At 48.2% G+C, this 144179-nt stretch overlaps 1 protein-coding gene and 1 long non-coding RNA gene across 3 annotated transcripts; one reads left to right on the plus strand and one right to left on the minus strand.

Annotated features, from left to right (window-relative positions):
* Positions 1-1656: 1656 nt before the first annotated feature.
* On the minus strand, positions 1657-83975 carry LOC144127866 (uncharacterized). Its single transcript, XR_013313593.1, has 2 exons — positions 83344-83975; positions 1657-5736 (listed from the first exon to the last, which is right to left on the minus strand). It is a non-coding gene; the product is annotated as an uncharacterized LOC144127866 (long non-coding RNA).
* Positions 83976-84894: 919 nt separating this feature from the next.
* On the plus strand, positions 84895-99246 carry LOC144127865 (uncharacterized). 2 transcript variants are annotated; one of them, XM_077660836.1, is made up of 11 exons: positions 84907-87525; positions 87593-87649; positions 87708-87791; positions 88744-88802; positions 89040-89099; positions 89664-89723; positions 89963-90022; positions 90283-90336; positions 91691-91750; positions 97485-97530; positions 98144-99246. In XM_077660836.1, the coding sequence occupies exons 1-9, from the start codon at positions 87208-87210 to the stop codon at positions 91746-91748; spliced, it is 810 nt and encodes a 269-aa protein (XP_077516962.1). In that variant the 5' UTR covers positions 84907-87207; the 3' UTR covers positions 91749-91750; positions 97485-97530; positions 98144-99246. The 2 variants fall into 2 exon arrangements, with proteins under 2 accessions (XP_077516963.1, XP_077516962.1); XM_077660837.1 differs by lacking the exon at positions 97485-97530 and having other exon boundaries at positions 84895-87525; positions 98144-98206.
* Positions 99247-144179: the final 44933 nt, after the last annotated feature.

The following is a 144179-nucleotide window of genomic DNA, read 5'->3' on the forward strand; positions in this document are numbered from 1 at the left end:
TCCAGAATCATGCTGCGCGCTTTATTCTTTCTGATTACTCATATACGACTAGTGCTACTATACTCAAAGGACAGGGTATACCCTCCCCAACATTCCGTATCGCCTCAAAGTCGTTCACCTGTCCGTCTTCTTATAAAGTCTATGAACAATCCCCACATAACACGGCTATCTTAACAGCACCACGCCACTCCTGCTGCCTCAGCCATGACAAGACCATGGAGCCGTTTTCGTGCCGTTGATCAGCCCATCTTTCCTCATTATTTGTGCGAACGCACAAAGACTAGAATGACCTCCCTGCTGCTGTCACCCATTGCAGTCACGACCGGCCGCTTTAAGTGTTTTATTGGCGAACTCAGATGTAATTAAGAATGCCCACATATACCATCTTTTCTGCAGCACACGCTACTTACTAATCTCTCGCGGCGAGGCCACGGGGTTCATGGAAGAGAGCTACCAGTGCCTCAGGTGAATTCCCTGTGCGCCGTCGTGTGCAAAATGTACGTGAATTACGTTCCCCAAGGCACGCTGTGCGATTCCAAAAAGCAGCTCTGAAATGTGGTGCTGATGCCACATTCCTCGTTCTCGATTTTCCACGCGGTTTCTAAATGTGCTGTCCGCGTTGAAACACGCAGAACTAGGGCTGCCCTGTCATTATTAGACAGCTGTGCATCTAGCAATGTTTAGCCTGATCAATACGTCGCATGTTTATGCGCTGTCAGTGAACTATTTTGTTTTGTCAGTGTTGCCCTTAGTTCTTGCCCAACCTCTCGCAGTCCTCAGAATGCGAATAAATAGACGATTTACGTGTGGTATGCTTCTTTTGCAAGCCCGATGCGCTGCGTCGCCAGTAGTGTACTTTGCAGTACTCCTTCTTTTTCACCTTCGCCTGTGTGTCTTTCCGGTGGGCATGGAGCACCAGCACAGCCAAACACGCTCCCATCGTTCGATGTTTTGAGCGAGGACAGAAACATTGCACTGAGACATTCATGGCTACGCTGATTTCTAAATAAAGAGCTTAATTACTCATCAGCATTAAGCCAAGCGCCGCCGTAAGGCTGCGCTTGCCTGCATCCTGAGGAGTAAATACTTGTGACGATGCTATTTTTTTGTTATGCAAATAGGAAGTTTCTTTGAAAGACGCGCAGCATTTAACTGTAGCTCTGCTGTTGTGCTTAGGTGGATGCTAGTGAGTAATTGCTTCCTCACTGCAAATGTACGCCACCTTGAAGGATTCCTCTAAACAATGGACAAGTTTATTTAATATTAATATTATTTTGTTTATTTTCAAAAAACATATTACAGATTCAGGCCTGCCTAATTCAAAGAAGGCTTGACGGGCAGTGCCTGGCAGTTGGCGACGATAAAACATGCATATAAACATAATAGTTGAACAAAAAAGAAAAGAAAAAACACAAGCGGTAGAAACAGACAGATCTTGGTCTATTGCTGAAGAACAGTTTGTTTTACAAGTTTCTGGCTTGTTAAAACAAAGGCATCGTCAGGCAAGCTGTTCAATGCCAAAGGTATACATATTATGGTCGTACACGTTCTCCGTACCTGGCCCGCGTGCGGGGCAAAAGTAAACGTTCTCGCGGGCGAAGCTCTCGTACTGGAGTATATACAAATGACATTTTTTTAGTCCAAATATATTTTACAACAACTGTTAATTTATACACAAGAACAAAATTCGGAAGGTGCAAAGGTGCGAAGACATCCACTTTTGAAGGCAAAGTACTACCATAGCAAACGGATTTGATTAACCTTTTCAGAACGCTATTAATTTTATGACGCCAAAAATACTGAGCAGAGAAAACAACTAGTTGCGCCATATCACAACACACTGTAAGCAAGAGCATTGAAAATGTGTTTATGGATAACCAAGGAGCATAGAAATTTAATGTAATAGAAAAAGCATGTTACCTTGGTCAGCTCGGTGCATACACGAGCTAAATGTGTGCTCCAGGACATATCAGCATCGAGATGAATTCCAAGATATTTGATAGGCAATACACATTCAATAGGGTCGCATGTGCAGTGTACGAAAACAGGTGTACTAACATGTATTTGTTTATAAGGGCTATGAATAGAGACAAACTTAGTTTTCGCTCTATAAACCTTAATTAAGTTTTCAAGGAACCATCACAAGACTTGCAGTATATCATGTTGGATATTAGAGATTGCCAAATCATAGGATTGGTGGTTATTAATTTTTACGGTATCATCTGCTTAATTAAAACCGTACTGTGGTGCGTGATAGCACTGAGATAATTTACATAAATGTTAGATAACAAAGGTGCAAAAATATAACCCTGGGGTACTCCTTTTGTGAGGCCAATCGGATCACTTAGAGCTTCTCCTAACGATACAGTCTGTGAACGATTTGTAAGGTAGTTGAATAAAAGAGACAGGAATGGACCATGAAAACCATAATCGTACAGCCTATGAAGCATTATACTGTAATTAATACTGTAGAACGCTTTGGAGGCGTCTAGGTACAAAGAGCAAGCAAATTCTGTTTTCCAGTGTAGTATTTAATACAACACAAACATCATCTAAAGCAAGCTGAGTTCTCTCTCGAATAAAGCCAAATTTATGGTCAGAAAAAGACATAATTATCCTCAAAAAAGCTAATCATCACAGTGTAAACATGTTTTTCCTAGATAACAGCGATAGTTGAAAGGACCGCTATACCAAAATAGCTTTCTACGTTGCCTTCAACACCGCTTTTATTATACAATGGAATAACCAGTGCTTCTTTCAATTGTTCAGGGACTACTTGGGTAACAATGATTGCATTAATTATGCATAACAAAACACCTTTTAAAGAATCAATGTTTATACAGAACATTGCAACAGACACCCCATCCAGTCCAGGAGATTTGCGTTTTTTAAAGCTAAACAAAATAGATCAAAGATCATCTTCGGTGCGTTCATTCAAAGCAGCTGAACTGAGGACCGGGGAGTCATTGACTTAAACGCATGCCGAAACAGGAGCACTGTTTCTTGCTGTGGAAAAAACTGATGTGAATTCATTAGCTTAAGTGATTGGTGGCGCAGATAAGTTCTTATGGGGGCTGCCGTGGTGGCTAAGTGGTTATGGCGCTTGGCGGCTGGCCCGAAAGATGCGGATTCGATCCCGGCCGCGGCGGTCGAATTTCGATGGAGGCGAAATTCCAGAGTCCCGTGGACTGTCCGATGTCAATGCAAGTTAAAGAACCCCAGGTTGTCGAAATTTCCGCAGCCCTTCACTACGGCGTCCCTCATAGCCTGAGTCGCTTTGGGACTTTAAGCCCCCATAAATCAAATCAAATAAAGTTCTTATGGATGACATCTATTGGCCTCTTGTAAGTACAGCCGCTTAACTCGTTTATAAGTGACCACGTCCGACATAATCTTGGACGAGATTCCTGAAATATCCGTTGAAAATATTTCCGCTTTTCCGATCGTTTCATTGCATTTACGTGGTTACGAGCAGCCTGAAGTTTAGCTCGTAAAAATTTGTTTTTTTGGCAATCGGTGGCGCACAGCACAAGCCAATTCCCTTTCTTCTATAGCAACAAGAACGGCATTTGTAATTCATAGGCAGCCAGGTTTTCGCTGTTTGGGCGGAACTGTTTTCTTTGAGGATTCAATAAAATTATTAAGGATTTCGATGAAGGAATCGCAGAGCTTTAACTTTTTTAAAGTACTCATTAAATGTTTTTAATCATAATTCCTTAACGATGAGTCGAGCTTGTGCTTATTAGTAATTACAATGACAGAGGAACCTTATTCCTTATTCTAAAGGTAACTTCAGGTTTCAGTTTTCCCCATCGAGCAATGCCTGTCATTTTTTTATCATACTTAGCGTGTTTCCCTCTCCTAGCTCCAGTCACTGGGAGGTGCGAATAAAGCGCTGCGCCTGAAGAAAAAAAGAGGTGCGTGTAATAGGACAGGGGTCCGATTAGCTTCACTCATTGGGCGCTCATACTCTCTGCATCGAATGCGCTCACTCGTTCCCGCTTTTCTGCTGGCTCAGGGCTCTGTTGAATCAAAGTAAAATTACCAGTTCTCCCAGTCAAATAAAAAATGTTATTCCATGAAAACTAAGAGGGTCCTTATTAGCTCACATTTCGAGCGGAAGCCAGCATATACACACCACGGACAAGTTTCCGTTCAAAATGTTTCCGTTCAAATGCTCAAAATGTCGGCAACTGGGGCAGGCCGCTGTCGTTGGTTTATGCACCAAGTAATTCCCACCGTAAGTTGACGACAGAGCCGCATTCTTGGCCTTCGTTGCTCGAGCACCGTTTCTCGGTGGTTGGCATTTATACGCGCTCCTCGACGGTAGCCGCAAAGTGATGTCCGACAGAGTGCGCGTCACCGCCAGCGCATTGGCCTGCGAAGCCTCTGGTTCCTCCAGCTTCTTCCAGTTGGTGGTGTGAAAAGTGCTGTGGACGAGACACGCTAATGGACACTGATCAGGGTTCGTCACGCCTCCTGGGGAACACGGTGCGCGGTTGACAGCCGTAGAGGAAGTAGGTGGTTAGACATAAGCTAATAAAATTCAGAGCATTGTCTACAAATGTGTGACGAGAATGTGCTCAACCCCTGAAACACCGTTTACGTGCAAAATGAGATGTAGGCTCCGGACAACCCAGTATTAAGCAAGGACAGCTCAACGATAAAAGGACTGCGCCGAGCTCTTTATTAAGAGAAGCGACGATAATTGAAGAAAAGGATCTATAAAAAAAATGACACACCATTTAACGTCGTTTGGACGAATGCCAATTAGGTGCGCCCGCACTTCGGTTTTAACGCATGACCGTTAAGCCTCTCGTTCTCCAGAAAATCCGGTGTCGTCAATGTCGGCGTCGTCAGCATTGTGAGCGAAAAATTGCCACAGAAGAGCAACCTAAAATGGGCCACGTAGGTCACATGCCCTTATGGCGTCATCACAACCTGTCCACAAAATTGTGAGCAAAATGACAGCCGCGTCAGGTGGCAGCACAGTAAATGGTTGTTCGGGAAAGGTTGCTTGGGAAGAGCAAAAATCCCCACCGGGGGCAGCACCTGCCATCGCAGGGCAGTTGCGCTTCGCTTAACCGCTGCACCACTGCGCAACAGGAGCGGTGTTAGGACTCCAAGAGATCTGTGAATGTAAAGTCGAGAAGTCGAGAATGACCAGTTCCACATATGTAGGCATTAACTCATTAATGCTGCTGCTTCATGGATTTTTTAATTGCGGTTTCGGTTTCTGTTCAAGGACGGTTTTAAGGGGGCAATGTCGTAGCGGTGTGTTATGCATCCGTAGCGCACGGGTGGAAGTTGATGAAGGCGACGACATCCCAAGACAGCGCGGGAGACTAGAAGTTAAACGAGCTAGATATTAGACACGGTTCAGGACCCCTTGTTTATTCTACGATACCTCCCTTTAACTGAAATAACCCCTCCCGCTGTCTTACTTTTACGTGTCTGGCGATCTATGAATGCGAAGGCTTAAATTTTTAGACTCTATTCGCTGCTGGTTTCCCCCAGTACTGTACATATTATAGTAAATAAAGGCTTTTTTTTAAATGCGGTGATGGAGTAGTTGTCTAATGCAGTGGTCAGCGAGGCTGATCTGTCCGCGCGCCGAGGGTTAAAAAGAGTGCTTCGCAATAAACTGTTTTGCATAGTTGACCATCAAGCCTACTGGCAGGTTGAGCATAAACCGGTGGGCAGGTTGTCACCTGCCCACTGTGGTAGGTGGGCCACCTGCAAGAGAGAGAAAAACGCCAGCGAAATCTTAGATTTGGTTTTTAGGGCTAGAGCACTAGAATATGTTCTTGATGAAATAAATGGGAGTCAAAAAGAAAGAAATATACACTAATAAATTCATTACCTACGAAAAAAAAATTTCTTTGAAGAATGCAGAAGGTACAACGACGACATAGAAAAATATGGCAGGAGAAGTCATAAAAATAGGTAACGAAGGTGAAATCACAAGTACATAAGTGTGATATCAGCATTTAGCGAGCATGACATTTAGATCCATAAGCTTGGGGATCTGCAAGGCAATTTTAGAGATTAAAAACGCCGCGAGAGTACGCGCATCATTCGATGGAGGGGATAGTGAAACGAGAGAAATACATGCAGCCGATAGAGTCCCTCTGTCTAAACTTCGGTATCAAATCTCGCAAACTTTTGGCTGCGAGTTATAGCGCTTGGGCAAAGGATTGGCTTCACACCAAACGCGAAGGAACAGGTTGAGGCTCTTCCCGGTGTATAAAAACGATGCCTCCGACAACCATTTGCTTTCAGTTGTGCGCGTTAACCACGGGACAGTTAAAGGCTTACTCCTTTTTCCAAGAACTAAACCACAGGGAACAAGCTTTCGCAGTGCAGCAAAGGAAAATACAGACTGCTAGAAATACCCTCACTTACAAAGCTTAATACGCTCCCCTGCCCCCCTAGGAGTGAGCGGAATTTGATTACGGAGCCTTAGAATGCGCCTTCTTTTTATATTGCTATCTCTTTCTTATTTCAGCGGCCGCTTTTCGGTCGGTGCATCATCATTATTCTCTCATTTCTGTTTTGTATCTGTACGCCTCGTCTTGCAAGCGCTCTGCGTGCAATAGACGGCGCGGAGCAAAGGACCAGAATAAGGCACACCCGAAGGAGGTGCTCGGTTTGTGCTTGCGCGCGCTCATTCCAGTCCCCAACCCCTGTGAGGCTGCCCCTAAACGCGTTGCTTACCCTCGACCGAGCCGGGCTCCGACCTGCCTCCCACTCATGGCGCAGTGGGATCACCGGGCCGCGTATGCGGCGTGTTTCGGGAATGCCGGGAATGAGCGGTGGTCACCCCTCCAGACTTTCACGTGTGGGTAAGAACAGCACTCGCAGCAGCCAGACGAAACAAGATAGGGGAAAAGCTTTTGCCGCATTTTCCTTTACCGTAACGGCAAAAAAGGTGCTACAAGTGCAGTTTTTGTGGCAATATCCTCCTGAGAGCCGGCAATAGAGAGTTTTTCCAATATATTCGACAACGGGTTTGCAGGTGGGGCAGGAATGGAAGAAGGTTCATTGCGATAAAAAAACTCTTTATCGGTTTATTTCATGAGTTTTGCTGTTATGTAGTGAGTATAGCGAAAGTAGTTCGTTTCGCATTTCTTCGGGAGTTGTCAAAACATTGGTCCCTCATTCACAGCGCAAAGACGAACACGGACAAGAGGGGAGACACTTTGGTACTGATTCTAAACAAAACATTGGTGTCAGTGCGACCACGTTTAGCGGCAGCGGTAAAAAATAGCAAGCGGGTTCATGTGCACCCGCATAAGAATTCAAGAACTTCAAACGCTTAAAAGCACGCGTTATAGTGCAAGGAAAGCAGATCTGAGCAAAACGGCCACTCTAATTTTCACCTGGCCTTGAGAGATTTGATGAATTTCTCCCCACTAGGACACTTTCCAGCTTACAGCCAAACGTTCAAAGTGCAAAAAACATGTTTTAATGATGTATTGGAACCTAAATTCGTATATCCTAAGCGTCTGAAACAAATCAGAAACATAATAGAAAGGTCGGTTCCCAGGAGGACATCCAATGTGCCAGTGTACCATGGAGGTGCGCATTAGCATTGAACGCGGCTCGCCGTGGAATGGCCTCCTTCGTGTTTCCCCTTAGTGTAAGGCCCAGAAGTGTCCGGCGCTCAAAGAAGAGGTTGATTAGGTGCGAAAGATCGGGTAATACTTGCAGTGGACAACAACCCTTAAGGAAGGAAGCTACTGTGTGCGTAAAAAGGGGGAGGAGGAGAAGTTAGATGACTCGGGCCATTAAACCTTCTTGAAACTCACTATTACTAATGGTTGTTTTTCTTTTTGTAGGCCTGCACAACAGAGTCTAAAAGAAAACAGTAAGCAAATTCACAAGACACCGGTAGTCAAAAAAAGTGCTCCGCCTCCCCAATGCTCGGGAACTAGCAAGTAAGAATGTATACAGTATTGAGCAATAGGGCATATTCAAAATTCCGCGAGTGCGCTTTCTCGCATAACAATGTTGCCGAACACAAGATGGCTAACCATGCGTTTCCAACTGAAACAAAGCAAGTTTTTCTGTTTAATTCTTCCAAAATGCATTTCTTAAATTATATCCCCGCGATTAGCGCGCCTGTCCAGTAAACCAAGCAGTTCTTTCATGGAGAAGTTGGCCATCTAGTCAGTGACAAGTACTAAGCGCACTTGCAGAATTTTGAATATCCCCTGTTTTAGAGGGAACACCGTTTGATCCTTCAGATAATGATTACTTCATAACTGTGTGTTAAAAGCACAGCTTATTTTTGTTTTGTAACAACGTCTCCTATTGGTGTATACTTGCCAAAGTTCCCACTCAAAATTAGTTGCGAAGTAAAAAAAAATTATCATAGTTTAGGAAAAACGTTTCTTTCCATTCATAATGATCATGAATATGAGCATTAATTGTTCCTTGCTTAAGAAATGCGGTCTACTATTATATTGCTTGTTAAGCGCATAATATCTTCGATGTTTTCAGTGCTTAAGCAAAGCAAGGTATTGCGATGTTTGTACGCTTGCGGTGTTTGGGGGCTTCTGCCGAGTGAAATAAATGAAAAAAATGTCATTCGATCTGTGCAATCAGGCGCGCAATAGCATGGCATCAATTGTCGGTTGGAGCAACAACCTACTAGATGGCACCAGGCTACCACCCGATTACCACACCAAATTCTTGCGTTTAGCTACTGTGAAAGCATCATTCGAATCACGTTCTCCTCCTAACAGCGGCTGCTCATTCCGCTTAGCTCGGTGTGCTTAGGAGCGATGCCGTCTAATTAGCGCCCGAGGTTCACGCCTAGTTCCACCGGCTACATCTTGGCAAGTAATCCACCCGGTGGGCAGGTTATCAGTGGCGCAGTGGCACGAGGCAGGTACTATGGCAGGAGTTGCCATCGGGGGGACATGGGCTGCTTGGGTTGGGTTATGGCACATTTGCTCTGCCCGAGTAGCCTTTCACGATCAAATGAGCTGCCGCCTGCCACAAACCCGGCTTCAGTCAAACACACAAACACACAGCCCCCAAATTCGGGGAATGTCCACTATGCCATTAGTGCTAGCATACTAAAATAAATCAAATAAATATCCCCGACTGCTATCCGAACCCACGGCGGCGCGAAGAGATCAGCTTCGCTGGCCATTGAGTGAGAGCACCACGCTTTCGCGGCAGCCGAACACGCCTCGTGATAAATTGCAACACAACTCGTCTGCGCATTGCACATCGTCTTCTTCTTCTTCAACTGATACCGCTATCAAACTGATATTTGCGCTTTGAGCTATGTGGCAGTAGTGACAGAGATTTCCGCTGCATGCGATGGCATGGCCAACGTTGTAGCAGAAAAACGGTACCAGAGCAATACGCGTTGGCGTTGACGACGCTGCTGAAGAAACGCAGCACTGGAGCATAGGCTGCCGGCGCACATTGGGTAAATTGGCATTGACGACGAAAAGTTGCAGACGCGCATAAATGGCTCCCTGAGTCAGTGGACACATAAATCGCGCTTTCAGTTACGTGGCGGTGGTGCCCATTTGAAAAAGTGTGTTTTCGCACATTTCCAGCTGAGCCATGCTAACCAGATGCCAGCCATTCTTTTTTGTTTTCTGGGAAAGTTGAGAATTATTTCCTTTATTTGTATTGTAAAGATCGTCTGTTCTATGTGCCGTTGTTGTCCATGCAGTGCTACAATTGTAATTTTCTGTTCTTTCTCTCTTTTTGTTTTCATTCTGTAATTTTTTAAGCGACATTTATTGCCTCAGACCATCAATGATGGCCGAAGGTGTGATGAAAGATGTAGAAGTGGTTAAATTAATGGAAAAAGCCTAGCTGATTTGATGAAGTCCAGTAGAGAACGATGGTAAGGTCCCTGCGTCTGGGCAATATATGAAGCAGAGTTGCGTGGAGAAAGACCCGCTACCTTCAGGTGCCGGATCCTTGTAGGCTTGAGAGCTTGGCAGTCCCACAGTAAGTGATGAACGTCGTCTTCAATGTCCTCGTGTTTACATGTCGGACACCCAGGCGGAGGAAACAAATATCGGTACTGAGGCCACTTCCGAGTTACGGCAGGTGTGAGGGCAACCCCAACCCGGATCCTCCTAAGCGCAACCTCCTCTGCATGGGTAAGACCGCGGGGGAGGGTTACCGCACACGGAGGGATGAGAGCACGTGTGCGGTGCCGGAGGAGTTTCTTTCTTGATGAAAGGAGGGTGAAGTTGTCCAAATGAAAGAGCCGAAGCAATAATGAGCCTGGAGTCGCCAGGCGGGTCGCAAAATCTGCCTGGCTTTGAGAGGTCAGCAGATCCCGTTGGACGCACTCAATGCGTACTGGCTGTGGTAAGCGTGCCGCGAGCCGGTGGATGTCCTGATATATCGTTGGACAGCGGCTGACACGTCGTAGCAACCGGACTACTTGAAGGACGTCAGTGCGGATGACAACGCGGGCCGCAGGGAGCATAGTTATGGCGGCCCCGGAGCAGAGTGCTTTTTGAACTGCAACGAGCTGAGCACAAAAGGACAGAGGAGGTTGCGTAAGCTAAACATAGAAGTTTTATTCAGAGAAGGTCTGCACGGGCTGTAGAATGCTGTTGTTGCTTCGCAGGCTTGTATGCTTGCGTCTACGTGGACAACAATGGATCTTTCAAGAAGGCAAGCATCTTGTTCTTCAAATTTCTGGCGAAGCAACGATGCCGAATTAGCAGATGTTGGTCGGTGATTGATTATCTGTTGGCTTGTTCTCGCTGAGCTGTACAAACTCCCATGGGGGAAGAACTGGCGTTAGCGGCTGAAGAATGGAGTGTGACGTTGCATAAGTCCTCCGTGCATGCGTGGAGTGCGATAGACTGGCCTTAAAGCTGCGCGCTTCACGGCGCTGCTGCACCAGCTCATCAATGGTATTCAGCTGCGCATTCTCTTGTGAAGCTATGACCGGTGTGATGCGTGGAAGGCACGTATTGGTCCTCACAGCCTCTCGGCTCACGGCTTAAAGGCGATTTCATTCTGCTCTGCTCTTGTAAGATCTTTAAACTGGGCCTGATAAACAATACATGGCTGCAGAACTGCCCTCACCAATTGACGTGCAGCGAACGAGCCAGCGCCACCTGTTTTAGGAGCAATTCTTGTAATCAAACCCAAAGTCTGAATACCTTGCCTTTTTGCCTGAGAAATCCATGCAGTCGTTGATCCTGATTGGTGAATCGTTAGGCCAAGAATTTTTACACTCGGACTTTCCCGTAGTGGGGTGCCTGATAGACAACGACGGATTGGACTCGCAGCAAGTTTACGACTTCCCCAGCGATTGCCGACAGACGTGTATGTTGTTTTAGGCATGAAAAGCTGAATTCCGATGAATGATGCGTAATTAGAGGTAACATCCAAGGCAGATTGAACGGTAGCCTCCTGAGTACGCAGATCTTGGTGAGTACTGTACACCGTTATGTCGTCAGCGTACTGAAAAAAAGTTTATGTCACGGATATCATGTAAGCTCCAAGCCGGCGGAATTAAAGCAATATTAAATAACGTTGGCGACAATACAGATCCCAGGGGCACGCCGCAGAGAGGAACAAATGATCCGACCGCTTCGCCGCTGAGGCGTATTGCAAATTTTCTGCCTTCCAAAAATGAGTGACAGAACTACGCACTCTCGGAGGGAGATGAAGCATGCCAATGGAGTTCAGAATGGCTGCATGACTGGTGTTGTCATATGCCCTTTCAACGTCTATTGATAAACGGTACGTGCATTGCGGCTGCGGGTAGATGAGATAACTGCAGATACCAAGACAGCCAACCTGTCCTCTGTACCAATATATGGACGAAAGCCATTTTCTGCGGGGTGATAAAAACCGTGCTTCTCTAGCCACCACGACAATCATCTGGCTAGCATTTTCTCCGCCAGCTTGCACAGCGTTGGAGTTAAGGCGATAGTTCGTAAGTTTGCAAGGTCCCTCGGGCTTTCCTAGTTTCGGGATATGAATCACAACAGTGGATTTCCAGCTCTCGGTCATGACGCCATTCAGGCACACATTGTTTAATGTGTCAATAGTTGAGGGAGTGCAGCGCTACTAAGGTTCTTGTGCACCTCATACTGCTCTCTTTCTGTCGTCCTACTCCTTCCTGTGTTCGTTTCGCCGTGTGCGCAACACCATATCAAGAAAGCTATGCACAAACTCGCCCAGCAAGAAGCTCTACAATACTCATACTGAATATTGTTCGGGCCGGGCGCTGTTTTTCAGTTTCGCATCATCTATTGCAGCCAGCAACTCAGGCATAGAGAACGGACACGCAATTCCATCTGCGTCGACGTCAGACCGCATTTGTTATACATGCGCTGGGATGCCTGCCATATTTAAACGAGCGGCTGAAGAAGGCAAAGCATCGTATTTTGGGAAAAACTTGCGCGCTGCTTCTCTGGCAAAATTATATAGCGACCAGTTAGCCGCGAAGCATGCAGTTGCTGCTGCGTGAGTAGAACGGCGACCGTGTTCCATTGTACGGAACGTTCGCCAGAGAGAGGCATTCGAGGATTTTGCAGAAAGTTCTTCACACCACGTACGCATGCCACTGCCGCCCAGAGAGGTCGCGCTCATATTTGCGTGCCATAGCTGTAAGATAGTGCAATCGCGTACGTGCCTGCGACGAAGTATGGTCTCGCGAAGCAGCCAGCTCGGCTTGACGGCGTCCCGCCCACAAGTTAAGAAGGCCGAGGTCTGGTGCCGGTCGACCAACATCAGTCCAGGTGGTAGTTGTAGCACTGTTGAGCGCTGTTTGTATGCGCTCAACAAGGATTGGCGAAGAATCTGATGAGAGATTGTTCAGACAGGAGCGAAAACTGTCCCAGTTGATCACAGAACATTTGTAGCGTAAAGGTCGTAAATGTGAGGTGTGAAGACCGATGATGATAGGGTGATGATCACTTCCCCAGCAGTCTGGCTCCATGTGCCAGGAGGGAGTACCCGGGCCCGACCACCACGTCAAGTCTGGAGCACAGCGAGTTTGACGCACTGGCCGTGTTGCTATCCCAGGATGGTTGAGCAACACAACCTGGCATCCGTGAAGGTGTCCCGCACACACCTGCCACGAGGGCTGGAAGTGGGGTACCCCCAACCCTGGTGAGGGGCGTTGAAATCGCCTCCGACTAAAATTGGACACCCGGGGTACTGCTGACGGACACTTACTAGCCAGCCAATATTAATGCGAGAGGAAGCGACACCGGCTGGTCTAACGTAAAATGAAACGACTACAACGGTTTCCTTCTTAAATTTCACAGCCACTGCCACTACCACTTGATACGACGTGCACCAGTTTTCGAGAGCAAGACGTACATGCGGAAAACGTGAGTCCACATACACCGCCGCCTTTCCCGGGGGAGCAGCAGTTTGTACACGACGGTCTATCATTTAAGGAGACATGTAGGCACTGCAGCTTGGAATCGATGGCAAGGCGTTTGTTTCCTGTAGCAACAGGGCCCATACCTGGAGCTTGTGAATTCGTAGTCGGGTCTTGAGCTCTTCCACCTTCGCGGAAATGCCTTTGCAGTTCCACTGCAGCACACCAGCACGACTGGAACTTGCCAATTCTATTTACTAGCCCAAGCGCTGTAGAATCACGGACGTCAGGTTGGACAACTGTTTGACCATAAACCAGAGCAAAGAAGTCGCAGAGTTGTCCAATGGCATTGCGGTAATCTAGGAAGAAGCGGCAGGAAGGCGATGTTGCTGCGCCATTCACAGATGTGGTGGATGATTCCGCTGCACGTCTACGTCGAGCGAGCAGTTCACGGTGTTGCCGAAGCTTGGTGACCTCCGCTAAAAGACGTGCGATTTGTTCGTCGACTGCGGCCATATCATCCTGCGGTAGTTCAGGCATACTGAGCTGCTTTGTTGGCAGTTTACGGAGGCGTTCTTTTCGCGCAGTATTGTTAGAAGACTGCTGAGCTGAAGGATCATGCGAGGTGTGCTCAGGAAGCTCCGGCCACTCGTCGTCATCCCACAGGAGAGCTGCGAACCGATTCCATGTCTGCAATGAAGTTATACTGCCATGTATTGGCCAATGCTTAGTCATTCGACGACGAGCATTTTGTGTTGGCTTTTGTTTTGTCGAACAGCTTGGAGACGTTATCTCGTGGTCGTCAGATTTACAAAGGCCGCATCGATAAGCCACTTTCTCTTCCGATGTGCCTTCACCGGACACACTTCATTCCCTATCTCTGTAATCTTGCTGTAATTGCCACAACGTATTAGTGTCCTAACGTATCCGATGCAGTTATTTAGTGAATAAGCATGTTTTAATTTTCGTCAAGAGCCGGCCACAGACAGGTGAGAGACCACATTTTGCTTGCTTTTCCTTGGTTTATGCGATGTAAATCAGAACAAGCCACAATTAAGGAAAACAGCACAAGCGATGCAAGGCTATTGTGTGCAAGCGAAAATTACGTATGTAGGGAGGTTTATTGGCGCGTTGGAATCGCCGGCGACGAAGACCCTAGCCCAAGTAATCTACGAGCCAGCGAGGCCAGAGACCGGGACAGCAGCGGCAGCGTTCCAGCACGAGCATCCGACGGGCGGCGCAAGCGCTTCGTCGTCGTTGGCGTCGGTGAGGGACGTTCTTCAGCATTCCAACTGCCCCGGCGGAAAGAGGGAGCCATCCTGGCGACTCAAGGCGAAGAGACGACGAGGGGGCTGTAATAAGGCTTCAAGCGGCTGACGTGAATGACGTCACGGCCACGGCGGCGATGGTCCGAAGAATGTGTCACCGGTTCGATGATGTAGTTGAAAGGTGATGTACGCTCTAAGATACGGTAAAGGCCGATGTGCTTGGCCGAAAATTTGGATGTAGCCGGAACAGACAGCCAGACCAGTGAGCCAGTGGAGAAGTGAATAGCAGGCGCGTCTTGATCGGAATCATGGTGGCGGAGGTCTTGACGTTCGGCGGTGAAGGAGCAAGCCAACTGGCGGCACTGCTCAGCATGGCGGGTAATGTCAGAAAGGCAAGTATATTCCGAGCTGTCGGGGTTGTAGGGAAGGATCGTATCCAACATAAAAGAAAGAACGGGTAAAAGCCGGTGGTTGCTTCAGATGCGGTGTTATATGCATAGGTGACGAACGGAAGATCACGATCACAATTAGAGATGTCGGAGCGAATATACATGGTGATCATGTCCCCAATTGTTCGGTTGAAGAGTTCGGTGAGGCCTTTGGTTTTAGGATGGTAAGCGGTAGTGGGGCGGTGGACTGTGTGGCACGCAGCGAGAAGCTCGTGAAGAATTTCAGACAAGAAAATACGGCCGCGGTCAATGAGAAGTTCTCGAGGAGCGCCGTGAAGCAGGGCAAAGTGGTGAAGAAGGCTACATCGCGAGCAGTAGCCGCGGGTCGGGCAGCGACCTCAGTATACCGAGTTATGTGGTCCACGGCGACTATGATCCATCGATTGCCAGCGGTCGTGAAGAGAAGTGGCCCATATATGTCGACGCACACATGTGCACGATCGAAAGGGCGGGCCGGACACGGTATTGGCTGTAACGGGGTAGTCGAAAAGCGAGGTGTCGACTTCCGTTGCTGAAAGACAGTGCAGGAGCGAACGTAGCGACGAACGAAATTGTACAAGCCCCCCCATTAGTACCTCTGGCGTATACGCTCATAAGTCTTCAGCGAGCCAGCGTGAGCGCTCTGAGGGTCGGCATGCTGGTGTTCACAAATCTCAGATCGGAGATGTCGGGGAATCACGAGAAGCCACTTTCGGCTGTCTGGACGATAGTTGCGGTACAGAAGATCGTCGCGGAGGGCAAAATGGGAAGCTTGGCGACGAAGGGCCCGAGGGAAGGAGGCCGTAGAGGGTGCTCAAAGTGCGTCGAGCAAGGATGAAATCCATTGATCTTGGCGTTGTTGAAGGGGCATGTCCATGGCAGCGAGCGCTGCGAGTAGGGAATCAGAAAGCGGCGAAGGGAGCGCATGAGAGGGCAGTGACGAGCGTTACAAGGCGTCGGCGTCGGAGTGCTTGCGGCCCAACCAGTAAACTACGGCAATATTGAATTCCTGAAGACGGAGGGCCCAGCGGCCAAGGCGCCCCGAGGGATCATTGAGTGAGGCCAACCAACACAAGGCATGATGATCAGTGACGACAATATAAGTATGGGCGGAATTTTGTGAGAACCCACACTACGGCGAGACACTCCTTTTCTGTCACGGTGTACTTCGACTCAGCTTTGGTGAGGGTACGGCTGGCGTACGCAACGACGTATTCAGCAAATTCGGGCTTGCACTGGGAAGATACGTGCCGTATCTTCTCGACTATCACACGTTTCGCCGCTCATCTATAAACTGCCGTGGTCTCCAGTGTGACGTCAGCGAGCCGTGGACTAGGACTGGCTGCCTGAAAGAGGCACGCGACTACAAAAGGGACTTTGCCTCACCGCTGATCCTCACTTGGCAGCAGCGGCTGTGCCGGCCGGTTCACTAAATCTGGGCAATTTATACACAGGTTTGTGCAATCATTTGTAGCCAATTTTTAATTTTTTTTTCCCTGCCGCTGCTGCCAAGCTCTTGTACAAGTGTTTGCTGAACTGCTAATTTGAAATGCCTTCTGAAGTGACAAAACTGTTGAAAGGTTTTAAAGAAGGAATGCGAGATATCCGCAGTGCACTAGAGAAAGAACTTCGAAAAGAATATAAAGACCTGAGAAAATCCGTAGATTTCTTTATTGAACAGTTTGATGCTATGGCTGAGCGCAGTGCAAAATAAGAAAAGGGAAACTCAGCGCTGAAGAAAGAAAATGCCGCACTGTCACAGGAATGCAAAGGACTGAAACAACAACTATCTGACTTTGAAGACCGGGTGACAAACCAAGAACAGTACTCAAGGAACCGGAACATTGAGATTAAAGGTGTTCCGGTAAGCGACGACGAGAACTTGCGTCCAATCTTGAGCAAACTAGGCAACGTCATAAGTGAACCCATTTCTGATTCTGATGTAGACATATGCCATCGTGTGCAAAGGAAAGACAAAGGATGTCCTAACATTGTCGTGCAGTTCGGCTCTCGTGCGAAACGGGAAGCGGTGATTGAAAAGGCCAGGAAAAATTGAATTTCAACCTCTGATTTTGGTTACCAGAGTGGTGATGGTTCAGTTCTCCCCCCGGGTATTTATTAATGAACACCTTTGCCCCGCCTAGAATGGACAAGTTGTTGAGCCAAAGAAGGAAAAAGAATGGAAGTACGCGTGGGTGGCAAAATATTCATGCGCAAAACAGACACTTCGAATGTACTGCGGATATCTTGTGTTGCGGACATCGATGAGGTGAAATGAGGATTTAGGAATCCGAGCATTTTTTCCAACTGCCACTCACATCGATGACTAGTTAATTGCTGAACGCTGCGGATGTGACTAAAATTTATCGTAAGAAGCCGTGCCCATCTTTCTTCCTGTTAAACACTCAGTCAGCGCGCAATAAGTCTGATGAGCTGTCTGCCTTGCTTTCATGTTTTGGCTTTCCATTCGATGTTATTATGCGGGGTGAAACATGGTACCGACACGAACAGGAAGTAATGCAGATCCCGGGTTACACAAGAGACTACTTAAATCGCTCAGTCAAGAACGGTGGAGGAGTCAGCTCAGTGGGAACCAGAAGAGAGTGGTAGAGGACTAGTTGGTATGACATTGAATAAACTTAAGAATTTTAAAACTTTTTGGACCTCATGCTAGCCAGGGCGACATACGCGATGTGCATGCACCAGCGAAGCTGTGCTTTCATTCGGTGCCTGCGCATAGAACTGATCGGCGAGGCAAACGCCGCACGACTGTGCCGCTCGGCGCCGTCGCCTGGGCTTGTGCGGCCCAGCGAAAGATTGACGCCCGGTGTGGCGACGGCTGGAAAAACTGCGCTTGTGTACCTTATCCGTTTTGAAAAAAGCAAAACAAGTGGCTACATATCATACCTTCACACTTTGTAACTAATCAGTGAGGAACTTTTGCCATATTCTTGAATTTCGGTTGACGGTGGACCACCGGACTTTGAAATTTTGACTGTGATTCATAACAAAAGCATATTTTCTGTTTTATATCGGCCTCCAGGCAGGAACGTGCCAAAGTTTTTTACATATATGGAAAACTTCTTATCCTGGATAAATGAAAACAGTTATGAACTCGTCCTGGGCGGCGATATAAATATTAACATGTTGAACGAAGCACAGCACTGATTCGACTCGACTCTTAGAAGCTAATCCATGTTTTAACACAATTACTGCTCCAACTCGCATTAGCAACGACTGTGAAAGTTTGCTTGATGTTTTTATTACAAACATTGAATCTCGAACTATTAACTCCGGAGTAATCAGCGCTCATATTAGCGATCATTTGCCAGTATTTCTTCTCTTGGAATCGTATGCCTCGGCTAAAGAACCAAAGCAGTGTCCCCCAGTGACTATTCAAGATATTAATCTGTCTACACTTGAGGAGTTCCGCACAAAAATATCAAAAATATATTGGCTCGAGGTGTACAATTAGTCTGAAGTAGATGCAGCGTACGAGTCATTTCTGCGTCTTTTCAAAAAGGCTTACTCGGAATCTTTTCATCCTAAAACACTGAAGTCTAGAAGAGCTAGAAAACCTTGGATAACCAACGCACTTCTGAAACTAATCAAACAAAAGAGATGCTCTATTCAAACGTTTTTTGGACACAAGAGACACGTGCCATCTATCTGAAGTTAGGAAATTTCGAAATAAGTTAACTACTACTCTCAGACAAGCCAAGAAAGATTACCTTCATAGGTTGTTTAATCCTGAAGCTATAAAGCGATCGGATATCACGTGGAGTAACCTTAGCAAAGTGCTTAACATTAGACGTCAGTATTCAGAGGGCGTTCGAGAATTGATAATTATTGGAGAAAGTTCATCAGGCGCGCATTTAGCAAACGCTTTCAATAAATATTTTGTGTCCCTTGTAAATAGTTCGCACGATCCACGCTCCGCAGAGTACCTCAATTTCAGAAATTGTGATAGTGTTTTTTTACTTCCAACTAGCGCCGAAGAAATTTATCTCACGTTTTCCGCTCTGCGAAGTAATAATAGCTGCGATATGGATGACCTGCAATTACGCCCCGTAAAACGCGTTTTAGATCTGATATGCCCAGTTCTTCAGCATGTGTATAACTCGTGCTTTGTAAACGGTATATTTCCCAAGCGCAGGCAGCTCGCAAAGGTCACAGTGCTCTTCAAAGCCGGTGATAAAAGCAACCTAACTACGGACCAATATCCATTTTGCCTGTATTTTCAAAATGCCTAAAAAAACTAATAACATTGAGAATGACCGCTTCAGCGAAAAACACTATTGTTATTACTGACTGTCAGTTCGGTTTCCGAAAGGGTCGCTCGACAGAGTTAGCTCTACTAACACAAAAGGAAGTAATACTACAAGCATTTGAGCAAACTTTAGTGGCACTAGGCGTTTTCATCGATTTTTCAAAGGCCTTCGACACAATTAACCACACCACTCTGCTAACAAAACTTGAAATTTACGGTTTTAGGGGCCCATTCCTTCGCTTAATCAAAACCTATCTGCAGTTCAGGTGTCAGAGGATTTCAATAAATAACTGTATTTCCGATAACTTACCCATTCATTCTGGTGTACCTCAAGGAAGCATTCTTGGACCTTTGTTATTTAATATTTACGTTAACGACATAATAAATATTGACACCACTGCCCGATTCATAATATACGCTGATGACACTAGTCTGTTCTTTACATCTGGTTGTGCAAGGGACCTGTTGGCTCTTGCGAACGCTGCGTTAACTGAACTTAATCGATGGAGTTCATTGAAATCAATGTCTATAAATAGAAACAAGACAAAGGTTGTACTTTTTCAACCTAAAAACAAAAATGTCCACGTTGACGGCCATTTGCAAATGGGTTCCTCGATTATCAACTTTGTGCCATCCATTAAATGCCTCGGGGTCGTATTTCAAGAAAACTTAGTTTGCAGTCTTTATACAGACTCAGTTGCTAACAAAATCGCTCCTGTTGTGGGAATACTAACGAAACTTCGATTTTTTCTTCCCTTGAGCGCCAAAAAACTGCTTTATAACTCTCTCTTCCTGTCCCATCTGAGTTACTATCATTTATTCTGGGGAAACACCACGATGTCTAACATCAAAAAACTTCTATTGCAGACAAAAGCAGTGCGCGCTATCGCCAATTCTTCATATGACGCTCATACGCAACCTCTTTTCAGCGCCCTTAATTTACAACCGGTCACCTTCATATATGGTAGTATTTTACTCAAGCGTTTCTCTACTGCGAAAAAACATAACACGAAAATTTTCGAGCCTTTATCTCTATTGACAATGAATTCTAACATCAACAACACACGTCACAGAGAAACATGATACGTTCCTAAAGCGCGCACTAACTACGGTGAACAAATGTTACGCCACGCACTGCCATCTGTGTTAAACTCATGAGAAACTCAATAGACACATATCTCTCCTTTTAATGGGCTCATTGTGGATTCTTTATTTTTTGTTTTGCTCTGGTATACACTGACGCCATGCATGCTTAACCAATTTTCTGTGCTTCTAAATAACTAATTATTTATAGATGTGAATTTCAAGGCTGTATTATTTGTATCATTTTATACCATTCGCTTTCTGTAATATAATTCCTTGCAGCATTCTATCGTTTATTTTTTTACCCGTATGTATTTCTGTTATACAATGTTCACTAATGCTTTTTTTCTCGTTTATCCATTATTGTATGTTTGTGTTCACTTTATTGTGCACAGTGCCATTTCTGTAGGGGGTACAGACACCGTCAAGCCGAATTCATTCGGCTTTTTGTCTGTACTCCCGAAATCTGTACATATATAGATGAAAATAAACTTGAATTAAAATTGAATTGAATTGAAAAGGACAGCACCGAGGCCAATTCCGCTTGCGTCGGTGTGCACCTCAGTAGGGCCACTGGGGTCGTAGTGTCGAAAGATAGGTGGTGAAGTTAGAAAACGACGGAGCGCAGCAAAAGCGTCGTCGTAGGCCGAGTCCCACGTATACAGGTCAGCGGGACAATTTAGGAGTTTCGTAAGGGACGCGGCGATACAGGCGAAATTGGAGACAAATCGCCGAAAATAGGAGCAGAGACCCACAAATCTGCGCATCTGTTTTGCAGAAGTCGGTTTAAGGAAGTCAGCCACAGCACGTAGTTTGTCAGGATCTGGCAGGACGCCGTCTTTGGAGATGAGGTAGCCGAGTATTGTCGGCTGCCGGGCGCCAAAGTGGTATTTTTTTAGATTAAGTTGAAAGCCAGCACTGGTGAGGCAGCTCAGTATCTGGCGCAAGCGCTTGAGATGCATCGAAAAATCAGGCGAAAACACAACATCATCTAAATAGCAGATACAAACGTTCCACTTGAGGCCGCGCAAGATGTCCATCATTTCTTCAAACGTTGCGGGAGCGTTACAGAGGCCGAATGGTATCACGTTGAAGTCAGAGAGTTACTAACGCCGTTTTAGGACAGTCGAACTCAGCCATCAGGACTTGCCAATAGCCTCAACGCAGATCCAGAGAGGAGAACTCGGCGCCTTGCAAGCAGTGAAGGGCGTCGTCAATACGTGGTAGTTGGTACATGTCTTCGCGCGTTATTTTAAGCCGGCGATTGTCCACGCAAAATCGTATCGAGCCATCCTTCTTTTTCACCAGGACGACTGGGGATGACCAAGGACTGCAGATGGTTGAATAATACCGCGTTGATAGCATGTCGTCAACTTGCTCAGTTATGACGTGGCGCTCGGGAGGAGACACACGGTAGGCGCGCTGAAGGAAAGGAGCATGGGTGCCGGTGTCAATGTGGTGGTCGACAGTGGTCGCACGGCCAAAAGAAGTGGCCTGGTGGTCAAACGATGAGCGAAACTCGTTGTGCAGGGCAAGGAGCTGCGCGCGGTGAGCCGTGTCGAGGTCGCGGTCAATGGAGCGGTCGAAAATGTCCGAAGACAGCTGGTGATCTGGAGTAGCACCACGTGGTGTGAGGGCAGCGACATCGGTCCTGGAGGAGGTCACGTCAGCGTCCAAGAAAGAGATCAAGTCAGCGGTTTCAAAATGACCGAGGCACTCGCCACGGAGCAGGGAGAGCGCGGAGGATGAGGTGTTAGAGACCAGGATGGCGGCAGCACCGTGGTGAATGTCGATGACGGCGAAGGGAAGAGAGATGTGCCGGCGGGAGGCAAGGACGGGGGAAGGCGTGAAGAGAACGGTGGCGTCAGAAACATAGGTGGAGCAAACAGGCACGAGCCCGGCATTGTCAGGGGGAATGTCAGTGCCCTCGGCGACAACAAGCTTAGCAGCACGGCGAATCGGAGGTTCGTCGAAGGGCGCATCGCAGAGTGGAGAGAAGACGACATGCTCTCGGGCACAGTCAATGACGGCACTGTGGAGGGATAGAAAATCCCATTCAAGGATGACGTCATGGGAGCTTGCACGGAGGACTAAAAATTTGACAACATATAAAACATCAGCGATGACGACGCCTGCTGTGCAAGCGGCAGAAGGATGAACGGGCTCGACGCTGGATGTACGGAGTGAGAGTCCAGAAGATGGGGTTGTAACTTTGCGAAGTGAGCGCCAGAAGTATTCGTTAATTACAGAAACGGTGGCCCCAGTGTCCACAATCGCAAGGGTCTTGACGCCGTCTACAAACACATCAAGAAGATTCGGCGGAGAAAGGCGAGGACTTAAGCAGGGCGATGAGTGCGCAGTTCGTGCCCCAAGAACTGCGGCTGCTAGTTTTCCGAATCTGTGGGGACGTTGCGACGCCTCATGGGGGACAAGGAGCGGCGGCGAGGGGAAGGCGAGCGGTGGGAAACGTAGGGCTGGCGACTGAGCGGGTGGTCAGGAGAGGTCCCCTGGGGAGATGGTCCGAAAGGTGGGCGAAAGGTGCGGTCTGTATCTGAGTAGTCCCGCAGAGGGTGGACAGGCGCATGCAGAGTACGTCGACAGAGGCGCGCGACGTGGCCCGGAAGACCGCAGTCGTAGCATATCGGTCTATTGTCAACGGTGCGCCAAGCATTGTAGGTAGCGGGCGTGAAGCGGTTTCGTGGAGCAACAGGCGCAGGCACCGCTGGAGGAACGTACGCATAAGCCTGCGGTCTCAGTGGTTGTGCGACAGCTTCGGCATACGTGAGAGGCACGGGAGCAGGGGCAGACGGCACGGAGACTGGAGGACCGTAGCTCAACGGGGCAGCAACAGGGGTGGGCGGGATCGGGAAAGGCCGACTTGTGGAGCCAAGGAAGCTGGTTGCCGAAAACTAGGAAGGGCATCGGCGACCTCCTGCGTGATAGCGTGCCGGATCTCAGCGCTGAGGACGGGCGGCGACTGGTGTTGGCGGGATAGGAGCGAGGGCTGCCTGCCGACCTCGTCCCGCACAGTCTTTGATGGTGTTAGATGTGGGGCTCCAACCCCATAGCAGGCCACCGGTGTTGGGGGATTGCGCTTCGATCCCACCGCTGCCACCAGTTGTTAGATGCGGGCCCTTGGTTCGCCTGTGCCGTCTCTCGCCAAGGTCGGTGTCCCCGGGTTCCGGATCGGGAGACTGCTGTTGTGGGTTGACGAAGAGATGAGAGGGTCTTCGATGTGAAGAAGAGACTGAAAGGGTTTATTTACATTTTTACATAGTTCGAAAGAGTGAATCGGGAGCTGGCTGATCACACGCCAGATCGCTGCTTAAATAGGGTCCGCTGTCCTCAGGTCCCCAGTTGGGGAATTTAGTTCATTAAAAATGCGTCGAATCACTGTGATGTAGAACACGTGACCAGTCTTTAGGGTCCGCCTTCCAGGACGCCCCCAACCACAAACTCTTGCCACTTCTGGCAAGTTATGGTCCGCGCTGTCCAGGCAGCAGTGATGTATAGCCCCAAGCGGGTCCCATGCAGCGTCGAAGGTCAGTCACCTGCACTTCACAGCGGTAGCGTGGGAACTAAAGGTTGCCACTCCAGTTTGCAGAAGGTTCCACGTATAAGGAAAAGCACTTAGTCTAAGACGAGGTTTGTTTTCTAAGCATGATGATTCCGGCGTCGTTGGCTTAGTCAAACACGGCCGCATTTGCCACGGCTCATTTGCAGCCCTGCGCCGCTCGCCGGCTCCCCCGCCGTCCCCTCCGGGAGAAAGACGTCGTTATGTCCCGGGTGAGTCCGGCGTTGAGAACAAACGACAGGTTCACCAAAGCCGTTCTCAGGCAGCGGTGGGCCGTTTCACCCCGTAAACAGCAGGGGGGGGGGGGGGGGGAGGTCTCTTGTAGATGCCACCACCTGCGCTCGTGGCGCTGCAACCACGTCAACGGCCCTTTGAAGCCTCGGTCGATTGATGCTTCTCAGTGGCTTGAATACTCTTGGCATGTTGGCGTCTCCAAACCTAACAGCTCCTCCGCGGCCAGGACAATCTCGATCGGCCAGTGGTGACAATCACTGGTCGAGGAGAGATTACTTGAGTTGTAGCGTGGGAGGCCCTTCTTCATCTTGTCTGCAAGCACAGAGCAGAGTCTAAACCTTGGACAACGGAGGCATTAGTCGAAACCAGCCACTCAACATCGTGTCACTCCCTAGGCAGTGCACAAAATTCACCCGAGAGCCGCCAGGCTGTTATGAAACACTACTGCATTGTCAATATAAACGTAAGCACAAAATTTTGTAGCTGACAGCAATAATCTCGGCTACTAAGACCAGCTTCCATGTCTGCCAAATTTGCTGCCAAGGCCCGATTCGCCTTACACGACTTGAAGAGGGGTGGAAAATTTGGAAGCAAAACTAGAATAAACAAACAACTAGCACCTCAATTTTGCCCGAATTTAAGGTCAAGAGAGCGTCCGCGTCTCATCTGATGTCGCCAAAGAGAGACTACCAAGTTGTACAATACGCGGTGGTGTCTCAAAGCCTACAAATTCTTTATTAGAAACTCTATTCCTTATCAATCAAAGCTTTGATCCCCTTATACCACCGGGATACCGATAGATTCTTTAAAATTTGGCCCACGCTCAAATTAATCCACTGGCTCTTTCCAAAGAAGCTAGCTTGACGCTCGAGTCTAATAATCAACTGTTCGAGTTGAACTCGTAAAGATGCGACAGCGCATCGCAATCCTTACTCATTCCCGTACTGGCGAGACTTCTCTTAAACTCAATGAGTCAGTCTTGCGCGTCGTCACCATCACCTGTACAGAAAGCTGCTACAGCTGTTCTCCGCAAAATTCTGCAGCCTCACTTCGTTCGCTTAATCTTTGAATACCAAAATCGGCTAGCTAACCTAGCGCCGCTAAACACAAGTACTCAAATGGGCACAAATTTCCGTGCTTTCTTTGCCTTCGCCTGACATTAGCAACACTGCCGTTATGCAGCGAAAAGCACTTGGTATCTCGACCAAGTCTTACATGTCTGAATGTACTAAATATATAAAAGCAAACCTGTGCGAAATTTTCAAACGCAAAAAAAACTTGCTAGCTCTCAGCGGTTCTACCTACACAAAGAGCTCATCGTCTGTTCAGGAACTGTGTTCGCTGCACTCCTGTGAGTGCCTTTATCACTTGGTAGCATCTCAAATTGTAACACGTCCTTTCTAACCCAATCGCACAATTACCTTTATTTAAGTGTTAAGAAAACAGTTACACTTGATAAAATTCAAATTTTTAACCTAAAACAAAGTAGCATTTCCTTCCCCGATTTTACACGCACACAACCCAAAGAGGAATAATAATAAAAAACAGCTACTTCGAATGGCTACGCGGGGTGAAACATGGCTCACCACACCCGCGTCGAAAGGATTAGTCTTTCATCCGCGCCCGCCGGGGTCGCGCTCTGACTGATTGTACTGCTGTCAACTCGTGACAAAGGAAATCTGAAAACAGACATCCCTGATTGCTACTGTCATCTCCACAGCCCCTCGACGCGCCCAAAAGGCCCTGGTAGCCCATGCAGTGCCGATAACCGATTCCGGGCGACGGACCGCGACCGGAGCGAGAAGCTGCTCTCTGTTCTCGCCCCAAGCAAGCCCACCTACCCTTTCGCTCGGCGCCGCTTCCTTGAATACAGTGCGGAAAGTGCAGGACTCATCCTTCTCCAGAGCGCGCGCTGAACATGCCTGCGTGCGCGGTCTCTGTTGCTCGAACCTTGCGCTCGCATGCGCCGGGTGTCCCGCGATCTAGCGCCTTCTGATTTTTCGGGTATATTTCCTTTCTTCCTTACCGCCTTACTATTAGGCCGGGGGGGTCTGTGTCTTCCCGCTGGCCGATGCCCTTTGAAAAGCCTCTCCCCTGTTCTGCTAGGTAAACGCGCTCTTCCCTTTCCATTACTGCGGTCGCCTTTAGAAGCACCTGCGCGTGCCCTCTGACCAGTAACTGTACCTGCAAGATTACAGGGTCCAATGCTGGAAGGTTTTTCTTTTCCTTCTGCCGCATTTTCATGCATGCTAACATTAGCACCTCTCTGTGCAGCTAAGTTTAGGGCTTGACATTTCAACCGCTTTTTCTTAGTCCTTGCCCTATACCTTTTTTTACGCCTAGACACTTCTGTTTGCGCCTCCTACCACAACAAGCTTGATCTAGTTTTTCATAGGCACCTCGGAGACCTTCATCCAATTGCAAACTGGCCGCTTTGCCTTCGCAGGTCAGTGTCAGCTCCACACCGCTCACAGACGAACCTTCCGTTGCCCCCGAGGTGGGCAGTTCGCTTTCCTGAAGGCAGTCCTCCACCGCCCGCTTATCGGCCTGAGCGCTTACCCCTGAAACGCCCTGCTCGTCTGCAATGGAGCTTTCGTCCTCTGTCGACGCGTGGCTTTCGATACTGTGTTTCAACATTACAGATCCGCAATCTTCATGACGGTTGTGCGCTGTTTCACAATACTGTTTTACGTCGTCATGTCTGTCCAACTGGAACGATCCGGCCTGACTCGCTCTCTCTGGTGTCTTGGCTCTCGAGATCTCATCTTCCAGTTTCTTTATCTCATACGCGAGCTGTAACTTTCTGACCTCCCGTTCCTCTCGCTCGGCCGCTAGCCGTTGGCGCTCATTTTCCTCTTGCTTTCGCTCATCTTTTTTCTTTCGCTCTGCTTTGAGGAGTTCCCACGTATCGCTAATTATTCCTTCCTCGGCGGTTTCCAAGAGCAATTTGCAAATGTCCGAGTTTTTTATCTTAACCCCTGCGTCTACACCCAACTCTTCGCACAGTGACAGCAAATCGGTCCTTAGCAACTTCATTAGATCCATGTTTGCTGCTCTGAGCCTTGACTTTGTGAACAACTGTTGACGTGAGCTACACACACTTGTCTCACTGAACAACTTCCCTCGATTCCCAGCAGTTCAAAGTATTAACCCAAACATTTGAAGCCTGGCGAATCTCAAGCAAAGTTTGTATTCTTAACGCCTCAGGAGCGAAGGAAACGAGACCACTGCTACGAGCCGACACCAGAACAGAACTGCCAGCCGTGGCTGCACGTGCTACGACCAGGTGCCGTCTTTATTCTCTTCGCAGCGTGGCGCGCGCTAGCTGGGTTGTCGGCGCCGCCCAAGAGAGGGTGCTACAGGGCCCCCCGCCTAGACTGGAAGTCGAAACGGACGGAGGGCCGGCGATGGCACTCGAGCACTAGGTCAGGCGGTGCTGGGAGTCGTTCCAGGGCGGTCTCCATGTAAGCCGGTTTAAGGCGGTCTAGACTGACGGTCTCTTCGCGGCCGTTTTGGAGGATGGTGGCGGTTTTCGGGGTGCGGCGGAGAACGCGGAAAGGTCCGTCGTAAGCCGGTGTGAGTGGAGCTCGGACAGCGTCGCGGCGCACAAAAACGTGGATCGAAGTGGCCAGGTCGGGGTGTACGAAAATGGTATGGTGGCGGGACGGACGTGGGGGAGTAGACCGGAGGTCCTTAACGCAGTTCAGCAGGCGTTGGAGGAAATCTTGGGGCTGGGCTGGAAGCTGCTGGGATGTAAAGAAGTCGCCTGGAAGACGCAAAGCACTTCCATACACGAGCTCTGCAGCTGAGCACTGTAAGTCTTCCCGGATGACGGCCCTTAGACCAAGCAGCACAAGGGGCAAGGAGTCGACCCAAGAGGCGCAATTGAGGCGGGCAGCGAGGGCGGCTTTCAATTGGCGGTGAAGGCGTTCCACCATGCCGTTAGCACACGGGTGATATGCAGTGGTACGGCAATGCCTGGCGCCGAGAATATTGTTAAGGGAAGCAAACAGGGAGGACTCAAACTGGCGTCCACGATCGGTTGTCACAGTGCCAGGACAACCAAATCAAGATACCCACGCAGAAATGAAGGCGCGCGAAACAGTCTCTGCGGTGATGTCAGGAATGGGGACTGCCTCCGGCCAGCGAGTGAAGTGGTCGACTATGGTCAAGATATAGCGGTAGCCTCGAGAGATGGGTAGAGGGCCCACGATGCCGAGATGAACATGGTCGAAACGACGGCCTGGGGGTAGAAAGGCTTGGGAAGGTGTCTTGGTATGTCGACAGATCTTGGTCGACTGACAGGGTAGGCACCGGCGCGTCCAAGCACGCACATCAGCGTTGATTCCGGGCCAAACATAGCGCTGGGTGAGAAGGCGCTGAGTAGCCCGAATGCCTGGATGGCATATGTCATGGAGAGAATGGAAGATAGGGCGACGCAGTGAAGCCGGAACAAAAGGGCGAGGAAAGTCCGTTGAAACATCGCACTACAAGGGCTCAGGCGAGCAAGGATGGGGCGCAAGCCGTAATCGGAGAGAACGAGGGTTCGCTCGAAAAGCGGCGAGCTCATCATCATTCTGCTGAGCAGAAGAGAATGCGGCCCAGTCGACGGTGGAAGATGAAGCGTCTACAGCGACTATACGAGAGAGGACGTCAGCGGCGGTGTTGGCTGCACCTTTCACATGCCGGATGTCGGTAGTAAACTCCGGGATATAAGCGAGCGGACGGAGTTCACGTGACACGTACTTCGATGAGTTGGTCCGGAACACATATGCCAGCGGTTTATGATCGGTTAGTACGTGCAACTTGTATCCTTCTACAAAATGCCGAAAGTGCTGGATAGCGGAGTAGATGGCTAGGAGCACTCGTCCGAAGACGCTGTAGCGGGTCTCAGCAGGAAGTATCTTTCGAGAGTAAAAAGACAATGGTCTCCACTCGGAGTTAATGTGCTGCTGTAAGACGGCTCCAATGGCCACGCTGGAGGCATCCACCATCAATTTCGTAGGGGCGTCGTTTCGCGGACGGACTAGAAGCACGACGTTAGCGACTGCTTGCTTCGCGGCAGTAAAGGCGGCCTGGGCTTCTGATGACCAAGAGATTGCGGAGGACGGGCCAGCGGTTGACCGGAGGAGGTCGGTGAGCGGGCGAAGTAGCTCTGCACAGTGCGGGATAAAGCGGCGGGAGAAATTCACCAGCCCCAGGAATTGTCGCAGGAGGCGCAGAGATGTGGGCAGGGGAACATTCTCGATGGTCTGGACGTGGGACGCGAGAGGGCGGATACCCACTGAGGATATGTGATGACCCAAAAACTCGAGCTCAGAAGCACCGAAAACACACTTGGAGGCATTCACAACCCGGCCGTAGTGCTGTAGACGCTTGAACAAAGCACGTAGGTCTTGCTCACGATCATGAGGTGTAGGGCCGGCGATGAGGACATCGTCAAGGTACGCGAATACACTCGGTAGGCCCCGCGTGACCTCAGCCATGAACCGCTGGAAGGTTTGAGCCGAATTGCGTAGTCCAAAAGGCATCCGGACGTACTCAAACAAACCAAAGGGCGCAGTGATGGCGGTCTTAGGTATGTCGGCGGGTTCAATGGGAATTTGGTGAGACGCCTTAACCAGGTCAACTTTGCTAGAAATGGTGCAGCCGGCGAGGCGCGATGTAAAGTCCTGGATGTGGGGCAGCGGATAGCTGTCGTGGACAGTGTTGGCATTCAACGCCCGATAGTCGCCGCAGGGACGCCAGTCACCGGGATCACGCTTGGGCACTAGATGCAGCGGAGACGCCCACGCGCTGGACGACGGGCGTATAATGCCGAGCTCCAGCATGTGGTCAAACTCACGTTTGGCGATAGCTAGACGGTCTCCAAACAAGCGGCGCGGTCGAGCAGCTGCGGATGGACCCCGGGTGACGATGTGGTGTGCCACAGTATGTTTAGGCGCCTGAGTGAGGTTGCATGCCTTAGTGAGCTCCGGGAAATCCGCCAACACTTTTTCGAACTGAGAGGAAGGTATCAGCGTGCGAATTCCCATAGGAGCAAGGTCGGACGAGACTCCCGAGATGGAGAGATGAGTCAGACCGTCGGTAAGGCGACGATGCCGCACGCTGACGTCTAAGTCGAAGTAGGAGAGGAAGTCTGAGCCGATGATCGGGCGAACCACGTCTGCGATGACGAAGACCCATAGAAAAGTGCGGCGTAGGCCGAAGTCGAGGGTGAGAGATCGCAGCCCATACGTGGGTATAGACGAGGCGTTGGCAGCACGGAGCGACAGTCCTGATGGCTTGGAACGATCTGCCTTAGTCGGTGGAGTCACGCCGATTTCCGCGCCCGTGTCGATAAGAAACCGGGTGCCGGAGAACTTCTCAGTGACCATGAACAGGCGGCTCGAATGACTGGGGGAACCACACGCCGCCGTTAGTGATCCCGACGGGCGTTTCCCGGCCACGAACAGGGCGGTGTACACTTCGTGGCCCGGTGGCGAAAACGCCTGTGGTACCAACAGAGAGATGTAGGGCTGGGACTCCGAGCTTGATGTGAGCGCAAAAGAGCGCGATGATCAAGACGAGACGGACGGGTCTCCAGAGGTCGGCTCCGGAGTGCGGTGACTGAGGCGCAAGCTCCTCGAGACGGGCCACAAGGCGCGAAATCCCTGGGTCTCTTGGCGGCAAAACAGCAGTGACGGACGGGGAGATGGCCTCATGAACGTTATCTGCGAGCTCAGCCAGGCAGTCGAGGGTGACGTCACCGGCCGCCGCAAGGACGAGGCGGATGGGCTGGGGAAGGCGTTGGAGGAAAAGCTCTCGAAGCAACGCTGAGTGGTTGGGGATGTCGCGCTCCCCGAGAAGCTGTTGCATGCGGCGCAGAAGCTGGGAGGGGCGCCGTTCGCCCAGGTCTTCCCCGGTAAGGAACTGCTGGAGGCGGGTGCGGTCCGACGGCATACATCTCTCCAGCACCTTGGTTTTCAGGTTCTGATATGGTGTAGCACCCATGGGGCGGAGAGAACGTCGGAGAGCTCACCCGCAACGTCAGGAGGCAGGCTTGAGGCAACATGGTAGTAGCGCGTCGTCTCTGACGTGATGCGGGCTAGGCAAAATTGCGCCTCAACCTGGTGGAACCAAACTTGCGGGTTCTGGGGCCAGAAAGGTGGAAGGCGAACCTGCAGCGACGAGACGTCCTGCGGACGCGAGTCCTGCTGCGTGGATGTTGCGGGATAGGTCATTGCTCGTCCTTGGTCACCAATGTAGGCTTAACGCCTCAGGAGCGAAGGAAACAAGACCACTGCTACGAGCCGACACCAGAACATAACTGCCAGCCGTGGCTGCACGAGCCACGACCAGGAGCCGTCTTTATTCTCTTCGCAGGGTGGCACGCGCTAGCCGGGTTGTCGGCGCCGCCCAAGAGAGGGTGCTACAAGTTCAAGCAGTCACCCACAGAAGCAACACCATGCTGCATGGTCGATCCAACCGCTGCCAACCAGTTGTTAGGAGTGGGGCTCCAACCCCATAGCAGGCCACCCGTGTTGGGGGATTGCGCTTCGATCCCAACCACTTCCACCAGTTGTTAGATGCGGGCCCCTGGTTCGCCTGTTCCGTCTCTCGCCAAGGTCGGTGTCCCCGGGTTCCGGATCGGGAGACTGCTGTTGTGGGTTGACGAAGAGATGAGAGGGTCTTCGATGTGAAGAAGAGACTGAAAGGGTTTATTTACATTTTCACATAGTTCGAAAGAGTGAATCGGGAGCTGGCTGATCACACGCCAGATCGCTGCTTAAATAGGGTCCGCTGTCCCCAGGTCCCCAGTTAGGGAATTCAGTTCATTAAAAATGCGTCGAATCACTGTGATGTAGATAACGTGTCCAGACTTTAGGGTCCGCCTTCCAGGACGCCCCCAACAACAAACTCTTGCCACTTCTGGCAAGTTATGGTCCGCGCTGTCCAGGCAGCAGTGATGAATAGCCCCAAGCGGGTCGCAAGCAGGGTCGAAGGTCAGTCACCTGCACTTCACAGCGGTAGCGTGGGAACTAAAGGTTGCCACTGCAGTTTGCAGAAGGTTCCACGTATAAGGAAAAGCACTTAGTCTAAGACGAGGTTGTTTTCGAAGCACGAGGATTCCGGCATCGTTGGCTTAGTCAAACACGGCCGCATTTGCCACGGCTCATTTGCAGCCCCGCGCCGCTCGCCGGCTCCCCCGCCGTCCCCTCCGGGAGAAAGACGTCGTTATGTCCCGGTGGGTCCGGCGTTGAGAACAAACGACAAGTTCACCAAAGCCGTTATCAGGCAGCGGCGGGCCGTTTCACCCCGTGAATAGCAGGGGGGGGGGGGGGGGGTGAGGTCCCTTGTAGACGCCACCACCTGCACTCGTGGCGCTGCAACCACGTCGGCGGCCCTTTGAAGCCTCTGTCGATTGATGCTTCTCAGTGGCTTGAATATTCTTGGCATTTTGGCGTCTCCAAACGTAACAATGGTAGCGATTAAATCGAGGTTGATGGAGGCCGGCGATGGAGTCGCAAGGCGGGCGAGGCCGACGAGCGCAAAGACGTTGCTTGCTCAACTCGTCGAAACTTTGACACAGTGTATACACCGAAGCAACGGTGGTGGGACTCTTCGCCAACAACATTTGTAAAGCATCGTCGTCGATACCCTTCGTGATGTGTTCGATCTTGCCAGCCTCTGACATAGCCGGATCAACACGCTTACAGAGGTCAACTACATCTTCAATGTAGTTGGTGAAAGCCTCCTCCATGTGCTGAACTCGGACGCGCAGGCTTTGCTCAGCGCGCAGTTTCCGCACGGCGGGACGGCCGAAAACCTCCGCAAGTGTGCTCTTAAGAACGGCCCAGCTGGGAATGCCGGCATCGTGGTAGCGGAATCAGAGGTTCGTGACATTGCTGAGGTAGAAGATGACATTATTAAGCTTGACGTGGTCGTCCCAGTTGTTATGGCGGCTCACCCGTTTGTACGATTCCAGCCAATCTTCCACATTCTGGTCGCTGTGGCCGCTGAAAACAGCGGGGTCCCGCTGCCGGACGGCACCGGAGCAGGTGACTGGCTGCGACGTGGCGGCGGGCTGTTGACTGGCCTTGGTCGTTGACATCGGAATGGTGCGGCTGCGAAGGTCTACAGTGATGGTGAAAAGGGGAACGCAGCAACCTCCACCAAAAGTAGGGCGGCTTATTGGAACGTTGGAAGCGCCGGCGACGAAGACCCTAGCACAAGTAATCTACGAGCCAGCGAGGCCAGAGACCGGGACAGAAGCGGCAGCGTTCCAGCACGAGCATCCGACGGGCGGCGCGTGCACTTCGTCGTCGTTGGCGTCGGTGCTGGACCATCTTCATTCCACGTATAGCGCCGCCCCCTCCCCCTACCTCCTCCTCAAGATTAGAAAATTAACGCGCCACAAGGCTCAATCTTGCATTTATAATAATATTCCTAATAATATTTATCGAGCACCGATGAATGTAAGTAGTGCAAAGCGGAGCAATTAAGCCAATGGTGGCCTGTGAGACGTGATCCGGCATCGTGTGTTTATAATGCTGAATGCTTGCCACAGTTAAATACAAAGAAATAAATTATGCGAATTAACTGCAATAAGGGTAGAGGACAGGCTTCGCTAGACAGACAACAAGAATCGGTCAGAGCGTTTAACACGCAATGAGCTCCCAAAGAGACAGGAACAGGATATGGCCACAACTCGTCGAACGAGCCCAAAACTGATCCTGTGAGTGTGAGCTAAAGAAAAAACTCTTCTCGACAGTTAACCACAACCTTACATATATACGCACAGCGACATGGGGCTCCACATTTCGGCTGAGTTGCATTGCTTCGCGCCGCAAATGCGTTACGTCGTACACACGCCTAAATTATTCTGTGCAGAAATGACACAGCACAGATATATTAGCAATAAAAAGAATGAAACTAACTTCATGAAAAATATCTCTGTTTGATTATGCGACGCGGTTGCATGCTATACTTTTTCCACGATGCGTTTTAGCATGCTGTCAATACAGCGTCGCCAACGTCCGGAGCAGAAAGCGATGACCGTGACGCGCATCTTTTAACACTACATGCTAGGGCATGTACGATGTATCTTCGTGTGTGTGAAACGGTATCGAGCTTTTAGTATTGAAACGCGCAGCGCCTCTATGTTTGCACCAGATGCGTGAACTTTGATTTTGCCATGACAGTCTGCTAGCGAAGTGCATACCCAGATTCTTTATCTTTGCATATCTTTCAGGAGTACTATATGTACAGGATATGCAGTATTGGCGATGAAGAAAGAGTTGGGATGCTTGAGACTGCTTTCTTGAAATGTTATAGAGCGCAGCTGTTTAGCGTCCGTTCCAACGTTCCGCGCCATTGTCGGCGGTGTCGGCGTAACCGGTTTTCCCATCATGAGAGCGAAATGCCGCCTGGAAGGTGGCTGGCATTGGAAGATCCCCACTGGGTTGGCTAGTAGCGTAATACTCCACCACGCACTACGCTTCGGCGTGGCCGAAGTAGTCGCCGTGACACGCCACCTGACTGGTCACCGGTCCCTCTGTCACCTCACAGGTGGCAGGTAGCAGCTGAGCCAAACGCCACCCGCCATGGCTAAAGCACAGGAATGGAAAGCTCGACGTTGGCTGGCACCGGAAGATCGCAAACGCTGGCTGGCACCGTGTACACGCCACCTGCCAGCGGTGGCAGGTGGAGCCTGAACAGCTGCACTTAAACTTCGCATTACCGACTACCGTAATCATCTGCGAATTTTTTCGCCGATAATGTGGTTTTCAGACCAAAAAATCGTTGCTTCTTACACGGATTGCCGCAGATAAGTAAATATCATTTCACAAAATGCATAAATTCGCAAGGATTATTTGCACTATATCATTGCGAAAATACTTGGAGTAGACACTTAAGTTCCACCTTCAGGGCATGACGCGATAGCTTAATGGGTTGATGCCCATATATGCGGAATTGACCTTTCTCTACTTAACATTCAAAGATCCCTGGGAGTCCTTATACCGCTCCTGGCGCAATAGTGCCGCATTTAAGCGATGCCTCGCTGCCCAGCAATGGCAGGTGCTGCCAGCGTCGCGCCTTGTGCGACCTAGGTTGCTGTTTTCGCGCAACCAATTATTAATTGAACTTCCGCCTGCCACGGTGGGCAGGTTCTGATGACGTCACAAAGACATGTGACCTAGGTCGCCGACCTAGGTTGCTTCTCCGGTGATGTTTCGCTCACAAAGTTGACGACGACATTGACTACGCTGGATTTTCTATTGAACGGGAGCCCTTACGGTGCCGCAATAATATGGCATGGCTTACAGTATCGATAGCTATGGACAACAAAAAACAAAGCTCAAGTGAATAGGTTTCTACAATGCTTAGGGGAATCCCCCAAGGTGGAGTTGATTTGTAATGTTGGTTATACCTAAGTTAAATACCTTTATCCCCTCGCGCAAAGTCAAGTTTTCAGTCACAACTGAGAAGTTGTTTAAAAGAAATTTCGTTATAACTCCTCTATAATTTGAGATTTTGTCGGCGAAAACACCATAGGTCAAGCCTGGCATTCTTGCTTCCTGTGTACAATGAGTTCGCAAATTTCCCGCAATTTCTCAAGCATCTTAGAGATCATTTAGCATAAAAAGCACAATATTTGAGAGCATCTCAAAATTGCTGAACATGTTTGCAGATATTCCGTCTCTTTCGGCAGGTTGATTTGTGCGAATGGCGAAAGTAACTCTAGCAAGGTCAGATTTAGAATATTGTGGTACAAAAATATAATGCTATTCAGAACCTTTGCTCGTGACAAATTGCCGAGGCATGGTGGACGCCTCTACTGAAGCCCGAAACACACAAACGCTTAAACAAGCTATCTGCCTCTGCATGGTTTCGATCAAAATACTCATAAATAATTTTTCTGTGCCGAATTTCCCTTTGAGCATATTAATCAGTGACCAGGTCTTGAAAGTACTTTTTGATGGTTTAGTAAACTTGTGAAAGGGAAGTGCAATTTGGCAGCACAGACGACAGTGGCATGCCAGTGTCTTGTATTTTATATTTTTCAGAAATTTTTCGCTTTTGGGGGCACGTTTGCCATTTCTTCTAAAGTCAGGCTGAGATATGTGACGTGCATAGCATCATCCGGGTAGAACTTTCTGCGATTCTTTTAGTCCTGACAGTAGTGCAGGTAAGTTCAAAAGCCAGGCGGCGATGAAGAAAGCTACCGTATAGTTGGTGTGGGGGTTCAAGGCTATCGAGTTGCCGTCAACCAACAGCTTTATTCAGCAGCTGCCGGTAAGTGACAAGTTTATAGAGATGTACGGCTAGCGGGAAAATATCGATCAGATAATCTTTGCAATATAACAAACAAGTAAGATCATTTGTAAGCACGCAATCCCCTTTATTGTTTAAGCATGAGGTAACCATGCAGGGAAATAACTAGGAGGATAAGAATGAGGTGGAGCGCCTATGGCAGGTTCTCTCAAATCATGACTGGCAGTTTACCAATATTCCTCAAGATAAAAGTGCACAACAGATGTCTTTTACCGGTGCTCACCTTTGCCCTGCAGTGGGTGCAGTCAGGCTGATGATGATGAACCATGCGGCCGTTCAAGCTTTTTGCACTCGGGGCAGCGACTGTTGAATCTAAGTCATAGGATGCGGACGTAGAAATATAAAATAATAACTTATTTTAGGAAACAAAGATGGCATAATTTTCTAATTCATGCACACTTCAACCGTGCTGTAAGTAATGGAGTGAAGCAGGGGGGAGAGAAAGTGTCGTAGCTGCGCAGGGCTGCGGAATGATTTCGACCACGATTGGTTCTTCAAGTTACACTGACTTCGCCTAGCACACTCTATGTTATGCTTTTAGCCTCAGCGGCCGTTAGTCCCATAGAGATTCAACTGATGACAGGAAAATTATTTACGGTACGGAGAAGTGGGCAGAAAATTTCCTGTTCCAGGTGCCACGCTCATTAGAACGCTGACTGGCGTGACCCTTTTGCTAGAGTACGCAGAGTACGCTCTCTCATGCCCTGTGTAGCCCTTGGCACCGTGACACTTTCCCCTCTTTCCATGAGACACTTCTGCGCTCCGACTAACAGCACGTAGACCTCCCTCTTAAGGACCATCCTCTGGCCTCCCAACCTTTTGGATGTTCGCTGTTTCCTAAGCTGTGCGGGGAATGTAGCCCGCCTATTACCGCAGCCGCATGCCGTAGAGAAGCAATGAGGCGCACACATCTGCAGCGCTAAGAGGTGAGATGTGGATGAGAGTAGCAAAGGGAACGCAGTGCAATAAAGCCTGCAGGCGGCAGGACGTGAAACGAGCCCGGCGCATTACAAGACGAGGCCGCACGCCAGCATTACACTCAACGAGCACCGGCCGCCGATAAATTGGATGGATTTTGACGACATCTGAATAGAAGGAGAAAGCAGCGAACACAGGACGTATCCCAAGCATTCCAGCTCTGCCAGCAATAAAACAAGCAGCAAAGGAAGCCTGGTAACCGGGGCTGCTTCTGCTAACAAGGGCGAAACTGCCAAGCAAAGCGATAAAAATTTTACCAGAACTTCAAACGGATTTTTGGAAAACCCGAAGTTCGGATACGCTTCTTTTCTTTCCAAGACAAGTTAGGGGAGTCTCGAAATTCCGTCTGGTGCGGCAGTTTATTAGGAAGAGAGAAAGGTCAAGCTTTGAACGCAAGAATGGTAGAGAGATCGGAAGGAGCCTGTGCCTGTTGCCTGCTTTTTCAGACTGGCGTGGCGGAAAGGGAACGGAAAACTGAGAGAGATGGTGAAGACGGGAGATGATGTCATAATGCTTTGAGCTGCTACATGCAAGTGCCCAAAATTCCATGCACAGTAGGCACACGTCTGCGCACACAATAGCTACCAAGTATGAGATAAGGATCCACGTATGTGATACGCTGTCGAAGTATTTTCATTTCCAGATATACTGAGGCAAATAACTGAGAACGACGTGCTAAATGTACGGTTATAGTCCATCCTTGATTTTTAACACATGCTCTCTACTTCCAGTAGCACTTCTCTCCCGGTCCTTGAGAGTAGTGAAGGGAGCCTTGTCATTTCAGAAGTGGCGGAACATGTGTTCAATTTTTGAACCAGTGTGCGATTCACAAAGACGAGGTCTACGCATGTGTATCAGAGGTCGTCACAGTAGCGGAAAGAGTTACGAAAAAGACGAACTGACCTCTCGCGTGTAGCTTAATTACATTCGAACCAATCAGCCGGGTGCCTTACCGGGGAGAGTTGAATCACGTTATGAGCGACCCTACTTTTCCCACGGTAAACACGTCCGGTGTCCTTGACTACTACCAGCTACTGCAAAGCCAATGGTCAACCCACTGAACAGGCCTGCAACAGCTATCGCTGTAAAATTTGTTTGCTTCCTCGCAAACTTTACTCCGCTACGGCGGCTCACATGCAGCTCCTAGCAGGAGAAAGAATAAAAAATTACAGAGGACACTTAACTTACGTGCTCTGAATGCGAAAGCATTGCCTCATCGTGAGCTAAGTTGCCAGGTTAATTGAAGATTCCTTCCCTTCTAATGACTCAAGCTACTTATTGAAATATATTCGTAAACAAAGTCACACACTAGATTCACCTTTATTCGCCTAAAAGAAACGCGGTATTGTGGCCTATGTGTTGCATGCTCGCCTTGCAGCCTGAAGGTCCTTTGTTCATTGAGCCGCACCTTAGGGAGAAATCTTATTTTTTCTTTGCTGTAGACGTCATTATCTTACAGTCTACTGCTGATGTCATGCGAGATCATAGTGACGTAACTGGGGGGTTTCGGACCACTGCTGCTGGCCAACGCCGTCAGGTTCCTTTGCCGATCAAGCCGTATAATGCTTACGCATTAAAACCTCGAATGTTCTGCAGCCCTGCCACTGCGGAGGCCACAATAACGTGGTAGCGTCAAGGCTGTTGTTCAGCGGCGAGCCCAGTGAGCACAGGATGGTAAGGTCTCGAATTAGCCGAGAATTGAAGAGAGAACGGAAGAAACTAGTGAGGCGGAATCCCACCATTGAGCTAGCTGAGAGGGAGAAAGCAGAGGGATTCAGAATCACCCTGCAGAGAAGATATTCGGCTCTAGCTGACGAAGACCACCTTTAATATTTAAGTAATGAATAATCGAACAGCTATCAACAGGAAGTGAGCAATAGAAGTAGGCAGCAGGGTGATTAAGAAATGCCATACCGTGAAAGCCTCTAATACCTAATACAGAACAGAAATGGCACAGCTATCAAAGCTAATCAATAAGCCCCAAGTGACCGACATCAGCAAGCTTAATATGATGAAAATCGAGCATGCTCTAAGGCACGGAGGTGGCCTGAAAGTGGTTAAGAGGGAACGACACTTAGGCAAAAATCAGCAGTACGAGTTGGGAGACAAAGAGGGCAATGTTTAGCAATATGAATAAGATAGTTAAAGTAGCCGAGGAGTTCTAAACAAATCTATGCAGTAGACAGTGTAATCAAAACGATAATTAGACAGGCAGTTTTGCAGATCAATGGGACATCCCGCCAGTAACTAAAGAGGAAGTCACGGAAGCCTTAGGAGCAATGCAAAAAGGGAAGGCACGCGGTGAGGACAAGGTAACAGCAGGTCTTTTAAACGTGGCTAGAAAAACTAGCCATCTAGAATACGCCATGCCTTATGACCTCGAGTGTACCGGAAGCTTGGAAGAACGCTAACATCATCTTAGTACGTATAAAAGAGGATGTAAAGTACTTTAAAAATTACAGACCGATCAGCTTACTCTCCGTTGCCTGCAAGGCATTTGCTAAGAAAATCTCTAATAGACTCAGGACCACCTTAGACCACAAGCAACCTAATGTGTTGTGATCTGTTTGATGGCACACAAGCAACTAAGGCCATAAGCTGCCAAACACAAAATCAATCATGTGATCAGGCATGGTTTCATAACAGGTACTCGACAATAATATACCATAGTCAAACTTTGAATCTAGTGATAGAAAAATGCGCAGAATATAACCAACCCCCATATGTAGCCTTTACTGATTACGAGAAAGCATTTGACCCAGAAGAAAGCTCAGCAGTCATGCAGGCATTGCGTAATGAGGATGTAAAGAGCCTTATGTGAAAATACTGCAATATATCTACAACGACTGCACAGCTACCATAGTCCCCCATATAGTCAGCAATAAAATTTCAATAAGGAAGGGTATCAGAGAGGGAGACGCGGTCTCGCCAATGCTATTCACCGCCTTTAGTGGAGGTATTCCGAGGCAACATTGGCAACATTTTCGAATTAGACCTAATGAAGAATATCTTTGTAATCGGCTATTCTTTGATGGCATTGCCTTGGTACGCCAGTCATGGGATTAACTGCAAAGCATAATCAGTAGAGCCTAACGGTTGACCTTAAAATTAACATGCAGAAATCCAAAGTAATGTTCAGCAGTCTCGGAAGGGAACAGCAGTTCACAATTGTTAGCGACGTGCTGCAAGTGGGAAGGAAACACGTCTACTTAGGGCAGGTAGTGATCGCTGGTCCGGTCGCGAGACAGAAATAAATAGAATAATGTGGAGAGCATTCGGTAGGTTCTGTGAGATCGTGAATGGTAGTTCACCAATACCCTCAAGAGAAAAGTTTACTTCAAACAGCTGTTAAGTTAAGGGCAATGCAGCAAGCTATGGAAAGAAAACATAAGTGTAGCGTTAAAGGACAGGAAGAGGGCGGAGTTTACTGGGAACAAAACGCGGGTTATGACATCCTAGTCGAAATCAAAAAAGAAATGAACATGGGCTGGACATGTAATACGAAGGCAAGATAACTGATGGTCGTTGAGGGTACCGGACTGGATACCAAGAGAATGTAAGCGTAGCAGGGGACGGCTGAAAGTAAGGTTAAGTGTTTCGAGGATAAAGAGCCGCAGCTTGGACAGCAAAGAGTTAATTGCTGAGACATGGAAGAGACCTTTCTCCTGCAGTGGACGTAATCAGGCTGATGATGGTAATGGCATACAATACAAAGGCAGAAAGATGATGAACGATTTACTAAGCTAAACTAAATGCGAACGAATGTCCGCTGACACAGTCGCGCCTTCGTTGGCATGCTACATCAGCTACGTCCCACGCATAATGTAGTTCCCCACTTTCTTCTGCAGTCTGAACACGTACCTAGAACTGGCGTGACGCAAATGTTCTCCTCTCCTCTTAGCGGGACGCGGGTTTCCCTCCTTACCACTGAGCTACAAATATCATGTAGCCTGTTTCATACCGGGAGCAGCTAGTATAATATGATTTCCTTCTTTCAACATTGATGCTGCTGACGCGATCAATGGCCGCAGCTGCAGCGAAACCGGTTTTCCTCCTTGCGACTTGCCCACCAACCACGGTGGGCAGGGAGCTATTGCCAGACTTCAAACGCAGACAGGACGGTTTTTTCACTAGCGAGGCATGTAGTGCTAGAGGACCAAAATATGCAGAGAAAAATGCGCCGACTGAAAAAGCGCGGGTTAATGATCACTGACCACACCAATACACACTGCGAGCTTAAAAGGTTCTCTCTTCGATATTACCCTTGGCCTGTGAGTACTTTATTTAGCACACCAAAATCATAGCAGGCGAAAAAGAATAACCGTGCCCTGTCACAAATTTACAAGCTTTCGGACGTTGTGATATCTGCTGAATGCCAAGAGGAGGTGACGATCTGGAAACATGCGACTTCACTTGGTTCACGCACATCGATGTGATTACATAACGCGCTCGATTAAGTGAAAGCAACAGGTGAGCAGCGGTGTTTGTAGAAAGCAAGTGCCATCCGAGCCAGGTAAGGACAGGCCTGCAGCAACGGGAGGCTCAGCGTCAATAATATAAGGGCTTTGTTTCTGACCGGATAACACGCAGTTCTCCATTTGAAGCGGCAGAGCTACTTATCAGCGCCACCGACAGGCGTTTTTGTAGCTGCCATAACGGGCGCACTTGAACCAAGCGCACTGTACGCATGCTGCCAGCGACAAAGGGCTCGCGCGGTGGGATTGTCTGCCTTCGCGAAGCGTCGCAAGTAAAGAACCGCGGTACCGCTGGCTTAGACTCGACATGCAACGCTTGCAAAGAGCACAAGTGTTCTGTTCCTGTTTGCTTTTTTCTTTGGTGTTCTGCTCCTGCAAGTAGAGAGTGTAAACATTAGCAAAGCTGAGATTTGGGCGAGTTGGTAACCATTCATGGTGGGTGAAAAGCGCAACAACTTGCCGTTGTACTGCCTTTGTTGTTCTGTTCACCCACCATGAATGCACACATTGGTAACCTTTACACTGCGAAGAAATTCTGCAGTGCCATTTTGCAGCTGCGCATCGTGGCTCTCGTTTCACGTTCGTTTCTAATTGCTACCCAGCTGATCTTCTCATGAGAAAGGAGGGGAAAAGCAAGCACGTGAGCTACGCTTTCTTCTCCTCGAACCATTAGCCGCTAAACATAATATTAAGGGACGCCCGTCTGCCTCGGTCTTCCCGACCAACGTCACAACGTGGATAAGCGTCTAAATCAGCAGCTGGGAGACCGAGCGCTCATGTGCTTAATACTTAAGAGGGCTCTCGGAAGTGAAGAGTGCTCTGGCGCGCGGCCACCAATGAAAACACTAACAGGTGATTGGCTCACGGGGAAAGTGGAGTATTTATGCGGGGTGCCGAAGGGCAAGGCTTGGCATGCAACTAAGCAGGTTTCTAATCTGCTTACCAGACGCTGGGCTCTGCTGACTGAAGAGGTCTCGTTTTTTATTTGCTTAAGCAGTGACACGAGAACTTCGTGTTTATTTTATCGACGCTTTTGTTTGTTCTTCATTGCACGTTTGGTATATTCGAGGAGGAACCAAGTGACAGATTAAGCAGTGTTTGTTTCGTCCAGTTAACGAAGTTTTTCTACCAAGTCCGCAAGTTAACGGTACAGCTAGAAACGATAACCGGGTTCAGCTTTTTCTACAAGTTGTTTCTATTTCTTTGAGAACCACACCCAGAGACGCAAGCGGTGTTGTGACCGCGGAACGTTATGCAGGCATCTCAGTGCCTTATTGGAGCTGTGAACGACATCACTAAATTGTCTTTTTGGAATTTTGTTTAATACTTTATAAATTTTTCTGTAAAGTGACCATCGTTTATCGTCCTTTCGACTGATTAAATTGAATATATACATGCTATACAAATTAGTGAATTAATTTTTGCAGGAACTGGCACAACTAGCAATGCGTATATGCAATCGCCAATGTGAGTCCATGACCTCTTTTAGAAGAAAGCAGACAAACTAGTTCGTGGTGACAGCATATAAAGTTGACGGCCGCCAGTGACTAGGCAAACTAAACACTCAAATATAGAGAAATAACGGAAACTTGCGCAGCATAACGAGGGAAGGATTCGGTCATTTAGAGTACGGGACGGCAAAATTTGCCCGGCTACATTATTATGTATTCACCGGGAGAGCTGTAGAGGGAGATTCACCGAGGGTAAACAGCGCCACTGTTGGTTGACATGCCGTGCATTCCAGGGCTCGTGTTCTGCACTATCCACTCCGGTCCGCGCCGATTGGCTAGGAGCCCATGAGTGCAGGTGACTGCTGCGAGATGACAGCTGACGCGTCCTTCCTGCTGTGTCATTTCCACTTGCCATTGCATCATAAAAATGACCATTTCGAAACTTGCACCATAAAAACTTACGATTTGGGTTAAAGCAATCGAAATCAGATATAAGCGGCTTTGTTGGAGTGAGATGCGGCGGGAGCTTCTACGCAGCTATCTGAGGCGGCAGATTTTTTTCGTTTTCTGGCGCAGGAGAACGCGTCAAGTCAATCCGCACTCATTTGGATATATCTACAAAATGGGAACCTCTAGAAACCGACACGGCTGGGCCGCTGTCGAAAATGGGCCCCGTTTGATCTTGCGATCCGGTTGGCCTTGGCCCATGTGGGATTTAGAGAAGACGATCCTGTGAAATGAAGCAGGCTGGAGCACCGAGCAGCTATCAGCATCTCTCGTCGGCTTCTGCGAAGTCAGGAAACTTGGGTGTTCTTTATTTTTTCTCTCGCTGAACACGGCTTCGGTTAAATTAATAACCCGCCGAAACAAGAAAATGACATGTACACGCAGTAAAAGGCCGCCACTGTCTGGAAGACGTTGAAGGAACGAGCGTGAGCTGTTTATTTTGCTAGAATTGATATGAATGAGATTAAAGGAAGGTACATCCATGTCCTTCCTCAAACACACTGTGATAGTGAACGTATCGGCTAAAGGAGTGCATCTGAGAGGAGCTCCCGAGGGAGACGGCTCATTACGGATGGATGGATGGATGGAAAATAAGAGCGTCCCCTTTGAAGCGGGGGGGGGGGATAGCCACCACGGTCGGCATAGCGGAGCGATCGACGCCTAGTGCCATCTATGATAGAAATTACGATTTTATTTTATTTTATTTTATTCGATACTGCCAGCAACCATTTGGTAGCCAAGGCAGGAGTGGAACAAAAATACAACGTTGATATAATGCGATGCAACAAAGCAAGCACACACAAAATAAAAAGCGAGCACAGAAGCAATAACAAACACTCTGCGCTTCTTAAGAATACAAAAATGCATAAGTAAGAGCATGAACAAACACACTGCGTCTATAACAGCGACACGACAGCAGATAAAAAGGAATCTTGGTTTGTCAAGCTGACCTCGTCACGCGGAAGCCCGTTCCATTCTGATATTGTTTTTGGAAAGAAAGAAAACTGGAAAGCTTTAGTTCGGCATCGTGGAACTACTATTGTCGAGCTGTGTTTGCCGCGTGTTGGGCGGGAAGTATTATATTCCATGTAAGAGCCAAAATTAATGTTTGTTAAATTATTAATAATACCATGCAGCAGTTTTAAACGGTGTAACTTACGGCGGGATTGAAGCGTCTGGAGTTCAGATTGCCTTAGTAGATTAGTGACAAACACGTGCCTATTATATGCATTGTAGATAAATCTTAGTGCTTTTTTTGAACGCCTTCGATGTGATTTATATCTACTTGGCTGAGCGGATCCAAAAGAACGTCTGCATATTTCATCAGTGGGCGTACTAACGCAGTGTAGGCTGTTAATTTTGTTTTAGTTGTGCAGTGCTTTAGGCGATTTCTTAACAGCCAAAGCCTTTTGGACGCCTTTGAAACCAAATGCCCGATATGCGAGCTCCAGCTTAAGTAACTGCTAAATACAACCCCCAGGTACTTGTATTCATTTACATGAGAAATAGCTGTACCGTTAATTTTATATGTGTAATTATGAACCGGCTTCTTGCGTGTAATTGTCATTTTTGCACACTTTGAGGTGTTTAAGGACATTTCCCAGGACAGACACCACTTAGAAACCTCTGACAGGTAGTCGTTTAGTATACTATGATCCTGAGATTTTTGAATAGGTAGGTATACAACGCAGTCGTCTGCGAAAAAACGACATCGCACTGGGGAATCGAAACTTAAGTCATTTAAATAAATAAGGAACAGAAGTGGACCAAGCACAGATCCTTGGGGGACTCCCGAAAGAACTGCAGCTGGCGGAGAATTAGAACCAGAGATCTGGACGTACTGGTGCCGTTCAGAAAGGTACGAGTCAAGCCACTGAACAAGACGCTGATTTTGCAGCAGATGTCAATTTTACCATTAGCTTACGGCGCGAAACACGATCAAAGGCCTTTGCGAAATCTAGAAATATTGCGTCTATTTGCCCACCGTTATCCAGGCATGCGCGTCTACCCGTTGTCCAGTTGCACCCCCTCAAGATACGTCCCAAACGGAATTTGCTTCGTTTGGGGGTTCAAAGTGGGCCTAGAATTCGGCTTGCGGTGCGATATGGTAACACTTCATTTAGCAATTGCATGTATGCAATGTTTACGCATTAATTAATTGTGGTTTTATTTCTATACCACAAACCATAGGGTTTTATTTGACCACCAAATTTAGGACACAACACTCCCCGGATGGGTTCCCTTTGTTGTCGGAGAGAGAGAGAGAGAGAGAGAGAGAGAGAGAGAGAGAGAGTGTGTGTGTGTGTGTGTGTGTGTGTGTGTGTGTGTGTGTGTGTGTGTGTGTGTGTGTGTGTGTGTGTGTGTGTGTGTGTGTGTGTGTGTGTGTGTGTGTGTGTGTGTGTGTGTGTGTGTGTGTGTGTGTGTGTGTGTGTGTGTGTGTGTGTGTGTGTGTGTGTGTGTGTGTGTGTGTGTGTGTGTGTGTGTGTGTGTGTGTGTGTGTGTGTGTGTGTGTGTGTGTGTGTGTGTGTGTGTGTGTGTGTGTGTGTGTGTGTGTGTGTGTGTGTGTGTGTGTGTGTGTGTGTGTGTGTGTGTGTGTACCCCTAATCCCATTTGGGATTGTTGCAGGAGGATAAAATAGGGTTGGTAATAGTTCAAAAATAGATCATTTTGGTGAAGATCGTAAAATAGACAACTAATAGTAAGGGTAAAGCAAAGGCACTGGAATTAACTAAAGAAATACACCAAAAAATACAACAACACAGAATAACAATACATCGAACTGTACCATAACCATATCGAATCAAGGCACAATAGGCGTCATGACAGAAGTTACATCGCAATAGTTCCGAAAACAATACTGGTAGTCATTGTATACCTTAACAAAGTTAACATTACTAAGGCACACAGAATAGGAAGCAATATTAGCAACACCGAAAACACAGAAAAAATATTTGCTAATTAAGTACCGAGCTCTCGATAGCAGCGCTGAACTTTCCTAACAATGAGCTGCTAGTTATTGAAGGGTTTAGACTGTTCCATTCACGAGTGGCAAACGGAAAAAATGAGTATTTGAAGCAGTCAGTATGGAAAGGGTACGCGTTAAGTGTATTAGAATGTTTGTGTCGCGTCGATCTTGCTTTAGAAAAGGAAATATATTTAATAACGTCAAGTTTTAATTGCTGGTGAATTAGTCGATACATCATCTTGTATCGCCCGAGTTTACTACGTATTTGGAGTGTTTGTATCCCCTCACGTTTTATTATTTCTGTTGGACAGTCAGTTGGTTGGTATTTGTTAAATATAAATCTGACAGCTTTTCTTTTAACTGCTTCGAGTTTGGCAATATTTTGATTAGTATGAGGGAACCAAACGACGTTACCAGATTCTAAGACAGATCTAACCAAAGTGTTGTATGCTAATAGTTTAGTTTGGGCAGGGGCTAGTCGCAGACGTCGTCTAATAAAAAGTAGTCGTTTTAGAGCTGTTGATGTAATCATGTCCACGTGGGTGTTCCACCGGAGGTCATCAGTTATTAGTAGACCGAGATATTTATGTTCCGTGACTGTCGTGAGTGCTTTGTTATTTATGGTGCATGGAAAATTTGATTTATGCTTCTTCCTTGTTATTGTCATACAAGATGATTTAGTAGCGTTAAGGGTCATCTGCCAGCCCGTGCACCATGTTGTTATAGATATAAGCGCATTGTTAAGGGGTTGATGTTCATCAACTGTGTTGATCTCCTTATAAATGATGCAATGGCCTGCAAAAAGTCGTATGTTGATATTAGCATTAGCGGCTAAATCATTGATGAAGTTTAAAAAGAGGATGGGGGCTAAGACACTGCCCTGGGGAACACCGGATACAACTTGGACTGTGTGGGAAGTTTGTTGGTTAATTTCTACAAGCTATGTTCGATCTGATAAATAATTTCTAATCCAGTTAACTATAGGCCCTTGGCATAGTGTCGTCTCAAGCTTGTTTATTAGTTTGTTATGCGTAACCCGATCAAATCCCTTTGAAAAATCAAGTAGTATTAGGTCGGTTTGTTTTCGGCTATCTATGCTTTGCGATAAATTATGTATTAGTTCTATTAATTGAGTTACCGTGGAAAGCCCTTGGGGGAAGCCATGCTGAAATGGTGATAATATACGTTCATCTTCGAGAAAAATTGTTATGTGCTTAAGAATACTATGCTCAAGTATTTTAGGCACGGAGCAGGTGACGGAAATGGGTCTGTAGTTAGCAACATCAGTCTTGCTTCCTGACTTGTGCATAGGGATGATTTTTTCTTTTTTCCATTCCTGTGGGAGTGTGCACGTTGTTAATTATCTGTTAAAGATTATGCATAGATACTTAGCCATCCATTCGGCATATCGTTTGAGAAAAAGATTTGGGATCATATCTGGTCCTTGGCCCTTTTTTGTATCGAGATTTAATAATAGATTTAAAACCCCGCACTCAGTAACAGTTAGTGGTTCAATGTGTTTCGCTCCCGATTGGCTGAAGGGAGGAAGAGTACCGTTGTCGTTACTGAAAACTGAAGAAAAATAATCATTCAAAGATCTGGCAAACTCAAGGCTTTCTTCTTCCGAGAGTGAATTATCAGTATTGTTCATAGGATTTAAGTAGCTCGAAAATTTTGTTGGGGACGTCCTTATAAAATTGTTTAGCGTATGAGTAAAGTAGTGTTATTTAGCGGCCTTTAGTCGGCCTTTCATGTACTGTATTGCTAAGGTGAGGTTTTTCCTTCTTTTAGTGCAAGATTTTAATTTGAGAGCTTTTTTCAATCGATTTACTTTGCGGTTAGCATGTATAACGTCACGTGTTATCTAAGGGTTTCGTGTCTTTACTTTTTGCTTCTACAAGGCACGAATTTCAGAATGCAATGCAATACAATGTTTTTAAAGGATTCCCATAAAGTGTCAATATCAGTTGTGCGACATGCAAGATTATAAAACGAGTCAAACTCGAAGTACAGGTGATCTAGAACGCTTGAATCGTCAGCCCTAGTAAAGTCAAGAACTTAAGTTTGCGATCGCGGGGAGGACAGCGTGCCGACAATGGGGACACTGCCAAAGATTAATTTGTGATCAGAGATTCCATCAAGACTGTCTACTTTAGTTCTGCCGAGAGCAAAATGGTGGCTAAAAAATATCAGATCAAGAGTGTTAGTCGACAGTCCTGTAACACGTGTCGGATGGTTTACTATCTGAGTGAGGTTAAACTGAAGCATGATATCTAGTAAGGCATCTGAGGAAGCGGAACTATGCTGCATTGTGTGCCAGTTGATATCTGGAAGATTGAAATCCCCTAGCAATATCAGTCTCGTTCCTAATAGAAAACGTTGCATATAGGTGGGAAAAGCTAACATATACTCAAGATCGCAAGAGGGGTTTCGATAAACGCAGCCTACCACGAACGTATGTGGACCTAATGTTAGCCTGGAAAAGACTGCATCAACACCTTCAACATCGGGGAGTGGTGTAAATTGTATTTTTTTATTGATGAAAATGGCCACTCCACCCCCCTTTCGAATAATTGCGTGTATCTATATATATATATATATATAGCGGTCCCGTAACGGTAGTTTCCCTGCCCGTTGTAGGATATTTGTTGGGGGAAGGTCTGAGTGCGGGAAGGGATGAGAGGGAACAACCAATTTTTATGACCACCATCTTGGATTTGACAAAACCGAAACTATGCGCCATTTTGTCCCCTGATGTCATACTAGCGGCAAAGGAGGAGAATTTGGAGGTCAAAACTAATGTTATGGGCCGCCATCTTGGATTCGAAAAACCGAAACTATGCCGCCATTTTGTCTCCTGACGTCATACTCTCATAGTTCCACGACTATATCGACCATGGCGTCATCATTTGACCGCGGTGGGTGGTTGTTCCTACAATGTTATTGTAGATTGCGCTACAAGTCTCAATGCGAGATGTGTTGTTTCCTTGTTGCTGCCACAGATAGCTCTTGTGATCTCAGGGTGGTAGCGGACCCTGCGAAATCTCGAAACGTGGTGAGTAGTTGCTGCCACAGATGGCGCTGTGATCTCAGGAAGGTAGCAGACCCCAAGAAATCTTGAAACGTGATGAGTAAGAGCTAATTCTCTTAAAAACAAAAACGCGTTCGGTCTACCATGCACGGCACTAATAGAGAGTGAACTGGTTCCGCGAGGTGCCACTGCGCGTGCGCAGAAAATGCTATGGGGGCGCCTGATGGCACCACGTTCCTGTCAACTGCGTGCGCACCTGCCGTGTCGGGAGAAATCAGCGCTTACGCAGTGGTGCCCCGCGAAAGCGGACCATGGTAGCGGCTCGCGCATCACGCTATGCTATAACTATGTAATACCCAACTTTGCTGGTGTCATCCCAGAGCTTAGTCACTCAGCCGCACCGTGTTTTGGAGTGTTTTTTTTTAGCTTTCTTGACCTGTAGCATTGCAGTGGTGCGAATACACTTGGAGAGCGAAAGGGCGCCTTTGCTCTATTATAAACAGTGCGCCGTGTACCTGCAGCACAACACTGACTGGCACCTTAAAAGGTTCGAAAACTCCAGCCATGTGGACCCATGATTTAACAGTCACACTCCTACGTGCCTCTTTTCCGCGCAGCCCGTAAGAGAGAGGCAGAGCCACATCATTTCGCACAGTACTGAAAATGATGATGCTGATGATGATGATGATGATGATAGTGAATTTTTATGGCGCAGTGGCATCTACGGCCAGAGAGCGCCATGGAGCAAGGTTTCCTCATGGAGAGTCAAATACCCATTTCCAAAGCATTTCACCCTGAATAAGCCGAGCATCAGGCCACGGGAGGCTTGTACCCTCGCATCTTCCGAATGCGAGGCGGATGCTCAGGCACTAGGCCACCGCTGCGGTACTTCGCACAGTGCTGTTGCGAAAGTTGTTCTCTTCCACGCACAGCGAAAGCTGCCTCGATAAGCACGAGTGATAAGCAGAGACGCCACAGCATGAAGCTGATTGGTTGGATGACAACCAATCCACTAATGAGACACGAACAAGTCCGTCGACCAGCGCAGACCTCGAACGACGCTTTTCGTTGCTCTAGTAATGCCCGGGGCATTAAGCACGATACTGACTGTCCATTTCTGTATAGTATTCCCTTCTCCTCGCAGAATTGTATCAACTGCTGTCAATACTGCGGAGACTGCCTTTTCAAACATACGTATCAAAGCAAGGGTAAAGTTCCAACTGCCAGAGATTCAAAAAGATTCAAAAGGCAAAAGCCATGCCCAGCCTCAAACCAGCCCAAAACTTCAGTAGTCTTACTGCTGCACTGGCAGGCGATGGATCGGTTTGCAATACTGTTAATGGTGTATCGCATCCACCTTACTATTCATGCTTAGCTTATTGCGCTTCCAACCTGACATATTTTATAGTTTTAAGCTATGTAGGGAACGTGTTTTACGCAATATTATACCAATTTTTACATTTATTTCATTTAGAGGCCACAAGTGATGAAATATCGGAAGTCTATGTGACTGCTATCCCGCACATTCTGCACAGAAGTAAACTGGCTTCGAGGACAAGGATTGTCCTCGCTACCTCGCGCTTTTATGCCGAACGTACTAGCAACATGCTCAAAGAAAACTCTTGCCGGAACGTATTCTATCCGACGTTTTCATTTCTTGTCTATTACAGGGTTAATGCCAAAATAGTACCGAGAACATCGTGCCCCGCACTATGATGGCACCCGGTGGCGGGGCTGCCTGTTCTGCCTGCATCCTTCCGTTCCTGTTAGGCTGCATGAACGCTCTTTTATCAGTACTGCGACGACCGCTACAAAAACACGCTTTGCTCGGAAACTTTCCACGGACCACTAGCGCCGTACAAAAGGAAGACTGTGATTCTAGAGATACACGCACTGCAATAACGGAAGTACGCGAGAGATGTAGGCCAAAAAGTTTGTGGCGCAACTCAACGGTTCACCCTGACATAGAAAAAATTGGCTCCAGTCATGACGTTAAGTTAAGCGACACCTGTTGAGGTACAAATACGGAGGGAGCAGAGGGGGTTTCAGAAAAAGATTGCGAATGTCGGGTGGGCGAGAATGGCGACAACCTTAGACACTGCCGCGAGAAATCTTATACAGAGTAATATCCGTAACCACTATGAGGCCACCGCAGTAGCTCAGTGGTTATGGCGCTCGGCTGCTGGCCTGAAAGACGCGGGTTCGATCCTGGCCTCGGAGGGCTAATTTTGATGGAGGGTAAATTCTAGAGGCCCGTGTACTGCGGGATGTCAGTGCACATTAAAGAACCCCAGGCGGTCGAAATTTCCGGAGCCCTTCACTACGCCGCCCCTTAGAGCATGAGTCACTTTTTCGACGTTAAATCCACATAAACTATCAAGCTATCGTAACCCCTATAAGAATTATTAAGTAATAGTATATCTGCTAAACGAAATCAACGATTCTCATAGAAGTAGCAGTAGCCAGTACTTCACTGGTAATAGCGCGAAAATCACAGGCGGGATCAGAAAATTAGCAGTGGTTTAGCTCGGCTATACCAGGATATGCGTAGCGTGAGCTACGCTAGGCCGCTGAGCAGCAATTTCGCTCTCCTCCATGGCTATACCGCACCGGCAAACGCCCCACTTTATTTATACCCCCACTGATACCTCTGTGCATGCGCACAAAATGAGAGGCGCTATGAAGAGGCTCCGGCGCAGCGTCATACTTGGCTACTGCGCAACGAAGGTGCACAGCTGGGCACGCGCCGGCGCCAGTGCGTCTGCCGTGGCTATGACGGCACTCCTCTGGAATGCGCAGACCGGCGAGGGGCGCGCGGCGGCGACAGCTCCGGCGCGCCTGTTGTGCGCCTCGTGACGTCACTGCTCCTCGCGCATGCGCAGCACGGCTCTCCGGGAGCCACGCGAAACTGCTCAACCAGGGCCAGTGTAGCTCACGCTAAAAAAAGAGGGTGCAAAAGCCCTTACTTTTAAATGAAAATTCATTCCCAAAATGCAAGCGCATATTCTCCTGCCTACCCTCAGACACAGCGCCAGTAGAAAAGAAACGAAAGGAATATCTCTAAAACACTATTCGATAACGCCTTCTCATAATCTTCAAGATTCATCAAAGGCTGACTCGGCCCCCTTCTCGGTGTGAAACTCCTTGATCAGCTCGCTTGCGAAGCATCTGACCTTTATTGCTGCGTAAGATCGAGCACTCTTGGAAAGCTGGAGTGCAACACTAATTACTACAGTGCCAATTAAGGCTGGAGGACGCCTTTTTCCAAAAGAAATTAGTTTGTACATTGAGACGTTAACGCAGCGCTCCTATGGCTCAACGTACCCGCTTCTAATGAAACAGTAAGGCGTCAGGCGACGCCTCTGTGGCATATATTTATTCAGTTATTAATTCATTTGTTTATTAGTGTATTTATTTCTTTGTACTATTCAGAGTGTACAACTGTACACAGCATAGGCAAGGGGAAAAAAGGAAAAAACAAAACAAAATAACGCAAGAACTGAGTTTAAAGCGTAATGCACGGCCTTCAAGGTATACGAAAAATTGGCAGTGGCTTAGCTCGCCTATGCCAGGATATACGTAGCGAGAGGGACGTTTCCCTGGCTGAGCTTGTTGTAGTCGCGGCATGTTTAGCAATGAGAGACATTGGGTATATACATCTTTTATTCATCTTGTTTGACAAAGACGAAGTCTGCTCGATGAGCTGTGAAGTCGCATGCAGCAGTCTCAATTTTTTCGATATAGTATTTCGATTTGGTAGAGCCTCGTTAGTACACAAGTTCTATAGTAGTTCCCCATTGCGTAGTCTGGACGTGAGGGTCGGAAGCTAAGTTACAAACTTTTTTTCATACAATGACTAAGACAGCCCTGTTTCCTGTTGCAATCACTCAAGTCACAGACAACTGTGAAACCGTGCCGTAGGCTGGTAAACACGTGGCAATCACATCAATCGTCTGCTTGACAGATGTTCCCGGTGCCACGTAGACTCCTTGGATGATAACGCCGCTTTCCAGAAGCCAAACAAAGCAGGCTTCATCATTATTCACCGCGATCTAAGGGAGATGTCTGAAAGCGGTTATACCTTGTTCAACGTACACACAGACTCCAGCGTTCTTATTTGGTTCAAGCAAACTGCCAGGCGACAACCTCAGGATCGGAAGAGTTAATCTTCTCTTGTCTTTACCGCCGTTTAGCAGCGGCTGGCCAAACGTTGTGATACAGTCGCTCACTACATCTTCGCCTTTGATACGCAATGAACGCATGCGACGAGCGGTTCGGTTGATAGAGCGGCGTGCTGCGAGGCGGCGACGAAGTACGCGGCGCAGCTGTGGGGTCTCTCTGGTTACCATGGTATCGGAGCATGCGCACAACTGCTCATCCGCGTGACGTCACGCTCGGCTTTGACGGTGGAGCGGGCGCGCGGCCGCGGCGACGGCGAAGCGCACGCCGCACTTTGCTCCAATTCGGCTGCCATGGTAGCGGCGCATGCGCACAACTGTCCTCTCCCATGTACCGTGAAATGCTCGACTGATAGCCCAGTGTAGCTCCCGCTAGAAAAGTAATTTTCTGCAATCTCAGATGCACAGCAGAAAAAGATAATGAGCACAATGCCCAAGGAAAATAGCTGTAACTGAAAACGTACGGCGAGTTGGCAAGGCTAGAGGTGCAAATGGAAACAGAAAATTATAAAACTGAGACTTTCAATGCAGTTTTAACGTTAATAATACCAGTTATCATTGTTAGTGATTCGGGCAAGCTATCCTGGTAGTTAGGAGAAGATGTGAATAGAAGTATATGATGATGATTATGGATTTTTATGGCGCAAGGGCAGCTATGGCCAAAGAGCGCCATGTCACAAGGTATTTTTTCTTTTTCTCAAGGTGGGGTCAGAGACCCATTTCCCAAGCATTTCACCCTAAATAAGCCGAGCACCAGACCAGGGGAAAGCTTGTACCCATTGTATCACCGGTGGGTACCCGGCGGCACTGGGGATCGAACCCCGCACCTCCCGCATACGAGGCGGATGCTCAACCACTTAGCCACCGCTGCGGTCTGAATAGAAGTATAGGTGACAATGTTGCATCACCGTGTTGTTTGTCATATGACAGTGGTTACAGCGGAATGAAATCTGTGGTGGCAATCGAACTCAAAGAGAACTTGAAGTTCAGTTTTCCTAACATTTTTATAAAACACACATTTACGAATTAGTATTCTGCGGGTGGAAAATGACGCTAAAGGTAATGACGTTTCAGTATTAGTAACACTGATAATTATTTAGGATTACTCCAACACTAACAACTTGTCCACGTGACGCAGCCTACACACCTGTCGCGAATGTCTGTGACTTGAGTCATTTCGCGTATGCTGCACAGCAGCACTGCGTATTTGTGCCGCTGGGTAGACAAAGCGAGATGTACAATACCGGAGGTGTGTCCCAAATTTCGCCTGGGCAGGAGTGCAGAAACCGAGAAAAGCGCGAAGAAACTTTGCAATTTACTTCTTACCCTAATCGCGAAATGCTACTAAAGCTAGCGCTCACGTTTTTAGTTTTTTTTATTGTAAAATCTATCGCCCTTTCCTGGCTTCCTTAGCCTCTTCGTTCACGGTTCGCGGCCTCTCAGCTGCCGGCTTCGTGCAGCGTCCTATAGCTGCGCTTCGACCCGTTTGGCGGTGTCTGTCGACCACGCGTCCTGCCTGATGGCTACGAAGGCTGCACGAAACGCGAAGCTCGAGGTGAATGCACGCGTTGGGCACATCACAGCGGAACTGGCCGACGCGTAGCGTAGAGGCGGGAGGTGTCCTTTTAATGGTTGTCGCCGTATAAGTGTCTCGATAAGCAGCGGCGCCGGTAACTTATAAGGCGCTGTTCTCGACGTCGGCCAGCGGTTTCCAGAGCATAAGAGCGAGTTAGCGTGCTCGAAAGCGTGCGTGTTGGAAACTCGAATTGAGGACAGTAGCAAAGTGTGCGGTAGGCCGCTTACCAGTGAAAACGTGTCAGTCCGTGCGTTCACTAGTAGCGCTACGGTTGGAGTATAGTCTAAGAACGGTCGGAGGCAGGTTAAGGCTTGAAAGAGGCGCACGCGTTCTTACGCTCAGAGCAAAGGGCAGCACCAACGAAGACACTGGCGGCTGGCATGGAGACCGGAGCATCTGAGAAAACCGCTTGTCTGCCGCAAGTGACAGGCGATGTGCCACCTGCACCGGCTGGTAGAATATGCAGATGTCAAGGCGGGAAAAATCCTTCAAGTTTTTGCCGTACAGCAGTACCCGCCAAGAAGGTTACGGGGAAATTTGTTACGGTGAAAGTGAGGCGAAGCTTACCGAGTTTTAGTGCGATCGCAATGGAAGCCTCATCAGAGGGGAAAAAAGCAGCGACGGGTTTCATAAACATTTCTGATTGCTCGATGAGGTATGACGCCCCATTGACGTCACCGCCCCGGAAGCAATAATGATAATATAATCTTTATTGCAACTACACATGATTACAATATTATTCGGGCCCATCTAAGCCAATAGCGGCTTGTGGAACTTGGCCCGGGCAGTTGGCACGGCAAAAAAAATTGCGCTAAGAATACATCAAAGTCAAACAATTTAGCAACAAAACGTTCGCTTGTTCCTAACAGGTGAAGAGAATGCGTCGACGCAGACGTCTTTGAAATACAAGGCCCAATATTGAAATCAAATGACGTTATTTTTTCTGTACAGTTTTAGTAGCAGCAGAAAAAATTTCATCCGGCATCTAATAATAACAACAATAATCTCTATCGCCCTTTGTATTTTCCAGTGAAGCCATCGAACCGGTAGTAACATTGCCAGACCGGAAGTGCCGTCACTTCTGGTAAAAAGCATGAGAATCATCTAATGACCTTTCATTGCCAGCACATAGTGTAATTAGCCACCGCGATGGCTCAGTGGTTACGTTGCTCGGCTGCTGGCCCGAAAGATCCCGGCCGTGGCGGTTACATTTCGATGGAGGCGAGATGTGGGCTCTCAGTGCGCGTTAATGAACTCAAGGTGATGATCCACAGCCCTTCACCATGGCCTTTCTCAGCCTGAGTCGCTGTGGGACGTTAAACACCATAAACGCACATAATGTAAAAATGTGTCTCTGAGTTTAGCGACTGCCCCTGCTAAAAGAACGAAACTACATATAGCCTCCATGTCGCAACAGACCAATGTGCTTAAAAGTTGGCACATGCTGCAGTCACGTGACAGGTCGTGCTAAGACGCAGCAGAAAGCGCTCTGAAATGGTGTTCTGGAACAGGAAGCAAAGTCGAGAGTTCGATTATCGTTTTCCAATAAGCGGCCGAGCTTAGATGCCAGCCAGTCACAGCAGCACGGGCTGTCACGCAGACAGTCGATCGATATCTCTACATCTTGCACGCGCGTCAGAGAAGAGAGTAATTTATTCTTGGCACCAAAGGGGTGTTTGGTGAGTCGAAGGCTTTAAAAGTGAGCTGCGCCAGCACGAGGAGAAAGCGGGTTGGATAAATGCCGCTGTCTCGCACATACTAGTTGGGCGTAGGAGCAGCCGGGGTTATTCTAATGAGGGTACCAGTGCACGGGTCACACACGACACGACAGTGTATGCGAAAAAAATCTGTGTTTCTAAAGAGTAAATTAAAAAGCCACTCACGCAAAAGCAAACCACTGCTGATTTGAGCGCAGAGTAGCCTATGGAAGCTCGAAGAATTTGCGAAAAGTGCGACACCGTGAAAAGAGTGCTATCCTTTCTTACTGTCCCCTCACCTCTTTCATTTCACTTCTTCAAACTGCCCGCTATCATTTATTTACGCTGCCGCAGCTCAGGTGCCGCCGTAGTGATGGCAGATACCGGGGTTAGCAAAAACCTTTTACCTTCCTTTTTGTTTTTTTTTTACATTAAACACTACTACAAAACGCAATGGAAGGACAGGCAGTTACTTGAAGGAAAGCTTGCCGCAAAATATTCATGCAGCCAATTGGATTTGGTGGTGCCTGCTTTATGGAAAGTGACATTCAGCTTTCGTCCCTGGCTCGCCTTCGTCCGCCGTGCTGGTTATTTTCGACGAAAGCGTGCAAGCAAACCGAAGTGTCTCGACCCCGCGTCTGCCGGGCTGCGGTTTCTGTGTTCCTAGGGGACTGCTGCGGGAAGTACCTAGGACTGAAAACGACCAACAAGAACACAGTGCCACTCTTGCCTTAATCCCTTGGTATTCTTTCCCTGTGGATTGGCATCATATATGTCACACAGTCCGACTTTCGCCCCTTCCTGTCCTCCGCAGCACAATTTCCAGAAGTGCAGACACGCAACTGCGTCACGGGAGGTCAAAACGAGGCGCGTTGCACAGTATCCCGAAAAATCTTCGCTGTCGCCTCACACTTTGAATGGATTGCAAGCGACGCATTCAGCTACTCACACTTCGTCGGGCCTCGGCCCAGTGTAGAGTGTCGCTATACGGTGGAGCGATTGCCCGCAGAGTCCGCAGGGCTGATCCCACCTGTACCTTGCACCAACCTTAACCTCTCGATAAGTTGTTGAAAGAGCATGCGGTTCAGGTACAGCGTTTGGCAGACATCTAGCGGCAAATGTGACCACAAAAAGTATAACCCGATGAAGATATCAGCAAGAGGAAGGAAATATCTTATATAGTGGCACCCGTTGGCTGGGCGAAAGGGCCGAGCAAAGGACGCTCACCATGCGTTTTGCTTTCACCCTTCAGGCGTTGCTGCTGTCAATCGGCGGTGTGCTCCTTCCTGCTACGGCCCCGGCTTCGCCGGCACCAGCGTCAACGGCTACAAGAATCAATGCGGATCATGGCCAGAACTACATCGTCATCGAGGCACCAATGCTATTTGCATCAAGCCATGGTTCTGTGACGTCATCAGGAAGCCTGGCTATAAAGACTGCACCACTACCGGACATCTTCAGTGGGCGCGGCGAAAGGGCCGAGCAAAGGACGCTCAACATGCGTTATGCTTTCACCCTTCAGGCGTTGCTGCTGTCAATCGGCGGTGTGCTCCTTCCTGCTACGGCCCCGGCTTCGTCGGCACCAGCGTCAACGGCTACAAGAATCAATGCGGATCATGGCCAGAACTACATCGTCATCGAGGCACCAATGCTATTTGCATCAAGCCATGGTTCTGTGACGTCATCAGGAAGCCTGGCTATAAAGACTGCACCACTACCGGACATCTTCAGTGGGCGCGGCGAAAGGGCCGAGCAAAGGACGCTCACCATGCGTTTTGTTTTCACCCTTCAGGTTAGTTATAGTTCTTGTCTACGGAGCGATAACCGATTTCTCATTGTTGTGCCGCGCCCACAGAAGTGCTTGAGTATTGCATATGACTGTTTTTGTGTTTTGAAATTACTTGTTTGCGGAGACGTGGAAGAAAATCCTGGACCAGCAATAGAGGAAATGCTTCAGACTCTTGTAGATGGTCAGCAGTCTATTAGGTCAGACATAGCTGACTTGAAAGCACGACTGGAGAACACAGAGACACTAATACACAGCTTTGGTGTGCGTTTGACAGACCTCGAGAGCAAGGTAAACGCGATGCAGGGAAAGATTATCTCGAACGAGGGAGTTAACTCAGCTTTAACAGACATACAGGTGACTCTCCAATCGCAGCATGCAAAATTAGTCGATCTGGAAGATAGAAGTCGCAGATCGAACTTAATTGTTTTCGGAATCGCAGATATACCTGACGAAACAGAAACCGACTTAAGAAATAAAGTTATAACAGAAACATTCGAGCATAAACTGGGCGTTACCTGTTCGTCTGTCGCTCGTATTCATAGACTTGGAAAGCCTAAACCAAATCGACCAATTATTCTTTCTTTCCAAGATTTCCGAGAGAAGCAAGCGTGGGCGTGTGAACAGCATCGTTGCACGGTTGCTTGACAGCATGCGTTTGTTCATGCAGATAGCGGGATATCTTCAGATCTACGTGGCATCGACCGCTCCAACAGACACCGCATGGATTGCACCTGCACCTTATTGCTGTTATGCTGACCTGGCTTCATATGACCCGTCCTGGCAACCCTCTTGGACCGTGGCTCCTTCGCAGAAGTTCAGCTCATCGCCTACGACATCACCATTTCCTCTGGATATAAAAGAACGCCAGCGGCCCGCGCCTTCCAGTGGGCGTGTGAACAGCATCGTGGCACGGTTGCTTGACAGCATGCGTTTGTTCATGCAGATAGCTGGATATCTTCAGATCTACGTGGCATCGACCGCTCCAACAGACACCGCATGGATTGCACCTGCACCTTATTGCTGTTATGCTGACCTGGCTTCATATGACCCGTCCTGGCAACCCTCTTGGACCGTGGCTCCTTCGCAGAAGTTCAGCTCATCGCCTACGACATCACCATTTCCTCTGGATATAAAAGAACGCCAGCGGCCCGCGCCTTCCAGTGGGCGTGGCACGGTTGCTTGACAGCATGCGTTTGTTCATGCAGGTTAGTAATGACGTTCCTATGTTTGCAAAGAAATCTAGTAATGTTTGTCTTGTGCTGTTCCCACGCCCACAAGTGCTATTAGGTTTGCTTGTGCAGTCATTTGATGTGTGTGCTCAGCTGGTTCTGCAGTCGGGTGACGTCGAACTTAACCCTGGCCCTGGTACGCGTTCTAAGAACAGTGAAACGGATGACTCTGTACAGGAAAAGCTTAATGACGTGTTAACTTTATTACAGAACGTTAACTCACGCACTGCTAGAATGGAAACCGAACAGTTACGCTTAATTGCTTCCATATCTGAAATAAAGGAAAATCAGGAATCTATGAAAAAGAATATCTCCGATATCGATGCGAGGCTGTCGGCAGTTGAACTTCAAGCTTCTGCTTCTGACGAAGCTCAACAAGAGCTGCTGACCCTGCGCGATCTCGCTGATAACCTGATTAGCGAGAATGCCAAATTTCGGCTTAGTCAGTCACAGCTTGAAGACAGGCAGCGAAGAGACAATCTATTGCTTTTGGCTTACGTGACAGTCCAACGGAAACATGGGAAGGAACGGAAGACAAGCTTTTGAGCGTTATCTCTAACTGCTTCAGTCCGGCGCTTATGAAGGATGCGTTTGAACGTACCCATAGGATTGGTACATTTACGGATGATAAATGTCGCCCGGTCATCGTGAAGTTCTCCTCCTTTAAAACAAAGCAAAAAATTCTATCCCAGTCAGCGAAACTTAAAGATGAAGGTATCACCGTAAGTGAAGATTACTCGTTGGAAACGCGTCAGGCCAGGAAAAAGCTGCTTCAATTCGCTAAGGGTCAGGACTCATTTTACAAGCTTAGGCACAACAAACTGTACATTAAGAACAAATGCTACAGTTATAACCCTGCTCGCGACTGCGTTTTCATGGAGGCTAATCTTCGGGCATCAGCAACTTCTCTTGGTAGTAACTCAAGTCACGGTATCGCTGGTTCATCACATGCTGAGCCGACTGATCGATTGTCTCCTTCGCCAGTCCACAATCAGCAGTCAAATGACGGTACCTCTGGCTCGACCTACGCGCCGTAGGGCTGCGCGAGGGGCAGTGGGCCAGTGTCCGATACTGGCAACTCGCTTTCTTTTCTTTTTTCCAACATACGAAGCTTACTACCCAAGCGCGATGAACTTAATCCTATCATTGATTCGTGTGATGCTGATGTCGTCTTACTAACCGAAACATGGCTTTCTTCCAAGATAGCGGACATTGAACTATTGGACTGCAAAAAACGCTATAACGTGTTTAGATCTGACCGAAGTGAGAGATCTGGAGGAGGTGTTTTAATAGCTGTCGCGGATAATTTTGTAGCATCGCCTATTAATATTCCAACTAGCCTGGAACTGGTTTGGGTGGAACTTAGTGTACGTTTTAAGAGAATGATTTTGGGTATATGTTACCGTCCCCCGTCCTCGAGCCATACATTCGTTGATGAATTGCATGATTCCCTTAACATGATCACTGTACGATTTCCGAGTACACCTGTTGTCTTAGCTGGTGACTTTAACTACCCTAGTATCGTGTGGACTAGTACATCACCTTATCTCAGCTCTTTTTCTACTGAGTGTAAAAAGTTTTTGTCAACTTGTATGGATTTCAATCTTTCGCAGTTAGTCTCTAAACCTACTCGAACTACTTTATCCTCATCGAATGTTTTAGATCTTGTTCTAACTAACGTGCCTGATCATATCCCTTCGATTTTTTACCTACCTGGTCTCAGTGATCATTCTTTGCTGCATTTTGATGTACAAATTCCTGTATCTATCCGAGTTAGTCAGACTAAACACATTAGAGATTATAAACGGGCTGACTTTAATGCTATTAACTGCGAACTAGCTGGTTTTCTGGATGATTACTTACCAGGCTTTTCACAGCGTTCTCTTTACGCTAACTGGGATTTGTTCAAGGATATCGTTGAACATCTCATTAACACTTTTGTACCATTAAGATCTTTGAAGTGCGATCGGGAATCACCTTGGTTTAATAATGTTTTAAAAAGACTCTCCAATAAAAAGAAGCGCTTGTTCCGCTCTGCGAAGTTGTTGAATTCTAAACAACGATGGGAGGCCTACTCTTCCGCAGCTGCAGAGTACAAAGGTGCGCTAAAAAACGCAAAGGACACATTTTTTAACCACACACTGCCTGCTATGCTGGTCAATAATCCAAAACAATTTTGGAATGTAGTTAACAAGAAAGACCCTTCCACAATACTACTTACTTCTTCTGATGGTGTTGCCTTTCCTCCATACGAATGTGCTTCTGTTCTAAACAACATATTTGCTGCGGCATTTTCTACCAACGTTTCTCTTGTTCATCGCGTGTGCCCTGTTTTTGATGCTCTTCCTATGGATCCAGTTATATTCGACGCGTCAGGCATCCAGTGCATCATAGAAAATCTTAATGTTTCCTCTTCCTGCGGTGTTGACAACATTAATTCGAAGTTTTTAATTAATACAAAGTACTATTGTTCCATAATTCTTACTAAATTGTTTGAGCAGTCTCTTGCGACAGGTTGTATTCCCAATGATTGGAAAATTGGGAAGGTGATTCCACTGCATAAGTCCGGAAGTAAACATTCTCCTGATAACTTTAGACCTATATCACTCACTAGTATTCCGTGCAAGATCATGGAACACGTCATATATTCTCATCTCATCTCTTTTTTAGAATCTAACTCCTTTTTCAGCATTGCCCAGCATGGTTTTCGTAAGTCTTTTTCATGCGAAACTCAGCTAATATGTTTCACACATGACCTTCATTGCATCCTTGACCACGGGTCTCAGGCAGATTGCATATTTTTGGACTTCTCGAAAGCGTTTGACACTGTTTCACATGAGCTTCTCTTTCTTAAATTAAGCAACCTTAACATAGACCCTAATGTCCTTGCATGGCTACAATGCTTTCTTTCTAACCGTTCACAATTCGTAACAGCGAACAATATAAACTCTCATTCTTTGCCTGTCCGTTCCGGCGTGCCACAGGGGTCAGTTCTTGGGCCCCTCCTTTTTCTCATCTATATAAATGACTTACCGGCTAACATTTCTTCTTCAATTATTCTTTTTGCCGATGATTGTGTTATTTACCGCGAAATTAAAGATGGTAATGATGTCTCTTGTCTTCAATCTGATATTAACAAGGTTCTTGACTGGTGTTTTACTTGAAACATGCAACTAAACATTAATAAGTGTAAACATGTACGCATTTCTCGTCTCTCTAATGCCCCTTCTTCTTATCACATTAACAACGTGTCTCTCGAAACCGTGTCATGTTATAAATATCTGGGTGTTTACGTTTCTTGTAACCTGTCTTGGAAAACTCACGTTGAATACATAATAAATAACGCTGATCGCATGCTTGGGTACCTTCGCAGAAATTTCTCACGTTCATCTACTCCAATAAAATTATTACTTTATAAAACATTGGTTCGGTCCAAGTTAGAATATGCTGCATCTGTCTGGAGCCATGGCACCGATTCACTCGTTTCAGATTTGGAAGCTGTACAGAACCGCGCATGCCGTTTCATTCTTTCTAATTATCACCGAACAAGCAGTGTAACCGCCATGAAATCAAGTTTGTCCCTACCACTTCTTTCCCACCGCAGATCAATAGCCTCATTGTGTCTCTTTCATAAAATTTACCACAACAGCTTTCTCAATCCTAACTTACTGTCTAGACCATGTTACATATCAGCACGCGTTGATCACCGTCATAAAGTTGGAATCCCATCTTGTCACACCAAATGTTTTCATGACTCATTCATACCCCGAACTTGTGTCAGCTGGAATCACCTTCCCCACGACATCGCAGGTATTTCCAATAACAATGCATTTCGTAAAGTCCTTAATGTTTCTTTCTAAGTATGTGTCATTTACTACTGTATAAAAATTGCCTTTTTACTGTCTACACACTGTTTTATTATATCCCCACTGCATTCTAATCTTATTGCCTTCCTGTGTTTTCACTTTTTATGTATTCCTGGTTTATTTTTGTTTTCCCTATTGTTGTTGCTGTTTAGGCTGAATTTTTATGTATTCCCACTCCCCTCTGTAATGCCTTCGGGCCCTGAGGGTACAATAAATAAATAAATAAATAAATAAATAAATAAATAAATAAATAAATAAATAAATAAACTGATGGGAACAAACACTTATATTCAGCAGGATTATTGCGCAGACACATTAAGGAAACGGAAGTTGCTTTGGGACAGCTCTAAACGTGAAAGAGACGCTAAGGAAAAGGTGCCACTTGCATATGATAAACTTAGAATCGGCGACAAGACCTTTCTTTGGGATGACGCGTTGAACACCAGAAAAGAGCTGCCGAAACCGAAAAGGTTATCTTCTTCTAGCTAGCAGTCCGAGCCTTGCCAGCTACGCTTGCTGTCTCTAAATGCTCGCAGTATCGTAAATAAAGCAGATAAGCTTGAAAATCTTTTGTTGCTGTATGCCCCCCATCTTTGTGTTATCACTGAAACTTGTTTGAACGAGTGGATTCATGACGATGAAATAGTTCCACCAGCTTATCAGTTGTAAAGAAGAGATAGAGGCTCTCGGGGCGGCGGTGTAGCAGTCATCGCGAAAAAGGGAATTAACATAGACGTTCTTGATCAAATCCACAATCACGAAAGTTTATTCTTAAGAGTGGTGTGGTCGGGAGTGACTCTTGTTCTTGTCACGGTTTACCGCTGTCCTGATTCAAAAGACGATTACATGATTCAGTTATATGATGATGTTGTAAAGCTGCAAGGTAAAAATTTAATAATCACTGGAGACTTCAATTTGCCAAGTATTAATTGGAACGACCTTAATTATGGATGCTCCACTTCTTCGGACGCTCTACTGGACATTATGCTTTCTCTTAACCTGGATCAAGTAGTAAAAGTAAACACAAGAGAGAATTCAATCCTTGACCTTCTGTTCGTTAGTGAAATTTTTTGCAGTGGAAATGTATCCGTTGAGACTGGAATTTCAGATCATGAACTAATTTTTTTCACGTGGGCTAGGGCTCTTGATAAGCAGAAAAACACTTCTGCAGAAAACTTAGTTAAGGATTTTAATCGAGCCAATGATGTGGAAATAATAGACTATTTGGATACTCACCTTTGCGTTCCGGCGACTAACGTTGAAAGCGCATGGAAGTTTTTCGTAATACTGTCACATACTGTGTAGAAAATTTTATTCCATTAAAAAGAGTGCGTAAACGTCGCTCAAACCCATGGATTACGAGAGAGATAATTCACTGTGGGCGCAAAATAAAACGAATGCGGAAGAAAGCTAAGACAGGAAGTGAGCGGCTAAAACTTCTGAAGAATAATTTATTGACAATGATTAAGAAAGCCAGAAATAATTTTTTCAGTTACAGGTTGGAGGAGTTCATTAAAAGTGACCCTTCAAAATTCTGGCGATTTCTTGGGCAAACTAAAACAGACGTTTCGAAAATAAAAGTCGCTGGCAGAACACTGACTGACCCCTGTAGTATAGCAGAAAGTTTTAATCGCTACTTTCAAAGTGTATTCTCGGAACCGGATGAATTTGTGCATAGATCACCCGCATCTGTTTCTTCACAAGAAATTGTAATCACGCGCGAGGGTGTTCTGGCGATGGTTTTGAATGTCAATACCAGGAAATCTGGTGGACCTGATGGCATTCCTAATTTGTTTCTGAGACGCTATGCAGAGCAGGTTTCTGGATTCCTTACGGATCTTTTTAACTTATCAATGAGTTCATGTGATATACCAGATGACTGGCGAAAGGCACGCATTGTTCCTATACATAAAAAAGGGAGTCGCCTATTAGTAACGAACTATCGCCCAGTTTCTATCACTAGTCAATGTTGTAAGATGTTGGAGCATGTTATAGCAAGTTACCTTCAGAAATTCCTTGCTGAACAAAACACACTTTCCCCTTACCAGCATGGTTTCAGAAAAGGCCTGTCTACTGTCACACAGTTGGTCTCAACAGTTCATGAATTTTTGAGTATTCTTGACACTTCTGGACAGTTAGATGTGTTGTTTTTAGATTTCTGTAAGGCCTTTGACAAAGTGCCTCATGGTAAATTATTGTTGAAGTTGCAGCGCCTTGGTCTTCCATCCGACATAATAGGATGGATTTATGCTTATCTTAAAGACAGACAACAATTTGTTCAAATTAAAAATTACTCATCCGGCATGCTTTCTGTTACCTCCGGAGTTCCCCAGGGAAGTGTTCTCGGACCATTGTTATTTTTACTTTATATAAATGACTTAGTAGATGTTTTACCAGGTGATGTTTCAATCAGGTTATTCGCAGACTATTGTGTTGTTTTTAAAAAGATCTCGAGCACGGAAGACCACACTTCTCTACAGGCTGCCTTGAATGCTATTGATCTTTGGTGTCAAGAGTGGGGCATGGAATTAAACGGGGAAAAAACTGTTCTGCTCCGCGTTACAAGAAAGAAACACCCCAGCATATTCACATACGAAATAGGCAAGACTGTGATCTCTGTAGTTGATAAATATAAGTATCTAGGAATAACCCTCACAAATAATCTATCATGATCCATTCATATCACAGATATTTGGGCTTCCGCTTTTCAAAAATTATGCTTTTTGAAACGAAAGCTTGAAAATGCTCCCGTTAGAACAAAACTTTTAGCCTATAACACATGCATAAGATCGAGACTGGAATACGCGTCGGTGCTGTGGGATCCCTACACCAAAAAGGACATAGAAAAATTGGAACGCATTCAAAGAAAAGCAGTGAGGTTTATATTTGGAAAATATAGAAGACTAGATTCTCCTTCACTACTCATGCAACAAAATAAAATTCCAACATTAGCAATACGCCGGAAAATAAATCGACTTCTGCTCCTTCATAAATTTTTGTCAAGTAAAGTCCCGTTTAAACTTCCAGACTGCATTCAGAAAGCTACTACCAGGCGAACAAGGCACACTACTCAATACACACTGGCTCCGATTTTTGCAAAAACCAATTCTTACCAGAACAGTTTTTTCCCCAAAACAGTGAATGAATGGAACAAACTACCACCGAGCATTTTTGAATCGAATAACTTTCTATCAGAACTGGAAAGTCTTTTTTTTTCCCAGGTAAAGGCGCCTTGATTGCACTGTATTCTTGTACTGTATCATGTCATTTTCTCACTATTTCTATATTAATGCCTCTTTACGTTGTACTTTTGTATCTTGGACTGATGTCCTTTTTCTTGTATAGTTTTGTTCCAAATTTTCTTGTGGACAAGTATTCATTTGTTGCCAGACTTACTGGTGTTGAATTTCTGGACATTTTTCTTTTGTTTGTGTAGCCTTTTTACTTTGCATTCTTTGTAAAATGCCCCTCCTGCTAGGGCCAAAGCATTGGCCTGCAGTATGGTTAAATAAAAATAAATAAATATAGTGGCACCCGTTGGCGCCGACAAAAAATAGGAGACGATGCAGTGGGCCGAAACAGCCTTTCGGTAAGAACGACTCCGGCTCCATATTTTCTCCTTGGAAGAGCAAGTAGTTGACATGGCTGAAGGAATTGCTACCTAAAATCGTGAGCGAATGATCAGTTCATCAGTGATTTCTGTGGTACTGATGAGTGGCAAATATTTGACACAATTGGCCACAAAAAGCGGATACAGACTACGAAACGGCATGCACATATTTTCCGCGAATTCCGCCCAATGCACATACCGTTTTTTCTCTCCAGCCAGCGATGTCAGCGTCAAGAAAGGCGTCGTGATTTCATTACACAGCGGCTCCAGGGCATAGTACTGTGTTGCGGTCACGAAATCTAACAGGGGAATAAAACCGACCACAGTGGGCGAGAACTATTAAGCGGTTGCAGAAAACCATCAGGCATACAGACTTTTTTATGTAAATAATTCCAATACACAACGATGAGAAAGGCTCTTCAAAACACTTCCAGCGGAAGAATTTCTGGAATGGTCGCCGCGATTTTGAAGTGGCAAAACAGACCCAAAAGCTTCGTGCGCCTCATTTTCCGGCTTTCGTGACCTGCTTCAACCTTCAGTGCATGTTGCAAGCAGTTAGACAGCCAAACTGAGATGCTGCAGAGGGATTGCAAAAGCGACTGCAAGCTGTCACTGTGAGAATCACCGGTCAACTGGAAGCACGGATTACTGGGAAACCACTTCCTGCTTTGGATAAGGCCGCCAACATCTTGGCCTAATCTACAAAAGGCGAAGCTGTATCCCTGCAGGCCGCCTACGCTCAGCAAGCAGCGGTTGTTGTCGTTGTTACATTGGCACATGACGACATAGGGAATTGGCCAGGAATGGGGGGGGGGGGGGCAATGATAGTTTTTCAGATAAAGATTTCCTAGATGAAAATAAAATGATGCTGAGGAAGGAACAAGTAAACAGAACAGCGAAATGAAACGGGAAATGCATAACGCACGCAGGAGATCGAGACTGGCGTTTATAGACGAGTGGTTAAATGATAGTGATAATTGTAAGAATAAAAATAATAAAAAACGGCGGTTACGCACACCAAGTTAAGCTTCTTCTTCTCAGTACAGTTCAGCAATGGTAAAGTTCCCGTCGTGGTCGGCCGAAACTTCAGCGCATAGCCCGGCGCTCAACATACGGCAGCGAAAATCAACGGTATGTAGCCGCATTTCTCTTGCGGAAATGTATGCTACGGGAATGTAGCGTGGTTGTGCGTTAGACCGAACACTGAAATTGCAGCACGCGCTCTTAATTCTGGCAATGTGACAATTGCACGGCCACCTTGCCCCAAGCAAGCTGGGGAAGAAAACAGAGCGCCAGAGTACTCTAAACTTTGTTCAGCAAGCGGTTCATCTGAAAGACACTTGTGCTCAACTTCAAACACTTCTGTAGTGGATAGCTGAATTGTTCCTTAGAATAACAGCCATTTTACAATGAGTTCGCATAGCCAGCTGGCCTTGCGAAGGCTCAAGAGGTGGTTTAAAAGGAGCTTGGAAGTGAGCAGTGATCGCTTCGACGGAACATCTGTTACGAAGTCAGTCTCAGCTTTGTATATTATTTGTTTACTGACAGTAGCCAGTTTCCCGCAGCAGATTTTAAACAGAGCGTTTTTTCCGCTCTCAGTAGAGCGTCTGACTGTGAAATCAAACACGTGCCGAAAAATGCTCGTAAAACGAAGAGAGTGATCCTCCACGCTTTGACCCCGTCGCCGGGATTTACTTGTATTTGTCCTTTTCAGGCGCGGCTTGCTTTTTCCGGGCAGAAAAAAAATTGTATATAAATATTTTTTTCCATGAATAGGTTACGTATATTGTGAGCAAATTAGCATCACTTGGATCGCAGTGAGAAACCTCCATTATTTATTTTCTACATAAATATGTACAAACCGCTTTGGAGGTCACAGATTTGTGACAGGGATGGCTGTAATCTAACTACTCAATATAATCTATTCCATTCCATTCTCATCCCCCCCCCCCCCCTGCACCGACTGGCTATCCTAGGCTATAAGGCAGGGAAGTCGGTCCTTGAGCCAGCAACGAAATATCAAAAAAAAAATTTTAAGGGAAGTGCTTTGTAACAAGTAATAGCGCCACTCTCCGGCATGCGTGTCTTATCCTGGGAAATAAATTGATTCTCGCGGACGGTCGTATTCATTCACCATTTTCTGAATTTCTGATTTTCAGCGTTTTCCTGAAAGGGCACCGCAGCCACACTGGAAATAAAGACGCAACGGGCAAAAAAAAAATGTGCGTTTTCCTCTCAGCATGTTCAGCGTAAAAAAAGAACCTATGCTCTGCGTGCTGCTCCATCCGCGCTCTTAGTGGTTCGGATGTCCGGGCATCGAGGCTAAGGCAGGAACTACTTTGAAAGGGAAGCGTGCTCCCGTGAACCATCGTATGGATTCCACAGGCTGGCGCTCAAGCATTTTTGAACGCGGTGTCAGCTCCAAAATAGATCAGATCTCATTTACCACTGAAAATAATATCGAAATATATCAAGTAATTTGCTGAACACATCGCTTCCTTCACTTCTTCAACGTCCGGGATGGCTCCCCATCTGGTAAGAAATTTGCTTTGAATGTATGCTTATCTGTCGCGTCATGCAGTTTCTTTTATTTCGCACAAGGAATAAGAGAAAATATTTTAGGCAAAAATGATGATCATCAATACAATCGTCAGCCTGACTGCGCCCACTGCATAGCAAAGGCCTCTCCCACATCTCTCCATTTAAGCTTGTCCCGTGCCAGCTGCGGCCACCCCTATGCCTGCGAACTTCCTAATCTCATCCGTTCACCTAGCATTCTGCCGCCCCCTGCTACGCTTGCCCTCTCTTGGAATCCACTCCGTTACCCTTAAGGACACGCGGTAATTTCGCCTTCGCATTACGTGCCTTGCCCAAGCCGATTTCTTCCTCTTGGTTTCGACTAGGATGTCATTAACCCGCGTTTGATCCCTGACCTACTCTGCTCTCTTCATGTCGACTAACGTCACAGCTATCATTTTCCTTTCCATGGCTCACTGTGTGGTCCTCAATTTAGGTGGATAGTGCTAGCAAAAAAAAATAGTGACTCGCAAATGAACGCCTACATCGCTCAGCGCAGCTAGACGCCCACTGACTGCGAACATACGCTTCAGTTCCACCAATGCTCTTTGTGGACATTTGTAGCCATGCACAAACTGTGGTGGTGAAAGGTTACCGCTAGCTATTAATCTCTTCGATTTGTCGAATGTGCTATGCAAGAATTTAGCAATAAAATGAAGGTTTCTCCGAAGCTACACATAATTCTGTACACCTATATAAAATGGCACGTTCACCCCTCACTGCAGTGTTCTAGCAAGTGCGGCTAAAGGCTCTACCCGCCGCGATGGTTCAGTGGTTAGGGCCTACTGAGCCGGAGTTCCTGGTTTCGAACCCGACCGTGGCGGCCAAGTTTTGATGGAGGCGAAATGCAAAAGGCGCCCATGTGCTGTGCGATGTCAGTGCCTGTTATAAAGATCCCCGGTTGTCTAAATTATACCGGAGACCTCCACTACGGCACCTCTTTCTTCCTTTCTTCTTTCACTCCCTCCTTTACCCCTTCTCCTACAGCTCGCTTCAGGTGTCCAGCAATCTAAGTGAAACAGGTACTACGCCATTGTCTTTCCTCAGAAACCAATTTTTTTCGAAGGCACCTCTTTGGTGGTTTGATAAATCATTTTTGTGCAATATTATTTACTGAGTTTGATACATAAAGTAAAATGCGCCGAACTTGTAATACGAACGTTTTTTCTGGCTCGTATGCAACCAAGAAACCATTGTTAGCGGTAACGCAATCTCATCAAAAGCTGTGACTTTGAAAAATGCACAGTTGAGTACAAAGCACCTTCAGTGGTTAATGCATGGTAGCTTGAAAATCATTCCCAGTGACAATGATCCTGACTAAGCTGCCATAAGAGGGCAGGTTAGAGAATAGCAGGTTTTTAGTGCCTTCTTGGAGCAGCTTTGTTGTTGTTGCTGTTCAGCCGAACAGACCAATAATAAAAAACGCAGCAGATCGGCGTTTACAGCGAAAGTAACGCTACTTCTATTGGGTTGTCCTGTCTTTCCGCAAATGCACAGCACAGAGAATAAAGGCAACTAGAAAGAGCAACCCCGCTCCCTAGTTTCCCTGCCACGAGCATATTCAAGCAAACAAAGAAAGCTTCGGGCTGATCCCTTTAATTGGGCACGTTGGGACCTAATTTGCCAGCTTCTTGGTCTAGCGAAATCGATTTCACGGAAATTAAAAATCGGAGAGTGCGTTCGTAATAACGAACCTTAAAGCCAGAAACACGATAAGTAGAGAGGCCCACACGTAGGAAATGTGAAGCTTAGGGTTGTTGCGACGGCGTCAAAATGGTGCACAGAGTGCCCAGGTTATTACCGCCTGTTGCAATGTCAAGAGCCCGTGACACTAATGACACCGCGCTCCTGCGTGTGAGTTGTTTGCGAGAGTATGGGGAACTTAATTTGTTAGCCGATCTTGCAAATCCGGTAATAGAGCATACTTTTTGTCCCCAAATAAAAACAAAGCGAAACGGTGCACACTAACAGCCTGGATTGAGTCGAGACATCTCTGTTCATTAGTTTAGCCAGCAGCTCTATAGATAACGTAATCAGGAAGCGCATGTGGTGACAAAAGGCCAGCATCTGACGCTTCTAAAACGACGTATATTTATCTCGGTGAACAACGCTGTAAGCAGGCCACAGATCGTAGAAGCAGACGCATGTTCGACTTCGACGTGCCGTGGCACTTCCCTCGGGGAAGATTTGGAAGCGGCAACGCACGTGCAGGGCTGCCATCAGCGCAAGCAGCCATCTTTAGCGCCCTCCATCAGCACCGAGGGAACTGGGGAACAAGAAACACTGTCGCAGCTTCCACCGCCGCGCGCTGTTGCCATTCTCCTCCGTTGGCGACGACAACGTGTCGCTGAGGGACAGCGGCCCCACCGCGCATTGTCGCACGTCGTCTTCCAAAGCATCGGCGGCGACTTAACGACCGCCCGTAAGCGTGGCGAGCGCCACTCAATAACACCCGCGTGGCTGCGCTCCAAAAGCGCTGCGACACCGAACTCACATCCGAGCTGGGCGCACGTGCATCGCGGCGAAGCCTCCCTGCAGGCTGCATCTTCACTTTTCAGCCCATCTCCTTTTACTTGCCTCGCTGCCACCACTAATGAGCCGATGCACGCTATCCGGCTGTGGCTCGGTTTCTGCGCCAAACGCCGCCGCTCTTTGGGCCACGCGGACTGTCCGTGTCGCGTGCGTTGCGCCAACGATCCGAAAACCACCGAGAGAAGCCGCCGCGGCACTTCCGCAGAATATAGCAGGCGGGTTGGGAAAGGCGAAAGGTATTTGTTTCTGGCGTGACTGCACGCGGGTAGGAATTTTATTGGCTGATTTGTCTTTTCCGTATTCCGCGTACGTTGCGGTGGGAGTCCCCGAATATTGGAATTCGCACTCACCACGATCGGCCGCTCACGATTATCCGTAGTGGCTGCCGTGTATGACGAGGCTGAAAAGAACCGCAAATTACACGACTGTAAATTAATTTCTCTTAAACGCAAAGAAGGAAAATTGTTTTGGCCAAGTAACAGTACACAACACTGAACTGAAATATTGCTGCTTGGAACTGTGCAATTCAGCCTGGCTTCTTTCTAGAGCACGGGGGCCTTGTTTCGTTGGTCGTTCGTTTTCCCGCTCCCATCAAATTACGTTCGCTTTCAAATGTATACATCGATTGCACTGGATCCCCGAACTGAGACCAGTTTTAAAGCGAAAACATTATATGGCCGGTTAGCAATGATACCCGGCGTCGGCTTCGGCGTCCAGAAAAAGTGCGCCCAAAAACCCCGCATGATGTCACCAAGATCCCATCTCGTCAGGAATAAACCATAAGATAGTTGACGGTAGTAATAGTTAATGACAGTGATGTCGGTGATACTGAAGATAGTAATAGTGATAGTGGTAGTTGATGACGTCAAGTGTAATAGTGTAAGATGTCAGAGTGTAATACTCTAAGATAACGTCATATTGTAATCATAACGTCACAGTGCAAGATAATGTCATAGCACTTGTATGGTACATGAGTGACATCATATCATCGACTATGTCACATTGTCGGATATATTGTGTGATAAAATGCCTCGCATCGTACGATTTGGCGGGATCTATCACACCACGCCACGTGATCAGGAAAGGGTAAGGGTCCAGGGTGAGAGAAATGCCAGATGGCACTCGAGGAGCGGTGTGGGCCAGGTGTGCTTTCGCATTCACAGCACGTAAGCAGTCTTAAAGCCGCTCGAAGCAGCTTCCGAGGAAAGCACATCAACTCGCTCAATCCCTGCACTGTGATGCCATGAACACACAAGCCAAATAATACACTTCAACACGCATTTCAAGGCGTGCAGAATTGTCTGTCCATACGTTGAAAACTCAGATAGTTTCTGTTTCTGTGCGCCGTTGCACATTATAAGCCAATAGACCTCTCCCTGGCGTAAACAACGAGTCGTCAAAGCGGCGTTCGGATTAGCAAAACCATGGACTTTCTTTTTTGTAGCGATAGCTACATTACGGTAGCATTTCGAGCATTCAGCATGGCGGCGCCGTAGCGGTGGCGACGCCGCCACCCTGTCGCTACGCCGCCACGCCGTGGCTGCGCCGCCATGCTGTAACGGAGTTGGTCACGTGGGGCGGAGCAGCTGCCGGCGGCGCGGCGCCGTGACTGACCACATGGTTCGTCATGTGGTTGGTCACGTGACCGAGTTCCACTCGGCCAGCTGTAGCTATCGCGTCACTCCAGGTTTAACCAAAGCTAAACCACCGCCAATTTTTGTAGCGATAGCTACATTACGATAGCATTTCGAGCATTCAGCGTGGCGGCGCCGTAGCGGTGGCGGCGCCGCCATCCTGTGGCTACGCCGCCACGCTGTAACGTAGTTAGTCACGTGGGGCGGAGCAGCTGCCGGCGGCGCGGCGCAGTGATCACGTGGTTCGTCATGTGGTTGGTCACGTGACCAAGTTCCACTCGGCCAGCTGTAGCTATTGCGTCACTCCAGGTTTAACCAAAGCTAAACCACCGCCAATTTTTGTAGCGATAGCTACATTACGGTAGCATTTCGAGCCGTCAGCGTGGCGGCGCCGCCACCCTGTGGCTGCTACCCTGTGGCTGCGCAGCCACGCTGTAACGAGGTTGGTCACGTGGGGCAGAGCAGCTGCCGGCGGCGCGGCGCCGTGACTGATCACGTGGTTCCTCACGTGGTTGGTCACGTGACCAAGTTCCACTGGGCCAGCTGTAGCTATCGCGTCCCTCCAGGTTTAACCAAAGCTAAACCACCGCCAATTTTTGTAGCAATAGCAACATTACGGTAGCATTTCGAGCATTCAGCGTGGCGGCGCTGTAGCGGTGGCGGCGCCGCCACACCGTGGCTGCGCCGCCACGCTGTAACGTAGTTGGTCACGTGGGGCGGAGCAGCTGCCGGCGGCGCGGCGCCGTGACTGATCACGTGGTTCGTCATGTGGTTGGTCACGTGACCAAGTTCCACTCGGCCAGCTATAGCTATTACGTCACTCCAGGTTTAACCAAAGCTAAACCACTAAAAAGCTAAAAAGCTAGAAAAAATGGATGTGTAGCACGCTCTGCCTTCCAAATCTCTGTTTATGTCTGTCAGCTAAGTCATTATAAGGTAGCCCGTATGTATTGACGATTCCCGCGGCATGAAAATTGTCGACACTGCACTAGGTTTGAAGTCCTCCGCAGTGTGGCTGCTCGGAACGGAACTGGAAGAAATTGATGCATGCGACCAGTTTCATGCATTGGCGTGAGTGAGTGGTTAACAATGCGAATAACGCATGGCGGAGGGAGGCAAGACAAAACGAGCGCTGCCTTGTCTTCGTCCTTGTGTTTTTCGCTTTGTTAACCACTCACGCATGTCAACCAACCAACTTGTCCAGCTTGCTTTTTTTCCACATTGACACCATTTTTGAGCTGATCAATGTAAAAAGCAGGAATAAAAACATTCTTCATTATTTTGTCAGGTCTGCCCCTTGAGGATATTGGCAGTCCGCGGCTAGTCAAGCTTTCCACTGGCGAAGTGAAATGAGTCGTGTTTCGCGGCGTCTCAAGATTGAAGATGCACCGATGTGCACGTTCTTGCTCATAAAAATTTAAGTCATACGAAACACTGCACTTAGAAGAGGAAAATCCGAAACCAAAACTTCATGTCTATCAGCTGTCAAAGCCCGCTAGCTATGTACTTCATTCGGTTAAAAACCCCGTTGAAAGTTGTTGCGAGCAAATAAATATTCATCACAGTTGCTCTGAACTCGCGTAGCGATTGCCCATTCTTATTCTCTGTACGATGTTTTGAGCAGCCAGAATGTGCATTCTTACCATTCTGAAAAATGGCACCGCCACAGTGGCCTGTTGTTTGAGCATTCGCCTCGCATGCGGGAGGTGCGGAGTTCGATCCCCAGTGCCGCCGGCCACCCAGCGTTGATGCAATGAGTACGAGCCTTCCCCTGCCTGGTGCTCGGCTTCTTTAGGTTGAAATGCTTCGGAACTGTGTCTTTGACCCCACCTTGGGTAGAAGAAGATATACTTGTGTCATGGCGCTCTTTGGCCACAGATGTCCTTGCGCCATAAGAAATTCATTATCATCCTCTGAAATAAACGTGTATATGTGCTGGCTTGAATGAAAATCACAAGATCTCACTGCGCTAGTGGGGACCACTCTTGTGGCCCAGCCTTCCTGTCTAGTGCAGACAGCCACACCTACAATAGCAATCACAAGGCGGAGTTCATAGCTCATGCTCTCTCCTTGCTCCCCGCTTTCACCTGGGCGCTGGGAATAGGAGCACGATACATGCGCGCCACCGGGTGGCGTGCGCTTGTAGGCGTGGCTCAATGCTCTGCACCGCCTCTTGGTTTCGATTTGGCGCGTATAGGAGACAAGAATTCCTCTCTGCAGCCCCGACAAAAATCTCATCTTCGAAAATTTAAAAACTGATTTGGCGTTTACGAGGACAATAAATATTGCCGATCCTTAACGATGACGATGACGGAATTTCGAGAAAGTACATCTGCTTAGGCCAGCTGGCTACCGCCTACCTGGGCCACCGGCCTGAAGCAACTGGGAGGATAACATTGAGATGGTGCGCATCTTGCCGGTACTCTCAGATTATTAGTAACAGTATAACAGTATCTCTCAAAACGAGAGCATACAATTGTATCTTGCCAGTACTCACCGATGGGGTTGAAACTTAGGGGCGAACGAAAGGACGAAATTAAGTCAACAGCGCAGCGAGCTGTCGAAAGTAAAATTATAGGTGGTAAAAGATCGGAAGAAAGCAGAGCGGGTCATCGGACAAACGCGAGTTAATGATATCCTAGTTGAAATAAGGGAGAAATGAGTGTGCACAGGGCCTGTAATGCGAAGGCAAGGTAGCCAATGGCTAATAAGCGTAATAGAATGCATTTCAAGAGACGGCAAGCGTAGCAAGGACAGGCAGAAAGTAAGGCGGGCTGATGACATCAGGAGATTATCGGGGATAAAGTGGCCGCAGCTGGCACAGATCAGAGTTATTTGGAGAGATACAGGAGAAGGATTTGCCCTGAAGGGGATGCAGTTAGTCTGATAATGGTGAAATCATGACGACTAATGGCCGGCTACAAATATCTGTTGCACAAAAGTTAACCACAAAATATTAATTACTGGCCTTGCCAATGAACATTTCGTGGGTGTCCGCCACCACGGAAAATAACACGCCGAAGAAAAATGTCATGATAACTCTGAAATTAAATTTTAAATTCTACAGTCTGCGCTGAAACAGTGTGCAGCACCGGCAAATACTTCAGCGCAGCGACACGCTTGACAATGATAAATCAATGTCGACTATTCTTGACACAAATCTGTCCTAGCAGACCACTGTTATGATTCGTACAAAAGCCTAGAAACAGGGCTATTTCGTTGTCATGAACGTTGTTTAAACAAAATTTTGAAGGGTGTTTCATTTATTTTTCCGGTTCCTCTTCAATAAAGCCATGTAGTACCCGAGTCCACATCAGAGAAGCGAGCTGACCATACGGCGTCCTGTCCTCGACGGCACGCACAGTATATCACCGTGAGCACTGCGCGAATAACACACAGGTGAGGGTGCGTGCCCTGTCTTAAGCCCTCACTATTTTTTTTGTCTCCGCATTGCAGGGTACCCCCTGTATTCACTCGGCAGAGAGCGCATCACGGGCCAGGCTGGCAGCCGCCCCGTTCCTCAGCAGGTCCATGTGCAAAGATCCCCTGTAAACGCGTACATAAAATTCCCCGCTATGCAGATGCTGCACAAAGTGCACGCAACTATGGCACGACTTTTCTGGTGTGAAACTGAGCTCCATAAGGTAACGTGCAGATTCCGAGTCTCTCAGCATTATCTTAGCCTGAGCCGAGCAAGACCGTAGTTTTCTGAAAGTGTCACTGAGGACGACTGCATTTTTAGACAATGGGTTATTTAGCTCCTTTTGCCAGTTCAGGTTGAAAAAGATAGAAGCGCAACATAACGATAGCACAGAGAAGAAACAAAGGTACATACATCTACCACGATGTTTTAAAGGCAATCGCTCGGTAGCCTAGGTTCTGGACGCCTGCAAAGCAGTCGTCTTGGCGCCCCGGAGTTGGCTCGCGATATGGCCCGGAGAGGGTGACAGTGTTTTTTTTGTCTTTCCTTGCTTGCAAAAGCTGCGTTTTCAGTGAAAGTAGAGTCTTTATCATTAGAATGTCGTGGCCTATCAACACAGACCAACTTAAATTTGTCCACAGCGTCTCTCTCAGAGTACCAATTCCAGCCCTACCGCCCATAATAACCTTCAAACGCGTTTTCTAAATGCTCCAATACCAACTCAAAGATGCACTCCGCTTAACTCTAATGTAAAAAACGTTCGAAGCCCAGTCTATGCTTAGCAATTACCGGGACGGAATGCAGCTCTGGCTTTGTTTCATTAAATGGAGACTTAGTGCACAAAGAGGCGCTAAGTTCTGAGTAACATCAATATCTAGTCTTCTTATGAAGACGCACGCCGCAGTGGCTAAGTGGCTTTGGCGTTCGACTCCTGATCCTAAGGTCACGGGCTGAATCCGTGCCAGGGAAGCTGCAGGAAAACTACAAAAACGCCCGTGTGGAGTGCGATTTCATCGAAGGTTAAAAAACTCCAAGTGGGTGAAAGTAATCTTGAGCTGCCCACTACGTCTTCTGTCGTTTGTGGAAGTTGAACTCCAAAATTTTGCAATTTTGTCTTACTTTGAAGACATCGGAGAAAAGCGAATAAAGTATCCGTCTATCCCAGGCAACAAGCAGCATTAATGGGCGTTCTGAAGCGAGGGGACCTATAGGGATCGAAGAGCACAGCCACGTAAAGTCATCGCCCCCGATGTTGGCAACACCTGACGTCGCGGCCACTCCACTTCACAGCTTTCTCGATCCGAAGGTTACCCTGCAAAGTGTGGCTTCAGATAATAGGAAACTGAAAGAAAACATGCAAATATCATTTCTCGGTGAGATTAATGCAGAAGACGTCATCACAATCATCACCATCAATAACCTGACTACGCCCGCTGCAGGGCAAAGGCCTCTCTCGTATGCCTCCAGTTAACCCGGTCTTCAACCACCTGCGGCCACATTATCCTCACCAACTTCGGCGTCTCATCCGCCCACCTAACTTTCTGCCGCCGCCTGCTACGCTTGCCCTCCTTCGCATTACATGCCCCGCCCAAGCCCACTTCTTCCTCTTGATTTCGACTAGGATGTTATTAACCCGCGCTTGTTCCCTCATCAACTCTCCTCTCTCTGTCTCTCCCAACGTTACACCTATAATTTTTCTTTTCATATATGGCTGCATTCTCCTTCAGTTAAGTTGAGCCCATTTCGTTAGCCTCCACGTTTTTGCCCTATATGTGAGTACCGGTAAGGTACAGCTGTAATATTCTTTTGTTTAGAGCGATAATGGTAAGCAGCTTTTCATAATTTGGGTTGCCTACCAAATGCGTCTACATTACTGTTATTGTTCTAATTATTTTACTTTCATGGTGCCTATTTGCGGTCAATACCTGCCCTAAATAGTTGTATCCCTCGCCACGTCCAGAGCCTCGCTACCTATCGTACACTACTGTTACGTTACGAAGGATTTACTGCGCGTTTAATGGGGCTTCTTTCTGCGCCAGAACATAACTGTGCATTAAGCAGCATGTTCCACAAAACGGAAGCCAGACTCTGTGGAGACGCCGCCCGCATCCTGCGCCGGGCATTCTTGAACGTACCTTTCAGCATATGTATCTTTTACGTTACACGAACATTTTCGCAAACTCGAAGAAGAAAAGGCGGAAGCGCACAGGCCTCTAAATATCGATACATGTGCCAACACAACCGCTCCTTTGAACAAGTCGTCACTCTAGACGGCGGCGGCCACTGTTCCTGCCCAGCGGCAAGTGCAGCTGGCGCATAATATCTTTCTAGCCGCTTATTTCTGCAGCGTCGCCTTACCTGTTCTTTTTCGAATTAGAAGGATTAACTTTTAAGCACAAGTGTTGATGAAATTAAATTAGCTGTAACTCTCCTTTCTTTGTGCTACTTCAGACCGCACATTTCTTGAGTAACATGCGCGTTCCCCGCCTTGCAGAAACTGACAGCGGAAGGCGAAACCACCGCAGACACATACAGAAAAGCACCTACATCACCACTGAATGGAATTTTCTTACAAGAGGTGTCGCAATGTTGTTATGAAACGTATCGCAGTCGATAATCAAAAATTCCTAATCAATAAACTCAAGAACAGTTGGTTACCAACCGTGAAATGCGTACGAATATATCGTTACATAAGTGCAAAATGAAAATCTGCGTGAAAAATGTCGTCAAAACGACCACGGAAGTACGAAAACTTTAGCGCTCGCAACTCAAGGTCAGACCGAAGAGGAGAACACACGTACGAGCTAACCTTCAACTAGTTTTTTTTTTTAAAGCGAAATTTATTGTCCCCGGGGCATCAATGATGGGTTAAGGTGTGATGAATGATGTAGTAGATATTAAATTAATGAAAAAAGGTTAGCTGATTTGATGAAGTCCAGTAGAGAATGATGGTACGGTTCCTACGTCCAGGCAATGTATGAAGCAGGGTTGCTTGGTGAATGACCCGTTGCCATCAGGTGGCGGATCCCTGTAGGCTTGAGAGCTGAGCAGTCCCGCAGTAAGTGATGAATGACGGCCTCAATATCCTCGTGTTTACATATCTTACACCCTGGCCGAGGAAACAAATCTCGGTTCAACTAGTTTTTATTCAATGAAAAATGTTAACAGATACCGTGCCCAATACTGTGCGGACTGCAAGTCAGGTGTAGGTAGTTGGATATTCAATTAATTCAGTCATTACAAGGAAAGAAAAACAAGTTACACAGGAGATCGTAGCGTGTAAGCGAGGCAAATAAAGCAAACTAAAAGCTGATAGTGCGAGCACTCCTTCAGTATCGCTACCAAAGAGTGGCTTTTCTTGACGGCACAACCAAACATAAAAAGGTGTGATGGGAAGTTACTTACTGCGCAATGGGTTGGAGGGTGTTATGCACATGCCTTCGCTGTGTTTAAAAACCTCTATGCGCATTATGGGATCCTTATCACCAGAACTTAGCGCACTCACTTGAGAGGGTCCAAAATTCAGCACTGCAAGCATAACCAGCATGAAAGCTGGTCTCGGTCTGCCATCCTTTGCGTAAAAATAATAATATTAATTGGTTTTTTGGGGAAAGGAAATGGCGCAGTATCTGTCTCATATATCGTTGGACACCTGAACCGCGCCGTAAGGGAAGAGATAAAGGAGGGAGTGACAGAAGAAAGGAAGAATGAGGTGCCGTAGTGGAGGGCTCCTGAATAATTTCGACCACCTGGGGATCTTTAACGTGCACTGACATCGCACAGCACACGGGCGCCATACCTTTTTTCCTCCATAAAAAAACAGCCGCCGCGGTCGTGTTCGAACCCGGGAACTCCGGATCAGTAGTCGGAGTTCCCGGGTTCGAACCCTTGCGTCTCGTCGTCGAGCACTTCGTCTTCAACTTTTTCATAAGCTTTTTCACCATTCTTTTCTGCGCGAAGAACGTATTTCACCACCACAGAACGTGTCACCACTGATGGATCACGCCCACAAGGTTGGAATACCATTCTGCAGAACGAAAACCTACTTTCATTCGTTTTTACCCCGGACATCCGACGAGTGGTACCACCTTCCAGAACCACTGGCACTAATTAATGGTCACCGTTTATTTCAAGACTGCAGTAGCTAACATTGTACAACTAGCAACCTTGTGCAATATTATGGTCATACTTCTGTTTCGTTAATTTTGTATCACCACTCAGCTCTATAATGCCGTATGGTCCTGAGGATATTTTAAATAAACAAAAACAAGTTGAAATTTAACGCATGTGCTACCCTCTTCGTTTTGTCCTTGTGTTGCAAGTGCTTAAGTATTTGTTATAAGCAATGAATTCACCATGACAGAGTACATTGACGCTTGCGCGTGGTTCCTACCCCGGTACAATGTGGAGTCGGCATCCCGATCAACTTAAACACAATCGGCACGTAACTCATTCTGCAGCCCCGAATTTCAGCAATGTGCGTGCCATGGTGTTTTTAAGCAGTACGGTCCGCCGTTGGTTGTCTGTTCAAGCACAAAGAATCGCGGCATTTTCCGGTTTTCCTGCGAGAAGTGCGGCGGAAATAAACTGAAAACTTACGCTCAAGCGGCAGCGGAAAACACAGAGTGTGCGGATGTTTCGGCAAAAGCCAGACGTACACACAGGCACAGAAAACCGCTGATTACGGGCGCGCTGCGCGGCGCTTATCCAACTTTTTAGATGGATATTTGCACCGACAGAATCATAGACACCACAAGAGCAACTAAAAACGCCTAAGGTGATTGCAGGATTGCGATGGCACATACTTCAGCGTCTATCTGCATGTCGTACGTACATCTCACGAAGGGCGAACTGCACGCGTAATGAAGCATGGTGCGCCAACAAACTCCACATCGCAGCTGGCCACTTATGCACTGGTTTGATCAGCAACTATCCAGTGAAACTTTACCGAAAACCAAACCCGCCAGAGAGGAGACAGTGTGTGCGCTGAATGTCCCCGCAGACAGATGAGGTTGTTTCGACAATGGCGACGTCGTGCATTTGCCGTGCAAATTTGCGCCATTCTGCACAATACGGTGAGTGGGCATTTAAATGAAGCGCACATTACCTCCGCCATCGACGCTGTAGCTGGATAGCAAACGTAAAACCCTCGTGAGCCAGCGGTAGGGCCTTGCTGAAGAGAACGCCCGGGGCGCCGCGTAGCGCTCCGACGCCGCGAATGTGCTCTGAGACAGGTCGTTCACTCACCGGCCTTGACAAGTGGCGCAAGGACCAAGCGCAGCAAGGAAAGGGGGAGGAATGCGTGCGCACCTGGAATCCTTGGAGCCGGCCGCCGTGCCTTGCTGCTGCTGCTGCTGCTGCTGCTGTTGCTGCTGCTGGTGTCGGTAGAACTTGGACATGAGCTTGTCCCAGGGGCCTCCCAGGCCCCCGGCGCCGGGCATGCCGCGCAGCATCTTGCCGGCGAGGGCGCGAACCACCGTCCTCAGCCAGCGGGCCGAGCGGCCCCGCACAGCCTCGCCCCCTCCACCGGCCGACGCCCGGCGCCCGGACGACGTTGTCGGCAGTGCTCGGGCGTCGCGCGACCGCCGCACGCACACCACGCACAACACACGGCTCGGCTGAGGAGAAGAGGAGGAAGATCCGCGATGCCTTCCTGCGCACAGACGGCACCAATCACTCGTCGAAGCACTCGCTGAACCACGTACGGTGTCGGCAGGCGAAGAAGGCGCTGTCTGCGGTCGTGGACGAGGTCAGCGCACGGTGGAGGGATTCAAGCATAAAGGGGCCCTGCTACCCGAACACAGGTGTCGAAAGGACAGCTGATGGCTTGGCCGACGGGTTCCAGTGGCACGCGCGATCCTGCGGCGTCGTTAAATCCAAATGACGAAGACGGCCAGGTGGCTCGATACCATGCCACTAGGAAAGCCAGTGACGGCGCCTGCCGTCTCTGCAGGCGTCGCGATGATCTTCCGTCACCGCTATCCAGCGAGCACGAAGGGGTCACGTAGAGAGCCAGTATAACACTCGGAAATCAACAGCGCCCGCCGTACGCACTCAAACGCTGACCCCCCGCGGCAGCGAACGCCCGAAATGCACGATTCGCAGCTCCCCAACTGGCTGCTGGCGGCAACGTCCCGGATGACTTGGAAGACGCCCCTGCACGGGACAGGAGCAGGTAACGTCGGGAGAAGAGGCGTTCTCAGCGGCCTTCCCCAGTTGCGGCTGCCTCTTGCTGCGACATCGCACGCTGCCGCCGAACGCGGACGGCGCCGGTCACGGGCAAAATTCGAGCATTCACATCGCTGGCGTCGACAGCGCTCCAACAACATCACCTGGAAGCGCGGTGCCGCCGGTCTCTTCCCACAGCAGCCGTCTGGTGTCGGCGTCATGCATGACGCAAGCAGCGACACCAGTCCTGCTTTCGCTGCCAACACCGCGACAGTCGGCGGCCACAGACGTCTCTTCACGCGCTCCTCACTTTCACATGGCAGGGACGTACCGCTACGCATGCACACGTGAAGTAACGACCGCTGCGCCAGCGACTTTTATCTTTCCTCTCGCACTTCAGTCGCGGCCAACGCGGAGCGGCATGACGCCGGCGCTTCCGCGGACTCGCGCAGCCGCGCGCGGACCGGGCGACGAGCTGAGCGCTCGAAACGCGTGCCGTGCCGACCAGGGCCTGCCAAAAATGGCGCCGTTTCCCGGAGCTAGCAGACGACCCGCGTTGCAGGCGACTGCGCTAGGTGCCGCTGATGTCGCTGCCACCGCTGGCGCTGGGGGCGTCGTAAGCGTCTCCAGCGGCAGCGGTCCCGAGCTGACGCTAGTGCGCCGCGCGGCCAAGGCGAAATTCCGTCACTTTCGACGCGGCCGCTCGCGACGTTCGGTCGCCCTCCGACGCTGGGGTGAGGGGAAAAATAATGCACCACCCCTGCTAGTGCCAGGGAGGGCTGTGCCGCGCGGCAGCGGAGTGCCGCAGAAAAGTCTGATTTCGAGGAAGAGATTGCAAACCTCGAAGAAGAAAAACATCTAAGAGGCGGCGGGTGAATGGCGAGTGGGCTTTTCAGCAGCGCGGCAGTTTGTATGAATCAGCGCACCCGAAAGAAAAGTGCGGACACAAGGCGCGTCAAAGCTGAAGAAAATGGTGCCGGGAAAGGAGCGACGGGAAAAGAGGCCGGCGAAAGTGAATGATGAGTCCCTTTGACGTGAGGGGCTATCGAGAAGAATGCGAGTGCGGAAGGGAACGCGAATAAACGGAGCGAATCCCGACCACCGGATTTCAACGAACGCTCCGCTACCGGCTCTACGCGCACCCAGCCTGGTTTGCGCATATTGGGGCCGGCTCGAGGCGGTGATTTGTGCCGCGCTTGACCACTCTCCGCTGGGCTGCAATAAATGTTTGCGCAGCACAGGCGCGCGCCGCTGCTTCCCATGGCGGAGGAACGCGCGAGCATCTGGCAGCATTAAGATCGCCGGTTAGGAATAAAACGGAGAAGCAATGAATGCGAATCTTGTGGCGGCGATGCCAAAGCGGCCGACGCGAATGAGCCCTCGGGGAGCTACACGTGCGCCGTGGAGGTAGAGCGCGGGCAGTTTCATATCGTTTGTTTCTTTGCCAACGGCTATGGAGCTATATTTATAACCCCTTTGAACAGCCTCTCTCTCCATGGCTCAGGCGGCCATAAGCTCGTTACACATTGCGGGCGAACGCGCTTCGATGTTTTCTTTTGTATGCTGTCCAACTGCAGCTAGAGCTCCAAAGGCTTCACGAAATCATTGCTACCGTTGTAACTTTCCGGTAAGTAAATACAAAAACGTATCCATACAGGGCACTATGCACACCTAAAGCTAACCAGCGCTCACTTGAATAACACATTTTAGCCATAGGTACCTTAGTAGAGGGAACCGTATGTTGTGATAGTTGGGAAGGCAGATTAGAAACGAAATATCAAGAAGAGAACGCTCTTGGCCTAGTTAGTGCATATTCAAACAAGTTGTCGGGGCGCAGTATGAAGTGAGAAACAGAGAATATGAAGGAGGAGTTTATAATGTCTGATCATAAATTTAAACTGAGGGCCTAAACGACAAACATTGGTCATCCTCGTGGACACGAGGCAATATCGAAACAGAAAGAAATACTATCGAGTGGCAATGAAATGGCAGTTTTGATGCTGCACCAACATGGCTACTATCATGCTCCTACCGCGATAGTGCACAATTGTACCACCCGCCACTTCAGCGAATTTTACACCATTGTTTAATAGAAATGTTGAACTGCCCGTCATATGAAAGACATGCAAGTTTTTTATGTACCCATGAAATGGATGGCTATCGACTGCGCCTAAATGGTATTTCACAGAGCCCGTGCGAGGTGTCCGTGGCACTGCTGATGTTGGTTACCTGACAGTTTTGTCGGCCCCGCTAAAACACAGCAATAGGGGCTTTTTGTTTTATGAAATGTAGGTTTTCTTACGTTTATGGTGCTGCAGAGAGAGGCTTGGGTGATTTCGGGGCAATTTTCTTAGCGAGCTTCAAAATCTACGGAAGTTTACTGCAAATAACAATCGCAGCACTCTAATACTAAAACGCACTACAATAACGGAAGCAGAAATCGTTTTCCTGACTTTGTTGTTTTCTTGCTAGGCACTCAAGTGCCGTGCTCCATGACTGCCGCTTGTTGCTGTTCAGTGAGTTCAGTGACACATCCGTTGTTGCTTACCTGCATTTGACATCAAGCGCTCGGAAAGGCACGGACGATAAAGAAGACAAACAAGCGCTTTTAATTACAAAGCTTACTCTAAAGGGTAATGGAAGTATTTGGGAAGATTGGAGAGAGAAAAAAAACGGAAAACCAAAGAAAGGCGGTACTTACACTATATATACAGAAGCACAACTCCAAAAGGTCATGTCACATGGCTAGGCCACTGAAAGCTTATCTCTCTCAGCGAAAGAGCAAATTACGGCGTACACACACAGCCGCTGCCCATCGTCTTTATCTACAACGCCTCTATAAACCTTTTCACGAGGGCGCTCCCGATGGTCTGGTGCCGAGGGTATGTGTCAGTGTTGCCTGTTTGGTCTGGACTGTGAGCTCGCGTTGCGCTAGCGCTGGGGTGTGTTCGGTGCCCTTCGATGCTTCCGTTCATTCGTGTCGCGAACGACTTGCGCTTGTAAATAATGGCATATGCCCATCAAAAGTCTACAGGCCAGCACTGTGCTGTTTATGGGTGCACGAACAACCAACGGAAAAGAACGATTTTAGGGACGATGCTGTGTCCCCAACACAGCACTCGACGAGAGGACCGCCGATGTGACATGTTCACGCTGCATCGGTTTCCTGCATCACCTGATTTGCGAAGGCAGTGGGCAGCTGCTGTCAACCGAAAATATTTTACAATTGCCCCATGGTCGCGCGTTTGCTCGCGACATTTCGTCGGCAGAAAAAAGACTGACCAGAACGCTGTGCCCGCGCTGCACTTGGGCTACCAGAGAAAAGTGAGTTCCCGTTCTGTTTGTGAAAACCGCGCAAGATCATTTTGCTTAGCCTTCTCATTCTCTGTAGGTGGTTTTGGGACGGCGTCGTCTGGTGAGGCACGAACACATCCCCCCTGCTAAGAAGGTACTCAAGCGCGATATTCCATTGGTCGTTGTGCTGACTTTTTCGGATTGTCTTTCAGATGAAGCGCAAGCCCCGCGACGAGAACGCAGGCGCTTCTGATGGTGGGCCATTAGATTTTAGCACTGATGCTTTGGCACAAAAGGTCAGTCTGGGGATTACGTTTCGGTACTTGAAAACATTTGGACGCGAAAAAGTTTGTCAGCTGCAGATTGCGCGGACATTCATTAACGGCGCAAGAGACAGGACGCTGGCAAGTCCTGTTCAGCGGCTTTTGCGTCAGTAGTCTCGAAGAAGTGACGCCCTGTCTCCCGTCGGCATAAGCAGGAACTAGATTTTTGTACAGTGGGAGTACCTGAGAAAATAAATGCATGTCAGCTTTCATAAATGACTGTAGTACTCGGGGAGAAGAGCAGATGAGATAACCTTCTCCCCTTAGCAAATAAATGACAATTACTATATCGCACTCCAAGGGGGGCACACTAAGAAGAAGCATTTCATATTAAAATTTCTAAATATTTTCAGCCACGATGTGACACAAGCAGGTACCCATGCAGGGCACTAACAGATTGAGCACTGGCCGATAACGTGACTCTTGGAGCAAGTTTTGTTCACTAAGACTGTGAGGAAAGAAGTTCCACAATACATTAATGTTTGTGAAAATTGGCTGTTGTTATTGTCACTTATGTGCCAGCAGTAATCTATATTACAGAAGGCTAAAAATATTGATACGCAATTTCGACTTTCCTAGAAGAGCGATAATCTAAACCCTGATCATTAGGTGGGTGTGCATGGGAGCCAGCAGCGTAAGAACACAGGGCAACTAAAAAAAAACAGACATGCAGTGTAGTTCCCTAGAACTATGGTTCACATGTGGAGGAAATTGGGCTTCTTCATTTTGTTCCATAGAATAAAGTGCTCGAGAACACAGCGAGGACTGCACAGTGCTCTGTGGCGTCTGGATTTTTTGTTGTGTCGTATGCTTTTGTGCTGCTTGCGTGGTGCACACACTCGTTTCTGTTGTCTTGCGATGTGTCGAAGTATTCCTGTCGTTCTCGTACGCCGAGCTGATTGACTATGTGGCATTTTTCATGCAGGCAGCACACGAAGGGAACAAGCAGACAACCAAAACATTCAGGACACAAACACTTCCACCGTGAGTTTACTGCAAAGCATTTTTTTTTGGTCCTTCAGTGCTAGAGGACCCACACCGGTGGATACCATATCTGCTAGCTGACAAGAGCATGCTATGGCTTTTTTTGTTCTCAGTAATAATTTTGTCTCTGATGAAAGTGGTGCCTACCATAGTGTGGGGAGCATTTTTAAAACACACCTCACAGTTAATGAAACTGTAGACGTCAGGATGATTGACCACGTGATATGCTTTATTCAGGAGCCACCTGAGACAGCACAAGCAGACAGCCAACACCTTCAAGACTCGGACACCTCTGCCGTGAGTTACCGCAAAGTTTTTTCAATGATACAGGGGGCTGTAACGCTAGTATATGGCATATGTGCTAGCTGCCGAGAGACGAGATCATGCTATGGCTTTTTTGTTCTCATTCGACAGCGCAGTCAGCTATGGAAAAGGAAAATGAAGGCAGAGTGGATCAGGGATAAAATGCGGGTTAATTGCATGCTAGTCGAAATGGGTTTGGCCAGGGCATTTAATGTGAAGGCAACATAACCGATGGTCCTTATTAAGTGCAATCGAATGGATTCCAAGAGAAGGCAAGCGTAGCAGGGGGCGGCAGAAAGTTAAGGGGACGAGGTTAAAAAGTTTGCGGGGATAAGGTGGCTGCAGCTGGCACAGGAACGGGTTAATGGGAGAGATATGAAAATAAGGGAGAGGCCTTTGCCCTGCAGTGGATGAAGTCAGTCTGATGATGATGAACACTACTTTTGTCTCTAATAAAAGTGGTACCTACCATAAAGTGTGGAGCGTTTTGTAAACACAGCTTACAGTTAATGAAACTAGTACACTGAGATGACTGCATATGTGGAATTTTTCATGCAGGAACCACCTGGGGCAGCACAAGCAGATAGCCAACAGTTTCAAGACACAAACACTTCCACCGTGAGTAACCTCAAAGCTTTTTATTGTCTTTTAATGGTACAGGGGACTGTAATACTTGTGCATACCATATCTGGTAGCTGATGACAGACGAGCGCAAGTTTTTATTCTCAGTAATAATAGTTTTGCCTTTCATAAAAGTGACGCCTTCCTCACAGTGTGGAACAATTTGAAAACGCCTTACAATTAATAAAACTGTATAGTATGCAGAGCTGATTGATTGTGTGGCATTTTTAATGCAGGAACCACCCGAAGGAGCACAAGCATATAGCCAACACTTTCAGGACACAGACAATTCCACTGTGAGTAACCACAAATCTTTGTGTTCTCTTGAAATGCTACAGATATGGGTACCATTGGTGGACATTATGTGCGCTAGCTGCTAACGTGAAACGATGAGAGCATGCTATGGCTTTTAAGTTTTTATTCTCAGTAACAGTAGTTTTGCCTCTCGTAAAACTGGCGCCTACCTCACAGTGTGGGATAATTTGAAACACCTTACAATTAATGAAATTAACTGTAGTATGCAGATCTGAGCAACTATGTGACATTTTTCATGCAGGAACCCCTTGAGGAAACACAAGCAGATAGCCAATGCTTTCAGGACACTTTCATTGTGAGTAACCACAAATCTTTGTGTTCTCTTTAAGTGCTACAGATGTCTGTACCATTGGCGGGCATCATGTGTGCTATCTGCCAATGTGCCAAAGACGAGAGCAGGCTAGGGATTTTTATTCTCAGTGACAGTAGTATTGCCTCTGATAAAAGAGATGCTTACCAGAGACTTCAGAGCACTTTTTAAACACATATTACGCTAATAAACGAAGGCTTCTAGCTGAACTTGTTGGCTATGTGGCATTTTCTACATAAGTACTTCCCAAGGGACCAGAAAAAATTTTCAACAGTTTAGAGATGCAGACACTTCTCCAACAGTGCTTGTTGACTCTTCATTGCAGCTACAATATATCTCGTGTGTTCTCCTACCCACTCTACTCTCTTCCTGTCTGTCACATGTAATAGGAAGTTTGAAATAGAAGTATAAACTGAAGAAATTTGGAGAAGACAATGAGGGTGACGGTGAGCACGACTTGTATTAACTCAATAATAAAGAAGATGAAGAAGTATTCGGTGAGGTGGGAAGAGATGATTCGTGGAGAAAAGAAGACGAAGACGATTAGAATGACCCTTCGAACGCCACCTCGACGCCGGTTAGTGGATCCGGATGGGTGGCAACAGTGCTGGAGGCACCCCTGGCCGTAGCAGGTGGTTGCGTCATTCGTTGACTCCCCAGAATGGGCTCAGGAACGGCAGCAAGTCCACGGTGCGACGCCGTAGAACTCGAGATCACCGGAGCAGTAGCCGGCGTTGCTCTCTTCCAGCTGAGGTGGTCCTGAGCCGCCGTAACCTCCGCTTCTCTGTTCTTCCCCACGTGCCACAATATCCCTCGCGCTATTATAACCTTGGCATTGGTACATGTCATCCTAGTCGTCATCCTCCTCTATTCTTTACCAATCATCTCTTCCCGCCTCACTGAACACTTCACCTTCTCTATTCTTGAGTTAATACAGGTCATGCATACGTCATTCTCGTCGTCTTCTCCAAACTTCTTTATTTTATATACTTATATTTCAAACTTCCTATTATATGTGACACTGTCTCTTAATGCTATGCTTTTTTCCATTTCATTGCTCACTGCTCTGTCTTCTTATTAGTACACCTGGTGGACGCCTACAGCAGCTATTAGTGGATATGTGGGCTTTATCCCGAGCGATACCTATCCCTCTGATAGAACCGGTGGGTGCCATAGAGCATCGAATATTCTAGGATCATGCCTTACAAAAGCATAAAGTCCTGGTATGCCCTGTGTATGGTGTGTACCGCAGAGTATGAAACATTCTAAGATCATGCCTTACAAAATCATGAAGCCCTGGTATGCTGAGCTTGTTGACTATTTGGTGTTTTTCGTGCAGGTGCCAACCAAGGCAGCACGAGCAGATGGTCAACAGGTTCAAAACGAATGCACTGTAACGGTGAGTGACCACAAAACATTTCATTGCTTTGCAGTGACTTCAGGGGCCACTACTACCGGTGGACACCTGTAATAGCTTTTAAACAGTTGATATTGCAACGGATAGAAGAAGAGATGAATGAAGACTCTTGGAGGCGCGCGTGCTCTGGAATTCGGTGCTCTGTGCCTGGTGCTCTGTGCGGGCCGCCTTGTGCTCTTGACCTGTGTGCTGTGCCCGGGCGTTCTCGCGTCGTTCCCGCCTGGACCACGTAACATCTTTGGTGGAGGTGCGGATTTTACGCTGCGCACACCACGCAGCTTCGTAGTACTCGTCAGGCCGGGACTACCACCATGGCTCCACCCGGCCGGTCAAGGAGCCCCACTACCCCCACTACCCCTCCTTTCGTCATCATGGCTCCACCTCGCGACCCCGGCACGTTTTCCGGCACAGATGGCTCCGACGTCGAAGACTGGATTAACCTTTACGAGCGTGTCAGCAACTACAACAGGTGGGACCCTACGCTACTGCTCGCGAACGTCATCTTTTACCTCAATGGCACGGCGCGCGTATGGTAGGAGACCCACGAGGAAGAGCTAACAAGTTGGGACACCTTTAAGGAAAAGTTGAAGACGCTATTCGGTAGACCTGATGACCGCCAGCTCGCCGCCAAGAAACAGCTGGCTACTCGAGCACAGTCTTCTACCGAGAGCTACGTGGCCTACATTCAGGACATCTTGGCGCTTTGTCACAAGGTCGACGCCGCAATGAGTGAGACCGATAAAGTGGGCCACGTGCTCAAAGGCATTGCCGACGATGCGTTCCACTTGCTTGTTTGCAAAGACTGTACCTCAATTGACTCCATCATAAACGAGTGCCGTCGATTTGAGCAAGTCAAAGGCCGCCGCATTTCGCCGTCGTTTTCTCGCCTTCCCAACACGGCCGCGACATCTTCCTGTGAGGACCACCGATCACCATCCCGCACGCCCTCGGACGCCCCTGCCGTCACCGATTCAGTCACCCGGATCGTCCGACGTGAACTGGAGGCCCTCGCAACTGTGATATCCCCGCCCTCCGTCCCTGATACAACCCTGCCCGCTGTGTCGCTGATTCAGGCCGTCGTGCGGCAGGAACTCGCTCATCTGAACCTCGCTCCAGCAGTGTGCGCCATCAGAAGCCCGGACACCCCCCAGCCCCCTCCCTGTGCTTTTCGTCGCACCTATTATTCTCTGCCCCGTTCCCGCAATCCCAATGACTGGCGCACGGCGGACGACCGTCCCATTTGCTTCCGGTGCTCTCGCATTGGCCACATCGCCCGTCATTGCCGTAGTCCATGGTCTTCAACGCCCCGCAACGTCTTCCCCTCCTTCTACAGTCCCGCCTCATCCCACAACTTCTCGACCCGTGCCCCGTCCGAACCGTCTGCACCAGCCGTACCCCCTCCACGCCGATTCTCCCGCTCTCCGTCCCCGCAGGGCCGCCGCTCTCGTTCCCCCCAGTCGCCTTCTCGCAGCCGCTCCCAATTGGAAAACTAAGTGATGCAGCTCCCGGAGGTGACGCTGCATTAACGACCCGGACTACAAATCCTCTCTCGACCTCTCGACCTAATCTTCTGAACGTCACTATTGACCGTGTTCCTGTGCGCGCCCTGACTGACACCGGTGCTCATGTATCAGTGATGAGTGCTGCCCTCCGCCGTCGCCTCCGCAAAGTCTTAACGCCTGCAACGTCCCGTGTGTGTGTCGCGGATGGTGGCACGCCTGCTGTGGACGGTATGTGTACCGCGCGCGTTACTATTGCCGGCCAGAGTATACCAGTTCAGTTCACCGTGCTGACCACCTGTGCCCATGACCTTATCCTCGGCTTAGATTTTTTGACTGACCATTCCGCCCTCATTGACTGCTCGGAGGGTGTTCTACACCTCGCCCTTCCAATGCTGGATTCAGACCCACTTGATGTATCACTGCGACTATTCAGTACCGCATATGCTCGCCTGTTATCCCGAACCGCCTCTTTTGTTCCATTGACCCCATCTCACCCAGTTCCCGATGGCGACTATCTCGTTACTCCCAATCTTGACCTCCTCCTGACCCGTAACGTTGCTCTACCTCATACCATTGCCACCGTCCAAGCCAACGCCCACTCTCTGCCTTTCCTAAACTTCGGCCTCACTTCTCAAGTGCTACCGTCCGGCATATGCGTCGCTACGCTATCCCCTCTCGCTCCTTGCCACGTGGCTACGTTGCCCGCTACCCCAGTTCCAGAAACCGCCGCACCGCGCCGGCAGTCTCTTCTGTCGACCGACACCTTCACAACCATGATGGCTACCGACCTCCATCCCGATCAAACTGCCAAGCTTCGTGCCCTTCTCGAATCTTTTTCGGATATTTTTGACGTGAACAACACCGCGCTGGGTCAAACTCTCGCCGTCAGGCACCGCATTGAAACAGGCGATGCCCCTCCCATCCGCCGCCGCCCTTACCGGGTCTCTCACGCCGAGCGTCAAGTAATCAATGCGGAAGTTACTAAAATGCTAGAAAAAAACATTATCGAACCCTCACACAGTCCCTGGGCCTCACCCGTCGTCCTTGTCAGGAAAAAGGATGGCTCATGGCGTTTTTGCATTGATTATCGCCACCTGAATAAGATCACTAAAAAGGACGTGTACCCCCTGCCGCGTATCGATGACGCGCTTGACTGCCTCCATGGTGCCAAATTCTTCTCGTCCATAGATCTGCGCTCCGGCTACTGGCAAATTGCTGTAGATGAACAGGACCGTGAGAAAACCGCTTTTGTGACTCCTGATGGCCTTTATCAATTCAAAGTTATGCCTTTCGGATTATGCAACGCACCAGCCACATTTGAACGCATGATGGATGCTCTTCTGCAAGGCTTTAAGTGGTCCACCTGCCTGTGCTATCTCGATGACGTCATTGTCTTTTCGCCCTCGTTTTCCTCTCACCTCACTGACCTTTCTCAGATCCTTTCCCTCTTTCGTCATGCTGGCCTGCAGCTCAACTCGTCTAAGTGCCGTTTCGCGCGCCGTCAACTCGCCATCTTGGGTCATGTCGTCGACGACACGGGGGTGCACCCTGACCCTGATAAGATCCGAGCCGTTAAAGACTTTCCTCAGCCACGTTCCTGTAACGACGTCCGCAGCTTCTTAGGGCTGTGCTCCTACTTTCGTCGATTTGTTGAAGGCTTCGCCGACATCGCCCGCCCCCTCACCGACCTCCTGAAAAAGGAAGCCACCTTCATCTGGGGACCCGACCAAGCACACGCGTTTTCCACCTTGATATTGAAGCTTACTACCACGCCAGTTCTGGCCCACTTCGATGTGACAGCTCCCACTGAAGTCCGCACAGACGCCAGCGGCTATGGCATCGGCGCTATTCTCTCTCAAAGGCAATCCGAACAGCACCGTGTCATCGCCTACGCCAGCCGCCTCCTCTCCGCCCCGGAGCGCAATTACTCAATTACCGAACGTGAGTGCTTAGCCCTTGTCTGGGCGGTTGGGAAATTCCGCCCATATTTGTACGGCCGCCCTTTTACGGTTGTCACCGACCACCATGCGCTCTGCTGGCTCTCATCACTGAAAGATCCTACTGGTCGCCTAGGTCGCTGGGCTTTACTCCTCCAAGACTACGACTATACCGTGGTATATAAGTCCGGTAGGCTACACACTGATGCTGACTGCCTCTCCCGATATCCCGTTGACTCGTCTGATCATTCTGGCAGTGACACCGCCGCTGACCTCTTCTCGCTCTCTGCTCTTACTCACCTTGGCGATGAGCAGCGACGAGATATCGAGCTCCGCTCTATTATTTCCCGCCTCAGAACCTCTCCATCTGACCCTGCCCTGCGCCGGTTTGTACTTCATCAAGACACACTCTACCGCAGAAGCCTGAACCCGGCCGGCCCAGACCTACTGCTCGTTGTCCCGAAGCATCTGCGCAACGACGTCCTCCACGAGCTCCATGACCTCCCCACTGCTGGACATCTGGGTGTCTCGCGTACTTACGCCCGCGTGCGTCGTCGCTTCTTTTGGCCCCGCCTCTACCAGTCCGTCCGCCGCTATGTTCGTGCCTGCGACCAGTGCCAGCGCCGGAAACGTCCCGCCACGCTCTCCGCGGGTTTGCTCCAGCCTGTTGATGTGCCCCCTGAACCATTCTATCCTGTTGGCTTGGATCTTTTGGGCCCGTTTCCGGAGTCCACCTCTGGAAACAAATGGATTGCCGTTGCGACAGATTATGCTACTCGCTATGCCATCACGCGGGCCCTCCCCACCAGTACTGCTACCGACGTGGCCGATTTTCTCCTCTACGACCTCATCCTCCGTCATGGTGCACCCCGCCAACTTCTCACCGACCGCGGCCGTTGCTTTCTCTCTAAAGTTGTCGACGACATTCTCCGTTCCTGCTCAACAAAACATAAGCTGACCACCGCCTATCATCCCCAAACCAACGGTCTTACAGAGCGCCTCAACCGCACTCTCACGGATATGCTCGCCATGTACGTTTCCCCGGACCATCGGGACTGGGACATTGCCCTTCCATACGTGACCTTCGCTTACAATTCTTCTCGCCATGACACTGCCGGTTACTCCCCGTTCTATCTGTTGTACGGTCGTGAACCCCAATTACCTTTGGACACGCTGCTTCCGACATCTCCTTCCCCGCCTTCTGAATATGCCCACGACGCTATTGCCCGCGCCGACCACGCCCGCCAGCTGGCTCGCTCCCGCCTACAAGCCTCGCAGGCCTCACAGCAGGACTACTACGACCGCCGCCACCGCATGGTAACTTTTCCCCTGGAGCCCTCGTCTTGCTTTGGTCGCCCACACGCCGTGTCGGGCTTTGCGAAAAACTAATGTCCCGCTATGTTGGCCCATACCGTGTGCTCCGCCAGGTCACCGCCGTCACCTACGAGATTGCCCCGGCCTTTCCGGAGACCACCTCCGGTACATCTCAGAGTGACGTTGTCCACGTCTCTCGCCTCAAGCCCTACGTGTCGCAATCCCTTGCCCCGCCCTAATTTCCACCGAGACGGTGTTTTTTTTTTGCGACCGGGGGCCATGCAACGGATAGAAGAAGAGATGAATGAAGACTCTTGGAGGCGCGCGTGCTCTGCGATTCGGTGCTCTGTGCCTGGTGCTCTGTGCGGGCCGCCTTGTGCTCTTGACCTGTGTGCTGTGCCCGGGCGTTCTCGCGTCGTTCCCGCCTGGACCACGTAACAATATAACTGAGATGATGGCATGTTATGGCTTTCTAATTCTCCATGACAGCATTCTTGCTTCTCATACAAGTAGTGTCTGCCATAAAGTGCGAAACATTTTGAAAACACTCCAGTCTCCAGCTAGGGTTTGAATGAATAAATGCGTTCCAAGAAAGACCAAGTAAGGCCATAAAATCACAGACATCATCATTACCAGCCACATAACTATGTCTACTGTAGGGCAATGGCCTTTCCGAAACATTCACCTCCAATTAACCTGTTCTGCACCAGCTGTGGCCGCCTTACCCCTGCAAATTTCCTCTCGTCCTGCCACCCGTCCCAGCTGCTCCCTGCTATGCTTGTCTTCTCCTGGAATTCACGCTCTTACGTGAAAGGACCAGTGGTTGTCTTTGCTTCCTATTACTTACCCTTCCATGCTGATTTTCTTACTCTTCATTGCAGCTACAATATATTTCATGTTTCTTCTCCTACCAAGTATACTCTCTTCCTGTCTGTTAATGCTGTGTTTTTTTCCATTCCATAGCTCACTGCTCTGTCTTCAGTTTCTGCGATTCTGTCTCTCACCTTAGGTGAGTATTGGCGTGATGAAATTATTAAATACTTTCCTCATGAAGGGTATTTGAAGCCTAGTAGAGATTCCTGCATTAACTTTACAGTACAGTAATACAGGTAGTTGCCTGACTTGTTAGGGTAACTAAAGGCATGACATGTTTTGATCACAATCATAAGTCATTATGCAGCAAGCAGACAAGAGGGAGGACTACAAGGCATGCTTCCTGTATTAGTGGAGCCTAGAATGTGTACAGTTATCACTGGTTTAAATAATTCAGTGCTGCAATGGCTAAGTGGATGACGTGCAGCATTTACTAAAAGTATGCAAAGAGTCCACTAGCGTGCACTCTGGTTTCATGGCGGTAGGACATTTTGAGGACTGTTGCATTGCACAGTGAGTAACATTTTTTGGCAGATGTTCCCTGTATTAAGTGGTCATGCTTGGTCTCAGGACATCTGCTTCCGAGCTAAATATAGACCGCAGTCCTAACGTTAATACCCTAAGCACGAAGGGTGCATTAATTGCACAGTATCCTCAGCCTGCAAAAATTTGTTTCGTTCATTCGGACACCTTTGTGTTCCACTCTGCTTTTTTTGTGACCTCTAAACTTGGCTGTATTCCTTCAACAGGTCTCAAGGAGAGACAAGTCAACACAATGGGAAGAAATTGGCCATAATGACCTCACCTATTCTAAATGTGGGCTGCAATACATTTTCGGAAAGCAGCAAGGCTTGTCGTCAAACTTGACAGAAGAGGACTGTCAATTTTATACAGGACTATCTAAGCCAGTCTTTGACAGCTTAGTCAAAGCTGTAACAATTGAAAGCAACAAGACCTTCTAAAAACTCTCAGTCGAGGATCAGCTGCTTCTGAGCCTAATGAGAATGCGTCTTGGTCTGCTTTGCGAACACTTGGCAAGAATATTTGGCATATCCATTTCATATGTGCACAATCTATTCATGTACATCTTGTTTGTGTTGCAGAAGGTTATGAAAAAAGTTGGGGTGTGGCTGCCACGATCACTAATCAGAAACAGCATGCCAGAATCTTTTACTCTGAACGGTTATGAGAAAACAACTTGTGTCATAGACTGCTCGGAGGTCTTCCTTCAGCGGCCAAGGAAGCTGCTTGCTACAACTCAGACGTACAGCAGCTATAAGGCGCATAACACTGTTAAGTTTCTCACTGCCATTGTGCCAAATGGCTATATAATGTTTGTGTCACGTGCATATGGTGGGAGAGCTTCGGACAAATTTATAATGAGTGACTGTGGCGTGGAAGATCTTATAGGCCCAGGTGATGAAGTAATGCCGACCGAGTTCTTGTGCTGAGCACAAATCTTGACATTGAAGGCGTCAAACTCAAAGTGCCTTCTTTCACAAGAGGTAAGCGACAAACCTAATTTTGTGGGCAAATCTTGACTAACCTGCTGTTTCTTTAGAGGAAAGTCTCAGCTCAGTGAGAGTGAAGTAACTCAAACGAGGAGAATTGCGTCTGTACGCATACACGTCGAAAGGGCCATAAATAGAATGAAGACATTTAGAATATTCAAGCAAGTCCTGCCAATACGATCAAAGAAAACCATAAGTGACATTATTTTTGTCTGTGGTGGCCTCTGTAATTTAAAAGGTCCTCTCATTGCCAGGAGTGTCGAAGAAAGGGATGAATGATCGGCCTTTCAAGATTGCAGTTTATGAGAGTATCATTCTGGCAATAAAATTTATTACACTGTTATGTGACTAAATTCTTTACACAAAGTGGGCTGGCACGGTCGCTTTTCCAACTCTAGAAAATTCAACACTGATAGCATCACAGATCACACAGTTTCATGTACTCCTTACACAACTGGAGTTTGCCCTCTGCATGCTGCTTTTCCATTTCTGGCAACAGCTCACAGAAGTAGAACTTCTGTAATCTTGGTACTTCATCATCTACAAAAGCACTTTCAAAAAGTACCGTTAGAAGCGCAGCACTTTTTACAGACCAAATGTAAAAGTAGCACAACTTGTGCCCAGTACAATACATTTGGAATTGCACTTGGCCATACTACCCGTTAGGGCCATTCTCTGCCAATATGTATTTGTCTCCGACCTCCTTCACATCATACTTCCCTGTCCTTATTAGGTCAACTGCATCCATTACATACGGGCATTTCACTTCTAAGAGTGCATCAGCCGCCTGCAAAACACCACCAGGTGAAGCAGGCAACCAAGGCACTGTCGCATGTAATACAGTGCCACTATGTGTCACACTCAGCCCAGTTCTTTTGGAAAACTGCTCACGGGCAACAGGCTCATATTTATGGCCGTGCATTGTCGCAGCATTCCCTGGGCGACAACATGGCTTGCACTGCAGCTTTGCATGGTGTTGTGCTTTTTTTGGACACTCTTTTTACATTTGATGCCGTTAGTCTCAATAAGCGAGCATCTTTCCAAAGCGGGCTGTCCTGCTCTCGCGTATTTTCCTCGAGGGATGCCGCAGCTCTTGGAGAAAGAACTATGAACTTTGAGCAGAAATTGCTGCACCGGCCACAGCTCTCGGGCAGTGCATTGATGTCGTCGTGGACGCAGTGCTGCAAGCTATCTTGGTCTTAGGATATTGGTGCAGCCTGGCGGAGTGCAGCCGTAAATGTTGCGTGCAGCAGTGTTCCTGAAAGTGAAGGTAAAAAAAAAACCAGTAGAGTAAATGTAGAACTTATTATGCATAGCGCAGGAGCCTCATTGGAGCAGAAAGCCAGTGTCTTGTGACGGATGTCACACCTTATTTACACGTGTCTTGCTCTATCAGTGCTAGCGATCATGATGTATGTGGTTATGTTAAACTACTCTTTATGATACATGTATCATAAGTCATGAATAATTAATTAGTGGATGGTGTTCGGTATCGGGGGAAATGTGATGTGTGGCAACTGTGTGCGTGTCATAAGTACAGTCATGGCGACAAAAGTCATCAGTGTAGTCATAATTTGCTCATAATTAATAAACTAATTAATTTGTCATAATGCATGATATGTGTCAAGGTTACGTCATGTAGTGTACCGATTGCTTGACATGCGACGTCTCATGTGGCGTGGTGTGTGGTGCTCACAGCGAGGTTCTTGTTTCTCATTGTCACAGCTAATGGCAATTAGGTGTCCTCCATGTTTATAGCTTTGTTCATGGTGAGCACTGGTGCTCACAGTTTCAAAACAAATGTGACCTTTAGGAACTAAGAAGACAATCTTGGCATCCAGTGTCATCACCACTGTAACGCTGTTACTTGCTGAAGACTGCCATTGATTTCTGACAGCAAAACAGGCTTCATAAAATCATAGTGGTGTTATTAGCCAGTTAATCCACTTATGTCAATAATCTGCCTATCCTCACGCACTGCACAGGACATTTTTTAACTGGTAGTTACGGTTCTGTAATCACTGGTGGAGTGTCAAAGATTCCACGAAGCATACCTGGTGTGTTGAATAGCCCAGGGTAACCAGAATCCTCATGCAGCCTCTTGATTTCAGCTTGCGAAAGCGGCACTTGCACATTTCGTGCTGGGCGCTGTATGGTTGTCAACAGTTCTTTTTTGAAGCCTGAGGTTAATTCCCTCAATTTCAGATGTTTGGACATTTCGCGTTGTGCCTTTGTTCCATTTTGAAATTTCATCGGTACAAGTCTTTCCAGTCAGGCCACGGGAAACAGCGCAATCTACTTTCCAGAGTACAGCACCTACATGGCTACAAACTCTGGCTTGCCCAGCCATGCAGGTGCAGCCTGCATTCAAAACTTCACCTTCCTTCTTGGCAGAAACCCACACACAATGAGGCTTGTTCTTTACGGCTTGTGAAGGCGTGGCATCTGCATTCAAAAGCACAATATCTTCGTTCACTTTATGCAAGAGAACTTTGCCAACCCAGCCTGACTGCAGATAGTTGTACGATTCCAGAGACTTGTAGCATCGTACTTCTTGAAGGTCGCTGGCCTTTGAGTGCACTAAATAATTTACTATATCTGGTTCCTTAATTTCAGGCCAGTCCCTCATAACCTCAGTCCAATCTTTAATCTCATTTGGATGAGCATAAACAAGGTTTCCTGCAAAGAAAAAATTGGGTCTGTCACCCTCCATGTTTGCATCACATGAGATGCAAGCAAAACACCATTTTTTCACATGCCCGTTTATGCTCCTGAAGTTTCCCTGCAATTATTTTTTGCTAAGCACCTCTGTCTCACATGAGCTTCAGAAATAGAACTTAGCATTTCAGTCTAAATAATACATGTATGCAGAACTTCAGTCCGCCAAAGCATTGTCTCGGCGATCACACGCGCCATGCGCGGTTCAGTAAATAAAACTCATTTCTAAATCAAGCACCTGGGCTATATCAGTTGCGCTGACATAAGTGATCGCTGCGCGCGTCGGATCGCTGCAGGTACCGCGCTGCACGAGCATCACGCTCTTGTTTTTGCTACATTTCGTTATGAGCACCCTGCGCTGCACCAGATGCAATAAACTTTGCACAACTGGGCTGCTGAGTTGCATCAGAAGCGTATGGAGGAACCACCACCTATCTACCAACCGCTGTCTCACGTCGGCTGGCCGAAAGCGCCTAGCTCTATGCAGCAGAAGGTTGTTTTGCTCTAGTTCGTTCGAAGTGATAGCGCTAATCGGTCGACGACGACACGGGATACACAGGACATGCGCCGTGTCGTCTTCGTCCGTCTAGCGAACTAGTTCTGCTAGCCTAGCTGACAGCTACATACGCGCCTGCTTTCGTCAAATCAGGTAACCCTCAACCGCAGAACTTACAGATGACAGACTCAATCTAAGACTACAGTCGTTATGCGCAGCAATGGCAATGAAAAGCACTTACCGCTGATTAGCACGCCAGGTTTCGACGAAGTCGCGGCTGCCACCGCTACCGACGAAGAAACGCTTTGTCCACTGGCTGGGCTTGCTTCTGCCATTGCACCTCTCACTGATCGCTCACGAGAGCACGTCAAGCAGCACAAAAGTCAAGTGGCACAAAACAAGTGAAGCGGAAGAAAACAATCGAAATAGGGCTCCGCGAATATCGCACTACCGAAGTGCAGCCGATCAGATCACGCAAGGCTCACAGTTCAAAATGGCGCCATATCCGGTGCTGGCGATAGACGTCGCCCGTGTCGGGCGATGGCGCTGCTCAAACGTCGTTTTGTGAAAAGGCGTATAGGTTGTACTTACGTGTACTCACGGGCGCCATTTTGTTGTCCAACACCTAGCTTCACCAGTGCAGGTCGGAGCAGGACGCGATTATCCCATTAAGACATGCCCGCAGCCTTTCGCACTTATTTACCCGTCAATGCCTTTCTGCGCGCTTTACATCGTTCATGATTTACCGACTTACGCGGACGCATACGTTGCTGTACATACCTGAGAAGGAAGCCAACAGTCAACGATAAGAGGGAAGCAAAGAATTGTTTGTTTCTGTTTGTTTTTGTTTTAGTTTGTGGTTTTAATAAATGGGAAACCAGCGGTGTAATCCTTTTGTCTTAGAAAACAACAGAAGAAAACAATTTGTCTTAGCTACATTGACAACGGTGCCGACACTTTTGAGTCACGTAGGACGTTCATAAACCGCTGGCAGAAACTCAGTCTTCTTCTTTACATGAGCAGAAGTCACTAAATAAAATACTACGGAACAGTCCTGGAACACCTCCTGCCAATCAGGAGTTTGTCCTCCGCTGGAGGCTGTGCCTGAATTTATAAACATTTCTCGCGGCAGCAGCTTTTCAATTTTCAATTTTCAATTTCAATTTATTTCCCATGTATACATGATGAGGGTCGAGGGGAAAAGCCAGAATTTGTGGCTTGACATGCCCCTCGGCCCCTACATTGCAGCGCAGCAGGCAACATACATATACAAAAATCATCAGAAAGGACAATAAGGAAATGAAGCGTACACAAAAAAAATGATAACACAAAACCAACAGAAAATTATACTGCACAGAAAACCATGTCATTGATTATGCAAATCAGGTCAACACTTTATGCAACGAAAGATATAAGGAAGTAGTGAAAGCATGATGAAATCTAAAAAGTAGCACATACATCCTGTATATTTTTGCGGCATGCTCGTGATACATCAACTTTTGCGGCATGAAACTTATTTAAAAGACGGGGCAGCGTGTTTGCTAGGCTATATGTACCGCATATTGTGCGGCATGTTGGAATATGCCATAGTTCGCCCTGTCTGCTAGGGTAAACTTGTACATTTAGCGAAAGGTGTGCCGTGTCACGAAAGTAATTCACATTTTGTCTTAGGTCCTTCTTATATCTTTCAGCCAACCTAACATTATACATTTCAGATACCTTTACGGCCTTGAACTGGCGGAATAAGTCGCATGTGTTTATATCTGAACCGAGGTTGAGTATTGCACGTAGAGCCTGTTTCTGTAAAACGTAAATCTTATTTTTATTGGTAACTGTAGTTGTTCCCCAAAGCTAAGTGCGCACAGTTTACTTGGGACATAAAGAGCTAATTATACAGGAGAAGTTTAACTTTGCATGGAAGTAAGTGACGATGCCGGTTAATGATACCTGTGACACGAGAAAGCTTACTGATGACAGCGTTAACGTGATTATCCCAGCTTAACTGGCTGTTGAAATATACCCCTAATATTTTAATATTGTCTACAATTTCTATCATTTCCTGACCTAGCTTAAGATCGCATGGTAGAATAATGTTTTTATTTTTTGGTTTGAATATAATAGCCTTAGTTTTAGTTACATTAATTTTCAACTGGTCATTAAGGGACCATTGATAGAGTGCATTTAGTGTCCCATTTGCCTCGTTTATCATATCTCCAAATACGCTTAATGAGGAGAACAGTGAGACGTCATCTGCATACATAACACACTTTGCATGCCGGCATTGATTAACGATATCATTTATATATAGGTTAAAAAGAAGCGGTCCAAGGATACTTCCCTGAGGTACGCCAGCAGTTACATTTTTTACTGAGGATTGACAGCTATTAATACTTACAAACTGAAAGCGGTGTGCAAGATATGACGAAAGAAGCGCATGAACACGACCCCTAAAGCCGTAGTCGAAAAGTTTTGCCAAAAGTATATTATAACTGATGTAGTCGAAAGCCTGCGAGAAATCTATAAAAACACCAACGGCAAGTTTTCTTTCCTCGAAACACCGTAATATATACTCTTTTTGGCTTAGGAATACTGTCTCGGCAGATTTTTGTTTTATAAAACAAAACTGCGAATCTGCTATTATTTGGTGTTTGTCACAAAAGCATGTTATTCGCGTGTGGATATTTTTTTTCAGTCCTTTAGAAAAGATTGGCAGCACAGAAACTGGCCTGTAATTTGAAACACAAAGCTTATCTCCTTTCTTATACAAATCAGTCACTTTAGCAATTTGCATGCGCCGTGGAAGCACTCCGCATTCAAAACTTAAATTAAATATATGTGCTAAAATTGGAGCTAGAATATCTAAGACATGCTTCACAGGCCATATGTGTAGATCATCCGCATCATGGCATCTGCTGTTCTTCATGTTAAAAAATGCAGTGAATACTTCAGAACATGTAGTTGGACTTAAATAAATAGATTTCCTGCTTTTCCTGATGAGAGCATCATATGACATATTTGACGAACTTTGGTATTCTCTGGTAACGAAATATTGATTGAACGCCTCTGCTAGTTCCTGTCCATTTACACTTCGTCCTTGAATAAGTACTTCTTGAGGAGAGCTAGGCTGCGGTGTACGTAAAACAAGGTTGTTAATCTGGATCCATAACTTTCGGGAGTCACCGTCACATGATTAGAATTTTCCGTAGTAATACGAAGCCCTAGTACGCCTTAACTTTTTGTTTAGCTTATTTCTGAGGACTTTGTATCTTACTAATAGTTCGGGATCACGTGTTTTAATGAAGTCTTGGTACATTTTTTGTTTAGATTGTATCTCTTTGAGAAATTGTGACGTCATCCACTCCTTGCGCCCTTTACGAGGTGCTACGTGCGCCTTGTATGAAAAATGTTCGGTGAAAGCACTTTAAATTTATCAAGAAAGCTATCATAAGCAGCGTCGACGTCTGCCATAAAGAGCACGTCAGAACAGGCTATATCTGAAACAGCCTGTCTGAAAGAAGCAAGGTTTTTCTCAGTGATCGCTTGATTAAAGCAAGCACGTGCTGGTTTTTCTTCATGCCTTCAAGGAAGGATTTAACAAAATTGCGCACTCTAACGGGAATATGCAGCATGTCAAACAATTCCAGGATGGCAGTATGAATGATATTGTCGTACGCCTTTTTAATGTCCATGGAGAGTACAGTACGTACGTTGTGGCTGCGAGTTGATGCCAGAACTGCTGACGCCGAGACAGCCAGTACATGTTCTGTACCTATGGACAGACGAAAGCCAGTTCGGGCGGCGTAGTAGAAACCACGGTGCTCAAGCCACCACGACAGTCGTATGGCAAGCATATCTTCAATAAGCTTGCATAATGTTGCCTCAAGAGATACAGACCAGAAATTACCAAGGTCTGCCGGCGGCTTCCCCGGATTTGCGATGGGAATAACAATAGTCGATTTCCAGGTTTCTTGTACGACGCCTTCTATCCATACCTTGTTAATGGTGGCGAGGAGTTGAGTGAGTACAGCGGGACTCAAGTTCTTGTAAACCTCTTACGGAATGGAGTCCGGACCGGGCGCAGTCTACCGACGGGCCTCATCTATTGCTGCAAGCAACTTGGGCATAAAAAATGCGCTTGCAATTCCCTCGGCGTCGGCTGTAGTTGGGAGCTTATCGACATATGCTGTAATGCCAGCCATGTAGGCTCCTGCGATCCTTGGAGGCAACACATCATACTCGGGGAAAAACTTCCGCGCTGCCTCTCTGGTGAAATCATCCGGAGCTAAGTTATCTCCGGAGCATGCTGAGGCAGCTGCGTTAGGATGACGGGAACCATGTTCAATTGTCCGCAACGTTCGTCAGAGAGAAGTATCCGATGACTTAGTCGAGGACTGCTCACACCACGCATGCCACTGCCATTACAACAGATCGCGTTGATATCTGCGAGCCTTGGCAGTAAGGTAATTGACCCTTGTACCTGCTTGCGCAAAAGTCGAGTCTCGGGAAGCTGCCATCTCCGCTTGTCGGTGAGCAGCCCACAGGTTAAGCAGACCCACATCCGCGCCGGGCAATTGACGTGAGTCCAGGTGACAGCAGTAGACTTATTCAGTGCAGCTTTTATGCAGTCCACAAGTAGTGTAGATATCTGCAGAGAGAGATCATCGAGGGTGGTGCGAAAGGTGTCCTAATTGAGCAGAGAGCGCCTACAGCGCAATCGGCGGGCGCTTGAAGGATGGAGACCGATAATGGTAGGATGGTGGCCACTACCCCAGCAGTCTGGCTCCAGGTGCCACAAGGGAGTGCCGGGACCTGACCACCACGTAAGGTCCGCAGCATGTGTTGGACTGCGAGCATGGCGCACAGTCCACATTGCTAAAGCTGGGTGGTTGACTAAAACAAACAACGCATCCGCGAATGCGTCCCGCATACGCCTACCAGGGGGGCTTGAACTGGGGTACCCCATGTTTGGATGAGGGGCGTTAAAGTCACCACCGACTGAAATAGGCCACCCTGGGTGTTGTCGTCGTAGAGCTGATAACCACCCCAGATTCATGCGGGAGGGAGCTCCACCGGCGTGTCTTACATAGTATGACACGACCACAACAGTTGCCTTGGGAAACTTCACAGCCACTGCGACTACCTCTTGATATGAGGTGCGCCACGTTTCTAGAGAGAGGCGAACTTGAGGAAAGCGCGCATCAACGTACACCGCCGCCTTCCCGGAGGGGCAGCAGTGTGCACACGGCGGTCGTTCATTGAAGAAGACATGTATCCATTAAAGCCCGGAATGTATGGCAAGGCATTGGTTTCCTGCAGTAGCAGGGCCCACGCCTGGAGCTTGTTCATGCGAAATCGAGATTTCAGCTCGCCCAGCTTTTTGTAGAGGCCTCTGCAGTTCCACTGGAGTACACCACAACGACGTGTACTCGCCATTTCCGATTAGGCGTCCAAGCTTTGTAAAAGATCTGATATCATGTTAGATAACTGGTTTATATAAATTGGAGAAGAAATGTTGTAAAGTTATCTAGCAGTGCTGCACAAGATCTGGTAGGTTCAGCGAACAACACGTGAGGGCTGGACGTAGTCGACGGTGCTGCAGCGTTGATTGGTGTAGAGTCTGATTCTGGTTATGCAGTGCGTTTTGTCGTGCTGCTTTATAGTGTCTGAAGAATTACACCAGCAAGCACGACAACACGTGTTACTCGGGCGATTTCTCGAGCAGTTCTTGCATGCCTCCCGGTGCGCAATACTAAGGAAAAGAGTACGGAATTATTACACATATCTCGTCTGGGCTGTTGCAATAGAAGAAGCTTTTCTGAATAACGTCATGCCCGAACTGTAGATGGCCAACATCTTCACGAACACAGCAGACGTCAAAGCACATGACACCGCTGATTCACACGGTGGTCGCCATTCAATGAATTCATCGTAACAAGCACTAAATACACATTTCTTATCCTTCCGGCAGTACAGCCTTCCGCACGGCGCCAATTTAAACAGTACACAGAAGTGGTTTCAGTCCTTTGGCACTTTTTCCTCCTTAACAAAAATAAAGCATCACTTCAGCAAAGCAAGAGTTACTGCCAAAACAATACCCGTTTTCCAACGCATCTCAAGATAAAAGGCTAGCCGCACTCACTGATAGAATCTTGAGGCCAGGCGACCCATCTACGTCGGAGCTCCGATAAGGCATCAGATGTAGCTTTTTGTTCGCGCTGCCTTAGAATGGCGAAAGCTCGTCCGTGCTTTCTCATTGTGCTGATTTTGTGGTTAGGCGTAGCCGTCCATCCATCGGCCAGATCCGTATCACGAGTCGAGCCTGCACTAATGCATCGCGCTATGCCCAAGGGAGTGATGGGGGGACGAGAAGGGGATAGGCTCATTATTTCTTCTAGAGCTTTTGTCGTCGCAAGAGAGAGTACGCAGCTGAAAGCTGGCTGGAGAGAGGTTGACAGAGGGTGGATGAGCGACTCGGGGCGTAGCTGAGCGCGAGAGTAAATATGATGGAGAACGTGAAGACGTAAAATTGCAAATAAAAAATAAGGGCTGATTCTGGTGTGTGTGGGGTGGGGCGGGGGGGGGGGGGGGGGGGGGGGCTAGCTTTCTTCCCAGAAAAGGGCTCCGCCGGAAGAAAATGTTGGTAGATGGGACATGAAGAAGAGGAGGGGGGGGGGGGGGGGGGGCAGAACGAGTGATAGGGGATACCCGGAGAATGCGTAATGTGCAGTTGAGAACACAATAAGAGGCAAGGCAACGATGACGCAAAGGAAAAGCAAGACGAAAAGCGAGCCTTATGTTCCGCGCCAAGAACCTTTCAAACGAAAATGCGGAGCTTGGCCATCGGTTTCCCCACAAAAGCTCCAAACATTTTTGTAGTGTGTGCGTTCGTGTGCTGTAGCCCCTGGGGGCTCAACCTAGGAAAAAGTGTTTCTTAAAAATAAGAAAAATAATGAATAATTATAAAAGTATTATTCATGCAGAATGTGTTCAACAGTGCCTGGCGTATCACGTGTGTGAACACAGAGTTATCTGCTTTTTGTTTCACAAAACAGATTAGACGAATCAACCTTCCTTAAAATCATGTGGCCCGCCCATGCGTACCTGGGCTATGTCGAAACTGCGCGACTCGGTTACAGCTTGACACAAAGGAAACGTAAAAACAAACGGCTTGGTACTTTTCATCGCTGCAAAAACTTCCACTTTGCGGGTCACTATCTCTGAAAATGAATCGTTTGCAAGGTTCCTGCAGCATAACTTAAACTGTCTTGCCATTGACGACCCTTTCAAAGTAAGAAACCCTGACGAGTCATCGGGTGCCTTAACCATTTCGGAGGTCGTGGGTTCAGATCCCACCGGCGTTATGGTTGTTTTTTCTGCTGCTTTTTAATGAATTTCCTTTAAGCAACAGGTTAATTGAAGTATTATTCTCGCATCGCTCGGCACCACAAATTAAAAGAGAAATAATAACAAAACATTCCTCAGTTTACCTTGTTTTCGATGACTGCTGGCTTCCTTCATATGCTTGTCAAACGAGCCCCTCATTTCCCTTCCCTTGTTTGCTAATAGCTTAAAGAGGGCTTCGAATCCGGCAATCTTGATGCCATAGGTAGCATAAGAGGGTTCTCGCACAGTTTCTGCCCTCGCCTTTAGATGACGTTCCACGACACACTCGCGATATTACTGGACGTGCTGCGTGCGCCGCTATGGGCGAGGGTGGCGCTGGTGAACACTCTCAAGGTTTGCTTACACGCCAAACATACGCACCCACGATCGCCGCAGATTGTTCAGCCTAACTGAAACTGTTACAGGAGTGCGCTGATGTAGAAGTTGAATACATCAGGTATACAATCAGAACACTAAATAAGAAAAAGAATCTGATACTAAACCAAAGGCAAAATAACGAAGAATACTGTCAATGTTGGCTAGTCATAAGCACAGCTATCGCGGCAAGCTGAACAAACTTTTCCAGAGAAGGTTGTGAAGTGACCAGCTTATCTAGAGAATTCCATTCGCGTATTGCCCGCGGGAAAAAATAAAACGAAAAGTAGCCTACATTGTTTGTACTTTTCAAGTGTACATTCGTGCTTATGGCATGTTCCCCTGGAATGTTTGAAAGTGAGATACGTAGTAGTGTTAATGTTAAATTCTCTATGAATTACCAAGAACAAAAACCAGCCTGTGCAAGTTTCCGCGGCTTGCGAGCATAGCGCTGATGAGCAGTTGTGGGAGAGTCCGTGCGCTTGTATTTTTTATAAACGGACCGCTATTCGTTGCACTGACTCGATCATAACTGTGTCATTTTGTGCGTACGGAAACCGGTCTATGTTCGCGTATTCCAGTAGTGTTCGGATAAGAGCTTTGTATGCCAACAGCTTGGTTTCTGAAGTAGAAAACCGTAGGACCTGTTTTAGAAAGAGAAGTCTGGTCATTGCTCTTTTGGTTTTATTATGCACGTGTGCCTTTGCTCCAAGGTCATGAGAGATAACAACACCTTGGTATTGCTTTTCCGTGACGGTTTCTAGAATGGCATTACCAATGTTATAAGGGTAGTTAAGCTTTCATTTCTTTTTTTGTCACTGACATCGCGACCATTTTTTCTAGGTTAATGGCCATTTGCCAGCTATTACACCACTGCGCGATGTTGTTAAGGGCCGCGTTTCACCTTGCTTGATCTTTTGGTTTATTTATTCTCCGGTAGAGCCCGCAATAATCTCCGAACATACTTATGTTTACATGCACGTGTCATGCTAAGTCGTTAATGAAGAAAATAAACAAAAAAGAAGCTAGTACTGTTCCCTGCGGTACTCCGGAGGCAACCGTTACAGTACTTGAAGCGTAGTCATCACATTGCAACGCCATAAAAGAAGTTTGCTATCCATTTGGAAACGGGTCTCTCACCGAGTATACATGGCTAACCTTAAAAAGCAATTTGGCGTCTGACGCACGGTAGAAGGCCTTCGAATAGTCGAGGAAAATTATGTCTGACTTTGGTCATTAATTGCCTGAGCTAAGTCGTGAGAGAGTTCTACCAGTTGGGTGACAGTAGACAACCGTGCTCTAAAGCCGTGCTGATTGGGATGGATAATGTATTTGGCCTCAGCATGCTCTTCGCGAAATTTTAATAATCTCTGTTCTAGAATTTTAGAACAACTACATGCCAAAGGGATTGGTCTCTAATTAGATGGTAGTAATGCGCCATTTTACTTATAATAGGAACAACATTAGCTATTTTCCGTTCTGCTCGGAAACTATACTGAATTGATTTACAAAATACAAGGAAACGTTGTTCATTGGCTGGTTGCGCATTGCGCTTTAAAATTTCTTACTATTCGTTTATCGCCTCGTAGAGAAATGCGGCGAAATTCCGAAAGCTCATAAGCTGTGTACATATGTAGCATCTACCGTTCAGAGGGCGCAGCTCTCTGATCCATTATTTGCAGAAGAAACCTACAACTTAGGGATGTAAGCTCTTTTCGCTGCAGGACACTTCTGGTATTGTGTGCAGCTTTTGAAGTATACGCGCGGAAGATTTCGCCACAGCCGGGGATGCCTGAGGGCGCCAGTGACAGTGTCATCTTCTGCATGGCAAGTGCAATGCCTAAAACAAATGGCTGTATTTTGTGCTGAGACTGGTTCACAAGCTTCGACCTTCAAGTTGTTCTGTAAGTCAGAACCAGCTCCATCGGTAGAGCCCGCAAAGCCCGTCTGAAGGGTTTTCCTCTCTCGCCTGACGAGCTGAAGCCGCGGAGCTTACAGCGAGAACGTCTAAACTGCGGACGGCGTCCAACTAATAGCCGTAAAGTGGTTTGATAACCATCACGTCGCCTTCTTTTCAAATTTCGCTTCTGCTTCGTCGACTCAACCTGTGAAGTGTTATGACAGGAAAGCCAAGATGAGTGTCACCGTCTCTTGTCCGTCCATGATGGCGGTGTAGAATGACTCTATTGGCGGGGCGGATCTTGCCGATATGTTGGCGGTTCTCCAGACGATAACAGTGAAGTCCGAAAGATAGCACAGCAGATTTTTGTTACTTTCTGGTTGTAGTGGCAGTCATATGGTGCCAGATGTACAAGACGGATACGACAGTCGCTGGCATTCCTAACACATGCCTCTGCTAGCCTTCAGGGCTCAGATAGTGTGTGTACTCATGCAAGAAGGGAAAGTGGCGACTCCTTCAGCAAAGCTAGCACTAGCAGCTTTGCAAGTCGAAAACGGCATTCATTGGAAGAAGCGCCCGAGGACCGTCTGCGCGTGTTTGATATGCAAAGAGGTACGCCTCGCTTCAATGAGCCTCTTCACCAAGTTTTTCGAAAAGAAAAGGCAATGCAAATGCCAGAATACAAAAGGCATCACACGTGTGTTATGCATAAAGTTCAGTGTGCAATATGCTTCCCTCGTGGAAAAACTTGGTTCCACGAATTTTTCACTCCTCCTTGAAACCGTCGCTAATATGCAAAAACGCCAACTTCCGTCATTTTCCTTAGTGTTGCATACGGGAACAAAGCTGTATCTCGCTGACGGCCCGTTGTAAGTGTTTTTGTTGTCAATTTATGTCTATCCCATCATTCATCTGTTTATGAATATGAGAGAAAAACAATCTAACCCATTATTAGTTTTCTCGCCAATAAAATATTTTAATAATACTAGTGAAAAACACATGCTCCAGAACATTGTATACGATAATTGTAGAGAGGCGAAGATAATTTAGACGACATTGCAACGACCGAATTTTAATACAGACGCTTCATTAACTGATATCCAGTCAAACATAAGCTTACTTTCCTCCAGTTATTTTATATAAATGGCTTGTTAATATTTCAACAACCAACTCTTTCATGCGCAGATTAAGAGCCATCATTTTCAGCCTGACAACGCCCACTGCTGGACAGTGGCCATGTCTTCCCAATTTAGTCCTGTCCTGTGCCAGCTGCGACCACCGCTTATTCCGGAGGGAGCAGTCGAGGACGCCGTAACATCCATTATTAACTGCCCGGAATGCTCTGTGCGGGTCGAAAAAATAACTTCGACGCATGGCAGTCCTACCTATGGTCCTACATAGAATCCACATCGACAGCCCTGCCCGTACCGGCATTTGCTGCGTCTGCCAGACAGCAGTCGTGCCTCAGCTTTGCTCTCCATCATCGTCCAGCAGTCGACTGTGCTTTCGTGACTGGAAGGAACATCGACGTCACAGGATGGCTATAAAAGCCACTGCGTAGCACGCCCAGACCATCATTCCGGAGCAGCCCAGGACACCGTAACGCTCATCCGCTACGAACTGCCTGCTCCGCTTTGTGCAGGCACGTGTGCAAGCATTCACTCACTTAAGATATTTTTGATATATTTCAGCTCTTAGACTGCTCCGTGCGTGTGTGTGTGAATGACATGATGCGAGGCAAAGCACCTTCGACTTCCTTTAGGAAGTCGTGATAGCACTTGCTCATATGTCAGCAAGCGTTGAAGCCAGTCAGGAACAGCTGAAAAATAACCTCACAAGGGTAATTGAAGATGAAATCGACCCATGCAGAAACCCATGAAATTCATCAACACAAATTTCTGGGAACGTATGGCCGATGTAGCTGCAATGAGAAAGAAACTGAAAAGTGTAAAAGCTAGAAAATATTCGCTGTGGTTCAACTACTCCTGATCATAGTTAGAAAGCGAAAGCTGTGGTGTATCGGGTAAGAAGACGCAGCTTGGCTCCTAACGTTTAATGCGTTCCGCACACTGGATAGGCAACGCGCCCACCCTGCCACGTCTCGGTTAAATTAATGGTTGATCAAGAGAGGTTGGTGACCCAACGAGCGCTGCTGCTTATTGGTACAGTGGCGCGTGCCTGCCACAACGTTGTCAGTGCTAATGCATGCAGCCCACATATCACTCTATTAAAGAGCGTGCGCTAACAGGATGAACATAGGAAACTTGAAGACAGAGGAAAGAAGCGCCTGTGTTCAAGCCCATCAGAAAGCTCTACTACATCTCACTCTCTCCACTGTCACGTACCTCAAAGCGCGAATGAGGCGTCCACTTCCCCAGGGGGCCAGTTATGTGTCTTCCGTTCTCAAAATTACCGGAGTCTACAGCGTTGTCGACTCTAACGCTAACGAACACAATGAACGGCGACGGTCATAGCTTCAGTGCCTCCAACCCAGCGCTTGTATGAACAAATTCCATTCAGAAATAGAAAGTATGCTGATACCAGTTCCGACTAGCAAGTCCCCTTTAATTATTTATCATGATTTCAACATTAGTTTTTAAAAGATAACTGGTGTGATCATCTCTTGCTGTTACAGTCTTTTAACCTGACAAATGTTATAGCTGAGCCAAAGGGAGTGACTAATCAATCCAACTCTCAGGTTGACAACGTGCTTTGCAATAACGACATAATGTGTTTGCTGGTGTCTGCGACATTGCTATTCCAGACCACAATTCCACTTTTGTGTTTTATCCCTGTGGCCCTATGAGCTGACATACAACCCTGTGTAGAGAACGAGCAACTCAAGCTCATTACGTTCAGTGTACCAATTTCGAATGGTGTGTACGATAACTACATAGATATTTAGTACCGGAATCTGGTTGTCAAAATCGCCGATGCCATCGATTAGTCGACTCGCACATGTACTAGGCGTAGTTACGACCCTTGTATATGCCCTCGGTTGACCGGCGCATACTGAAAAGAAAATATTCGTACAAGTGGTAAAACAATTTGGCTCATAATTACGACCGGAAACAGCTTCGGTGCTTCTGAATCGCAATGATATGGCGCTCAATGAAATAGTTCTACAGCAGTTTAATTACACGGCAGCAAGGAAATTGCAAAAAGATCTGGGGAATCGTAATGGATGTTGTTAGATTAAGGAAAAAAAACACATTGGTGTTTTCAGTAATATTTCAATTATTATTTCGTTGTCTGCGGAAGGAACTTGGTTAATGGATTCCCTTCAACAACATCTGGGTTGTCTACCTACAGTAAAGAATGACAGCTTTGCTTTCCGGGAGATAACCGAAGAACTGCGGTCCGCAATTAAAGATCTGCAAGAAAACAAAGCTTTCGATTATGACGGAATGCCGTGGAAGGTATTAAAAGACAGTTCTGACTCTCTATGCGTCGCATTACGCAGCATATTTAACCACGCGATAATTAGTTGCAAGAATAAAACATTTTTAAAGATCGCGAAAGTTTGCCTGTTTTCAAGACTGGTGACACAAATGACCCCATTAGTTACAGACCCATATTGTGCTCAGTGGAATGAATTCGCTTTTCGAAAAACTAATAGCGCTATATTTTGATAAGTTTCTGCTTGATAATAACGTAATTTCTGCTCAGTATCATGGCTTTGTTTCAGCTAAATCAAAAACTACTCCCGTTGTAACAATTAGGCAGCAAATTAACACTGCAGTTCACAAAAACAACTTGCAACAGTAGAATTTCTCGGCATAAAAAAAACGTATTAATGAGTCTGTTACTCTGAGTTACTAAAAACATTAGGTGCGTGTGGCGTTAATAACGGTTCCCTCCAGTTCCTCGGTAGTCACTCGTTCAACAGAAAACGAAAAGTGGCTGTGAAGAACACACATTCCACATCCCTACCCACACCTTGCGGGGTTCCGCAAGGATCTCTGTTGGCTGCAGTTTTATTTTCTATCTGCGTGAATGACCTCCCACAAGCCGCTCGGTTTACAAAGGTCCTAATGTGCGCGAATTACACTGCTCATTTCTTCGCAGCTGAATCGCTCTCGGCCCTACAAAGCATGATAGCATGTGAACTGCCCATTATTTTCTTATGGTTTTGTGCACATAAATTAATAATAAATGTACATAAAACTAAATATGTAGTATTCCACTCTAGAAGAAGAAACACTGACAAAGATGCGATTCAGATATCATTAACCAAAACCTGCATTTGCAACAACACATCGAAAAGGTGTGTAAAAAGATGGCTTTCAGGTGGTACGCACTTATTAAGGCAAAGCAGTATTTTTCGCGCCATGTACTTCGTTCCTTGCAATTTTCGCTATTTCATTGCCACACTATCTACTTCCGCGAATCGTGTGGCCAAACATACAAAAACTTTTTAGTTCCTTTATGGAAACTACAGAAGACGGCATTGCGGATAATAGGCCTTTCGTCTCCAAATAATAATAAAATTTTCTATATGAGGAGCATCGCGTACTGTCATTTGAGTCCATGCTCATTTACCAACTGTGTGTATTGGTGACTTATCTTATTAATGTCAATACTCCTCAACCACAAGATTTTTTTCTTAATGCCATACCGTAACACAAGACATAAATAAAATGGAAATTTCATTTTGCCTGCCTGTCGCAATGTATACAGGGAACGCTTAGTTCAATTTTCAGGCGCAAAAACCTGGAGCACAGCGCCTATTAACCTCAAGCTTGTAAACAACTTTAAGCTCTGCGGCAAGTTTTCCTTTAATAGCAACCAGAAAGAGCCCCTCCCACCACATTTTTTAATCGTTTGTTGACCTTTGTCAACTTTTCTTTGCTGTTCCTTACCAATCTGTGGTTCTTTCTTTTCTAATCTTCTTTCCTAAGAATTATTGCTTCAAGTGCGTATTTCGCTACCAGCATTTTATTCCTGCTTGTTTCTTTCTTTTCATTTTTTTTCGCTCATTATGGCTGGCTGTTGTATTTTATTTTCCATTCGACTCTTTCACAAGCAACACGGATATCGGTCTAAATATTTTTATGCATTACCTTATAGGTTCGAAAATTAAGTATAGTTTGACTTCTCCCCTGCGAACTTCTTAATCTCGTCCGCCCACCTTACTTTCTGCCACCGCTTGCTAAGCTGCCCTTCCCTTGGAATCTAGTCTTTTACTCCTAAGGAGCACCGGTTATCTTGCCATCGCATTAGATCACCTGCTCAAGCCCATTTCTTCCTGTGATTTCGACTAAAACATCATTAACCTGTGTTTGATCCCTCGCCCACTGCCCTCTTCCTTTCTATTAACGTTAAACTTCTCATTTTTTCTTCCATAGCTCGCTGCGTTCTTCTGAAGTTAAAACTTTTCGTTAGCCACTAGGTTTCTGTCCCATAGGTGAGTTCCGGTAATATAAAACTGTTATATACTTTTCTCTTGAGGGATATCGGTTAACTGTCGTTCATTATCTGAGAGAACCTGCCAAATGCGCTCCACCCCATTCTTAGTCTTCTAGATATTTCCCTCTCGTGATCCAGGTCTGCGGTCACTACATGCCCTAAGTAGGCGTATTTCCTTACCACTACCAGCACCTCGATACCAATTGTAAACTGCTGTTTCCTTCCGAGACTGTTGAAAATTACAGTTGTTTTCTGCATGTTAATTTTAGACACACCCTTCTACTTTGCCAATCTAACTTATTGATCATGGTTTTCGGTTCATCTCACGAGAGATTTTAGAGATTTTGTATTGTATTTTGTTACACAAAGCACGTGAACCTGATCGTGCTATCATAATCTATGATAAGTGCGCGCACGCAGCTAAAACTGCAGCAAATAAGCAGACAGGCGAATAGAAATTGGAGTAAAAAGGCCACATTAAAGGTAACCAAACACTTTTCAGTACGTAGCTTAAGATAGTAGTTGCCAATGTGAAGAAGTGGCACCTTCACTGAAGACGTTTTAAAGCTCGCGGCCAGTGGCTGTGTGCTCTCTTTGTGATGACGACACCCAGGTGGAAACACCATCGCGGCTCTGGAAGAAATGCGGTTCTAGAGATTGTGGAGCAGCATCCAATTTTCCAAATATGAATCAGATGTCGAGAAATGCGAACGTATTATCGGAGCCAGCATCTCCTGGGAAATTTCCGAATGTTTCTAACAACTTGCAAACATCATTACAGACTATAAATTTCTGATTTTCTACAGCGTATTCGGCCTCTAGGCTCATCATCCGTGACATGCTAAGAGATCAACGGCTGCTCTCCACAGCATAAAATTAATGAAGAATTATAGAATGCCGGAACTCAAACCTCAGTGTAACACTGCAGTATGCGTGGGGAACGATGGACGCAAAATATGCCGTCGTAACCATTAACAAGAACACTGAATAAGAGCAGAAGCAACCCATATTTTTGAAAGTACAAAGCATTGCACACAATATATTTTGACCTATAGTTGTTTGGCAAGATAGCTGTCCAATACAAAACATAATTCATCAGACAGCAGTAATCAGCAAAACAAAACAAGATATCAAAAGCTTTCGAATAAAACGGCTGGGTGACCAATTCGTAGCGGATAATACAGAATGGAACACATTTTTTATTTATTTATTTGTGTACCCTCGGAGCCAGAGGCATTACAGAGGAGAGGGGTTACATTAGTTGCAGAAACAAAGTATAGTGCAGCTAAGTATAATCAATAATGCAGAAATGATGGCTACTAGTTATACAGCTTTATCTAATGGGTTCTTGATGTGCTGGTTCATAAAATATGCAGTGCATACAGCGCAGCAATACATTACAGGAATTGATATTACAAAAAAAATAAATAGATGCTCCTACTTATACAATGTTATCTAATGAAGTGTTGGTTATCAACAATTGTGGCGGTTAATGCAGGAAGATGATTCCACTCAACAGCTGTATGCGGGAGGAGAGAGAGAGAGGATTTATTGACAGGAAAGGCAGAGAGTATTGTAGAACTTCTTGCTGGGCGAGTTGGTGCATAGAGGTTGCAAAGGTTGGCCGGAAAAATAAATATCTGGCCTGCTACTCTGCACTGGGGAACGGGAAAGAGGAGAAAAAAAGAGGGTCACGATGGGGGATGATAATGATGGGAGTAGGCAGATGAAAAAATACACAAAAAAACAAGGCACACTTTCTAACATCACAAACGCGAGGCAAGGCCCGTGCCGCTTAAAAAGCGTGAGAGCGCTCACGTTGACTGTACAGCTTTCGAACTATCTGGCCAAGCGCCGAGGATCAAATCCTCCGAGAGGGGCCTTGTGTCCATAGACTTCAAAGCAGATTCGAGCAGGAATCTTTCTCGTGCATATGCTGGACACGCCACTAAGACATGTTCTATAGTCTCTAGCACGCCACATGCGGTACAGTCCGGGGAGTCCGCTTGTCCAATTAAGTGCAAGTATTTGCGGGTGAAGGCGACATTTCAACGTAATCTATAGATTAAGCATGCAATAGGGCGTGGTATTCCGCGAGGAACAGAAAAGGTCATCGCCGGATCAAGGCGTTTAAGGCGGATGTGTCGAGTGTCTGGCCGGGCCCAGCACCTAGCCGTCGCTCTCTTCATTGATTCCGAAAGGAGACAAGTGGTGTCCGGTCTAGAGAACGGCACAGCTGTGCGCCGGCCACTGCTGAAGGCGCTCCTTGGTTCAGCGTCGGCGGTTTCATTTCTATCGAGTCCGCAGTGTCCAGGGATCCACTGGAACAAATCCACTGAGCAAATGGCAGGAGACTAATGACATTAAACCATCTTACCGTCTGGCCTATGTCAGGGCCAGGGAGCACTTCCTCAACGTAGATAGAGGGTCTGGAAGTAATCTAGCAGACCACTACAACCAGCCCCGCCACAAGTGTAAACCTATATTGGAGAGCACAAGGTTCTTGGCAACATCAAAAACAAAACAGAAAGGGAGGTCATTGAGGCCTACTTTCTTGCTAAGGCAGGGGACAGTCGCGTAAGCACGCTCTCAATTTCACTGCTCGAGAAAGAAATGCGCTTCCTTGACCATGCCTTAAGTTTCCTGGTTTTGCATGTTCGCCTGCCACTTCCCATTTCCTCTGCGCATTCTTCTCCTCAGGTTTTTGGTGCGGCTCATAAGTGGTAATTGTCCAAATTGTGTTTTACATGTAGACTGTTTTTACCTCTTACCTTCTTGGCGTTGACAAGTTTTTTGCTCCATTTTAGGTTGTATTCGTTTCTTTTTAGTTGTTTGTGGCATCCGTAGGGTTGTATGACGTTTTATCTGAATTTAGATTTCTGACTGCTTTTGCTTTGCTTGCTTGGGCCCTTTTAGGCTCGCTCATTGTTGCTGTTAAAGTGTTCTTGACACCGCCCTTTGGCCACGATGTTGTTTGGCACGTGTGTTTTCCTTGGTTTTTCCTGGTTAAAATGCTTTTTGATATGTTCACTTCATAAAGTTTCACCACTGTTTCATTTTTTTGTAGTTTTTTTTCTTCTGGTTTACGCATGTGTTGGCCGCCCCTTGATGGCTGTGGATTAGGTTGTAATCTTTGGCCCCCTGACTGTCACATGGTGTTTTGGCATATATTGTGCTGGGTGTTCCTCGACAATAAAGAGTTAGTCAGCGCTCGTCCTGTCGTCAGTGTGTTTTTCTTCTCGTGTCCCCGTCTGTTTCCGCGCTGGTCTTTTTCGAGTCATGTCGCACCAACTCGCACAAACGGCAATTTTGATTACAATCTCAGGAGATGAAAGATCTAATTAAGAAAAGCCAAAGCATGAGGGCGTCTAACCCTACAGACAATAGAACTAGCAGAGCTATCGAAGTTAGCAAATAAGCGCAATGTAGCCGACATAAGGAAGTTTAATACGTTGAGAATAGAGCATGTTCTAAAGAACGGAGATAGCCTGAAAGTGGGGAAGAGGAAACTAGGCGTAGGTAAAAACCAGATGTATGCGTTAAGAGACAAGGAGGACCATGACATTAGCATTATGGCTAAGATAGTTAAAGCAGCCGAAGAGTTCAAATCTGTACAGTAGCCAATGTAATCAGAACGTTAATGAGAGAGACAGTAGCGCACAGCAATGCGTCATCCTGAAAATAGATTTCTCTTCCGTCAAATATTCTTTTCAAAAATTCTTTTCATATCAAATAGATGAGTTCTTTTTCTTGGTCTCGACAGCCGTGCGGTGCTGGCGCTTGTTTCAGTGCTCTTCGGATTACGCGTGGTGACCGGGACCGGACGGACTGACGACTGCGAGAGCGCCGTGACTACGCCAAATAGGTTAGTTTTGAAGCGAAAAGCTTCACTGCCCTAGTCAACACCGCGCTTCGCGCGAGCCGGTGTATGCCGCAGCATGAGTGACGTCACGCCGGCGCAGGGGGCCGCCGCCGACTCCGTCGCCTGTTTCCATCCGTTTGTTTCTCTCTCGCTCCCTAGTCACTACTGGGCATGCGCCGCTAGTAGCACCGAGCCACAGGTGTTCCGCCGCTGCGCAGCGCCGCGCCTCTCCTCAACATCCAACTTTCAATTTTCAGTTTTCTCTTTCCTCTTTCCCTCCCTTGTTTATCCCTTCCTTTACGAAGTGGTTCGGGTGTCCACCGTGACATGTGAGATGGTTATTTTGCCATTTCCTTTCCTCAAAATCGAAACAAAACAAGTGATCCGACTGCGTTTATATAGTGCATTGACGTTGACAAGTTTACAAAGGCCGTTCATTTTCACGAAAAGAAATGAGCACAACCAGCTCCGTGGGACAATGGAGACCTCAAAATCGTTTTCGCTTTCTATATCCTGGATTAGCCGGGCTAATCCACCTTTTTTTTCCTTGTTCTTGACAGGCGTGTGGTGCGGACGCTTGTTTCGGTGCTCTTCGGATCATGCGTGGTGACCGGGACCGGACGGACTGACGACTACGAGAGCGCCGTGACTACGCCAAATGAGTTTTTTTCCTCGGTCTTGACAGCCGTGCGCTGCGTGCGCTTGTGTTGGTTCTCTTCGGATTACGCGTGGTCACTGGGACCGGACGGACTGACGACTGCAAGAGCGCCGTGACTACGCCAAATAGATGAGTTTTTTTACTTGGTCTTGGCAGCCGTGCGCTGCGTGCGCTTGTGTTGGTTCTCTTCGGATTACGCGTGGTCACCGGGACCGGACGGACTGACGACTGCAAGAGCGCCGTGACTACGCCAAATAGATGAGTTTTTTTACTTGGTCTTGGCAGCCGTGCGCTGCGTGCGCTTGTGTTGGTTCTCTTCGGATTACGCGTGCTCACCGGGACCAGACGGACTGACGACTGCAAGAGCGCCGTGACTACGCCAAATAGATGAGTTTTTTTACTTGGTCTTGGCAGCCGTGCGCTGCGTGCGCTTGTGTTGGTTCTCTTGGGATTACGCGTGGTCACCGGGACCGGACGGACTGACGACTGCAAGAGCGCCGTGACTACGCCAAATAGATGAGATTTTTTTACTTGGTCTTGGCAGCCGTGCGCTGCGTGCGCTTGTGTTGGTTCTCTTCGGATTACGCGTGGTCACCGGGACCGGACGGACTGACGACTGCAAGAGCGCCGTGACTACGCCAAATAGATGAGTTTTTTTACTTGGTCTTGGCAGCCGTGCGCTGCGTGCGCTTGTGTTGGTTCTCTTGGGATTACGCGTGGTCACCGGGACCGGACGGACTGACGACTGCAAGAGCGCCGTGACTACGCCAAATAGATGAGTTTTTTTACTTGGTCTTGGCAGCCGTGCGCTGCGTGCGCTTGTGTTGGTTCTCTTCGGATTACGCGTGGTGACCGGGACCGGACGGACTGACGACTACGAGAGCGCCGTGACTACGCCAAATGAGTTTTTTTCCTCGGTCTTGACAGCCGTGCGGTGCGTGCGCTTGTGTTGGTTCTCTTCGGATTACGCGTGGTCACTGGGACCGGACGGACTGACGACTGCAAGAGCGCCGTGACTACGCCAAATAGATGAGTTTTTTTACTTGGTCTTGGCAGCCGTGCGCTGCGTGCGCTTGTGTTGGTTCTCTTCGGATTACGCGTGGTCACCGGGACCGGACGGACTGACGACTGCAAGAGCGCCGTGACTACGCCAAATAGATGAGTTTTTTTACTTGGTCTTGGCAGCCGTGCGCTGCGTGCGCTTGTGTTGGTTCTCTTCGGATTACGCGTGCTCACCGGGACCAGACGGACTGACGACTGCAAGAGCGCCGTGACTACGCCAAATAGATGAGTTTTTTACTTGGTCTTGGCAGCCGTGCGCTGCGTGCGCTTGTGTTGGTTCTCTTGGGATTACGCGTGGTCACCGGGACCGGACGGACTGACGACTGCAAGAGCGCCGTGACTACGCCAAATAGATGAGTTTTTTTACTTGGTCTTGGCAGCCGTGCGCTGCGTGCGCTTGTGTTGGTTCTCTTGGGATTACGCGTGGTCACCGGGACCGGACGGACTGACGACTGCAAGAGCGCCGTGACTACGCCAAATAGATAAGTTTTTTTACTTGGTCTTGGCAGCCGTGCGCTGCGTGCGCTTGTGTTGGTTCTCTTCGGATTACGCGTGGTCACCGGGACCGGACGGACTGACGACTTCAAGAGCGCCGTGACTACGCCAAATAGATGAGTTTTGTTACTTGGTCTTGGCAGCCGTGCGCTGCGTGCGCTTGTGTTGGTTCTCTTCGAATTACGCGTGGTCACCGGGACCGGACGGACTGACGACTGCAAGAGCGCCGTGACTACGCCAAATAGATAAGTTTTTTTACTTGGTCTTGGTAGACGTGCGCTGCGTGCGCTTGTGTTGGTTCTCTTCGGATTACGCGTGGTCACCGGGACCGGACGGACTGACGACTGCAAGAGCGCCGTGACTACGCCAAATAGATTAGTTTTTTTACTTGGTCTTGGCAGCCGTGCGCTGCGTGCGCTTGTGTTGGTTCTCTTCGGATTAAGCGTGGTCACCGGGACCGGACGGACTGACGACTGCAAGAGCGCCGTGACTACGCCAGATAGATGAGTTTTTTTACTTGGTCTTGGCAGCCGTGCGCTGCTTGCGCTTGTGTTGGCTCTCTTTGGATTACGCGTGGTCACCGGGACCGGACGGACTGACGACTGCAAGAGCGCCGTGACTACGCCAAATAGATGAGTTTTTTTACTTGGTCTTGGCAGCCGTGCGCTGCGTGCGCTTGTGTTGGTTCTCTTCGCATTACGCGTGGTCACCGGGACCAGACGGACTGACGACTGCAAGAGCGCCGTGACTACGCCAGATAGATGAGTTTTTTTACTTGGTCTTGGCAGCCGTGCGCTGCGTGCGCTTGTGTTGGTTCTCTTTGGATTACGCGTGGTCACCGGGACCGGACGGACTGACGACTGCAAGAGCGCCGTGACTACGCCAAATAGATTAGTTTTTTTACTTGGTCTTGGCAGCCGTGCGCTGCGTGCGCTTGTGTTGGTTCTCTTCGGATTACGCGTGGTCACCGGGACCAGACGGACTGACGACTGCAAGAGCGCCGTGACTACGCCAAATAGATGAGTTTTTTTACTTTGTCTTGGCAGCCGTGCGCTGCATGCGTTTGTGTTGGTTCTCTTCGGATTACGCGTGGTCACCGGGACCGGACGGACTGACGACTGCAAGAGCGCCGTGACTACGCCAAATAGATTAGTTTTTTTACTTGGTCTTGGCAGCCGTGCGCTGCGTGCGCTTGTGTTGGTTCTCTTCGGATTACGCGTGGTCACCGGGACCGGACGGACTGACGACTGCAAGAGCGCCGTGACTACGCCAAACAGATTAGTTTTTTTACTTGGTCTTGGCAGCCGTGCGCTGCGTGCGCTTGTGTTGGTTCTCTTCGGATTACGCGTGGTCACCGGGACCGGACGGACTGACGACTGCAAGAGCGCCGTGACTACGCCAAATAGATTAGTTTTTTTACTTGGTCTTGGCAGCCGTGCGCTGCGTGCGCTTGTGTTGGTTCTCTTCGGATTACGCGTGGTCACCGGGACCGGACGGACTGACGACTGCAAGAGCGCCGTGACTACGCCAAATAGATGAGTTTTTTTACTTGGTCTTGGCAGCCGTGCGCTGCGTGCTCTTGTGTTGGTTCTCTTCGGATTACGCGTGGTCACCGGGACCGGACGGACTGACGACTGCCAGAGCGCCGTGACTACGCCAAATAGATGAGTTTTTTACTTGGTCTTGGCAGCCGTGCGCTGCGTGCGCTTGTGTTGGTTCTCTTCGGATTACGCGTGGTCACCGGGACCGGACGGACTGACGACTGCAAGAGCGCCGTGACTACGCCAAATAGATTAGTTTTTTTACTTGGTCTTGGCAGCCGTGCGCTGCGTGCGCTTGTGTTGGTTCTCTTCGGATTACGCGTGGTCACCGGGACCGGACGGACTGACGACTGCAAGAGCGCCGTGACTACGCCAAATAGATGAGTTTTTTTACTTGGTCTTGGCAGCCGTGCGCTGCGTGCGCTTGTGAAAGTTCTCTTCGAATTACGCGTGGTCACCGGCACCGGACGGACTGACGACTGCAAGAGCGCCGTGACTACGCCAAATTGATGAGTTTTTTTACTTGGTCTTGGCAGCCGTGCGCTGCGTGGGCTTGTGTTGGTTCTCTTCGGATTACGCGTGGTCACCGGGACCGGACGGACTGACGACTGCAAGAGCGCCGTGACTACGCCAAATAGATGAGTTTTTTTACTTGGTCTTGGCAGCCGTGCGCTGCGTGGGCTTGTGTTGGTTCTCTTCGGATTACGCGTGGTCACCGGGACCGGACGGACTGACGACTGCAAGAGCGCCGTGACTACGCCAAATTGATGAGTTTTTTTACTTGGTCTTGGCAGCCGTGCGCTGCGTGGGCTTGTGTTGGTTCTCTTCGGATTACGCGTGGTCACCGGGACCGGACGGACTGACGACTGCAAGAGCGCCGTGACTACGCCAAATTGATGAGTTTTTTTACTTGGTCTTGGCAGCCGTGCGCTGCGTGGGCTTGTGTTGGTTCTCTTCGGATTACGCGTGGTCACCGGGACCGGACGGACTGACGACTGCAAGAGCGCCGTGACTACGCCAAATAGATGAGTTTTTTTACTTGGTCTTGGCAGCCGTGCGCTGCGTGGGCTTGTGTTGGTTCTCTTCGGATTACGCGTGGTCACCGGGACCGGACGGACTGACGACTGCAAGAGCGCCGTGACTACGCCAAATTGATGAGTTTTTTTACTAGGTCTTGGCAGCCGTGCGCTGCGTGGGCTTGTGTTGGTTCTCTTCGGATTACGCGTGGTCACCGGGACCGGACGGACTGACGACTGCAAGAGCGCCGTGACTACGCCAAATTGATGAGTTTTTTTACTTGGTCTTGGCAGCCGTGCGCTGCGTGGGCTTGTGTTGGTTCTCTTCGGATTACGCGTGGTCACCGGGACCGGACGGACTGACGACTGCAAGAGCGCCGTGAGTACGCCAAATAGATGAGTTTTTTTACTTGGTCTTGGCAGCCGTGCGCTGCGTGGGCTTGTGTTGGTTCTCTTCGGATTACGCGTGGTCACCGGGACCGGACGGACTGACGACTGCAAGAGCGCCGTGACTACGCCAAATTGATGAGTTTTTTTACTTGGTCTTGGCAGCCGTGCGCTGCGTGGGCTTGTGTTGGTTCTCTTCGGATTACGCGTGGTCACCGGGACCGGACGGACTGACGACTGCAAGAGCGCCGTGACTACGCCAAATTGATGAGTTTTTTTACTTGGTCTTGGCAGCCGTGCGCTGCGTGGGCTTGTGTTGGTTCTCTTCGGATTACGCGTGGTCACCGGGACCGGACGGACTGACGACTGCAAGAGCGCCGTGACTACGCCAAATAGATGAGTTTTTTTACTTGGTCTTGGCAGCCGTGCGCTGCGTGCGCTTGTGTTGGTTCTCTTCGAATTACGCGTGGTCACCGGCACCGGACGGACTGACGACTGCAAGAGCGCCGTGACTACGCCAAATTGATGAGTTTTTTTACTTGGTCTTGGCAGCCGTGCGCTGCGTGGGCTTGTGTTGGTTCTCTTCGGATTACGCGTGGTCACCGGGACCGGACGGACTGACGACTGCAAGAGCGCCGTGACTACGCCAAATTGATGAGTTTTTTTACTTGGTCTTGGCAGCCGTGCGCTGCGTGGGCTTGTGTTGGTTCTCTTCGGATTACGCGTGGTCACCGGGACCGGACGGACTGACGACTGCAAGAGCGCCGTGACTACGCCAAATAGATTAGTTTTTTTACTTGGTCTTGGCAGCCGTGCGCTGCGTGGGCTTGTGTTGGTTCTCTTCGGATTACGCGTGGTCACCGGGACCGGACGGACTGACGACTGCAAGAGCGCCGTGACTACGCCAAATAGATGAGTTTTTTTTACTTGGTCTTGGCAGCCGTGCGCTGCGTGCGCTTGTGTTGGTTCTCTTCGGATTACGCGTGGTCACCGGGACCGGACGGACTGACGACTGCAAGAGCGCCGTGACTACGCCAAATAGATTAGTTTTTTTACTTGGTCTTGGCAGCCGTGCGCTGCGTGCGCTTGTGTTGGTTCTCTTCGGATTACGCGTGGTCACCGGGACCAGACGGACTGACGACTGCAAGAGCGCCGTGACTACGCCAAATAGATGAGTTTTTTTACTTTGTCTTGGCAGCCGTGCGCTGCATGCGTTTGTGTTGGTTCTCTTCGGATTACGCGTGGTCACCGGGACCGGACGGACTGACGACTGCAAGAGCGCCGTGACTACGCCAAATAGATTAGTTTTTTTACTTGGTCTTGGCAGCCGTGCGCTGCGTGCGCTTGTGTTGGTTCTCTTCGGATTACGCGTGGTCACCGGGACCGGACGGACTGACGACTGCAAGAGCGCCGTGACTACGCCAAACAGATTAGTTTTTTTACTTGGTCTTGGCAGCCGTGCGCTGCGTGCGCTTGTGTTGGTTCTCTTCGGATTACGCGTGGTCACCGGGACCGGACGGACTGACGACTGCAAGAGCGCCGTGACTACGTCAAATAGATGAGTTTTTTTACTTGGTCTTGGCAGCCGTGCGCTGCGTGCTCTTGTGTTGGTTCTCTTCGGATTACGCGTGGTCACCGGGACCGGACGGACTGACGACTGCCAGAGCGCCGTGACTACGCCAAATAGATGAGTTTTTTACTTGGTCTTGGCAGCCGTGCGCTGCGTGCGCTTGTGTTGGTTCTCTTCGGATTACGCGTGGTCACCGGGACCGGACGGACTGACGACTGCAAGAGCGCCGTGACTACGCCAAATAGATGAGTTTTTTTACTTTGTCTTGGCAGCCGTGCGCTGCATGCGTTTGTGTTGGTTCTCTTCGGATTACGCGTGGTCACCGGGACCGGACGGACTGACGACTGCAAGAGCGCCGTGACTACGCCAAATAGATTAGTTTTTTTACTTGGTCTTGGCAGCCGTGCGCTGCGTGCGCTTGTGTTGGTTCTCTTCGGATTACGCGTGGTCACCGGGACCGGACGGACTGACGACTGCAAGAGCGCCGTGACTACGCCAAACAGATTAGTTTTTTTACTTGGTCTTGGCAGCCGTGCGCTGCGTGCGCTTGTGTTGGTTCTCTTCGGATTACGCGTGGTCACCGGGACCGGACGGACTGACGACTGCAAGAGCGCCGTGACTACGTCAAATAGATGAGTTTTTTTACTTGGTCTTGGCAGCCGTGCGCTGCGTGCTCTTGTGTTGGTTCTCTTCGGATTACGCGTGGTCACCGGGACCGGACGGACTGACGACTGCCAGAGCGCCGTGACTACGCCAAATAGATGAGTTTTTTACTTGGTCTTGGCAGCCGTGCGCTGCGTGCGCTTGTGTTGGTTCTCTTCGGATTACGCGTGGTCACCGGGACCGGACGGACTGACGACTGCAAGAGCGCCGTGACTACGCCAAATAGATTAGTTTTTTTACTTGGTCTTGGCAGCCGTGCGCTGCGTGCGCTTGTGTTGGTTCTCTTCGGATTACGCGTGGTCACCGGGACCGGACAGACTGACGACTGCAAGAGCGCCGTGACTACGCCAAATTGATGAGTTTTTTTACTTGGTCTTGGCAGCCGTGCGCTGCGTGCGCTTGTGTTGGTTCTCTTCGGATTACGCGTGGTCACCGGGACCGGACGGACTGACGACTGCAAGAGCGCCGTGACTACGCCAAATAGATTAGTTTTTTTACTTGGTCTTGGCAGCCGTGCGCTGCGTGCGCTTGTGAAAGTTCTCTTCGAATTACGCGTGGTCACCGGCACCGGACGGACTGACGACTGCAAGAGCGCCGTGACTACGCCAAATTGATGAGTATTTTTACTTGGTCTTGGCAGCCGTGCGCTGCGTGGGCTTGTGTTGGTTCTCTTCGGATTACGCGTGGTCACCGGGACCGGACGGACTGACGACTGCAAGAGCGCCGTGACTACGCCAAATAGATGAGTTTTTTTACTTGGTCTTGGCAGCCGTGCGCTGCGTGGGCTTGTGTTGGTTCTCTTCGGATTACGCGTGGTCACCGGGACCGGACGGACTGACGACTGCAAGAGCGCCGTGACTACGCCAAATTGATGAGTTTTTTTACTTGGTCTTGGCAGCCGTGCGCTGCGTGGGCTTGTGTTGGTTCTCTTCGGATTACGCGTGGTCACCGGGACCGGACAGACTGACGACTGCAAGAGCGCCGTGACTACGCCAAATTGATGAGTTTTTTTACTTGGTCTTGGCAGCCGTGCGCTGCGTGGGCTTGTGTTGGTTCTCTTCGGATTACGCGTGGTCACCGGGACCGGACGGACTGACGACTGCAAGAGCGCCGTGACTACGCCAAATAGATGAGTTTTTTTACTTGGTCTTGGCAGCCGTGCGCTGCGTGGGCTTGTGTTGGTTCTCTTCGGATTACGCGTGGTCACCGGGACCGGACGGACTGACGACTGCAAGAGCGCCGTGACTACGCCAAATTGATGAGTTTTTTTACTTGGTCTTGGCAGCCGTGCGCTGTGTGGGCTTGTGTTGGTTCTCTTCGGATTACGCGTGGTCACCGGGACCGGACGGACTGACGACTGCAAGAGCGCCGTGACTACGCCAAATTGATGAGTTTTTTTACTTGGTCTTGGCAGCCGTGCGCTGCGTGGGCTTGTGTTGGTTCTCTTCGGATTACGCGTGGTCACCGGGACCGGACGGACTGACGACTGCAAGAGCGCCGTGACTACGCCAAATTGATGAGTTTTTTTACTTGGTCTTGGCAGCCGTGCGCTGCGTGGGCTTGTGTTGGTTCTCTTCGGATTACGCGTGGTCACCGGGACCGGACGGACTGACGACTGCAAGAGCGCCGTGACTACGCCAAATTGATGAGTTTTTTTACTTGGTCTTGGCAGCCGTGCGCTGCGTGGGCTTGTGTTGGTTCTCTTCGGATTACGCGTGGTCACCGGGACCGGACGGACTGACGACTGCAAGAGCGCCGTGACTACGCCAAATAGATGAGTTTTTTTACTTGGTCTTGGCAGCCGTGCGCTGCGTGCGCTTGTGTTGGTTCTCTTCGAATTACGCGTGGTCACCGGCACCGGACGGACTGACGACTGCAAGAGCGCCGTGACTACGCCAAATTGATGAGTTTTTTTACTTGGTCTTGGCAGCCGTGCGCTGCGTGGGCTTGTGTTGGTTCTCTTCGGATTACGCGTGGTCACCGGGACCGGACGGACTGACGACTGCAAGAGCGCCGTGACTACGCCAAATTGATGAGTTTTTTTACTTGGTCTTGGCAGCCGTGCGCTGCGTGGGCTTGTGTTGGTTCTCTTCGGATTACGCGTGGTCACCGGGACCGGACGGACTGACGACTGCAAGAGCGCCGTGACTACGCCAAATTGATGAGTTTTTTTACTTGGTCTTGGCAGCCGTGCGCTGCGTGGGCTTGTGTTGGTTCTCTTCGGATTACGCGTGGTCACCGGGACCGGACGGACTGACGACTGCAAGAGCGCCGTGACTACGCCAAATAGATGAGTTTTTTTTTACTTGGTCTTGGCAGCCGTGCGCTGCGTGCGCTTGTGTTGGTTCTCTTCGGATTACGCGTGGTCACCGGGACCGGACGGACTGACGACTGCAAGAGCGCCGTGACTACGCCAAATAGATGAGTTTTTTTTACTTGGTCTTGGCAGCCGTGCGCTGCGTGGGCTTGTGTTGGTTCTCTTCGGATTACGCGTGGTCACCGGGACCGGACGGACTGACGACTGCAAGAGCGCCGTGACTACGCCAAATAGATTAGTTTTTTTACTTGGTCTTGGCAGCCGTGCGCTGCGTGCGCTTGTGTTGGTTCTCTTCGGATTACGCGTGGTCACCGGGACCGGACGGACTGACGACTGCAAGAGCGCCGTGACTACGCCAAATAGATAAGTTTTTTTACTTGGTCTTGGCAGCCGTGCGCTGCGTGCGCTTGTGTTGGTTCTCTTCGGATTACGCGTGGTCACCGGGACCGGACGGACTGACGACTTCAAGAGCGCCGTGACTACGCCAAATAGATGAGTTTTTTTACTTGGTCTTGGCAGCCGTGCGCTGCATGCGCTTGTGTTGGTTCTCTTCGGATTACGCGTGGTCACCGGGACCGGACGGACTGACGACTGCAAGAGCGCCGTGACTACGCCAAATAGATGAGTTTTTTTACTTGGTCTTGGCAGCCGTGCGCTGCGTGCGCTTGTGTTGGTTCTCTTCGCATTACGCGTGGTCACCGGGACCAGACGGACTGACGACTGCAAGAGCGCCGTGACTACGCCAGATAGATGAGTTTTTTTACTTGGTCTTGGCAGCCGTGCGCTGCGTGCGCTTGTGTTGGTTCTCTTTGGATTACGCGTGGTCACCGGGACCGGACGGACTGTCGACTGCAAGAGCGCCGTGACTACGCCAAATGGATTAGTTTTTTTACTTGGTCTTGGCAGCCGTGCCCTGCGTGCGCTTGTGTTGGTTCTCTTCGGATTACGCGTGGTCACCGGGACCAGACGGACTGACGACTGCAAGAGCGCCGTGACTACGCCAAATAGATGAGTTTTTTTACTTTGTCTTGGCAGCCGTGCGCTGCATACGTTTGTGTTGGTTCTCTTCGGATTACGCGTGGTCACCGGGACCGGACGGACTGACGACTGCAAGAGCGCCGTGACTACGCCAAATAGATTAGTTTTTTTACTTGGTCTTGGCAGCCGTGCGCTGCGTGCGCTTGTGTTGGTTCTCTTCGGATTACGCGTGGTCACCGGGACCGGACGGACTGACGACTGCAAGAGCGCCGTGACTACGCCAAATAGATTAGTTTTTTTACTTGGTCTTGGCAGCCGTGCGCTGCGTGGGCTTGTGTTGGTTCTCTTCGGATTACGCGTGGTCACCGGGACCGGACGGACTGACGACTGCAAGAGCGCCGTGACTACGCCAAATAGATTAGTTTTTTTACTTGGTCTTGGCAGCCGTGCGCTGCGTGCGCTTGTGTTGGTTCTCTTCGGATTACGCGTGGTCACCGGGACCGGACGGACTGACGACTGCAAGAGCGCTGTGACTACGCCAAATAGATGAGTTTTTTTACTTGGTCTTGGCAGCCGTGCGCTGCGTGCTCTTGTGTTGGTTCTCTTCGGATTACGCGTGGTCACCGGGACCGGACGGACTGACGACTGCAAGAGAGCCGTGACTACGCCAAATAGATTAGTTTTTTTACTTGGTCTTGGCAGCCGTGCGCTGCGTGCGCTTGTGTTGGTTCTCTTCGGATTACGCGTGGTCACCGGGACCGGACGGACTGACGACTGCAAGAGCGCCGTGACTACGCCAAATAGATTAGTTTTTTTACTTGGTCTTGGCAGCCGTGCGCTGCGTGGGCTTGTGTTGGTTCTCTTCGGATTACGCGTGGTCACCGGGACCGGACGGACTGACGACTGCAAGAGCGCCGTGACTACGCCAAATAGATGAGTTTTTTTACTTGGTCTTGGCAGCCGTGCGCTGCGTGCGCTTGTGTTGGTTCTCTTCGGATTACGCGTGGTCACCGGGACCGGACGGACTGACGACTGCAAGAGCGCCGTGACTACGCCAAATAGATGAGTTTTTTTACTTGGTCTTGGCAGCCGTGCGCTGCGTGGGCTTGTGTTGGTTCTCTTCGGATTACGCGTGGTCACCGGGACCGGACGGACTGACGACTGCAAGAGCGCCGTGACTACGCCAAATAGATGAGTTTTTTACTTGGTCTTGGCAGCCGTGCGCTGCGTGCGCTTGTGTTGGTTCTCTTCGGATTACGCGTGGTCACCGGGACCGGACGGACTGACGACTGCAAGAGAGCCGTGACTACGCCAAATAGATTAGTTTTTTTACTTGGTCTTGGCAGCCGTGCGCTGCGTGCGCTTGTGAAAGTTCTCTTCGGATTACGCGTGGTCACCGGCACCGGACGGACTGACGACTGCAAGAGCGCCGTGACTACGCCAAATTGAGTTTTTTTACTTGGTCTTGGCAGCCGTGCGCTGCGTGGGCTTGTGTTGGTTCTCTTCGGATTACGCGTGGTCACCGGGACCGGACAGACTGACGACTACGAGAGCGCCGTGACTACGCCAAATAGATGAGTTTTTTTTACTTGGTCTTGGCAGCCGTGCGCTGCGTGCGCTTGTGTTGGTTCTCTTCGGATTACGCGTGGTCACCGGGACCGGACGGACTGACGACTGCAAGAGCGCCGTGACTACGCCAAATAGATGAGTTTTTTTTACTTGGTCTTGGCAGCCGTGCGCTGCGTGCGCTTGTGTTGGTTCTCTTCGGATTACGCGTGGTCACCGGGACCGGACAGACTGACGACTACGAGAGCGCCGTGACTACATCAAAGAGATGAGTTTTTTCCTTGGTCTTGGCAGCCGTGCGGTGGGTGCGCTTGTGTTGGTGCTCTTAGGATTACGTGTGGTCACCGGGACCGGACGGGCTGACGACTGCAAGAGCGCCGTGACTACTTTAAAGGATGAGTGTTTTCCTTGGTCTTGGCAGCCGTGCAGTGCGGACGCTTCTTTCGGTGCGCTTCGGATTACGCGTGGTGACCGGGACCGGACGGACTGACGACTGCAAGAGCGCCGTGACTACGCCAAATAGATTAGTTTTTTTACTTGGTCTTGGCAGCCGGCGGTGCGTGCGCTTGTGTTGGTGCTCTTCAGATTACGCGTGGTCACCGGGACCGGACGAAGTGACGACTACGAGAGCGCCGTGACTACGTCAAAGAGATGAGTTTTTTCCTTGGTCTTGGCAGCCGTGCGGTGCGGACGCTTCTTTCGGTGCGCTTCGGATTACGCGTGGTGACCGGGACCGGACGGACTGACGACTGCAAGAGCGCCGTGACTACGCCAAATAGATTAGTTTTTTTACTTGGTCTTGGCAGCCGTGCGCTGCGTGCGCTTGTGTTGGTTCTCTTCGGATTACGCGTGGTCACCGGGACCGGACGGACTGACGACTACGAGAGCGCCGTGACTACGTCAAAGAGATGAGTTTTTTCCTTGGTCTTGGCAGCCGTGCGGTGGGTGCGCTTGTGTTGGTGCTCTTAGGATTACGTGTGGTCACCGGGACCGGACGGGCTGACGACTGCAAGAGCGCCGTGACTACTTTAAAGAGATGAGTTTTTTCCATGGTCTTGGCAGCCGTGCGGTGCGGACGCTTCTTTCGGTGCGCTTCGGATTACGCGTGGTGACCGGGACCGGACGGACTGACGACTGCAAGAGCGCCGTGACTACGCCAAATAGATGAGTTTTTTTACTTGGTCTTGGCAGCCGTGCGCTGCGTGGGCTTGTGTTGGTTCTCTTCGGATTACGCGTGGTCACCGGGACCGGACGGACTGACGACTGCAAGAGCGCCGTGACTACGCCAAATAGATGAGTTTTTTACTTGGTCTTGGCAGCCGTGCGCTGCGTGCGCTTGTGTTGGTTCTCTTCGGATTACGCGTGGTCACCGGGACCGGACGGACTGACGACTGCAAGAGAGCCGTGACTACGCCAAATAGATTAGTTTTTTTACTTGGTCTTGGCAGCCGTGCGCTGCGTGCGCTTGTGAAAGTTCTCTTCGGATTACGCGTGGTCACCGGCACCGGACGGACTGACGACTGCAAGAGCGCCGTGACTACGCCAAATTGAGTTTTTTTACTTGGTCTTGGCAGCCGTGCGCTGCGTGGGCTTGTGTTGGTTCTCTTCGGATTACGCGTGGTCACCGGGACCGGACAGACTGACGACTACGAGAGCGCCGTGACTACGCCAAATAGATGAGTTTTTTTTACTTGGTCTTGGCAGCCGTGCGCTGCGTGCGCTTGTGTTGGTTCTCTTCGGATTACGCGTGGTCACCGGGACCGGACGGACTGACGACTGCAAGAGCGCCGTGACTACGCCAAATAGATGAGTTTTTTTTACTTGGTCTTGGCAGCCGTGCGCTGCGTGCGCTTGTGTTGGTTCTCTTCGGATTACGCGTGGTCACCGGGACCGGACAGACTGACGACTACGAGAGCGCCGTGACTACATCAAAGAGATGAGTTTTTTCCTTGGTCTTGGCAGCCGTGCGGTGGGTGCGCTTGTGTTGGTGCTCTTAGGATTACGTGTGGTCACCGGGACCGGACGGGCTGACGACTGCAAGAGCGCCGTGACTACTTTAAAGGATGAGTGTTTTCCTTGGTCTTGGCAGCCGTGCAGTGCGGACGCTTCTTTCGGTGCGCTTCGGATTACGCGTGGTGACCGGGACCGGACGGACTGACGACTGCAAGAGCGCCGTGACTACGCCAAATAGATTAGTTTTTTTACTTGGTCTTGGCAGCCGGCGGTGCGTGCGCTTGTGTTGGTGCTCTTCAGATTACGCGTGGTCACCGGGACCGGACGAAGTGACGACTACGAGAGCGCCGTGACTACGTCAAAGAGATGAGTTTTTTCCTTGGTCTTGGCAGCCGTGCGGTGCGGACGCTTCTTTCGGTGCGCTTCGGATTACGCGTGGTGACCGGGACCGGACGGACTGACGACTGCAAGAGCGCCGTGACTACGCCAAATAGATTAGTTTTTTTACTTGGTCTTGGCAGCCGTGCGCTGCGTGCGCTTGTGTTGGTTCTCTTCGGATTACGCGTGGTCACCGGGACCGGACGGACTGACGACTACGAGAGCGCCGTGACTACGTCAAAGAGATGAGTTTTTTCCTTGGTCTTGGCAGCCGTGCGGTGGGTGCGCTTGTGTTGGTGCTCTTAGGATTACGTGTGGTCACCGGGACCGGACGGGCTGACGACTGCAAGAGCGCCGTGACTACTTTAAAGAGATGAGTTTTTTCCATGGTCTTGGCAGCCGTGCGGTGCGGACGCTTCTTTCGGTGCGCTTCGGATTACGCGTGGTGACCGGGACCGGACGGACTGACGACTGCAAGAGCGCCGTGACTACGCCAAATAGATTAGTTTTTTTACTTGGTCTTGGCAGCCGGCGGTGCGTGCGCTTGTGTTGGTGCTCTTCAGATTACGCGTGGTCACCGGGACCGGACGAAGTGACGACTACGAGAGCGCCGTGACTACGTCAAAGAGATGAGTTTTTTCCTTGGTCTTGGCAGCCGTGCGGTGCGGACGCTTCTTTCGGTGCGCTTCGGATTACGCGTGGTGACCGGGACCGGACGGACTGACGACTGCAAGAGCGCCGTGACTACGCCAAATAGATTAGTTTTTTTACTTGGTCTTGGCAGCCGTGCGCTGCGTGCGCTTGTGTTGGTTCTCTTCGGATTACGCGTGGTCACCGGGACCGGACGGACTGACGACTACGAGAGCGCCGTGACTACGTCAAAGAGATGAGTTTTTTCCTTGGTCTTGGCAGCCGTGCGGTGGGTGCGCTTGTGTTGGTGCTCTTAGGATTACGTGTGGTCACCGGGACCGGACGGGCTGACGACTGCAAGAGCGCCGTGACTACTTTAAAGAGATGAGTTTTTTCCATGGTCTTGGCAGCCGTGCGGTGCGGACGCTTCTTTCGGTGCGCTTCGGATTACGCGTGGTGACCGGGACCGGACGGACTGACGACTGCAAGAGCGCCGTGACTACGCCAAATAGATTAGTTTTTTTACTTGGTCTTGGCAGCCGTGCGCTGCGTGCGCTTGTGTTGGTTCTCTTCGGATTACGCGTGGTCACCGGGACCGGACGGACTGACGACTGCAAGAGCGCCGTGACTACGCCAAATAGATTAGTTTTTTTACTTGGTCTTGGCAGCCGTGCGCTGCGTGCGCTTGTGTTGGTTCTCTTCGGATTACGCGTGGTCACCGGGACCGGACGGACTGACGACTGCAAGAGCGCCGTGACTACGCCAAATAGATGAGTTTTTTTTACTTGGTCTTGGCAGCCGTGCGCTGCGTGCGCTTGTGTTGGTTCTCTTCGGATTACGCGTGGTCACCGGGACCGGACGGACTGACGACTGCAAGAGCGCCGTGACTACGCCAAATAGATTAGTTTTTTTACTTGGTCTTGGCAGCCGGCGGTGCGTGCGCTTGTGTTGGTGCTCTTCAGATTACGCGTGGTCACCGGGACCGGACGAATTGGCGACAGCGAGAGCGCTGTGACTACGCCAAATAGATGAGTTTTTTCCCTTTAATACATTGAGAGTTTAGATTTAGGCTAGTTTTTAGATCTATAAAAATTCTTAACGAACCAAATATTATTGTTACAACACCATGCGGCCTAATTTTCTGTAAAAAGAATATTTTATCGCTATTTCTGGCTAATTTGCTGTTCCCCATCTATTCCTGAAAAAATTGTATTTAAAATGCAACTCGCCCCCCCCCCCCCCCGCCTTGATTCAAACTCATGACTCAATCACAAAAAGGCCTCCTTGACCAAAAGTTTGTCACTGAATGGCCCTCTAGCCAAGACTAAAAAACAGTTTTGACGACATCGCAGTGTGCTTGGTTTGCTCCTGTAAACGACCGTTGGTGGTAACATCTGTTTTTCATTCTATGAAACTTATGAAAGCTCCGAAAGTATCTTTTTGGAAATTCAAGCCTGATTATTGTGTCGATGGAGGTGAAATTCATTTTCTCTTCAGTGTCCCTTCAAAGCAAGGAAGTGACCCTGGTCTTTTACGCGACAGCGTAAGGGCCCCTTTCGCGGAAAAGCCGGCGTCAGCGTTCCTTTGTCTACCGAAAACTTCGGACTGGTTAAAAGAGTGGTCCTTGCAAGAACCTCCCAGACATGACGCCATTCACACAAACGACGCATCGGATACTACGCACTATTTGGCTTCTGGGCTTGGTTTCTGTGCACTTGCGTGGCGACAGCGCTTCCTGCTGTTGATCAATGAGAAATTCCGAGGTCAACGGTTTATTTTTCCTATGTTTTCTAATCAATTATCTTTACGCTATTAAATAATTTTACAAATATATTTTTTCATCAAGACCGCAATTTTTTTTAAATGACTAAAAATGAAAGACTAAAAATGAAATAGACTTAATTCTGCGCGCTCATCTTGGCATTGTGAAGGATATGGAGGTCTTCAGAAAGGTGCGTTGTAGCGACTACAAAATGGTAAGGTCTAAAGTTAGCCTACATTTGAAGAGGGAACGTGAGAAACTAGTGAGGCGGCAGCCTATTAACCAGTTAGCGGTAAGAGGGAAAATAGAAGAATTCAGGTGTTCGGAACAGAACAGATATTCGGCTTTAACTGAGGAAGATGATCTTTATGTTCATACTATGAACGATAACCTTACAGCTATAATTACGGAGTGTGCACTAGAAGCAGGCGGTAGGACGGTTTGACAGGATACCGGCAAGCAATCTCAGGATATGAAAAATCTTATTAAGAAACGCCAAAGCATGAGGGCGTCTAACCCTACAGACAGAATAGAACTAGCAGAGCTATCGAAGTTGCAAATAAGCGCAAGGTAGCCGACAGGGCATGGAAGCACCGAAAGAATGGGAGGCTCACGCGCGCTCTTCTTCGTCATGCAGTTGCTCTTCTTTCCGGCTGCCGCCTGGGTGGACCATGGCCAAGTGCATCCTTTGAGCGCGCTCGCCATCAACGCCTCTGCTTCAGGGGCATCCAGTATTGCCGCTCCACCAGGATGCGACTGGTTGACAACTTGCCGACATGAACAGCTTCAACATTTCCTGCCTCATCACGTCCTGCCACAGTCTATCGCAGCCGCAGGATCATCGACAGTCCCCACTGTGCACCATATAAAAGCATGTGCTGCGCAGCCGCCGCTCATAGGGCATGGAAGCACCGAAAGAATGGGAGGCTCACGCGCGCTCTTCTTCGTCATGCAGGTCAGTTACCAGTTCAAACTACCTTACCACTGCTTTAAGTCAGATGATGCCTTTATAGTCGTGCTTCCATGCCCTGGAGCCTTGTTCGAGCCTTTCTGTTCACTTTTATTGCTTTTGTGTGGGGACGTAGAGTGCAATCCGGGTCCTGACAAACAGACTCTTGCGGAAATTCTTAATACACTCAAAGATTTAAGCGAGCGCTCAATCAGGATGGAAACAATGCAAAAATCGGTAGCCGAGACGGTGACTGAACTGAAAGACCAGCAAAGAATCGCTTTTCAAGCTATTTCCGACATAAAGACCCGGTTAGACGTTGTTGAAGGCCAGACTTCAATGCTTCAGCATTGGCAGGCCGATTTTAATGAGCTAAGCGATAAAGTTAACCGTCTTGAACTGGAAGCCTGCGCAATGCGCCACCGATTAGACGACGCCGAGGACCGTTCTCGACGCGACAATCTGCTTTTTTACGGAATAAAAGACGATGAAAGTGAAGCGTATGCTGATTCTGAAGAGAAAGTTTTAGGGGTCATTGCCGATAAACTAAACCTCAGCTTAACAAGTGAAAGCATTTTACGTGCGCACAGGATCGGTCGGTTTGTAGAAGGAAAAACAAGGCCGGTTATTGTCAAATTTGCTACCTATAAGCACAGAGAATCAGTTTTCGCAAAATGTTCCATGTTAAAAGACACTGGCTTTGCTCTCAGTGAGGACTTATGCGTTGCCACACGCAACATTCAAAAAAAGCTAAGAGAATACGGTAAAAGCCTGCATAAACCATATAAACTTGGGTATAAGAAACTGCATGTCAATGGAAAATGTTACAGTTATAATGAAGTAGATGACATTGTTTTTGAAATCGCATCCTCGAATACAGCACCGATGAATGCTTCTGCATCACCTAGATTTCTTCGTTCTGGACGCCAACTACTCCCCGATAAGGATAAGAAATAGGAATGCGCGAGGGGAAGAGATGCCACATCATCGAAATCAGAATTTTGTGTTTGTTATACTAACATTCGAAGTATTTTTCGTAAGAAGGATGAATTATGCACCTTGATTAACGACCTCAAAGCAAATGTTATTGCATTAACTGAAACGTGGCTCAGCAGCAAAATACCTAATTCAGAATTGTTTCATTGCGATAAAAAATATGTTGTCTACCGCAGTGACCGCACTCAAAGAACAGGTGGTGGTGTTTTGCTCGCAATTGACGAGCAGTTTGATTGTCACTGCATATCAATTGTTTCTGATATTGAATCTGTGTGGTGCTGCGTGAATTTAGGTTTCAGGAAAGTGATCATCGGCGTTTGCTATCGCTCCCCTTCCAGCGATATGTCATTCTGTGATAGCTTGCATGACAGCCTGAATCAAATCACTGTTCGATATCCCAGCGCACAAATTCTACTTTTGGGGGACTTCAACTATCCCAACATTATCTGGTCACACACGTTCCCTTTTTCTAACCCACCGAGCGCAGAAACTAACCAATTTATCACCATCTGCGCAGACTTTGGCTTGACACAAATCGTCACTTCACCCACACGTGTTACTCAAAATTCATCCTCTCTTCTAGATCTTGTATTAACGACTGCAGAAGATTGCACGTCACCTGTAATACATATGCCTGGCCTGAGCGACCACGATGTATTACATTTCACGTTAACTCATGAACACGTACCTTCATCAAACCGCTCCAAAAATATTAGGGACTACAACAAGGCTAATTTTCTTGCTATTAATGATGAACTGAGCTCTTTTCTAGACATATTCTTGCCTAATTACCTCGAGCGCTCGGTGGAAACTAACTGGTGCATGTTGCGAAATAAGGTATCTGAATTGATTAACCGACATATTCCTCTTCGGCGCGTCTACTCGAATAACCAAGCTCCATGGTATAATCGATATTTAAACCGCCTTTCTAACAAAAAGAAAAGACTTTTTCGAACTGCTAGGAATACATTAAAACCTGAGCGATGGACTGCATATAAATCAGCTGCCTTAGCCTATTCCCGTGCACTAAAGACTACTAAATTTTCTTTTTTTTAATGTAACCCTCCCGAACATCTTAAAGTCTAATCCTAAACGCTTCTGGAGCATAATAAAACCTAGCACTAACGACAAAGTGTCATTACTTTCAGCAACTGGAAATCCCATTCCGGACCATCTTTGTGCCACTTCACTAAATGACTCTTTTGTCCAGTCATTTTCTTCCTCATCCGTTGATCGCCACCATCCCAAACTCCAATCGTGTAACTACTACTGTATGGATCCAATTGTGTTTGACTCTCATGGCATTATACCGATCATTAATAATTTAAAACAAACATCTTCTAGCGGAATCGATGGCATTAATAGCAAATTTCTTCGGAATACTGTCGAATATACCTCTATCATTTTGGAAAGCATATTCTCACAGTCGTACCATGATGGCGTACTACCCGAGGACTGGAAAACTGCTAAGGTCATACCTGTACATAAAGCCGGTGACAAACAGAACCCATCTAACTATCGACCCATCTCTCTCACATCAATACCCTGCAAAATAATGGAACATATAATTCTCACTCACCTTGTTAATTTTCTTGAAGATAATAGCTTCTTTTCTCTGACTCAGCATGGCTTTCGGAAAGGTTTCTCCTGTGAAACTCAATTACTTTCCTTTACTAATGATCTGCACTTCTACTTAGACTCCGCGTTTTCCACAGACTGCATATTTCTCGACTTCGCTAAGGCATTCGATAAAGTTAACCATTCATTACTTCTATATAAACTCAGCATTCTAAATATTGACCCTTCTGTTCTGAACTGGATTCGCGCGTTTCTTTTTTCTCGCCTTCAGTTTGTGCATGCTAATGACACTAATTCTTCTACCGTGCCAGTTGGTTCTGGGGTTCCTCAAGGATCTGTCCTTGGCCCTTTACTGTTCCTGACTTATATTAATGATCTGCCTGCTACTGTTAACTCTAGGATTTGTTTGTTTGCCGACGACTGCGTGATTTACCGTAAAATAACTAACGATTCCGATATTCGCTCTCTCCAGGTCGATCTTAATAACATACTAGACTGGTGTCATAATTGGAAAATGGAACTAAATATTAAAAAATGCAAATCTATGAGAGTTTCACGTTCAAATACTACTTGTCCTCCTTATTTTCTTCACAGTCATCCCCTTGAAAGCGTAAGATCGTACCGGTATCTTGGCATACATATAACTAACACCCTGTCCTGGAAACTTCATATAGAACATATAGCATCTAAAGCAAACAAAACGCTTGGTTATCTTCGAAGAAATTTTACACTTGCTCCATCTTCATTAAAATCATTATTATACATGACCTACGTACGACCGCAAATGGAATACGCTTCATCTATATGGGACCCTGGACAGGTCTCACTGACACAGGTTCTGGAAACTGTCCAGAATCGTGCAACTAGATTCATTTTAGGCAATTACCATCGTACATCTAGCGTCACCCAAATGAAAAAGTCTTTAAACCTCCTGCCCCTAGCTACCCGCCGTAAGCACTTCCGCATCTGCCTATTCCATAAGATTTGCTACTCCAATTTTCAACTTCGCTCTCGATGGATTCAACCAGCACCGTTCATTTCTCACCGTCGTGATCATCAACACAAGGTCACAGTGCCTCATTGTAACACAGTGACATGTGCGCAATCATATTTTCCGCTAACTTCTAAAGAATGGAATTCCCTACCCGCATCATTAACTAGCATCACTGATTCAACTCAATTTAGAAGAATACTTACCACTCTGATTACATAATGATCGCTTTTATATTTTATTGGAGTGTTGTGTTCTCCACGTATTAGTATTGTTCTTAAACTATTTTATTAATCTGTTCCGTGTTCATTTTGCTCACTTCTTTTTATCCTGCCTCCGTTGTTCTATAGTTTTGTATGAATTGTGCTTTGTTTATTTTTCTTCTTAACAACTGCCCTTCCCCTCTGAAATGTACTTTGTACCTTGAGGGTATCACAAATAAATAAATAAATAAATAAATAAATAAATAAGGACGTTTAATACGTAGAGAATAGAGCATGCTCTAAAGAACAGAGATAGCCTGAAAGCGGGGAAGAGGAAACTAGGCATAGATAAAAACCAGATGTATGCGTTAAGAGACAAGGAGGACAATGCCATTAGCAATATGGCTAAGATACTTAAAATAGCCGAAGAGTTCTACACAAATCTGTACAGTAGCCAATGTAATCACAACGTTAATTAGAGAGACAGACACGCACAGCAATGTGTCATCCTGCCAGTAACGAAAGAGTAAGTAAAGAAAGCCTTAGGAGCAACGGAAAGGGGAAAAGCAGCTGGGGAGTATCAGGGAATAGCAGATCTGTTGAAGGAGAGAGGGGAAATCGTGCTAGAAAAACTATTTAAACTAAGAAACAGCGCGATTAAACAAGGACACACGAAGAAACGACACACACGAGCGCTGGCTAAAAACTGAATTTTTATTCTGAAGGAAAGATGCTTTGAGAGGGTGGGTAAAATAGCTGCTGCAGCGATAACCCGCAGTTAGTGTGGTCGCGTCACAAGATGGCAAAAAACAGGAACAAACGAAAGCAAGCGATAAAAAGACGGCGTAAAGAGCCGCGCAAAGATTTCCAGACTATAATAAACAAACAAAAAAACAGTGAAAAATTTACCAAAAGGGCGGGGAATGCGTTAAAACCATCAAGGACAAAGAGGGGAATATACAACTCAATACATTAATAAGTAAGAAGGTAAAAGCTTTAAAAACGTGCCCAAAAATGGGGAATAAAGGGGTTAAAATTTTGTTCTGGGTGACTTGACGAACACCTAAAGTTTCCTTTGTGCCACATGCAACTTAGTGATTCAATGATCCCTTGTTGGTACTGCCTTTATCTTGTTTTATCCTCCGCAGCGTCTTACAGGATTTTAACGCTTTATCTCCCCCTATATGGGCGCATTTGTAAAGCTTTTATCTTCTTTATTTTTCAAGTATTCACTTGTATATTCCGCTCTGTGTCCTTCGTGGTTTTAACGCATTCCCCGCCCTTTTGGGTAATTTTTCATTGATGTTGTATTTGTTATTGTTACCTGACAACCTTTTCGCGGCTCTTTAAAACGAACTTTTATCGCTTACTTTCGTTTGTTTTTTTGCCATCTTGTGACGCGTCCACACTGACTCCCGGTTATCGCTGCTGCAGCCCT

The sequence above is a fragment of the Amblyomma americanum genome, chromosome 4, assembly GCF_052857255.1.
Source record: "Amblyomma americanum isolate KBUSLIRL-KWMA chromosome 4, ASM5285725v1, whole genome shotgun sequence".
NCBI lineage: Eukaryota > Metazoa > Arthropoda > Arachnida > Ixodida > Ixodidae > Amblyomma > Amblyomma americanum.

Excerpts from the sequence above, each read along its gene's own strand:
- LOC144127865 (XM_077660837.1), top strand. The coding sequence starts at position 87,208 with ATGGCATATGCCCATCAAAAGTCTACAGGCCAGCACTGTGCTGTTTAT. Across the intron at positions 87,650-87,707 it reads ACATCCCCCCTGCTAAGAAG|ATGAAGCGCAAGCCCCGCGA; the intron begins GTACTCAAGCGC and ends ATTGTCTTTCAG. Across the intron at positions 87,792-88,743 it reads CTGATGCTTTGGCACAAAAG|GCAGCACACGAAGGGAACAA; the intron begins GTCAGTCTGGGG and ends TTTTTCATGCAG.